This window comes from Adiantum capillus-veneris, chromosome 26 (assembly GCF_014529385.1).
Source record: "Adiantum capillus-veneris isolate H3 chromosome 26, ASM1452938v2, whole genome shotgun sequence".
In the NCBI taxonomy this organism is placed as follows: Eukaryota; Viridiplantae; Streptophyta; class Polypodiopsida; order Polypodiales; family Pteridaceae; genus Adiantum; species Adiantum capillus-veneris.
Genome location: NC_140956.1, coordinates 23,480,334 through 23,624,512, shown reverse-complemented (window position 1 = coordinate 23,624,512; position 144,179 = coordinate 23,480,334). Strand labels below are relative to the sequence as shown.

At 44.7% G+C, this 144,179-nt stretch overlaps 1 protein-coding gene and 1 pseudogene across 1 annotated transcript; both read left to right on the top strand.

Moving 5' to 3' along the window:
- Positions 1 to 45,590: 45,590 nt before the first annotated feature.
- PAG1 (20S proteasome alpha subunit G1) lies at positions 45,591 to 141,155 on the top strand. Its single transcript, XM_086501392.1, has 11 exons — positions 45,591 to 45,748; positions 137,285 to 137,367; positions 137,461 to 137,500; positions 137,610 to 137,693; positions 138,670 to 138,743; positions 138,831 to 138,917; positions 139,008 to 139,092; positions 139,198 to 139,244; positions 139,469 to 139,534; positions 139,636 to 139,726; positions 140,578 to 141,155. Exons 1-11 carry the CDS (start codon positions 45,728 to 45,730, stop codon positions 140,650 to 140,652), a joined length of 753 nt encoding a protein of 250 aa, XP_086357518.1. The 5' UTR covers positions 45,591 to 45,727; the 3' UTR covers positions 140,653 to 141,155.
- Positions 51,571 to 59,756, top strand: LOC147423130 (uncharacterized; annotated as a pseudogene).
- Positions 141,156 to 144,179: the final 3,024 nt, after the last annotated feature.

Genomic DNA, 144,179 nt, shown 5'->3' with positions numbered 1-144,179 from the left:
TGATGAATGTCAAAAAGCAGGACCACGAAGACTCATAGCTGAACCTCATAACCCAATAAAGGTATATGGGCCCTTTGAGAAGTGGGGAATTGATGCCATAGAGCCTCTACCACGCACTCAGTCAGGTAAAGAGTACATCATTATGGGAGTAGACAACATGACTAGATGGGCTGAGGCTATGCCAACCAATAGAATTACTGCTAAGGATGTGAGTCAGTTCATCTTTGACCACATCTGTTGCCGGTTTGGCACCCCTCTTGAAATACTATATGATAGAGGACCAAGGTTTAGAGCAGACTTGGTAGGAGAACTCATACAGAAGCTAAATATTCAGCATCAACACTCTACTCCTTACTACCCTCAGTGCAACGGCTTGGTGGAAAAGGTAAATGGAATCATTTGCAAAATTCTCACCAAACAGGTACATGCCAGGCGCCAAGATTGGGACAAACACCTGAATGGAGCTCTATGGGCCTATAGAACCTCCTTCTAAACCACATTAGGGTACACACCCTTTCATTTGGTTTATGGAAAAGAGGCGCTTTTGCCCATTGAAGTGAAGTTAACAAGTCTTCGAATATTGGGTAGCCAGGTAGGCTCTCAAAAGGAGAAAGTACATCAAAGGATCATGGATCTAGAGAGGCTGCAATTGGATCGTGAAGAAGCCATCAACCACTACTCTCAAGAAGCAGATAAGCGCAGAGAAAAGTTCAACAAAAAGCTAACATGTAAAGACATCAAAAAGGGATCTCTGGTGCTTCGATATGACAATCGCTTCGACACTCGTAAGGATGGAAAGTTTCTTTTTCGATGGGAAGGCCCATTCTTGGTCACTAAAAAGTTCAAAAATGGCTCTTACAGACTTCAAGAAATTGATGGTAAAGTGCACAAGACCAGGACAAATGGATGGCGTCTAAAGCCTTATCACATCAGAATAAGGTCAGCCCAAGATCAAGGAAAGTAGGCTAGAGGCATAAATACCTCTAGCCAGGTTTGGGGGGGCTATGATCCGAGCCTATCACAAATTTTTTGTTTACTATAAAAGAAAGAGTAAGAACAACCTCTTGGAAAAATTCACAAAAAAAAATGACTTGATGGGAATTTTTCCTTGACTAGTTCACAGGAGGTGAAAGGTAGAACCTAATGATAAAGGGAAGGGAAATATGTAAATGTGAAAAGAAATGATATGATGTGTTTGTGGAGCCATGCACCCATGATTCAAGGGTCATGAGGAGCTCATATCATCCTGGCTTTGGAGCCATATGATGATTCAAACAGATGGGACCCAGATGGAAGACTTGGTGGAGGAAGGAAACAGACACATGATTTTGCTGAATTTTTTAAAAATATGTCCACTCCGATCCAAGAAAAGTTGTCTGCATCAAAGTTGTAGCTTATGAGCTGGAGATTCTGACCATATATTTTTTATAATTTTTGCATCTACGGTCTAGGAGATATGGCCAAAATGGTGGACGCCAGTTTTTCCAATTGTGGTGGAGACCACCCCCTCTACCTTTACACACACACCCTTCCTTTTCCACATTGAGTTCTTCTCTAAAAATCAGCCATTAGTCTCCTCACCCTCCCCTCCTTCCTCCTCTCTCTCAAGCTCATAAAACCATCACAAATTCCTCTTCTAATCACCTCTCAAATCATGCTTAATCTTGTTGTAATTCATAAGTTTTCATTCAACCCCTTTCTATTATTACTAGATATGCATTGATTTTATGTGGATTCTTTACATTTTAAAATAAGGAAGCTATTGAACTCAAGCTATGGAGGAAGGAGTGAAGACAACACAAGTGATGATGGAGCCAATTAGTTGCAAATTGGTCAATAAATCACTTGGAAGGAGCTTCTTCATTGGTGGAATGTCCCTAATCAAGCTTCATTTGTACAAATTGCACTTGGATCTTAACCTCACTCCTAATCACTCTCTTGCCTATATAAAGAGCCCCTCCCTTTGTAATTTCAAGTCTCCCTCAGCCCCATTGAGTCTTTGTATCACTCATCATGAGCCCATAAAGTTCATTCATTCACTCTATTCTTGCACATTCTAGAGTGCAAATTGTTTTATGCTAGTAACCCCCCCTCCTCTCACTTATGTTAATTAAGAAAGATCTTTTATGTGTGTGTGTGTGTGTGTGTGTGTGTGTGTGTGTGTGTGTGTGTGAGTGAGTGAGTGCTTGATGTGATTTTGGCTAAATCTTGAGTTGTTGTTTAGTAATCTACATGCTATTTGTGTTGGGAGTGCTTGAAGTTATCCATTCCTTGTACACACAGTGAGGTTAATGCTTCATTCATAGTGATAGCTCTCTCTCTCTCTCTCTCTCTCTCTCTCTCTCTCTCTCTCTCTCTCTCTCTCTCTCTCTCTCTGTAGCGGTCCTAGTCCACGGTTCCAAGGCTAGGTGGTGCCCTCATCTCATTTCCCTTGTGGCACAATGGAGTTTGTTTTGGTGTAGAGGCCACCATTCAAAATTTCCTTCGTCACTTACCATTGACCAGCCCAAGAGGTGCCAACCAATCCCAATATGTAGAGCCAGAGAGCCCCCGACAGTAAACCATAGAGGCGACCTAACCAGTCCAAGGTCAGGAGCAACTCTTATATGATGTTTATACCATACTTTGTTAGCTTAACAAGCGAGGGTGTATCATGCCCAAGGTTACCATATCAAGCTCCTTGATATAACAACAACAAAAAAATCCATTTGCAAACATTTTACAAGAACAACATAGCCGTTGGTTTAATTGCACAGTATGTGTGCTTGAAACAAGCATAAGGTAGGACCACCTTTCCTAAATTAAAGCCTTTTAGTGTTTAATCATGTCAAACATGCATAAATAGTGCAATAAACCAACTAACCCAGCAAGGGTAAGAAAAAAACCTGAGTCACTTGCGTGGTGAGCTCCATTCTCCTTGGCGGTAAAGCAGACAGTAGGTGATCTCAAAATAACTCAACACAACCACAATGGCTAAGTGAGGGGCAGAGATGTGCCCTCACCTGTTTTTATAGTAGGAGGAGGCCAGTCTGTCCGTATGCTGTGCCAAGGTAGCGAGAGAGTCAGGCCGCACTCCCTCATGAGTTTGTGATAGCATAGAGTTGCACACCTATGGCCATCAATGGAGATTGATAGTCGAGGGGGGGGGGGGGGGGAAGAGGCCGCCTTCACTGCGCCATGAGATCATGTGCCATTGAACACGCTCGACTCTCCAGAAGTACAGAGCATCATAATACATTCAAGGTCTAAGCCCCTTGGTAGTAGTAAACTCAGTGGTCCATTTTTAAATGCAATCTCTTAAGTTGACCTAGTCTGGTTCAGGCAAAAGAGAAACAAAGGGGGGTGGGGGGGGGGGGGGGGGGGGGGGGGGGGTTCCTTTTGGGAATTTTTTCTTAAAATATACAACTTATGACCAGTATACCTGTGTGTGTGTGTGTGTGTGTGTGTGTGTGTGTGTGTGTGTGTGTGTGTGTGTGTGTGTGTGTGTGTGTACCCGCCCTAACCCAGGCACCACACACAATGGGTCGGTAGTAGGGCCATTGTGTATGGGCCTACTACCTTATGAGAGAGATAAGACTCTCTTTTTGAAACAATATTCCAGGCCAGTTATGCCGAATGAGGGCTTGTATGATGGTGTTCCAGATCTGATTATGGTTAAATCCGTTCTGGCAGTATTTTTTAACTAGTATAGATATCTCTTCCCAGGCCAAAGAGGGGGTAGATGAAGAGAAGCAAATTAAGTGAAGAAGGCCAATACAAGAGCAAATAGAGGCTTTGTATGGCCTATTGCTATTTCTTTTAATGAATTCTATGTGAGGAAGCTTAAGAAGATCCTTTCTCTAGATAAATCTAAGGTCGTATCCACCTGTAGATGGGGAGTGAAGGGATATTGAAAGGTTAAGAAATTGGGTTGATTTGCAAAATTCCCAACAACAATCGAATTATCTGGGAAGGAAGTAGGCTCAATTTTTAGGCAGTGGGGGTAGATTAGATCAATCTCTTTAGAGAACATTCTGCTGTTAACACTAAGCAGGTCATCCATATATCTAAAAGTATGATTGAATAATGAAAGTATTTTATGGTTAGTTTCCATGTTCTTAAGACACCATTTGTATTCAAAAAAATCCAGGTAAATGTTACACATAAGTGGTGAGCAAGAGAAGCCCATAAGGATGCCAAGGCATTGGTTAAAGCAGCCGTCGCCTGCAATAACAGTGCAGTTATTCAACAGCCAGAAAATATAGGAGCAAAGCTTTGTTTCATTGAAGTGTAGAGGGTGTATGGAGTGAGATGCTTGAATCCATCTGGGTTTCTTGGATAGGGAGATAAAACAATATTTTCTCTTTTTAGCATTAGTAAAGGCTAAATTAATAACCTTGGCTAAAACAGCGTCAAGGCCGAGATCTCACTAAGTGGAATGTTTTCATAGCATTGTGTAATATCAGCTGTAAAGATGTGGAAGATATGTTGAGGAAGGTTAAGTGTGACTTCTGTAGCATTTTTTGTTAACCAGAAGGGATTGTATTGGATATTTAGGAAATCCTTGCAGATTCTCTACTTCTCTGCACAAATGGGTTCAAATTCTGTGAGAATAATATCAAGGCAAAGAGTAATATCTTTGATGATGTCTGTGAAGATACAGTTAGAGGCATCAGATATCCGTCTGAATTTATGTTTGTGGAATTTATATATAGGAAATAGTAATGGTAACCTGCTGTTACTAAGAGAATAACCAAGTTGTCCTAGATGTTTAGAAATCTTGCTAGAGATATCTTGCGGCGTATTGTTAGTATGACAGAATTCTTTATCTGATACTCGATCCCGAGCTGCTTTCCAAGCAAGATATTTGCACATAATAGTAGGACAGTTGGCGCTTTTGTCAAGCCCGACCACAAGCCATTTATCTAAGATTAGTTAAAAATCAAGAGCTAGTTGAGGTGTAAGCCAAGAGCTATCAGAAGAAAGCCACTTCCTAGGAAGTAGAGAAATTTTATGAAGGAATCCTTCCTTCACTAATTCCTTTAAGTCTGGTAGGATTGTCATCTCCAGTCAGAGAGCACTGACAAGGTCAGTGAGGCAGCTAAGTAAAGCTGATAAGGCAAGGTAAGGGTTTTTTGGATAGTTAGGTATGTGATTCAGCCCTTTGGCCAGTAACTTACGTATTGTGACATTATCAATAATGCTAAGGTCCTGAGTACAGACATGGTTACCAAATTCTTCAAAATTCCTACAGAATGAGGTAAATTGAATGCATGTACAGTAAGGGATTGTTTCTTGTCTAAGAAAGTCATTATTTAAAACTAATCCTTTTATAGGATGATGGTATTTCCATCCTATGAGAATATTGTCAAGTAATTTATGATTACCAAAACATAAGTCAAAGCACTCACAAAAAAGATTTTTTGGTAAGATCCAATCGAGAAGGATATTGTGAAATAGACAGTGTATGTAGATAGCACCACAATTCAAATCTTCTTTGCTGAGAACTCTTCTTCCACATGGGTTTGTAGAGACCTGCAATATATTCATGGGTTAGATTTCAGGGAAGTTTCTGATTGCAGGGAATTTGCCTCTCCCTCTTGTAAAGCTACGAGATTTTCCTCGATTAGACGAGGAGCTAGGTGTAAAAAATGAGGTGAAGGAGTTGGGAGTATCCAAAGAGTTATCTCTTTTCAGAGCAAGAGAATCATCATCTCAATACAAGGTTTAAGCAGATTAGTGATGAACCCCTTTAAAGTTAGCATAAGTGGTGAGGTATAGACCGGGCTCATCTGCTTTAAGCTCTTTCAGAATATCATGCATAAGACCACGGAAGATATTAAAGGCAATTTGTGCAATCACAATCTGCTTAGCCTGTCCACCAAGCCATGAGCAGATGAGGGATAGATGAAAGTCGACTAGTTTCTTTGGGAATAACAGATCCAAATGGTTGAGGATAAACCATATTGCATGATCAAACCACATGATGCTTGATTCACAGGTAGCTTTGGGGTCAAGAAACCTGCAGGCACATTTCACATAGGGGCGAAAGATATTCCAGATGGACTCTGTGTAGAAATCTGGGTTACTTTTTGCAAATTCCATGCTACCTTTAGTATGTATCTACAATCCAGCATTTGAGGGGCATTTGGAGTGGTCGATGAGATGAAGGTTAAAGGGTGCTTTAATCAGTTCTCCCTTGTCCAAGAACTGCCCACCTTTAAGAATCTTAATTTTACAGTCTTCCACGGTTGAGGCAGGAAGGTTGGCCAAGTACACCCAGGTTTCACTAAGAATAGGAGCCAGGAAGGCTTTGTTAGGCAGAACCCACAGTTGATGGTCAACTCCAAGAGATTCAATTTATATTTGTCTTATTGGTAAGACAGGAAATACTTTAGAGATTTTTTGTACCATCTCAAGGAGGTTAACATCATTGAGGAAGCAAAGATTACTTTGAAATTCTTTTACTGCTTCTAGTGCTTCACTATCTCGATAGAAAATGCCACCAGTTGGAGGGATGGAGGGGGTATTTGACAAACGAGGGGTTAAGCCCACAGAGTTTCCTAAGGAATTTTGATAGCTCATCTCCAGATGAGGAGAACTGGGCAAGCTCCTGCTGATATTGTGAAGCAAGGATAGGAAGTTGGGCAATATATTGGGTAAACAAATTGACACCTTCTAGGGGGTCTTTGTCCAATATAGCCAGAATTTTTACCTAGACATTAAATGACAACATATGCAAGACAGAAAGTTTGTTATCCGAGACAAGGGCTGAATCATAAATAAGCTGTAAAGCATCCAAACTGCTAATACATCTGAGGACAAGAGAGGAGGCCACAGAGAGGGGCTCCGAGGTAAGATCCAATCCTTGAGATAAAGCAAGAGTCTGCAAAAACAGTGAGGTCAGGTTTACTTTTTCTTGCCATAGTATGTAATACATAATTTGGCTTTCCTAGCAAGGAAAGGTCTAGTTCTAGTAGCCAAGGCATTCTTTGGTGTATGGTCTTCAAGGTAAAGCTTAATCTGATCAAGAATCTTTGCATGATTCTCAGGGTTGTGATTAGTACTCATGCGAGCTGTCATTCTATAATATGAGCAGTCCTGAAACAGAGGTGACATAAAGATTAGCCAAGTGTCTATATTGTAAAGTATACTTGGTCCTGCAAACCTTCAACCGGCAAAGTCAGAGACTATGGTAGCCGTGAGCAGGGAACCACAAAAAGAGTCTAAAGGGGCCACCTAACACCAGTCTACCAATGAAGGATTTACAGACTGTGGGTCCAATTTAGAGCTCCATTCCTAAGATAATTTCCTAGGCGAGCATCCCGGTTTCCCCCCAAAAGAAGAAACCTTATGTATAGGATGTGCGTGTAGCTGTTTAAATCTTAACTATTAAGACATAATTGAATTTTTACATTCAAAAGACAGCTGGCCAAGGAATAATGAACTGATATGTACAAAAATAACTCAGTATTAGAATTATTTAGGTACAATGATTGTAGGAAAGAGATCCTCTTTCAGTAAGACTAGTAGTAAAAGAACTTCCCCGTTCCTCAATGGGTATTTCATTACAGAAAGGTTGCTTGCCAAAGAAAAGAAAGCCATCCAAGATAAGATAGAGTCCTTACCTGCATCCATCCAAACAAGGCAACAATTTAGCTAGCCTTGGATGTGTTTTACAGGTATCAATGGACCATACCAATTGTTATCCATGTCCATCTTACAAAACTTTTTTAACTTTAAACAAGCTAGGTTCGTAGTAAATCCTTTTCTTATATAACTCAAATTATTACTTTTTACCTAAGTGATAGAGTATTCCTTTTAATCAGAGTGGCATATTCCCCAAAGAGAATATGCGTTATCCTACAGTCATTTTAGTGAGGTTCTATCAGTCAGTAAGTATAGATATAACCTCTTAGTTATAGAATCGATGGTGTACTTATCATATAAATGGGATCCAATGTAATCTATAAGTTACAACCTTATAGCTAGCCAAGTAGTAGAAGCATGGCCCGAAAAAAAACCACTAACTGTGAATGTCAATCCAAAAAATGGATTGGTCCTTCATAGAGTGCAACAAATCAAAAATCCATCCCATAAACACAATCATAAATCAGAACATGGGTCCGAAAAACTGTAATATAACCGTTTATCACCTCCTTCACATGGAAGGTTCCTCCAATTCACAATGAGTAGTCAATAAGCCATCCATTACAATCAGCCATTGCATTAGAAGCAGTATTCCATCTTTACCCGAGGTATAACCCATTCCAAGCTTTTGTTGAAGCAAAAACTGCCATATACTTACCTTCATACATAGTCTCCGCAGAGAAACATTTCAATAGACGATAACCCAAACACAAAACGTTGTGTTACATTAAGCTTTAATCTCAAGATGATGATTCTTTCCTCAGAATGTGAGCACCTACATTGAAATAGAGTACCTAAAGCCTTAGTTGCTACAAAGGCTAGGAGTAACCCCATTTATTTGAGAAGCATCGGTTATGCCGAGATTAGAAAAAGCGCGATCGCACAGTTAATGCAAAAAGAAATCAGCATCGCTTTTATTGAAATAACAAGAAAAACCCTTTTTTTCAAAAACCAGTTACGTAGAGATTAGGTAGAGCCTGCATACGGTATTTTCCTGCAACGGATTTATAAGAAACCCATTCATAAGATCATACACAGTAACGAGCTCAACTACTCATAGTTCCTTTCCAAACAAAGCAGCAGAACAACCACTAACCACCAATATATGCCACAGTATTACATCCAGTCCTTACCATTGACCAGCCCAAGAGGTGCCAACCAATCCCAATATGTAGAGCCAGACACCCCTCGACAATAAACCACAGAGGCGACCTAACCAGTCCAAGGTCAGGAGCAACTCTTATATGATGTTTATACCATACTTTGTCAGCTTATAACAGTGTGAGGTCCCCACCCCGTCGTATCAAACAACGGATCTGATGGTAAACCTGGTGGCCACTAGATCTATAGCGGAAGCAAACAAAATGGTTCAGGGTTCAACTAGCGGACGATCTCTCATCACAAAGTGAGTCGAGTTCGAGCCTACTAGCAACGAGATCTAGCTCCACCTCGCAGGGGAAGCGTACTTAACTATCTAGCGATCCTAAGACCCACCTTCCAAGAGGAGAGAAACCCCGAGTGCCTTTTTTCCCATGTTTCAGAGGCACGTACTCTCGAGGATTCGCCGCTCTAGGGACAATGAGTAATACCAATATCGAGTAAGCACTATGGGGAGAGAGAGTTGCCGACCAATCGGGACCACCCATCTCGTAGGCATTGGCAACCCGAGCCAAGCCCCCACTTTCCACCCCCACACTCACACTTCCTCGTGTGACCTAATTACTACCACAAAGGTTGTTCAACATAGATATTCCTTGTTTAATTCCGAATCACATGGTTCGTTAAAACAGCCCTTCAACCAGTATTGCAAACAACACCAAGACAGAATTCTAGTAAAAATTCTACTCAAACTTATTCATAAAAGTTCCAATGTTCTCGAGGTACAACATCCCCCCTCCAGCCAGAGTTCACTCCTTCCGTTGTCGCCTAGCTGCCCATACAACTAGGTATGTCCACCGCATAGAAAGCACGTCATGGACACTCCCACCGCATAGAAAGCAAGACGTGGGTTCCCACCGCATAGAAAGCAAGTCGTGGGTATCCACCGCATAAAAAGCAAGTCGTGGATTCAAGAGCCCTAACGAGGAACTCTGCCCCCTGTGATCAGTAGGGGGGTCAGGATTGATTCAACATTGGAAATAAAATGAACATGTCGAGCTAAATTTTCCCTAGCAAACATTCTTTCCTCTTGCAAACAGCATACCCATCAATCATTTCTTTCCTACTTTATACTTAAATGTACTATGCATTCAATGCCGAGGTTTCTGTCGGATTCCTCCAACATGTTTGGGGATATATTCATTCCTAACTAATCATATGCAATGTTAATTAAACAACTTGAATAGAAATTGGGACCTACCTCTTCCATTTCTTCGTCAATAGCCCGTGAGATGGCCGATATTTGCTCGTCCATGGGAACCTCTTCCATTTCTTCGTCAATAGCCCGTGAGATGGCCAGTATTTGCTCGTCCATGGGAGCCTTTCCTTTTCCGTTGACATTGCTTGTTCCCGCCTCGCGGTCGTGGGCTCCACCGAAGCGAGTTCTCTTAACCGGGGCCATTTTTCTCACTACTTAAATGATAGACTTGAAAAAAAAAGAGCTAAGGTCCGAGAGTAACATGACAAACCAATCGGCAGATTAGATTTATTAAAGACTCCTCCTTATGCACGAGGTTAGATTTTTTCCTTTTTTGCCCTAGCAATTTTAAGGGTAATTCTGTATCCACCCTATGGGAAACGACTCTAAGGTTAATTACTTGGCTTAGATGATTAAGAAATTCATAGTTTTTCTAATTGATTCACGAAAGATATGAAGTAAGCAAGCTCATTCATTTTCCTAGAGCAATATGAAGGTGCAGAGTGACCGCAGGCATGTGTGATGGAAAAACCTTCTTCTTATTGGACTAATGACGGATTAATTTTCAGCCTTAATCGCATCTAAATGTGGGAGAAGATTAAGTATAATTTAATTACAACTCTATTGAGTAGTGAAAGATTGAATTCTGACAAATCTACACTATTACTAGCTGACAATTTATTGACTATACCGCCTAGAGAGAGAATCTTTCCTAATCATGCATTAATCCTTGATTAAGGATGATGAATGGCTGAATAAATTAACTAAATGAATGATAATTATGTAATGAAGTATAGCTATGAAAACTTAGAGAGCAGCTATAGAGAATTATAGCTAAAAGTAGGCATAGTAGACAAGAATTATGAGTGGGTAATGATGAGATTAAGAAGAGCAGTAATTAAACCATAATTACCGTGATTAGGGGCTGAGAATCCTCTTAAATTTCTGATGCAATGAATCCTTGAGATTGGAAATTCGGCAGCACCTCCCTCCTTGCTTCTCCTTCAAAAGCTGTGTGTGTGCCGGCAACACCTTCCCAGTGTGTAGGTGTGTGAGTATGCAATGTGTGTGTGTGTGAGCATATATGTCTGTGTGTGTGTGTGTGTGTAGGCCTTTAAATAGGCTCCTACAGGCTGAAAATCGATTTGTGTTGCTAATTGCATCTGGATGAGCACTCAGTCCTTGCATGGCAAGTCTAGTTGCCTACCCACCAAGTGTCCAGTTGGCTCAGTAAACTGACTCTCACACGGAGTTGCAGGCTTGGCAGCTTCCCCAAGACTCCCACAAAGCAAGAGGGCGCCCCCTAGCTGCTAAAGCAGGTCTGGAGTGGGCTGGGACCTGTTCCGACACAGCCTCGGGCGCCCGGTGCCTCCCGGACAATTTTGTGAAAAATTGGTTTTAGGCTAAAACGGGCCATACGAGTCGGATTTTGATGCCGTAAATTGCTATACTAAGCTCTAACTAAGACGTACGGTCTGAGTACCTGCCATATTTAGCAGTCTCCCGGGGTCCGAAAATGCATTTTCTTCAAATTCGGGGTACGAGTGCAGATTTTCGAGACGGTCGAGACTGGATGGGTCGGGTGACCAAAAACTTACTATTTTTAAAAAAATTTCACAAAAATTATTTTAATTCACATTTTGAAGCTTTATAACATTCTAAACATCATGGCACTGACAGAATCTGGAAAACTGCTAAAAATAGTAACTTATTCCATTGTATTCATTTCGTGGTACAAGGGTGCTCTTGTGATCGGGTCAGAGACCTTACAACCTCCCCAACGTGAAAAATTTGAGATGTCCTCATCTCAAGAATGAGTTTGGGTAATCTTTTAAGAGCGTCGATTCGTCCTCCCAAGTTGCATCTTCTTCAGGGTAATCCTTCCATTTTACTAGATGCTCCGTGATAGTTCTGTTGCGTAACTTTCTTTCCCTTGTTTCAAGTACATAGTCAGGTTGGAGCTCGAGAACTCCTTGTGCTGGCATGACTATCTGATCTGAGTCCAAGAATTGATCAGGATTGGGAATATAGGGTTTGAGTAAGCTGACATGGAATACATCATGAACCTTCAAGTTTGCAGGTAACTTTAGCGTGTAGGCCTGGTCACTTACAACCTTAACGATCTCAAATGGTCCACAATACCTTGGGCTTAGCTTCTTGTATCTACCTAGCGATAAATTGCTTTTCTTAGGTCGGACTCAGAGAAAAACCTTATCTCCTTCCTTGAAAGTTCTATCTGTGCGGTTCTTATCTGTATAGTGCTTCTGCCTATCTTGAGCTGCCTGAATGTCCTGGCGAATGGCTCTAGTCTGTGCTTCCATATCTTCTAACATCTTTCTAGAGGCTTCTACTCTGATGGTTGGATCTGAAAAGTTCAGTGGTGCTAAACAGTCCTGTCCATAAAGAGCTTTGAAAGGTGACATTCCAATGCTTCTGTGTTCGGAAGAGTTATAAGCATATTCTACCAAAGGTAGATATTGTAACCACTTCTTTGGTTCTTGCGAGCAATAGGCTCTGAGAATGTCCTCAATGACTTGATTAACTCTTTCAGTTTGCCCATCTGTTTGTGGATGGTATGCTGTACTAAAAGCTAATTGTGACCCAATAGATTGGAAAAGAGAAGTCCAAAAATTTGATGTAAACTTCGCATCTCTATCACTGACAATACGCTTGGGTAGACCATGTAGCCTGAAAATCTCCTTGATGAATATCCGACTAATATCTGAAGCAGTAAAGGTTGTCTTTACGGGTATTAGATGAGCCACTTTTGTGAGCATGTCAACAACCACGAAAACAGAATCATAACCTCCTGTAGAAGGTAACCCTGTAACAAAATCCATACTGATGCATTCCCACTTCATCTGGGGTATGTCAAGAGGTTGAAGTTGCCCTGGTAATTTGATTCTTTCGGCCTTTATCCGTTGACAAGAAAGACATTGCCTCACATAGCGAAGTATGTCTCCTTTCATTCCAGACCAGAAATAACTCCTTCTGACGGCGTGAAGAGTTTTAGCATAGCCTGGGTGTCCGGATGTAGGGCTATCGTGTGCTTCATATAGAATGGCCTTCTTTAAAGCTGGGTCTCTTGGTACACCGAGTCTATGTCTGTAGTAAAGACATCCTCCCATAAGAGAGTAATCTTTAGTTTCAGGCATCTTATTCTGCTGGACTAATGAAGCCATACGTTGGTACTCTGGATCTTCGAAGGATGCTTCTTTGATTCTATCCCAGATAGGTTATTTGGAATAGAGATAGCTCCGAGAAATGATTTTCGGCTAAGACCATCTGCAACTACGTTTTCCTTCCCTGGTCTATACTTTATGTCAAGGTCATATTCCTGTAATAGCTCTATCCATCGCCGTTGTCGCATATCGAGAACGGGTTGAGTAAAAATTCACTTTAAACTCTTGTGGTCTGTAACCAACTGAAACTTGCATCCAAGAAGATAATGTCTCCATAACTTCAGTGCATGTATAACTGCTAAAAGTTCCAGATCATGAGTGGGATAATTCTTCTCATGATCCCTCGGCTTTCGCGAAGTATACGTCACCGGTTTTCCTTCTTGAGTAAGAACTCCGCCTAGAGCAAACTTACTAGCATCTGTCGCTACTTCAAATTCTTTACTGAAGTCTGGAAGCTTTAAAATAGGAGCTGAGACCAAGAATTCTTTTAGCTTAGCAAAACTAGACTCGTGCTCGGTCTTCCAATCGATCCTCATTCCTTTCTTCAGGAGTTCCGTCAAAGGTGCAGCAATACGTGCATAATCCTTGACAAAAATCCTGTACCATCACGTTATTCCAAGAAATCCCCTTGCTTCGCTGACAGTGGATGGTTGAGGCCAGTCAACGATGTCCTTGACTTTGTCTGGGTCCACTAAAATCCCTTCAGCCGAAATGACAAATCCAAGATAGTTGACCTTTGGTGAGCAAAAAGTGCACTTGCTCTCTTTAGCGTAAAGCTGGTGTTCTCGAAGGAGATCAAGTACTTTGCGAACATGTTCCTTGTGATCTGCTTCATTCTTAGAATAGACTAGAATGTCATCAAAGAAAACCAAGACAAAGTCGTCCAGGTAAGGTTTGAAAATATCCTGCATGAGTTGATTGAAGCTTGCAGGAGCATTTGTTAGACCAAAAGACATTGCTGTGAATTCGTAGTGTCCATACCTAGTGTTGAAAGCCGTCTTTGGAATATCTGATTCCTTGATCCTGATTAGGTAATATCCTAACCTTAGATCAATCTTTGTAAATATTTTGGCGCTGTGGAGCCTGTCCAAGAGTTCGTCAATCCTTGGAATTGGATACTTGTTCTTGACAGTTACGTGATTCAGCCCATGGTAGTCTATGCATAGCCTTAAGGTCCCATCCTTCTTCTTCTGAAAAAGAACTGGAGCACCCCAAGGAGAAGTACTGGGTCGAATGAATCCTTACTCAATGAGTTGCCTAAGTTGTTCTTTGAGTTCGATGGCCTCCGGAAGTGACATTTTATAAGGTCTTTTTGAGATAGGTTCACACCCAGGGATAGTCTCAATCTCATGATCTACCTCTCTGTGTGGTGGAAGATTCGTAAGGTCTTCGGGGAATATGTCATCATACTCCCTCAGCCAGTCTGGTCGAAGTGAGGTATCTGATTGGTCCACCTTCTTGAGTTTAACTGCATATATTTGCTGACCCTTTATTAGTCCCTTCAAGAGTTTACTGGCCTTAACTAGAATAGCCCTAGGTCTCCCATTTTCCCCCTGAATTAAGGCTTCATTACCCAAGTTATCTGTAAATGTAAATTTTCCTTGTGCACAATGGATATGGGCCTTATTTTGCTTTAACCAATCCATCCCTAGTATCCCATCAAAGAATCCTAAGAGTAAGGTTCGAAATTGGGCAGAAGTCGGGTGTCCCCCTAAATCAAAGTCAATTTTGCCTGCAGAGTGTTGAGATACTACCTCCTTGCCGTTTGCTAACTCGACAACTAGCTTGCTTGACGGATACTTATCTAGCTTAAGCTTTCTCATGCATCTAGGTGAAAGAAATGAAAGAGTACTGCCACAATCTATAAGGAAGTTAACTTGTTCACCTCTGAGAGATCCTGGCGTATGAATGACTGCGTATTGCTCGCAACCATTGGGATTGTCAATTGCAGCATGTAGGGTTGCTCTCTCCACTGCTTCATCACCCACAGTTGGTTGTACTACTGCGGCATTCACTCTGGCGGTAGCTCCACGCCCTCGCCCTCTGTTCATTCTTCCGTGTCCTCCTCTTCCATTAGCTTGGCCACGCCCATGGGTATTCAAGGGTATGGCATTGGCGTTGGTTGCATGAATGTTCCTGGGGCAATTGGATCTGTAGTGTCCATGCTCGCTGCAACCATAGCATCGAACATCAGGGAACTCCATGGTTGTGGTGGTAGCCACAATAGGGCGCTGGTTATAGGTTTGGTTGGCTGGTCTGTTGTCCCAAGCAGTGTTCCTTGCCCTCTTTGCCCAATGATTCCTCCTATTCTGATTAGCCTTTTGTACTTCGAGAGCTAGAGGTTTAGCCCTCAACAAGGCATCCTGTAGTGTTGACGGCCTGAGAGCCTCCAGCCGAGTATTCAGGGGATCGATTAGACCTTGGCAGAACCTTGCCACCTGTTGTTCCAAGGTCATCTTAGGAGCATATCTCCGAAGAGTGACAAACTTTGCATAGTATTCTTCGACAGTTGAATTCAGCTGCCGAAGTGAAAAGAATTCATTCATTCTCAAGGTCCTATAGGCAGGTGGTAAATAACGCCCCATTATCGCAGCTTTGATGTCTTCCCAAGATTGGGAAGATCCTTTAATGTCCAGGTCTCTGCAATGTTGCTTCCACCATATCTTGGCATCGCCAGTCAAGCGAAACATTGCAAGCATGGTCTGATTTACGGGTTGGGTTCCCGCAGCTTCAAAGTAATCGTCCATCCATACTTCCGCATCTCTCTCCACATTTGCCCCCTCGCCCTTAAAGATCGGAGGTTGGGCTTGTTTGAGGAGAAGCTTCTTCTCTTGCGCTGCCGAGTACAGAGCAACAGGCGGTACCTGCATGGGTTATACGAAATTCTTGATACCATTACTTGAATTTCAAGATAGACACGAGACTTTAATAAAATTCAAAATTCCACTTTATCAAGAGACAGAGATTCAGAGACAAAAAGCACTTTATTGATGGAAATTTATTACAATCGAAACTCCTCAAGGTTTAGAATGACTGATGACCGCTTATTACATGGCTTTATGGATTGCGTATAACATACGCCTAGGAAATGGTATTGACATGATGCACTACTTCATTCGTGTAATAGTTCTTATACACATTCTTGAGGGGATAATAAACTAAGATATCGGGCCGGAGTTCCGCTTTCAGTAATCCAAAGGTTTTGACTCGATTTGTTGGAATCACATTGGTGACCTTCTCCAAGAGCCAGTCGTTGATGGTTTGGTTGGAGTTGCCCGAAACAGTCTGGTCCAATCGTGTGGGCACCAAGTAGAATATCTCTATTACTCTCAACTCTTCTCCCCAACGTATCTTCTTCAAGTCGGTAGCCAGGCACCCTAGCTTCCGAGCATTGATGTAGTAAACCCCTCCTGGAAATATCCAATCAAGTTCCCATCCTTTGTCAATGCGAGTGGAGTGTGGCGTATAAGCCTTCAACAGTATCTCCATGACATCTCGCCTGAAATGGTAAACAGGGGATCTTTGAGCTTGCTCATAAATAAGCTCAAACACTTGGAACTTTCTATATTCGAGCACGGGGTCTTCCTGCAACACCAATGCAAGGAATTCGGATCAACTACCTATATACTTTCAGTTCCTTTTAAATGTTCAAACAATACGACTTTATTTTCCCAGCCTAACCTAGGCTTAGCTCTGATACCAGGCGTGAGGTCCCCACCCCGTCGTATCAAACAACGGATCTGATGGTAAACCTGGTGGCCACTAGATCTATAGCGGAAGCAAACAAAATGGTTCAGGGTTCAACTAGCGGACGATCTCTCATCACAAAGTGAGTCGAGTTCGAGCCTACTAGCAACGAGATCTAGCTCCACCTCGCAGGGGAAGCGTACTTAACTATCTAGCGATCCTAAGACCCACCTTCCAAGAGGAGAGAAACCCCGAGTGCCTTTTTTCCCATGTTTCAGAGGCACGTACTCTCGAGGATTCGCCGCTCTAGGGGCAATGAGTAATACCAATATCGAGTAAGCACTATGGGGACAGAGAGTTCCCGACCAATCGGGACCACCCATCTCGTAGGCATCGGCAACCCGAGCCAAGCCCCCACTTTCCACCCCCACACTCACACTTCCTTGTGTGACCTAATTACTACCACAAAGGTTGTTCAACATAGATATTCCTTGTTTAATTCCGAATCACATGGTTCGTTAAAACAACCCTTCAACCAGTATTGCAAACAACACCAAGACAGAATTCTAGTAAAAATTCTACTCAAACTTATTCATAAAAGTTCCAATGTTCTCGAGGTACAACATCCCCCCTCCAGCGAGAGTTCACTCCTCCCATTGTCGCCTAGCTGCCCATACAACTAGGTATGTCCACCGCATAGAAAGCACGTCATGGACACTCCCACCGCATAGAAAGCAAGACGTGGGTTCCCACCGCATAGAAAGCAAGTCGTGGGTATCCACCGCATAAAAAGCAAGTCGTGGATTCAAGAGCCCTAACGAGGAACTCTGTCCCCTGTGATCAGTAGGGGGGTCAGGATTGATTCAACATTGGAAATAAAATGAACATGTCGAGCTAAATTTTCCCTAGCAAACATTCTTTCCTCTTGCAAACAGCATACCCATCAATCATTTCTTTCCTACTTTATACTTAAATGTACTATGCATTCAATGCCGAGGTTTCTGTCGGATTTCTCCAACATGTTCGGGGATATGTTCATTCCTAACTAATCGTATGCAAATGTTAATTAAACAACTTGAATAGAAATTGGGACCTACCTCTTCCATTTCTTCGTCAATAGCCCGTGAGATGGCCGGTATTTGCTCGTCCATGGGAACCTCTTCCATTTCTTCGTCAATAGCCCGTGAGATGGCCGGTATTTGCTCGTCCATGGGAGCCTTTCCTTTTCCATTGACATTGCTTGTTCCCGCCTCGCGGTCGTGGGCTCCACCGAAGCGAGTTCTCTTAACCGGGGCCATTTTTCTCACTACTTAAATGATAGACTTGAAAAAAAAAAGAGCTAAGGTCCGAGAGTAACATGACAAACCAATCGACAGATTAGATTTATTAAAGACTCCTCCTTATGCACGAGGTTAGATTTTTCCCTTTTTTGCCCTAGCAATTTTAAGGGTAATTCTGTATCCACCCTATGGGAAACGACTCTAAGGTTAATTACTTGGCTTAGATGATTAAGAAATTCAGAGTTTTTCTAACTGATTCACGAAAGATATGAAGTAAGCAAGCTCATTCATTTTCCTAGAGCAATATGAAGGTGCAGAGTGACCACAGGCATGTGTGATGGAAAAACCTTCTTCTTATTGGACTAATGACGGATTAATTTTCAGCCTTAATCGCATCTAAATGTGGGAGAAGATTAAGTATAATTTAATTACAACTCTATTGATTAGTGAAAGATTGAATTCTGACAAATCTACACTATTACTAGCTGACAATTTATTGACTATACCGCCTAGAGAGAGAATCTTTCCTAATCATGCATTAATCCTTGATTAAGGATGATGAATGGCTGAATAAATTAACTAAATGAATGATAATTATGTAATGAAGTATAGCTATGAAAACTTAGAGAACAGCTATAGAGAATTATAGCTAAAAGTAGGCATAGTAGACAAGAATTATGAGTGGGTAATGATGAGATTAAGAAGAGCAGTAATTAAACCATAATTACCGTGATTAGGGGCTGAGAATCCTCTTAAATTTCTGATGCAATGAATCCTTGAGATTGGAAATTCGGCAGCACCTCCCTCCTTGCTTCTCCTTCAAAAGCTGTGTGTGTGCCGGCAACACCTTCCCAGTGTGTAGGTGTGTGAGTATGCAATGTGTGTGTGTGTGAGCATATATGTCTGTGTGTGTGTGTGTGTGTAGGCCTTTAAATAGGCTCCTACAGGCTGAAAATCGATTTGTGTTGCTAATTGCATCTGGATGAGCACTCAGTCCTTGCATGGCAAGTCTAGTTGCCTACCCACCAAGTGTCCAGTTGGCTCAGTAAACTGACTCTCACACGGAGTTGCAGGCTTGGCAGCTTCCCCAAGACTCCCACAAAGCAAGAGGGCGCCCCCTAGCTGCTAAAGCAGGTCTGGAGTGGGCTGGGACCTGTTCCGACACAGCCTCGGGCGCCCGGTGCCTCCCGGACAATTTTGTGAAAAATTGGTTTTAGGCTAAAACGGGCCATACGAGTCGGATTTTGATGCCGTAAATTGCTATACTAAGCTCTAACTAAGACGTACGGTCTGAGTACCTGCCATATTTAGCAGTCTCCCGGGGTCCGAAAATGCATTTTCTTCAAATTCGGGGTACGAGTGCAGATTTTCGAGACGGTCGAGACTGGATGGGTCGGGTGACCAAAAACTTACTATTTTTAAAAAAATTTCACAAAAATTATTTTAATTCACATTTTGAAGCTTTATAACATTCTAAACATCATGGCACTGACAGAATCTGGAAAACTGCTAAAAATAGTAACTTATTCCATTGTATTCATTTCGTGGTACAAGGGTGCTCTTGTGATCGGGTCAGAGACCTTACAACCTCCCCAACGTGAAAAATTTGAGATGTCCTCATCTCAAGAATGAGTTTGGGTAATCTTTTAAGAGCGTCGATTCGTCCTCCCAAGTTGCATCTTCTTCAGGGTAATCCTTCCATTTTACTAGATGCTCCGTGATAGTTCTGTTGCGTAACTTTCTTTCCCTTGTTTCAAGTACATAGTCAGGTTGGAGCTCGAGAACTCCTTGTGCTGGCATGACTATCTGATCTGAGTCCAAGAATTGATCAGGATTGGGAATATAGGGTTTGAGTAAGCTGACATGGAATACATCATGAACCTTCAAGTTTGCAGGTAACTTTAGCGTGTAGGCCTGGTCACTTACAACCTTAACGATCTCAAATGGTCCACAATACCTTGGGCTTAGCTTCTTGTATCTGCCTAGCGATAAATTGCTTTTCTTAGGTCGGACTCAGAGAAAAACCTTATCTCCTTCCTTGAAAGTTCTATCTGTGCGGTTCTTATCTGTATAGTGCTTCTGCCTATCTTGAGCTGCCTGAATGTCCTGGCGAATGGCTCTAGTCTGTGCTTCCATATCTTCTAACATCTTTCTAGAGGCTTCTACTCTGATGGTTGGATCTGAAAAGTTCAGTGGTGCTAAACAGTCCTGTCCATAAAGAGCTTTGAAAGGTGACATTCCAATGCTTCTGTGTTCGGAAGAGTTATAAGCATATTCTACCATTGTATTCAATTTCGTGGTACAAAGGTGCTCTTGTGATCGGGTCAGAGACCTTACAAACAGGCGGGGGTGTATCATGCCCAAGGTTACCATATCAAGCTCCTTGATATAACAACAACAAAAAAATCCATTTGCGCACATTTTACAAGAACAACATAGCCGTTGGTTTAATTGCACAGTATGCGTGCTTCAAACAAGCATAAGGTAGGACCACCTTTCCTAAATTAAAGCCTTTTGGTGTTTAATCATATCAGACATGCATAAATAGTGCAATAAACCAACTAACCCAGCAAGGGTAAAAAGAAAACCTGAGTCACCTGCGTGGTGAGCTCCATTCTCCTTGGCAGTAAAGCAGACAGTAGGTGATCTCAAAATAACTCAACACAACCACAATGGGTAAGTGAGGGGCAGAGATGTGCCCTCACCTGTTTTTATAGTAGGAGGAGGCCAGTCTGTCCGTATGTTGTGCCAAGGTAGCGAGAGAGTCAGGCCGCACTCCCTCATGAGTTTGTGATAGCATATAGTTGCACACCTATGGCCATCAATGGAGATCGATAGTCGAGGGGGGGGGGGGATGAGGCCGCCTTCACTGCACCATGAGATCATGCGCCATTGAACATGCTCGACTCTCCAGAAGTACAAAGCATCATAATACATTCAAGGTCTAAGCCCCTCGGTAGTAGTAAACTCAGTGGTCCATTTTTAAATGCAATCTCTTTAGTTGACCTAGTCTGGTCCAGGCAAAAGAGCAACAAAGGGGGGTGTGTGTGTGTGTGTGTGTGTGTGGGGGGGGGGGGGGGGGGGGGGGGGGGTGTTCCTTTTGGGAAGTTTTTCTTTAAAAAATACAACTTATGACCAGTATACCAGTTTGTGTGTGTGTGTGTGTGTGTGGGAGAGTATACTCCCCTCTCATGCTTGGTCCACCTCTCTCTCTCTCTCTCGCTCTCTCTCTCTCTCTCTCTCGTATTATTTAATTATATCATTTGGACATGTGTCCTCTTTTTCCTCTTTGAGAGAAAGAGCTTAACTATTTATGTTTATGCATCTAAATTCTCATTGGACACCTTTAAAGCCTATCCAATAGGATTCAAGCATATCATGAGGGCCACATGTGGAGGATCTTGACATGTGTCTTTTATGCTTCTTAAGATATCATGTTTGAATTGAACACTTCAAGCACCTACTCAATTAAGCATGGAAACCGTTTATGCCTCTTGAGAGATCATTTTTGAATTGAACACTTCAAGCACCTTAGTCATTTAAGCATGAGAAGCACCTCAAGCTTGGGCAAGGTTCCCACAGACACCTTAAGCACCTTAGCACCTCATGCTTGGGTAGGATTCCCACCTCAAGGTGAGCCCTAGCTTGCCTAAGGTCAGAGGACTTTTTAACACTAACTTTGGAGGTCTTTAACGAAGCTAACCCTAAGGTTTTTTAAGCTCCATTAGATGCACGTTGCTCTTTGATAGACTACCTCCTTTTGGACCCCTATTGAGATGTAACCTCTTGGTCCCTTGCTGAGGTAAATCTAGAAGCACTTATTGCACATTGCTCTTTGGTAGACTGTCTCCTTTTGGACCACTATTGAGATGCAACCATTTTTCCTTTTAGTCCCATGTTGAGATAGGTCTAGAAGCACATATCTATATCCTAACTCTTGTTCCCCTTTTATCTTTCCATATTAAATGATCAGTTTAATATGAGAAAATCATTTGGTGAAGTTAGATATTATATTTTATGACAATAGCAGTCTTGTGTATGATTTGCTTCATACCATTTTTATGTATTATTTAAATCTACAAGTTGCAATGAGGTGAAAGTTTGTTCTTATAGCTTGGCTGCCCCATTTTAAAAATGCATTTTATTGAGGTATTTTTTGAAAAAGTACCTTAATCTTAAAAGGCCACCATTATAAAAGGTAAGGCTTGATAACTCATTCTCACTTTCACTTTTGCGATACTTGAGCTCTTCCACTTTCTGTCGATACTCAAAACCAAATATGGATGCATCAATAGCCTCAACTTATGTGCCCACATCCACCACTTTGTCATGATTCACCCTCTTCCTTGAGGACACTAATAACAAGGAAAAGTTGGAATTTCACACCTTTTTCACTCATCTCCCCAACCTTGACGCCACAGTTGCCCTCCACATGGATGTATTTGCAAAGATTTCAGTTTTCATAGAGGAGCACATCATCAAATATGTCGTAATTATCCCCCCACATGCAAGGATCTGGGTGCCTTGCAATCTCCTATGCTACATCCACAAAGGAGATCACCCATTCTCTAAGTGGTTGAGACAGTTTTGAGAAATTGCTACCAATGCAGGCCATTTCTTGGATGAGCAGGCCCCAAGGGTGTTAGCACTAAAGATTGTTTTCCCACATCAACATCTTGCATAATGCCGCATGCCTTCAAGATGCAAGCATACGTGAAGGCATCTGGAGAGAAGCCTTGGGTCCGCATCTGATGCAAACAGTCAAGAGCTTTCTGGCCTTGCCCATGTTGGACAAACCCTGCAATAAGCACATTCCAAGAGACCACATTGCACCCAGGAAGCTCATCTAGAACTTGTTGTGCTTTCAATATGATACCACATTAGGAGTACATGTCAACCAAAGCATTGGCTAGCACAACATTGTTTTCCAACACCCCCTGACTAACAATCTCATCATGAATTTTTTAGCCCACGTCAATGTGTTGCACAATGCCACATGCCTTCAACACACAAGCATAGGTGATCGCATCTGGAGAGAACACTTGGCTCCGCATTCTTTGAAAACAGCCTAACGCTTCTTGGCCCTGTCCATGCTGGACGAATCCCACAATAAGTGAATTCCAAGTGACCACATTGCACACAGAAAGTACGTCAAAAACTTTTTGTGCTTTCAAAAGTGCACCACATTTGGCATACATATCGACCAAAGCATTTCCAAGCACAATGTTTTTTTTCAGCATCCCTTGATTAACAATCTCACCTTGAAGTTGTTCACCCATATCAACATCTTGGATAATGCCACATGCCTTCAAAACACAAGCATACATGACCCCATCTGGAGAGACGCCCTGAATACGCATTCGCTAAAAACAGCCCAAAGCTTCCTGGCCCTACCCCCGTTGGACAAACCCTGAAAGAAGTGTAGCCCAAGAGATTGCATTGTGCATGGGAAGTTCATCAAGAATTTTTTGTGCCTTCATAAGCACTCCACATTTGCCATACATGTCGAACAAGGCATTGCCAAGCACAACATTTTTTTCAGTAGCCCTTAACTAACAATTTCATCATGTATTTTTCTGCCCACATGAACGTCTTGCATAATGCCACATGCCTTCAACATGCCAGCATAAGTGAAGGCATCTAGAGAAAGGCCCTCACTTTGCATCCGATAAAAGCAACCTAGAGCTTCTTTGCCCTACCCATGTTGGCATACCCTACAATAAGTGCAGTCCAAGAGACTACATCCCGGACAGGAAGCTCATCAACGACTTGTTGTGCTCTTACGAGTGCCCCGCACTTGGCATACATACTGGCCACCAACGCGTTCCCCAAGTATGCGTCCTTCTCAAGTAGCCCGCTAGCGCAAATATTAGCATGTATCTTGCTGCCTTCGTACAAATCCTTCTTCTGAGCACAGGCCTTTAGTGAGGCCATGAAGGCAAGTCTCATCGCTATTCGTTGGGTTGTGAACAGGACATGTGAAATGTAGCATCTAGCCTACTTTGCACTGAAGACTTGTCAAGTTAAAGGACATAGTGGCACGAATAAGAATGACTCTATAAAACAAGTGATAAAATCACGACTCACGAGGCCTGCCAACATGAGAAACAGGTTGAGTTGAGAAAAGCTCAGGTTGCGAATACAATTTCAAATGTTCACTCCCAAAAAATACGCTAGAAGCGAGTAGTGGTATGCATTTTGCATGTATGAGTTGCATCCCACTGGGGGCTTGCAGCGCATGCAACACCTCGTTGCACTCCATGGGACCTAGTCCCACAGCCATGCTGCAGACATCCAGCGCATCACTCTCGCTCTCTAGGCACTACAAAATTTGAAAAAATTGCTTCATTTTATAGCACATTGAGAGACTCGTGCTATTTTTTACGAAAAGTGGTAGGCCCCGGCATTCTTTTCATCGAGATGCTTTCATGAGAGAGCATGTGAGAGTAGTCCCACACGTCGGGCTTGCAGCGCATATCGCTCTACCTCCTATGCACTGCATGCTCCCAGTGGGATGCAGCTCTATCATCATTGTGAACAATAAACCAATATACTGATTTAAAGCAGAATTGATGTAGCTACAGTAATTCTCTCTCTCTCTCTCTCTCTCTCTCTCTCTCTCTCTCTCTCTCTCTCTCTCTCTCTCTCTCTCTCTCTCTCTCTCTCTCTCTCTCTCTCTCTCTCATAACAAGAAACACTATGTATTGTGTGTAATCAAGAGCCCATTTATGTACTAGAAATTTGAAGTACCTTGGAGGATCCAACCCAACAAAATGGCATGAATGTTCTAAGCATCAAACTAAATGAGCCTTCTATGCATTTGATAACATGTATTAGAGAGGGGATATCAAATATCGGATTCTCAAGAAATATCTGTTAAACACCTTGGTAAGTCCTTTATGAGGTTCAAGTATGGGGTGATAGCATCAATGTCTTCACTTGGAAAGGCTTTGAAAATGTTCAAATGTGAGGTAAGCTGCTTAAGGCAAGCATAGGTCAACATGTTCTTGTTAATGATTGCAACCACGAGGAGATTTACAAGATATGCCATCAACTATGGGGTGGAAACTGTGTGAAGTTAAACTTACAAGATGATGATAGATGTAACATTTAATGGCCTAGTAACTTGTGTGTAGCGGAAAAGAACATGAACATGGTGATTATTTCATTAGGATAGATTCCTAATGAGCATAACAAGAGTGCTTGGATGGAGAGAGCAACAAAAAGCATAACACCTAGTTAGATAGGCATCAACAATACTTCAAAAGAGAGAGAAATTAAGCTATTGACAACAGTTGAGGACCGGATTTACATGGAGCCGGTCCCCCCTCCAAAAGGCTTTGTATTATAGGTTTCCCCCATCAAGGGAGACATTTTACAATACAATTCTTTGTGTTCCTTCAATAACTAGCTAGTGCAATGAAGATGGAAGCTTCAAGCACTAAGCAAACACTTATAAAACACAACATCAATTTCGTCACAGTCTCAGACCCAAGACCTCACACACCTTCGAAGATGGTGAGAGCTAGCAGGGTATGAGAATAGATTGAGAGGAAGAAGGAGTAGTCTTACGAGAAAGAAGTATTACCTCCTCACATAATCACTCATAATAGCTTAGCATAGCTTAGTAATCAGCATGGTAGATGAGATGAGCATGCATTGAAGCTTGGCTCTTGGTTGGATTTGCATCACAAAGCCAAGAGTTGTTGGTGTAGGCCTCCCTTCTCACAAGGCTTGGAGTAGATGATGAGCTTTCCATTAAAGCTTGAGAAGGAGAGAGAGAGAGAGAGAGAGAGAGAGAGAGAGAGAGAGTCTTCTTGCTTCACACATGAGATTGTGTGTGTGTGTGTGTGTGTGTGTGTGTGTGTGTGTGTGTGTGTGTGTGTGATAATGCCTTGCCAAAATCAGCCCCCTCTCTCTCTTGGTCGACCCTTCTTGCAAAATACTCATGCTGCCACCTCATTGGACCCTACAAAGCTTAGCCAATGAAAATTGAGAAGCATAAGTGATAGCCTTGTGACATGTGTCCCCCTTTCCCCTTTTGTGACAGCTTTAGGTAATTAACAATGCAATAAAACTCTCATTGGACCCCTTTGTCTTCTGGCCAATACGAATCAGGCAAGCCATTGAGCTGTTGAATGCTCATTGGACCCCTTGGGAGACTGTCCAATAGTCTTTTAGAGAGCTTAATTCTTATTGGTTCTTTTATTAAGTGTTTTTAAATGAATTAAACTAGATTTAGTCTAGCTCAATTCTCATTGGTCCACCTCTATGGCCATCCAATAGGATTTGAGTGCACCTTGTGGGCAATTGGTGTAGGGAGCTGACATGTGTCCACTATGCCCTTCGTGTAAAGGGGCTTGCATGAGTGAGTGTGTGTGTGTGTGTGTGTGTGTGTGTGTGTGTGTGTGTGTATTTTTCTCTCTCATCTCCTACTAAAAGGGCTCGCCCCCTCCTTTGTAGGAGCTTGCAAAGACTTTTAGGCACACTACAAATTAGCATCCAATTTTCCCTAGGGTTTGACCATTGGACATAACCTTTGAATTTTGGAACCTTAGAATTTTGGAAGTCTTAATGGGCTGAACCTTAGGGTCTTTGAATCCCATTGTTGCACATTGCTCTTTTGCATATGGCCCCCCCTTTGGATCCCTATTTTCCCTCCTTTGGATCCCTATTGTGGCTGGTCTGCCAGCTTAACCAATAATCTAGTTTTTTCTCCCCTGGTACTTCCCCATATTAAATGATCAGTTTAACATGAGAAAATCATTAGGAGAATTAGATATTAGTTATTATGACAATAGACCTACATGACCAAATGCTGAAAGCATTGAAGGCCATTGTGGATTCTTGAAATTACATTAAGTGACGATGAACAACCTACACGTAACACGATTGAGTGCCAAAATGAGTTGAACTTTGTCCAACAGATTCTGGTGACACTCATGATGATACCTCTTTGTTTTACCTGGTAGCTAGTGTGCGTACAAGCATAGAGAACATTGTTTACCTGGTAGCTAGTGTGCGTACAAGCATGATGATACCTCTTTGTTTTACCTAGTAGCTAGTGTGCGTACTAGCATAGAGAACATTGTTTATTCTAAACAAGAAAAGTGTGTTGATTTAGGCCATGGTGTTGAAGAGAAGGTAGGATTGAAGTCAATGAAACATGAATTTCTCTATAGAATGGGATACTTAGTGCATGTATGGGATCTTCAAACATAAGCATCATCAGGAGCTTCTACATACATTAAGGAAGAAATATGAACATATCTTGAAGAAAGGTAAAGCAAATTGATGGCTATGGCTTGAAATGCTTCGAAAGGCAAGGATGTATCTTGGGGGGAAGCCTTTTGTGTGGAGAAAAAGATTGCACATGCTTGGGTGCATCAAACTTGTTCCAAAGCGTCTTCAAGACCCATGGTAATGGTTTCGAGCATATGAACTGAAGCTACTCTCAAAGGTGAAAATTTTCATTTCTCCACATTAGCATAATATAAAATTGTTCTAGCTATATATATACATATAGCAGTCAAAGCTGCAATGTAGTCAAGGTCTTCCAAAACAGAAACATGAGCAAAGGTGTAAGCTCCAAAGGCTGCAATTACTAGCACAAAACAAACCTCATCATTAATCAAAGAATTTAGCTTGAATGAGACACAAAAAAAAGAGAAGAATGCAACTAATCCACCATCTGCAAATACGATCTAGGCAGCCATAAAGCATGAAGCAATGAACATGAAGACCGTGTAATAATTATGCACACACATCTTTACTGTGGATGTCCATGTACATCACATCCTGTTCATATTTAATCTTACCTGGTCTTCATGTTTACATACGTTTTAGCGTAATTATCAACACAACCTGCAACTTCTGACCTAAAAGCGGGGAGAATTTCAAGTTTACCCTTATTTTTCGTGGGCTATGGAAGATTTATAGTCCAAACTCGCATAAAGCGTGCTTCAAAACCCAATTCCCAGTCAAGATTCGAAGACCCAAGTGCCATGGAGGCTTTGGAGGGACCCATGGCCAGACGCGAGAGAAGAAGGCATGATCCAAGAGGGTGGAAAACCATGGTTCTCTATTGCGAAGAGCTTGGGTGAGTGATGCAAGTTGTAGGGAATCTTCTCGAATTCCATCTGCCCATGTAGCGACAATATATTAGGCATGGGTTTTCAACAAGCCTCAATATCTTTGAGGCTCTCTCTCCAGGCTCCCACTGTTCCACTGCGATCCAAGCGTGCTCTAGAGTCTCGAAATCTATTTTCTCTCTTGAACTGGGATCGGGTCTCAAATTGAGGGCAGCCTGATATTGTTAATGTGCAGAGTTGGGCCTTGGCTTCCCACTTCCACATTAAACTAGGTCAAGCATAAAACATGAACCCACGTCTGTATAGGAAGTACTTATCAAATTGCATGCATGCTCTCGCGAACAAAGGGGCACAACGGTGGCCTCCCTTACAAACAAGAAATGTGGCCCCTTTATCGTCTACAACCACCAGTTGAGATCGAAGCGCGACCACAACCGATTCTCACAAAGCAAGAAGTGCCCCTTTGTCATCTGCAATCATGAGTGGAGAGTGAGCTGAAAGCACGACGAGAACAACCACAACCGATCCCCACAAAGCAAGGATCACCCTGTAGTATGAGTGCCAATTGCAGCTACTATATGTGTCTGTGGATCCATAGCTAGGCGCAAGGTGGGCATACATAGCGACGTGCTTACAGCACCAATCTCCACGTACTCAGATGAGCCTTGCCCTACACTTTCACCTGACCTTTAAGAAGGTAACACATGTCCCTATCGGAATAAATTTGACAGGAGGGAAGCCCTACAGACTAGCAAGACTGGAGCCCATGCTTGCCAGGTGAGTGCTTGTGAAGGGGCTTGTGAACAAACACCTGCACATAAGATTATCTCGCTTTGCCGCGTTGCGAGTCATGAAGGGGATTGCCGAGCAGGTAGAGAGGTGACCTCATAGCACTGGCCGCAGGATACTTTCTCCCGTTATGTGACCCCTCAGAGATCGAGGAGCTGCACCTCCTCACCTTCTTGACATTGCATGGGTTCAGTGCTATGGAAGTAGGAGCCGATCCATGCAAGCAAGGCTGATCAGAACCACCACTAGCAGGAAAGAGAGGGGGCGAGCAAGGAAGAGAAAGGAGGAGCTCAGGTGGATCGCGTGCAAGGCAGGCAGGTGGTCGCTCGCAGTCAATATTGGATAGGGGAGGAGGGCGAGTAGCGGCAGGAGTGCGTAGCGACAAGACACAACAGTATCTATCTCTCTCTCTCTCTCTCTCTCTCTCTCTCTCTCTCTCTCTCTCGGTGCAGGCCATGAAGCAGGAAGTGTTCTCTCTTTGTCTCTGTGCTGGCCAAGAGAGAGATGCACGGTCCAAGTTGTGCGGAGCAAGGCAGGTTGGAGATTAGTAGGTGTGGGTGGGTGATTAGCAGGTATGGAGCAGACGCCGGTGTTCTTGAGAGCAAGCGAGAGATGGGGATGAAGTGGTGGGATGTCGGGAGGCAAGACTAGATTCTGCGGAGCAAGTGTGGGATGGGGATGAAGTGGTGACGTCGTGAAGCTTAGAGAAGGCCAAGAGGATGAGTGCTGATGCGGGGAGGCATCGTCTACAAATGCAAGGCAAGGGCGAGGAAAGATACAGAGGGAGAGATGTCATATGTTGACACGAACGTGGGCTGAGAGAGAGTGATTTTTTTGCTCTGTATGATTTCGGCAATGTGCTTGTAGGGGTGGAGATGTGCCATCTTCTTGTCGTCTTGCCCTATCAGAGGTGAAAGGCATTGCAGAGCTAGGGGGAAGAGCTTCCCGTGAAAGTTGTGAGGTCTTGCAAGGGTGGGGGTGGAGCCTGTAACGTATGCTGAAGGAAAGAGGAATCGCCAGATGATCCTAAGGTGGACATGGAAAGAAGTGTTTTCTTTTTGTGTGTAGTCAGGATCTGGCTACTACCTCTCATGCAGGTAGTGCTCAGCAGAGAGGGAGAGATCGCATGTTTGCGTGGTAGGTGGCAACATTGCGGAGTCCAAGAAGGGGAAGGAGACGACGATGCGGGGGATGGGGGCTTGCGCAGGGTGCACGAGAGTGACATGTCGTAACCTATGAGAATCTTTGTGGGAAATTAATGGGTTGTGGTGGAATAGATAGGTCTTAGTAGGTGGTGGCAGTTTACTAGTCTTCTTTTCTTTCCATGATTCAATAGATGCTAACATATTTGATTGTTTGTGCAATGAGTATCTTCCACTTGTATCATCCAATCAAAAAATTGAATATTTTAAAAAAAGTAATCGTCCCTTTTTCTTTAGCAAAAAGGGAACACGTCACTATGGCCTTAGCTCTTTGGGCAGGCCAAAAAGAGAAGTATGTGAAAGCGAGAAAGGAAAATTTTTGCTTTAGCTACAATAAATTCGAGCACACCAAGGTGGAGTGTCCAAAGATAAAAGCTAGCAGTAGTGCCAATGAACCCAAGAGAGATGATAAATCCTTTAGGCAATTACATACAGCGTAGAGGTTCTCTCTCAATTTCGAAGAGTTCAGGGAAGTAACTGTGTATCATTCTGATGAGCGTCACGCTTGTTCGGTGACACCAGCTATGTGGCAGCCTAGCGTAGGCCCCCATGACATGGTGCACATGTATGGCACCATAGGTGGCCGTAGTGTCATTGTCTTCATAGACGATAGAACTAGCCAATAATTATGATAAGATGGTATGGAATACCTTAGTCTTGGGAGTTCCAGTAGTCATGTAGGACTGCGAAGCTTCACTTGACTTTGAGGTCATATATACACTTGGCTAGAGAAAACATGTATTTAGACAGGGAGTGGCTGGTATAGCCTGGGTCCAAGTCTAGCTCGGAGATATTTCTAGGACGACCATAGTGTCCCCTCAATCCGTCTCATTTCTTTCATGGAGCTACAGAGAGCAGTCCGTAGAGGCCAGATAGTAGAGGTATTTCCTTATTATCCTCTTTTAAACTTTTGTTCTTGTTCAATTCTGTGATTCGATTTCAAATTCCATTGGCCAAGTGTAAAACTGTGCATGCAATACAAGATAGCTTTCAAAAATAACATATAGTCAATCATACTATCTCCATTGTGTTTTCTACATATAAATCCTCAATGTCACTCCATCAATATACAGCATTTTCAATGAGAAGTCCGGTCACATATGTAAAGCTAACTTTCCATATTGATCTAGCTCTTTTTTATCACTAGAGATTCGGCAACATGTGTATACCCTCTATTCTCCTTGACACATGGGGTATATCAAATTGTTGTATGTCATGTTGCAAAGTTCTTATGTTGGCATTCAAATTGTTACCATATTATGGTAGTGATGAACACCCTTAGGGCCTTCAGAGCCCTTTTTTTCTCTTTAGGAAAGGTTTATTCCCCCTAGCTTGTATATACATCCATCATCTAGGGGCAAGCCTTATCTTTGTACTGGCACACTCAGTAATACTACTTCTTGTGTTATGTGCTCTCAAGATTCTCCTTCACCTTCTCCATCTTCACGTGCATTTTTGCAGCCATATTTTCAACAAACAGTATCAAACCATGCTGTGTTTAAACTCCCATTCTCCAAAGCCCCACATATCCAAATAGGAGTGTCTTTGTTTAACCATCATGGAAGTTTAGTTTCAACTGAGATTTTAGAATCAAATTCTTGGATAGATGTTACATCCTTGTAAATATGATCTTTCAAGTTCACCCTTGTAACTAAGGCTACTTCTTTCAAATACAAGTAGTCATTTGTCCAATCGTGGATTAACTGAACCTGCCTCGTAAAAGGTCTTCCCAAAGTGATTTCATAGTTGAGTTTCTTTTCAAACTCTACAATGGCAAAAGTATGTTTGTGGTCAATTACACAAGAGCTGACTATCACATTTTCCAATAATCCCATAGGTCGTTCAATGTGGCCATCTACCAGTTGTAGTTTCATTCTTGATTGCCTTATTGTTGGTCTACTACAAGCTTCCCATAATGCTTTGGTGGCTATGGCAATGCCAACCCCACTGTTTAGCATTACCATGGTTTTGAATCAGTTATACTCCATAGGAAGAGCTTTATTCCCTTCATTTCCTTTGCAATAGTCTCCTATCTTGTTCATCAAAACAAATTTGACAAGTTTGTTTTAAGATTCTTCTCGTTGCATCTCTTTGATTTTTCTTTGTTAACCTAGTAATTTCCACTTTTTCCAATGTGTCCTACAGATCTTTCCATAGATGTGGTCTTTTTTTTTCCGAGAAAAAGCCATAGATGTGGTCTTATCTTCAATAATTCTCATAATGTAAAGGTAAACTAGATGCCAAATTCCAAGTGATTTGGAAAAGTTTTGACTGCGGGTGATCAATGTTTGGTATCAGGGTTTGGCAAACTTTTGAAATTGGTGAAAATTTATACAATACTTCTTCAAATTTGTTGAAAAGTGATTCACAACTCTTTGAACACATCTTTAACCAGTGGGTATCACCAAAAGTGCAAAAAGGTGATTCTTTGTGCTAGTAAATCATGCTTAATATCTCCTATCACCCAAAGAGAGATAATAATAAAAAAGGTCGTCAAGGGTAGAATATCTAACCCACAAATAGCTTGAAAAATTTGGAGTTATTTGGACACTTCTTACTACTAGAAATTGAGTTTTTAGAGATTGAAGGTTACATTTTGGTCCTTTGGCTATTTCTTTAAATTGGGACCAAATTTCTTACTTGCATTTATTGTACATATTTGCATTTAGTAGACTAACTAGCATTCATTGTACATACTTGCATCTAGTAGAGTAACTAGCAAATTGTTTGGTTTTTCAAGACTTGGTGAGACCAAGCTAGAACTAAGAGGTAATCCAAAACAAGAGAACTGTGACAATTGAATCGGGTTGGTATTGGATCAAACAACCACACATTCCATTCCAATAAGCATTGTTGGTCTTTATGTATCTTAGATCAGGTCGTGTATTATGAAATTAGGAATGTAATAAAAAAAATTGAGAGTAAAGCATCAATTAGAGATAGTGTTAACCAAATGGAAACAGTAGAGCCTATATTCAAAGAAGTATCAGACACTTCCTCTGACTAGACCTTAGACATGTCCTCTTTTTTCACTCATTTGGGTGTTGGAACCTCACTATGGTTTAGGCATATATTGACCTTTTATGTCATAAAATCTAATATCTAACCAACCCAAATGATTTTCTCATATTAAACTGATCATTTAATGTGGGAGAATAAATGTGAACAAGGGTTAGGATATAGACATGTGTTTAGGGATCTATCTCAACACGGGGCCAAGGTAAAAGGGTCCAAATGAGAGATGGTATGTCAAAGAGCAATGCTACCTAATGGAGCTTAAATATCTTAGGGTTAGCTTCATTAAAGACCTCCAAAGGTTAGCGTTAAAAATTCCTTTGACCTTAGGCAAGCTAGGTCTGTGCTTGAGGTGGGAACCCGGCCCAAGCTTGAGGTGCTTCTCGTGCTTGCTAACTAAGGTGCTTGTCGTGCTTGAGGTGCTAGGGCTGAGCTTGATGTGGGAACCTTCTCCAGGATTGAGTTGAGCTTTTAGTGAGAACCTTCCCCAAGCTTGAAGGGTTCAAGGTGTTCCCAAAAGTCAACATGATCCCTACTCAAGGGGGGGCGAGCCCTCATTGTAGGAGTTAGAGAGAGAACACACACACACCCTCATACAAGTCAAGCTTGGTTTAAAAAAGCAACTAGGACACAAATTCCCAAAAAACACCACCACCCCCGATCGCCACCCTCCAACGTAACTTCTAATAAACGGTCTCTTCAACCACCCTCCAAACCCTCCTTTGAAAATCCCTTCCTTGTATCTAAAAAACCAAAATCTTCCCCTTCCCCCAACACCCCCGCCTATCCTTTGTACCCTCTTAAAACCCGCAATCTCTCACCCCTCTCCCTCGATTCCTCTGCTTCATTACCCCACAACCACCCTTACCCGCACCCACACAATATGGGCCACTCCCGTTATGTTACCACCTACCATAAGGCAAACCACTCGGGAAATGACAAAGGGAGGAGGGATTAGGGTTTTGCCACACACACACTTGGGCACACCTCTACTTCTCCAAACCCCCCCTCCTCCCATATATTTGGATTTCAAAATCCACTCCCGAGCCACCACTCCACAAAGGAAGGAAAAGAAGAAAATGGTGGCTTCCACTCACAAGTCCACAAGGCTACAAACTCTTGCTCTTTGGCAAATGTCAAGTTTCAACTTTGGAGCACGATATCTCTAACTTTAAAATTCATAATTTGGCACCTCGAGCTCTCTCTCTCTCCGAAAGGCGATGCTTGGCCTTAGGCTTAAAATACATCCCTCCCCCGCTAAACCCTTCCCCTACCTTACTCCTCAACTCACACTACATTTATCAAGAAATCTCAACCTTAAGCTTTTCTTTAAAGACCTTAAACCTTCCCCTCCCCTCTCCTTTTAAGGAAAACATCCCTAATAAATCCCCATCTTAGCCAAATTTTGTCTACTAATGGCATAACTTTAACCTAATTCTGAATTCTTGCAATTCCTCCCTCTCAAAGCGACCTCGTTTTGTCATTGAAGCTTTAGCTAGCCTCTCCTTAGACCCTTCAATAATCATAAAACCCACTGACAAAAACCTAGGTGTAGTAATCCTACCATTAGATTGGTATGAGAAAGATTCCCTCTCACATCTCAATGACCGATCCACCTATGAGCCTTGCCTTAACATTCCTTTTACCTTCTTAGCTTCCCTTCTTTCCTCTATCACCCTCCGCTACTCCGCTCTTCCCTCTTTGGAATGCAACTTTATCCTCTCCCCCCTTAACAAACCCCCTAAACCTTGTCCTATTTACTTCATCCCTAAAATACATAAGCCATCCATCGTCTCTCGACCTATATGTTCCTAAAAGGGCTACCTCTTTGAGAAGGTTTCTATTTGGCTCCATTTGGAACTCTATCCAATTCTCCTTTGCCAAAAACAACACCTACAAAGCTCCCTTACCCTCATCCAAGACTTGGACAAATTTCCCCTTCCACCTAACACCCTCCTTTTTACCTTTGACATTGAAGCCTTATACCCTAGCATTCCTATTAATCAAGGCTTCATTTCTCTCAAATCTACCATTAATAACTTTTTTGACTCTCACAAAACCCATTTTGTCCTCTCCCTGGCCTCCCTTATCCTTTCGCATCATTACATCACCTTCAAAGGAAAATGCTGGAAACAAACCAAAGGCACCGCCATGGGCTCAAACTTTGTTATGGTTTATGTTGATCTCTTCCTTTGTCACTTGGAAGCCTCTTGCCCTCTCTTACTCAACCCTAACCTCCTCTACTTTAGGCGCTATGTGGATGATGCTTTTGGACTATGGAAGGGATCCTTCAATACCCTTACCCACCTCTTAAACTCCTATGGTGAACCTCTGCAAGAGCACATTAAAATCTCGAGTACCATCTCCCATACCCATGCCATTATACTTGACATTGAATTCTTTAAAGGTGCTCGCTTCACTTCATCTGGTCTCCTGGACTCCCATTGCTATCAAAAACCCTTAAATGCCTACAACTACATCCCTTGGATCTCATGGCACCCTACACATCAAAAGGGTACCTTCATCATCTCAGAGCTCAAAAGGTATAGTATTAAAGAATCAACCTTGAAGGGACACCTCTACCTCCGCAACCTCTTCTACTTACGCCTTCGGGCTAAGGGCTACCCACCTAGCTTCCTACTAAAAGTTTTCAGTAAAGTCTCTTATCTCAATCGCACCTCTCTCCTCCTTCTCTTGCACAAGATAACAAAAAATCCACCCACCGTGTTCAAAATCCCCTTCACACCTACCACTAGAAAATTACTACCCTCTCAAAGTATTAGCAATCCCATTTCAGAAGCTTGCCAGCTTGATGCTAATCTCTCCCACCTCCCTAGGCCTACTTTTGTTTGGAATTTAGGTCCCAATATCCACAGCCTTCTGGTGCATAGTTCACACCCCCCTTGACTCACTTTTTCACCCCACACACCCTCTCTTTTTTAACCTCCCAAGCCATCCCCAAACCATTTTTGTACATCTATCCTGCACAATCTTTAAAAATTTCAGTTTACTGATATTCTCCCTTTTTTAATGCTAGCACCATACCATCTAGAGCTTAATATTTTGGAGAAACTTTCCTCCCTCCCCTTGAATTATCCATTGGACACTTCTTTGCACCTTTACCAAATCCTTATTGAGCTTGCTTTTAACCTCTCCTTTTACTTTCTTTTCATAGTAGCCTCCCTTTTATTCACACCTCTACCCCAACCTCTCATTCCCAAAATTTGTACTCTGGAACTTGGTTCTTTAGCTTACATCCGCACCTAACTCACCATAACTCTTCTCCATGTACCCTGGTACTTGACCTTTAATTCCACTCCTCCCAAAAAATGATGTCCCCCAAGAAATAAACCTAAAAAAGAATCCTCCAAGCTCCCTTTATAAACCCATACCTCCTCCTCTCTTAAAAACACAATCCACTAACACCACCACTGATGAAATCACAAGAGCAAAACACGTTTGGTGGTATCCTCCCTATTGTAAGACTCGTTTTTTTGCTTACCCGCTATTTTGGCAACCATCTTTTTATTAACCTGCTTGAGTACTTATTTTAAAAGAATATTTTTTTTAAATGTTGATGTAGGCTCTCCACTTCTCAACAAGCTTGGAGAAGGAGATGGAGCTCTTGCACTTCCCACAATGAGAGTGTGTGTGTGTGTGTGTGTGTGTGTGTGTGTGTGGGAGAGTATACCCCCCTCTCATGCTTGGTCCACACCTCTCTCTCTCTCTCTCTCTCTCTCTCTCTCTCATTATTTAATTATATCATTTGGACATGTGTCCTCTTTTTCCTCTTTGAGAGAAAGAGCTTAATTATTTATGTTTATGCATCTCAATTCTCATTGGACTCCTTTAAAGCCTATCCAATAGGATTCAAGCACATCATGAGGGCCACATGTGGAGGATCTTGACATATGTCTTTTATGCTTCTTAAGATATCATGTTTGAATTGAACATTTCAAACACCTACTCAATTAAGCATGGAAACCGTTTATGCCTCTTGAGAGATCATTTTTGAATTGAACACTTCAAGCACCTTAGTCATTTAAGCATGAGAAGCACCTCAAGCTTGGGCAAGGTTCCCACAAACACCTTAAGCACCTTAGCACCTCATGCTTGGGTAAGATTCCCACCTCAAGGTGAGCCCTAGCTTGCCTAAGGTCAAAGGACTTTTTAACACTAACTTTTGGAGGTCTTTAATGAAGCTAACCCTAAGGTCTTTTAAGCTCCATTAGATGCACGTTTCTCTTTTGATAGACTACCACCTTTTGGACCCCTATTGAGATGTAACCTCTTGGTCCCTTGCCGAGGTAAATCTAGAAGCACTTATTGCACATTGCTCTTTGGTAGACTGTCTCTTTTTGGACCCCTATTGAGATGCAACCATTTCTCCTTTTAGTCCCCTATTGAGATAGGTCTAGAAGCACATATCTATATCCTAACTCTTGTTCCACTTTTATCTTTTCATATTAAATGATCATTTTAATATGAGAAAATCATTTGGTAAAGTTAGATATTATATTTTATGACAATAGCAGTCTTGTGTACAATTTGTTTCAATATCATTTTTATGTATTAATTAAATCTACAAGTCGCAATGAGGCGAAAGTTTGTTTTTATGGCTTCGCTGTCCCATTTAAAAAATGCATTTTATTGAGCTATTTTTGAAAAAAGTATTTTAATCTTAAAAGGCTACCATTATAAAAGGGGAGGCTTGATAACTCATTCTCGCTTTCACTTTTGCGATACTTGAGCTCTTCCACTTTCTGTTGATACTCGAAACCAAATATGGATGCATCAATAGCCTCAACTTATGTACCCACATCCACCACTTTGTCATGCTTCACCCTCTTCCTTGAGGACACTGATAACAAGGAAAAGTTGGAACTTCACACCTTTTTCACTCGTCTCCCCAACCTTGACGCCACAATTGCCCTCCACATGGATGTATTTGCAAAGATTTCAGTATTCATAGAGGATCACATCATTAAATATGTCGTAACTATCCCCCCACATGTAAGGATTTGGGTGCCTTGCGATGTCCTATGCTACCTCCACAAAGGAGATCACCCATTCTCTAAGCGGTTGAGACAGTTTTGAGAAATTGCTACCAATGCAGGCCATTTCTTGGATGAGCAGGCCCCAAGGGTGTTAGCACTAAAGAAGCGCAAATTGGGGGTGGAGTAATTTTCTTGCTTGGCTCCTTTCATCTTCCTTGTCATCGAGGAACCTGATTTGGAGGAGGTGCAAGTGCCACATCTTCAGGTTCGGTCCATCATCAAGGATGCCAAGGAGCAACAAGGTGTCCACATGAACCCTTTGGACAAAGGCCAAGCCCTTCAGTTTGAGTTTTTTAGGGGGCTCAAGGAAGTGGTTAAAAAACCCATCATTGTGGCTAGCACTAGTGTCACTTCAAAGGATATTCCACTGATGGATGAGGCAATCCCAGAAGTAGAGACTAGATGCTTATCGTCACTGATATTGGATGGGGAGGAGTTTCATTTTTTGCATGACTTGGAGAAAGCATTTGGCCTATGCATGGATGAGTGCCTGAGTGCGCTATGCACCAGTGCCCAATTTTCCCTAGACTCCATGCTAGATGCCCTTGAAAGCAAGCTCCTATACCACTTGGTAACTCTATCAATGACACTATTGCACTTGTGTGTGTGAAGGTTCTGGTAGCAGAGCACTTGCACATGGCAGAGGAATATTTACAAGCCACTCAAGCCAAGGTTGTGGCTACAAGGACGTCTATTCCAATGCAAAACCCCCCCTCTAATGAGCCAAAGTTCGTGGATGCGGTGAAGTCATGCATTGACTTGGATGCCAAGGGCAATAGAGAAGAACATGACAAGGAGGAAAAGTTAAATTCTATCCTACTTTCAAAGTTTTTTGTTCTCACCTTTAATGATCCTTTCCTTACCCTTGATTGGTTTATGATAGGATGTCTTGGAGCTTGATGAGTTTGCAGCATGGACGGTCCTCCCTTGCATATTACATAGGAAAACTTCCCATTGGCGATGTTGCCATTGTACATACTGAGTTCACTCCCCAAGGTCATTTCATGGTGTGGTCTTTGAAATCCTTGAGAAAAGTTTTGTGCTTAAGCACCATTGCCCAAACTGCTCATCTTATGTTCCTAGTGCGTAGATCCCTTGTATGCACTGCATTTAATTTGGCACTGGCTTCCATGGCAAGGTGCTTGCTCAGATAAGGATACACACCTCTATTTTTGCAACTGACCCGAGGCAATAGTGCATTCCCTATTGGCCGGGGAGTTGCCTTATGCACAAGAGAGATGCCAAGAAATGGCTAAGAAAATTATGGGCACCTCAATGAATGATCTAGCATCCTTCCTTCAAAGTATTGATGAAATATATGCATTTGCCTCTCTATCTTGTACATTCCTTTCAATTACGTTTCAAAGTTTTAAAAATTCATAAAATTGGTGTAGTCATTTATTAAGGGGTGTCTTTTTTGCTTTGCCAAACAACTCATTGTAAATGGTGCCACACTCAGGGGGGGAGGGAAAGAATGGATACATGGACACTTAAAATTTCAGCTAGATTTGAGCTTTTCTGGTGTTTTAGGGGTGCACACAAGGCCAAAAAAATCCAAAAAGGGGGGTGGCCACAAGGACATGCAAAATAGCCAAATAGGGACCCTTGTTTGGCTGTTCTACGTGCCCTTGCCACCTCCCTTTTTGCTTTTTTTGGCCTTGTGTGCACCCCCAGGACATCGAAAAAGCTCAAATCCAGTTAAAATTTATGTGTCAACACATTACTTCACCCCCTCCCCCCTGACACTGCTAGAGCCAAAGTTGAATGGGTGCATGAAAACTTGAATTCAAGCAGAATATGTGCTTTTCTAGTGTCCTAGAGTGCACACAAGGCCCAAAAACGCAAAAAAAGGGGGGGTGGCCATAAGGGCGTATATATGCCCATCATTGTAGGGCTATCGATCTTTCCATTGCACACTAAGTAATACACTCTCTGTGGTGTGCCTTGAGCTTCCTTCATCTTCTCCAAGGTGTGTGTGTTTTCCTGCAACCCTAATTCCAATATACATGATCAAGACTCTTTCAAACGCTATAGAGATCTTCAAGCAGATACCTGATCTTGCTTGTATTATATTCACCAAAATTGCCAAAATGCTACTTACCTGCATTCAAAAGTTTCATCACAAGCAAAGCAGACAGATGCACCATGGATGGCTTTCCTCTAGGGCAACCAGGGGCTCTGCTATGGTGTACATGCAAGAAGGGGAGAGGGAGAGAGTAGACCGTGTGTGGGTGGAGTAGAGCTCAAATGAGCTACTCGTTATTCTTGGTATATGTACAAGAGTAAGGTGAGTAGTGGACGAGCACCCATAACCTGGGCAGTCGGGCAAGGCACAAGCACCTTTATGCCAACAAATACTTTGTTACCAAATACACTTAGAACATGCAAGCATGGATGTTGGAAAAGGCATCAAGTAATAATAATGGTCAAGAAACACATGTTTTGTGCTACCATCCTTGCTTGATTTGATGAGTGGACATGACAAAGATTGCATGATGTTCAAAAGCCGTGTACTACATGTTCCTGTACAAATTAGTAAAGAATAGGAAATACCTCTAGGAGGCATGTAAGTGTGAAGAGGCACCAGCCTTTTTATTAAACAAAATCAAAACAAAATAGAGAACCCTAATTTATCTATATGCACCACATTACAGGATCAAGGGAAGAAAATATTGTATAGATTGGTTGGCAATCCTGAGGGTATGCCTCTATACTCATTGTCAAGATAAATATAACTTTATCATCGGTGAGACCATAGGCTTGCTCGGTGTCATCTATTGATTCTTCTTCATATTCTTGTGCATATGTGTTAATCAAGAATGCTACCATTCGTGGGTAGTCATTTGTGCGAAGGGATAAGCATGTGCTAATGGGGTAGTAGCCTCTATCGCATAGGGATCACTCGTAGTCAATAGGTGCAGATCAGCCATTCTAACTCCTCAAACTTTTTCTCACATGCTAGATTAGCTACCAGATCCCATTTTGAAATAAGTATAGGGTAGATCATGTGAAAGACTTGAGAAAGCTAAAGAGGATACCTTTCACCCAAAGTAGAATTGGATGACTCTATGAACTAGCCATATTTATACACACAGATAGATTTTGGTTAGTTTGCAAATAACATAAGGTTATGTCATTGTGCATGATGTGTCATTTTGAGTTTGGGGTTATGGGCTAGATCTTGTATATTTTACTCTTGTTGTTTGATGGCTCTTGCTCGTTTAAATTTTTGGTTTTTTTTTAGTTATGTATAAGGCTATACATATATACATTCCCTAAGATTTGGAAGTTAAAAGGTCAGGGAGGGAAGTAGTGAATGATGGATGTAAGTACTCCCATATTTTGTAGGTAGATCATACCTTTTGGAAGGATGTCATCACCTTTTGAAACCACTTGTTCCAAGTTGTAATAGGTGAGGTTGGCCAATAGTTTTTCGCCACCCTAGGTGCCTCATCAAGCTGTAAGGGTGGTAAGGTATCTCCCATGAATTAGCTCGAAATGTTTTTTCAAGAAAAAAGATGTCATCACCTTTTGAAACCAATTGTTCCAAGTTGTAATATGTGAGAACTTTGTCCAATAGTTTTTCGCCACCCTAGGTGCTTCATCAAGTTGTAAGGGTGGTAAGGTATCTCCCATGAATTAGCTGGAAATGTTTCTTCAGGTGGAAAGTTTACAATGGAAGGCATAGATTCATTGGTGCTTTTTTGGACATTGACAATTGTAGGTGGGGGTTGTGTAGAAGCTTTTATCTCTATGGATGAACTACATGAGGAGCTAGAAGCTTTATTTGACTCCCCCATTCCTGCGCTAGGTGGAACAGATCATTCTCCCTTTGGTACCAAACTAGCTCCGGAACATGTGTGGAGTACTTCGTGATTTTTTCTTTCCACAATCTTCAATTGGCTTTGGAGTTACAAAAATTGGCTTACATGGTTCTATAGGTGACAGGAAGGAGCGCAACTTCCGATTAGGTACCCAAATCTTAACATTGCCGTCATAGTAGCCTTGGGCTTCCAATAGTCGTTTAGAACCCAATGCATCATAGCCTTGCATGTCTTTGGATGAGTGGAGGATTTTGTGAGTCTTATGTTTTGAGTAAGATTGAAGAGTAGAAGAGGCAATTAATGAAGCTTTAGGGACCCATTGATATGTGCCCCTTGTCAAGTCATGCCTAGTCCTAGGTGCAACATTCTCTATTTTAGCCATGGAAGTTGAAGCATAGGTGGTTGTGCCAAAGGTAAGGATGCTTATGCCTCTCAAATTCGCGAGGTGTCATCACCGTCTGCTCCCTTTGGAGGTTTTAGCTCAGGGGTTGTCCCTTGAGTGGTAGAATTGAGCATTGGTTTCTATGTTGTGATACTCTTGGTTTCCCAATCAATAGAACACTTAGTGTAAAGATAGAAGTGTGTAGGATTCCAAGACAAAAGAAATCTTCTTATTGATACCCTTCTTGGATGGTACTCTTCGATAAAGGTGGCTTCCCTAAATGACTCCGCACTCCATTAGTTAGCAAGTTATGTTGAGCTCCTGTGTCTTATGATGCATTATATAGTACTTTCCCATATGAGCTATTTAACTCAATTGGGTATTGTAGAGGCAGGTCATAGTCTAGGGAATCATGATTTGTTTCAAGTTGGAATGAATGTGTAACTCCAATATTAGCCTCTCATTGGCGCCTCATAAGTCTTTGTCACTCTCAAGCCTCAGCTTAGGCTTGTGTCTTTTTCAATTCTGCTTGTGCCTTGGCTGCTTTCTTTTGATGGATGACACATAGTTCCTCTTGGCTTACAGGATTGTAGCATCTTTTAAATTTAGTCTCATTGAGGAATCCAATGGTTTCAACTCTGTCTAGAGTCTCGACATGAATGGTACCTTGTGGAGTGATTTCACATACTCTATATGGTCCTTTTTCCCAACACACTTTTTCTTCTCGTTACACATTTCATACATAAGGACTTTATCCCCAACCTTGATATCCTTCTTCTTTAAATGGCAATCAAACCACTTCTTTCTCCTATCCTTCTCCACAAGTGCATTTTACACAGCCAATTGTCTCTCTTCATTGAGCTTCTCTAGGATATATTAACGCTCAACTAAAGGGTTACCATCCCAACCTTCTTGCAAAGTTACTTGAAGACTAGGAAGGACGAACTCCCATGGCATAAATGATTCTTGGGTATATACCATCTAGAATGGTGTGCAAATCCATCATCGACTCTAGTGGGGGCTTCTTCGTTGGGTATTCGAGACAAATGATCAGCCATGATATGTTTCCTTCCGGGCTTCACAAAACCACTGTGAAATAAAATTTACCATCTTGTAATTCTCCCCATGGAGCATGGCTTATTAACTAGATATAGTAATGCTTGATGATCAACGCAAAACACAAACTTGGTGGCAAGAAGATAAAATCAAAATTTCTTTACTGTATAAATCATAGCTAAGCCTTCTCACTTTCTAGTGGTGTACTTCCTATCGGCATCATTTAATTGGTGACTTGCAAAGCTAATGGGGTATTCTAATTTATTTTCTCTTGGTTGAGTTAGAACACACCCAATAGAAAAATTTGATGCATAAATATGCACATGCAAAATTACATTCAAGGCATTGATGAGTACCCTAGGAGGCCTCGTCACTAGCTATTTTGGTCGTTTTTTCTTGATCTTTTTTTTTTGAAGTACGTGATGTGGAATAGGTTGTGTGTCAGCTCATAATAGAGCGTATTGTTTGGAGGAACATGGCATGCTTTCCAACATAATGTTAGGCTACCCGAAGCTCTCGTAACCCACAAATTAGTCAAACTCTACTCGGGAGTGTAGGTCAAAGGTGAAAGTTTAAAGGAGGCTTGTGAGGGGGAAGGTGAAGTCTATATCCCACATGCTTTCCTTTACCCTTGGAGAGTGGAGTATATATATAAGTTGGGACTAACTATTCCTTCACCTGAAAGAAAGCTATGGAGGATCCTACTTCCTACATATACAAATCAAAATCAAGGTGGAGACCCCTTTCTTTTTGTCACTCCACTCAGGCAGCTCTAGGGTTCCTTTTCTTTTTTTAATTGAAAGAATATTTGTTGTTTTCTTGGTTGTTTTAGAAATATTTTTTCTTTTTTCAAAAATTTTTGAAACAAAAAATTCACAGCAAAACAAAATAGTTTTGTGCAGCCCATAATTTACCAAAAATAAAAAATAAAACTAGATTTAACAGAGCTTAACTACCCACATAATGGAAATTAGCTAAGTTGAACAACAAACAAAATAGAAATTTCGTAGCAAGCAAAACAAGAAATTAGCAGTGAGCAGGCAAAAGGTTACCGCTAACAGAACTGATAACCACAATTAAAAACAACAAATTTGTGCAAACAATAACCAAATCTAACAGATTTGGTGTGCCGACCACAAATCTGTGCAACAAACCACCAAAACCATACACTGCTTCCAACTTTTTTCACAAAAATGCAAAAAAACCTCAAAAACATCAGCACAACTGCACTTGGAGTTTGACGAACAGTGCTTTCTTGGCAACAATCCCAAAAATGTCGGATCGTAGGGGCCTTGCTATGCGTCGTGTGCGAGCCTCTAAGGCTGCAGACACATAGTCTGGATGTAGGCAAGCTCAACAGATGCAATCGGTGTGTCATGCACCTCTGTGTCGCCGTCGATGAAGGAATCCCATGCGGGTAGAAGCTTGCCGTTGCTTCTTGACCGCCTCCATGTTGCTTTACCGCCTCACTGCTCGATCGTCACGCCCTCTCTCTCACTCTCACGTCCACACCCTCACATGCATCCAGTAAGAAGATAATGAATGAGAATAAGAGCAATGTAGGTACATTTGAGAATGAGCAAAATCTAGGTTACAAAGCCTCTTATGTAGGTCGTCCCGTTTGAGCTCTACAAAACATAGTTAACAGTAAGAGAGCTCCGAGTTCTAGAAGATATATGATTGTAATAGAGCACTGAGATATGCAAAACATACCATCATCTTGAACAATAATAGAGCACGGAGCTCTGCAAGATATATGATCTTTGTTAATAGTAATAGAGCACCAAGCTTTGCAAAACGTACAATCTTCTTTACCAATAACAGAGTACCGAGCTCTGCAAAATATACGTATGTTACCAAATGTACAATTGTCACATTAGCAATAGAGAGCACCGAGCTCTTCAAAAAAATCTATGAATTTTGTTAACAATATAGAGCGGGCGCGTGCTCACGCTCACACACACACACACACACACACACACACACACACACACACACATGTATATATTAATTTTCATTTCTAAATGATCCGTAGTGACCAATTCTCACCTTAAATGACCATTCAACCAATTTTCACTTAACTTTTCGCAGCGTTATACCGCCCTAAATGCACTCCTGGCTTGCGTAGAAAGTTAGCATCGGCTGCGATCTTCGGAGCTTGCTGAGAACTTGCCAATATGAGCAGCATCGGAACTGGGGTACGCTTCTTCTGACTACTGTGCACTGACACACACACAGAGAGAGAGAGAGAGAGAGAGAGAGAGAGATGCTTCGCTTCAAGTTCGTCAGAATCGGGCTTGAATGGGCCGTTTGCCTGATAGTGCTCTTGTTAGTAGGAATGTAGTGCTACAGATTCCATCTTGGGAAAGCTCAGTTTTTGGGCAACTCGTTCTTCTTTCATGAAGCAGGTTTGAAATGAAAAGTGAATGTGTGTGTATGTGGCGGGTGAAGGAGAAGAGATCAAGTCAATTTGAAGGTGCCTCCAAAGGTTTTGCAACACGGCCTTTTTCTGATGATCTCCTTGTGTGTTTACATACATATATAAATGTGTGTTGATGTTCCTTGAATGGCATGAGGAAGGAGCTTATCAATTCTATTTAACTCAAATAGCTCTGAAACGCAATTAACTTCGATATTGAGAGTTAGTTAACTCGGAATTTAAATATCGTAATATTGAGGTCAACTTAACTCCTTAACTTGAATAGCTTAAAAGCAACATACACATCACATGCATACACATATGTATAGAGTGTATGTATGTATGAATAAACATTTGTGTGATAGTGCCACTTGGGTGTAGTGCCATGCAAGCATGAGCCATGTCATCGGCTCGTGGTCTATTCCTTTTGTTTGTGGATGGACTAAGCATATTGATGTTCACTACCGCTTTGCTACACTTGCTTGGGATCTATTAAGGATGGTCACATTATATTAAACACTGTTTAGAATTGTTCTACCAAAGACCACCTTATGGAGCTTCTCACCAAGCCTCTTCTTTGACCTACTTCGGATTATCTTAACTCCTAACTCAAATAGCTTAAGAGAAAAATATACATGCATACACATATGTAAAGAGTGTATGTATGAATAAACATATGTGTGATAGTGCCACGTGGGTGTACTCCCACGCAAGTATAGGCCATGTCATTTGCTCGTGGGATATTTCTTTTTTTTGTGGATGGACTAAGCATATTGACATTCACTTCCGATGCATAATTTTAACACTTCTCTGTAGCTCATAGTCGGCATATATAGGAAGACCAAGTTGATTAAGAAACTACCATGGATACCTCAACAAAGGTCTTTTACTTGATTGACCTCGGATTTGCAGGCAACAACTTGTTATTGAAAAGAATGCCCTCTTAACACCGGTTACCTTATGGAAAGTTGAATTGTAGACAACATTACGTCCAAGAATCCCCATTCGTGAACTGTGAACACATCTAGTCCAAGATAGTTCAAGGCAATGAATTTTGGAACACACCTTGTCCAGGATCTTAACAACACAATGGATTGTGCACACATCCATAGTGTTTTGTATACGTTACGTTGGCTCCTTGCTAGATGCAATGTGCTTTGAACTAACACTTCACTGGTGGGTGAAGCATGTTGTGGCATCCACCAAAATTGCTAGTACTTTGCACCAGTGTAACAGGGAACGGGCGGAACACAACCCAAATGTTCTGAAACGGCGTTTCGGACGAGTCCTGTCTCCGAAACGGAGTTGGGAACGGAACACCGTTCCGGAACAGGGTGTAACCGGAAGGGGGGGGAATAGGGCGGAACGCGAAGCGGAATGGTGGAACGCGGGGCGAAACGGTCAAAAGTAGGCTTTTGGGGGCAGATTTGGGGCTGTTTGGGGGACATATTTGGGGCAGGTTTCGGGGCAGATTCGGGAGCAGTTTTGGGGTTGTTTATGATCTTTATCTGAACCTATAGATTCAGGTATGCCATGTAATCGAAAAATCCGTGAGACAAACTGTTCAACTTAAATTGTCTTCTTTATCGGAAAAAGTGGGCCTGTTTATTGAATTGGTCGATGACTGTTCAAATGCCATCATGCCCACTCTGAGTCTTGGGAAGATCGAAAATGAATATATATATACCGAGATGAATCCAGGATAAGCCCAGATTCACCCTTGAAGGAAAGTGCAAGGTATAGACCCATGGTAGTCACCCACAAGACAATATAATCATCAGCTCCATCATGCATAGTATTGACTAAATACCACGACATCCCCACTAACGTCGTCAGTGCCCAATAGTGGGTGTAGAACTAGGTAGTAACATATGCTCCCCAACACAACACACACCACACGCACACACACATGAGCATACATCAACACAAAGTTCAGCGTACTGAGTTTCTGTCATGACTCCGGAGATCAAGGGCAGACTCAGCCATAATGAAGCCTAGCACTAAAAGAAGCATTAAAATCGAAAAAAGTAGCACAAAAATGAGGTAGTTGATAGGGCATGCGCACCACAAAAGATATAAAGAATAAGCACAATATCAACTGGTCGTAACTCGGACGAAAACTTCACAATGTGAAGTCTGCATGTTCGCTATACGACTAAAAAAAATATACCGAGATGAATCCAGGATAAGCCCAGATTCACCCTTGAAGGAAAGTGCAAGGTATAGACCCATGGTAGTCACCCACAAGACAATATAACCATCAGCTCCATCATGCATAGTATTGACTAAATACCACGACATCCCCACTAACGTCGTTAGTGCCCAATAGTGGGTGTAGAACTAGGTAGTAACATATGCTCCCCAACACAAGACACACCACACGCACACGCACATGAGCATACATCAACACAAAGTTCAGCGTACTGAGTTTCTGTCATGACTCCGGAGATCAAGGGCAGACTCAGCCATAATGAAGCCTAGCACTAAATGAAGTCCATTGCTATACTCTCCCAAGGTTAGCTAGGAATGGTAGGTTGTCGGAGATCAGGTGCCTTATGCCGATCAAACTTGACCTTTTGGCACACCAAACAACTGCAACAAACTTGTCCTCATCGTTTTTTAGCCTTCGGCCAATAGAAATATTGCTCCACACCTATCAAGGTGGCGTCAATACTTTGATGCCCCGCAAAAGATGGACAATGGTACTTTGTCAAAACCTTGTTCTTCAACCCTTGAGTAACACATAACATTGTCTTCCGCATTCAATATCCTTCCTTTAGAGCATAGTCTGCAACTGTCTCCTTGTAATCACTTCCGACGAGAGATCGGATGGAAACACAGAGATAATCGCAATCTACACACTTGGCACACTTTTAGTACTTCAAAACACCTTGAGAGAGAGAGAGAGAGAGAGAGAGAGAGAGAGAGAGAGAGAGAGAGAGAGAGAGAGAGAGAGAGAAGAGAGAGAGAGAGAGAGAGAGAGAGAGAGAGAGAGAGAGAGAGACGTGTCATGTCAAGGGTTTATGAGTGGGCAACTAGACGAGGATGCGTTCATGACACAGTTGGTTGCTACCGTGAATGTGTTTTCTCGGTTGGTGCAGAATCTGTCACAAGACGGGCACCACGTGCCAATAGAAAAGAACAGACTGAACAGACTTTTAGCACTTCAATAACAACTGAACTGAAAGAGAGAGATGACACGCGACACAAAGTTGCGGAATTCCACCCCAAAGTGTCACGTGCACATCTAACCCTATGTGCATGTGGACAAGCTACTTCATGACAAGGGTTCAGTTAGCCTAGCTTAGGAAGTGTTTTGGCACTTTTGTGAGTCTGCTCGCAGACCGTGCATGCCCAGGCACTTAGAGTAGATGCATATCCTCTGGTTGCACACAACATGATCATCAGCATTACCATCAGAATCGATCAGGAGCATTTTCCAGTGCACAGAACCTATTTTCCCTATTTTAGCCATTTTTCACTTATTATTTTTAAGTGACTTTTGTTGGGAACTGGGTAGGGCAATTGAGCCAAGCAAATATAAAAGAAAACCTAGCATTAGTGGAATCTGGCAGAAGAGGAAGGAGAGCACAGGCATCAATTGTAGTAGGCCCTCCAGAGACCTTCTCAAGCAAGAACCTCCACAGCCACATACATCAGCGTTTTCAGCCTTAGCAAGCTAGCGTTTTCAGCCTTGAACTACGAGCAAGTTCAACGTTTTTCCAAGCAGCAAATCAGCGTTTTGTCTAGCAGCAGATCAGCGTTTTTTGCACCAGCAGATTTAGCGTTTTTGCAGCAGCAGACTTCAGCGTTTTCAGCAGCAAAATCAGCAGTAGATCCAACGATTTTCAGCAGATAAAGAACAGCCCGAAGATAGCAAATTCAGGCAGCCGTCGTCTTCGCCGCTCTCGTCGTCGCCGTCGTCTCCAACCTAGATCCACAGTGCATCATAGCTTCACGAACTTGCATCAGCATCTTGTACCAGATTTGTGCAATCAATAGCATAGACCTCTCTCGCCATCGAGAGAGGGGCCCTGGGAGGAGGGTTTGACAACTTGTCTGGTGTCGTATTCTTCTCTCTCTATCTCTCAGTCTCAGCACCTTCATTCACAGTGTTTATCCGCTTTGTTTGTGATCACTTGCACTCTCTTAGTAAAGGAACGGAAGGCTCTCTCTTCTGTAAGTAAAAGGAACCTTGAGCACAGTTCGGAGCACTCATCTTGAGCAAAGTTAAACATTCACTTCCGTTGCACATTACATTGGTATCAGAGCTTTGGAAATGTTCTGTATCACTCAAGGAAAGAACCACAAGAATTTTTTTTGCTGTTGCGGTTGCATGTAACCCAAGACCTCTTGGGCGTGCCGATTCCTAATAGTGTTTTGGAAGAGTGACAGGAAATCCAAGAAAGAAGGGCTTGTTCAACCTTCGCTTGTTTCTCTTTTCACTCATTGAGAGCGGACCGTGCACTTAGCGGCCGGCCAATCGACGTGAGGTGGGAAAAAGCAACCTTGGTGAGCGCAAGGCAGCCAAGGGGTGCGCCCGCGTGAAAGAGCAGAGGAGAAGATCCTTCTCTAACACAGATTGCAAGCTACAGAAGAACCTCAAGAACTCGAGAACCTCAAGAACTCAAGAAGCCAATATCCCAAGACCCACAAGAATCCAAGTTCCTCGTCAGGGTTGTTCTCGTCCGTCGTACGTCCCGTCCCGTCCCGTCCTGTCCCGTCCAGTGTCGTCGCGTCCGGACGTCCCGTCCGTTCCGTCCGGCCAAATTATTTTTAAAAAAAATATTTTTTAAGTCCGTTTGACCGGCTATAAAAACGTTGACTGCAAGGAATTTATGTGACTTTTTGGCATAGGATTCCTCCTAGGATCCCCCCTCTCACCTCCCACATGCCTTGAGCATTGCTTTGGATTCCATTAGCTCCTCTCTCTCCCTCTCCCTCTCCCTCTCACATTGCTTTGGATTCCATTAGCTCCTCTCTCTCCCTCTCCCTCTCTCTCATTGCTTTGGTCCTTTACCTTGGATTCCATTAGGGCCTAGGCTCCTCTCTCTCTCTCTCTCTTATCTAACTCTCTTGTGTTCAACCTCAAGGGCAAGTGTGTACACTCTAAATCTATATAAGGATGCCCTCTTTCTCTTCTTCTCCATTATGTTCCAACTCAAGGCTCAAGCTCATGAGTCATTCTCAAGCTCTCAAGCTCTCCATTCCTCCATAGCTCTCAAGCTCTCCATTCCTCCCTCATAGCTCTCCATGAAGCATTCCTCCATTACCATAGCTCTCAAGCTCTCCATTTCTCCCAAGCTCTAGCCTCTCCATTCCTCCCTCAAGCTCTCCATTCCTCCATGAAGCATTCCTCCATAGATCTCGAGCTCTCCATTCCTCCCTCATAGCTCTCCATTGGCATTCAACTTTCAAGCTCTAAATCTCTCAACTTTCAAGTGTTCTATCATGCCTCCCCCTCTTCATGAAGCTTTTGAAAAGCATTGTCGTTCCTATGAGAGAGTGAGGGACAAACGACACGTTTGTAAGTGGACATGCAAGTATTGTCCCAAGATCTTAACCTCCTCCTCCACTCGACTCATCATCCACTTGACGAAGATGAGAGGTGAAGCCGGTCCATGTCCCAATATACCCGACGACATTTTGGAAGAGTGCAAGAAGAAGTATCTCCCTTTGAAAAGGCGCAAGGCGGGGATGAAGAGAGCCCAAGAGGAGATAGTGGCGCCTGACATTGATGTTACCGACTCGGAGGAGGATACAAGCGGCCCTTCTCCCTCTACCTCCATTGCAAGCGGTGACGCGACGGCAAGCTCAATGGCTACCAATAAGAAGAAGGCATCGGCAAGTGCTAGTGGCCGTCCTCCAAAGCAAGCAAGGCAAGCCTCTCTCTCGCAATCGGTGGGTTTGAGCTCCGGTCCATTGTCTTTCCTCAAAGAGAGACAAAGGCTTGCGGACATTGAGATTGCACGCACCATCATTGAGTGTAAGTGTCACCAGGAGGTGTATTTTTCCTGTTGCCTCTCGTAAATAAGTACTAGATATTTTTATTTATTTTATTTTTACTTGTTTTCCCCGGAACCCTTGAAAAGGTGCAAGTGGACATTGCATGGCCAGTGTGAAACGGCTGCAGCCAAATGGGTTTCTCACATCGGGGATCTAGGTCGGTCAGACAGGGACTGCCTGGGCCAGTTAGCATTGAATTCTGATGAGTATGGAAGCTCGTGTGCGCCAAACCGGAATTTGGGCCACTCGTCAAGTCACTGCAACTTTATAAGTTGAAAGGGGCCAGTAAATTAACCCACATTGTAGATGTTGGTCAAATGGTAGTCTTCAATGATGGTCAGGAGACCGATAGGGATGCCATGGAAGCATCTCCTAAAATTTAGGGAACTGCTATTTTTGACTGGAAAATGTGTTCGCGTCATTAGCTATGGAATGACAAGGGGAACATTTTATTGCTCTGCTGCCAAGTCAACTGACGCACCAGTGGAGATATTTTTAGCAGGGAAAGCCCAAACTCGGAAACTGGGCGACGTCTCAGCTTGCGAGCGATTCTGCCACTCTGGGAGGCAAAAACGAGCTGCATATCAACAAAGGGGGCACCATTTTCAGCCTGAGGTGGATTGTAGCAGGTACAGAAGCTATGGAATGCTTACCTTGCCCTCTATACACAGTATGGTGACGGGAGTGATGCCCCGCACGCTACATACTGCTCTCTTTCTCCCCTACGTACAGTATGTTATGCCCCACTAGTGGGCTTCTCATTTGACCTATGTACAGTTCTGGGGGTTTATGCGCGTTTGCCAAGGCAAGAGCCTTCTGAACAGGAACCGGATTAGCTAATTGCTAATCCCCCACAGGTACGCACAGTTCCATCACGAAAGATTGCGAGTTTGGAGAGTTTTATCGCGTGAAAACTCGTCCAATTCACAGGGGAACTGTCCCATTGCGTGCGGGAGCCCTTGGGACACGCGTAGGCGTGTTCGCTCCGCTAAAAACGATCCGAAACAGGGAATTACAGCCTGCTGTGTTTTTCTGCAGGTTTAGGGTTTCGCACCTAAACTGCAAGGGAACATCGGGGGAGCCTCGTGAGAGCCTTGGGATGCGTCTACAGGCTTTTGGGCTCCCGGCAGTGAAAAACAGAGTTACAGCCTGCTGAATTTCTGTGACAGCTCACCAGAAAGCTTCCAGATATCGAGGGAATCCGTCCTAGACAGGTGTTTTTGACCTACAGGGGTTTTTGCGCCGTTATTGTGTCGAAATCTGGTCAAAAACCTGCGTTTTCAGCCCTCGCCAGGTTTGGACAGCTTTGTGAAAGCTTGTGCTAAGTGGTCGGATCGTCTACCTTAATTTGAATAAAGAAATACCGAAAGGGGCGCCAGTCTTTGGGGCCTACAGGGTGTTGGTCTCGTGTGCGCAGTGACATTCTAGTCGCTGGACGCAACTGTGTTCTCTTCCCTTCTCAGTGCTCTGTGTAAAGTTAACAGGTAATTGAAATAGTACCGCCCTCTACGTTGTACGGGCCGGTTATATGGTTCCATTGACGGGATAGTCACTTTTTCTTCAAAAAGTGCAGCGTGGATTGTTGTGGGTGAAAGCAACACAGAGCTTGTCGATATGGCAGAGAAGAGAGACCAAGTACCTGAAGAGGGATCTTCCTCACATGGCACAGAGAAAATTCGTTCAACTCTTCAAGAAGAGGGCAGGTTGTTTAGAATTCAACTGCGTTGTTGCATGGACATGTTTCAGCAGTTGGCTAACAACCCAAGGATGCAGGAGTTCTTACAGGCTCCGACACAGGGTTTTCAGCCTCCTACACAGGGCATGACTGAGCGGTTGCAGGAAAAGGAGATTTCCAATGCGCAGAGGACTCATGATGCTCGAGGGAAAGCCCATGTGGTTGAGCAACTAGCGGTGTCCAATGATCCAAAGCAACTTGCTTTAGCTGGACAGGAACCGTTTGTGAATGGTCAAGGGAGCAATGAACAAGCTATGCGTCAGACCCTTTCATTACCTAATACTTATCCTGGTTATTTTGGAGGTGGTTCAGTGTTTCAAGCTATGGCTGGACCTTCCACAGGTTATATGCCAGGGAATGTGTTCGGGACAATGCAAACAGGCATGGGTAACCCTATGTACGCGAACATGGGTGTCCAACCAGGTTTTCAGGGTGCCTATGGCCAGTTTCGAGTGCCTGGAACACAATTTGGTATGGCTGGTTTTTCGCAGCCATACGTACAAAATGCAGATATGACAGGGAAAACAATTGATGCGAGTGCTTGAATGAACACTCATGGAGCACCACTGCTACAGGCACCTGTTTATGATAATGTGGCTTCTTTGAGTCAGCCTAAGGATTACAAGGAAGGTGGGCAGGGAGTGAAGTTTGAAACTTTCAGAGGAACGCTTTCTAGGCTTATGTTCCTATTACAGGAGGTTCATCCGAAATTTTGGTGAGATTGCTTCTCCACTCCATGCACTGCAAGGAAAAGGAGTTACTTTCAAGTGGACAGCCAAGGAAATTTTAGCGTTCAAACACTTGAAAGAGAAGCTGACTTCAGATCCGGTAATTATTTTGCCAAATCTTTCTAAACCTTTTGTGGTTCAATGTGATGCGTGTGGCCATAGTCTTGGTGCAGTTCTAATGCAGAATGGCCGAGTAGTCGCATATGAGAGCAGAATTCTTTTGAAGACTGAAAGGAACTTGCAAGTTTATGAGAAAGAATTGTTGGCAGTAATTCATGCTCTCACTAGTTGGAAACACTATTTGCTAGGGGTTGATTTTGTTGTCCAAACGGATCATCAAACCTTGCGATATTTTCTTACACAAACGAAGTTGTCTGAGAAGCACATGCGATGGGCAAACATCTTGTCAATGTTCCATTTTCAGATTGTGCATGTGCAAGGGAAAAAGAACGTGGTGGCTGATGCGTTGTCACGAAAGCCCCAAATTTCAGCAGTGTCAATTCCGTACCATTGTGAACTAGACGAAATGAAGACACAATATGCTGAAGATTCAGATTTTGCAAGGATCTATGACCAGCTTGTTGATGGGCAACATCATGAGCACTATATGCTTAAGAATGACTTTCTCATGATGCATGGAAAGTTATGCATTACTAAACAGTTACGGCCAAAGATTTTGATGGAAAGTCATGCTCCACCTTATGTTGGGCATCGTGGAATTGATGCGACAGTGAAAGGGGTTGAGGCATTCTTCTATTGGCCAGCTTTGCGTCAAGATGTTGACACATTTGTAAGATCATGCTTAGTATGCCAAAAAGTCAAATTTGACAGACAAAAGCAACCGGGATTGTTGCAGCCATTGCCGATCCCTGATAGGCCATGGGAAAGTATAGCAATGGACTTTATCTTTGATCTTCCAAGGACGCAAACAGGAAATGATGGGATTTGGACTATCATTTGTAGGTTCAGTAAGCAGGCCCATTTCATTCTTGTTAGGAAGAAGATAAAGCCAGAACACATGGTCAAGATATTCATGAGCAATATCTTTAAATATCATGGGATGCCTCAGTCAATTGTCAGTGACAGGGATCCACGTATGACGAGTCTTTTCTGGAAGGCATTGTTTGAGAACATGGGCACTACGCTCAAGTTCTCTTCTTCGTTTCATCCGCAAACTGATGGACAGTCAGAAGAGGCAAATTCTACTGTCTTGGACCTACTCAAATGTTATGTCTCAGAGCACAAGGCAACTTGGGAACACCATCTCCCATTGGTTGAATATGCTTACAATAACACTGTGCATACATCAACAGGTAAGGCACCATTTGAGATAGTGGAAGGAGGAAAGAAAGTCCCACCCATTTTGCAGACTAAGGACAAGATATTTGAGGCAGACAAGTATGTGCAAGATATGGATGAAACATACAGGAAGATAAAGATTGCTCTTGAGAAGACTCAGGCTAAGCAAAAGAAAGCTGCTGATCGTCACCGTCGTGAACTTGTATTTTCACTTGGTGATTGGGTACTTTTGCGCTTTGAAAAGGCCAGGTTTAGGAAAAGGAAAGGGAAGGAACGCTTGTTTCCTAAGCTCAGTATGCGATATTATGGTCCTTTTCAGATTTCAGAAAAGATCAGCGATGTAGCTTACAGGTTAAAGCTACCAGAAGGCTAGAAAATACATAATGCTTTTCATGTCAGCCTTCTAAGGCCCTTTGTTGGTGATGTGCCAGAGAATATGCTTGATGAGGAACAACCCGAAGTGGAAGAATTGGATGAAATCCTTGTTCCTGAACAGATATTGGCACATAAAGAAAGAAAGGTTAGAGGAAAAGTTGCAAGACGCTATTTGGTGACGTTCAAGAACTATCCATCATTAGATGCCAAATGGATGGAAGAGTCTGAATTGCTTGATTCACCTCAGCTATTGCAATTGTATCTTGAAGCCTTTCAAATGGAACCCACAGTGACTTGATGCAACCTTTTTGGAGCAAGGCAAGAGCATGGTTCATGATGCTCAAGAGAGTAGTTAAGCAATTGTATCTACTCTTTTCATACAGAATTTAGCTAGAGAAGTTTGTGCTCAAGAGTACTCTAGAAGACTTCTATGCTTGATATATGTGTCGTAGCTAGGTTGGTGGGATTGTTTAATCGTCCAACGCTACATTTCCGGAAGCATGTATATCTTGGATTTCCCATCATAGAATATATGTCATATCAGGAGATATCTGCATGTATTATTGGCATGCAAGCGAGGTCGCTTGCAGTATTTCAAGGGTGGGGTGTGTCACGAGGAGGTGTATTTTTCCTGTTGCCTCTCGTAAATAAGTACTAGATATTTTTATTTATTTTATTTTTACTTGTTTTCCCCGGAACCCTTGAAAAGGTGCAAGTGGACATTGCATGGCCAGTGTGAAATGGCTGCAGCCAAATGGGTTTCTCACATCGGGGATCTAGGTCGGTCAGACAGGGACTGCCCGGGCCAGTTAGCACTGGATTCTGATGAGTATGGAAGCTCGTGTGCGCCAAACTGGAATTTGGGCCACTCGTCAAGTCACTGCAACTTTATAAGTTGAAAGGGGCCAGTAAATTAACCCACATTGTAGATGTTGGTCAAATGGTAGTCTTCAATGATGGTCAGGAGACCGATAGGGATGCCATGGAAGCATCTCCTAAAATTTAGGGAACTGCTATTTTTGACCGGAAAATGTGTTCGCGTCATTAGCTATGGAATGACAAGGGGAACATTTTATTGCTCTGCTGCCAAGTCAACTGACGCACCAGTGGAGATATTTTTAGCAGGGAAAGCCCAAACTCGGAAACTAAGCGACGTGTCAGCTTGCGAGCGATTCTGCCACTCTGGGAGGCAAAAACGAGCTGCATATCAACAAAGGGGGCGCCATTTTCAGCATGAGGTGGATTGTAGCAGGTACAGAAGCTATGGAATGCTTACCTTGCCCTCTATGCACAGTATGGTGACGGGAGTGATGCCCCGCACGCTACATACTGCTCTCTTTCTCCCCTACGTACAGTATGTTATGCCCCACTAGTGGGCTTCTCATTTGACCTATGTACAGTTCTGGGGGTTTATGCGCGTTTGCCAAGGCAAGAGCCTTCTGAACAGGAACCGGATTAGCTAATTGCTAATCCCCCACAGGTACGCACAATTCCATCACGAAAGATTGCGAGTTTGGAAAGTTTTCTCGCGTGAAAACTCGTCCAATTCACAGGGGAACTGTCCCATTGCGTGCGGGAGCCCTTGGGACACGCGTAGGCGTGTTCGCTCCGCTAAAAACGATCCGAAACAGGGAATTACAGCCTGCTGTGTTTTTCTGCAGGTTTAGGGTTTTGCACCTAAACTGCAAGGGAACATCGGGGGAGCCTCGTGAGAGCCTTGGGATGCGTGTACAGGCTTTTGGGCTCCTGGCGGTGAAAAACTGAGAGTTACAGCCTGCTGAATTTCTGTGACAGCTCACCAGAAAGCTTCCATATATCGAGGGAATCCGTCCTAGACAGGTGTTTTTGACCTACAGGGGTTTTTGCGCCGTTATTGTGTCGAAATCTGGTCGAAAACCTGCGTTTTCAGCCCTCGCCAGGTTTGGACAGCTTTGTGAAAGCTTGTGCTAAGTGGTCGGATCGTCTACCTTAATTTGAATAAAGAAGTACCGAAAGGGGCACCAGTCTTTGGGGCCTACAGGGTGTTGGTCTCGTGTGCGCAGTGACATTCTAGTAGCTGGACGCAACTGTGTTCTCTTCCCTTCTCAGTGCTCTGTGTAAAGTTAACAGGTAATTGAAATAGTACTGCCCTCTACGTTGTACGGGCCGGTTATAGTAATCTTGCTTTCAACATCCTTCGACTAGAGCGGTGGAAGAGGATGGTGAAAGCTATTGCAGCCGTCGGTCCATGTGAGGGGTGGACGGGTCCATCCTATGCGGACATGCGCACCAAGAAGCTCGACGAAGAGCGGGCAAGAATTGACAAATCCCTTGAGCCCGTGCGAGCCGGATGGGCAAAATATGGGTGCTCCATTCTCTCCGATGGGTGGAGCGATCGTAAGAAGAGGGGCATCATTAACATACTTGTGTCATGCCCGCTTGGCACCTACTTCTTGAGAGCGGTTGATGCGGGAGCAAGAGGCAAGAAGGTCACGGGAAAATTCACCTACAAGCACATCAAGTCGGCAATAGAAGAGGTGAGAGTTTAAGTTGTCCCCTCTTCTTGTGCAATGTGCATTGTGCAATGTGTAGTATGTACTTACTACTTTTTGCCCTCTTGATAAGTGTTCTAAATTTTCTCTCTTTAATGTAGGTCGGGCCCGAAAATGTGGTGCAAGTGATCACCGATAATGCATCCAATTGCACTAGCATGAGCCCACTACTTGAGGCCGAATACAAGAACATTGTATGGACCCCTTGTGCCTCCCATTGCCTCGATCTTCTCATGGAAGACATAGGAGAACTAGATGGGTGAAGGCCATTCTCACCCAAGCCCTCACTATCGTCAACTTCATCAATGCTAAGGTGAGAGTACTTGCAATTTTTCGCACGTACTCCGACAAGGAGTTGAAGAAACCCTCGGCAACACGATTTGCCTCTATGTGGCTTCTTCTTGAGCGCCTCTACGATGTCCAAAACAAACTGCAAAAAACCATGGTGTCGGATGAGTTCAAGCAATGGTGTGATAGAGAGAACTCGGCAACCTCACAAGAGGCAAAGGCCATCCAACGGCTTTCCCTCAAAGAAGAATTTTGGGAAGAGGTGAAGGGTCTTGTGGTAGCCATCTTGCCCATCTACAGAGTGCTCCGAATGACCGACATGGAGGGATCTACCATAGGCCTTCTTCACCACTTCATGGATGAGGCATACAAGGAAATAGAGGCATCAACCATTCTTGATGGTCCACTCGATGGGACACGGTATGATGTATCTCCTTTGCTCTCCATTCTCAAGTCGACAATATGTTTTTTGCTAATTTGCACTATAGTCTATGCCTCACCACTCTCTCTCTCTTTTTGTAGTGATGTCTTTGAAGATTCCCCCAAGAAAGATGATATCCTCTTTCTTTTCCAAAACAGATGGGAGTTTATAAAGAGGCCCATTCAACCTATGTGCGGCGAGGCTCGGGAAGCGGCTCCATTGCGGCGGCCTCTGTTTTGGAGGATGTGCCTATTCGTAGATCCAACACTATGGACCCTAGAGAGCCGGAGTATGACGAGGAGGGAAATCTCCTTAGTGAGGGAGATTATGACCCACCACAATCTGATTCATGTGAGGATGAAGATGACATCGATCATGATGATGAGAGCGGAGAAAGCTCTTAGACTTTAGTGTCTCTCATATCTTTTTTGACCCTACTTCCACTTTTTGCACGATTGAGGCTTAAAAGGCTTACTTTTTTGTATCATCTCGATTATCAAATCTCAACTTAGCTTTTTGATTTATGACATATGTAATGCGAATCGCAGTTTATACCCATTGTGTCTCATTGTCTTGATTCTGAACTCTTGAGTGTTGGCACTTGGCACTTGCAAGTTGCATTCTTGTCCAATGTGATAATCAATTGTCTATTTGTCCTAAGTGTAAAATCTAGGGTTAAGAATTACGTGTTTTTATTTTTGAACGGTACGACATATTTCTAGTTCGATGAGTACCGTACGTCTTCGTACGTGGACAAAACGTACGTGACCGTACGAGACCACCCTGTTCCTCGTGAACTTAAGAACCCAAGACTTCAGTGTATGGTCATTACCCGAAGCAGAGTGGATACTTCGCATGGAGGTGATGAGTATGGCAGTCCCCACGAGGAGGTTTTTTTGACCCTCCCCCTTCTCCATCTACGCCAAGGACTGCACCAAATCCTATGTAGGCTTTGGTCAAATCGATGATGGACATGATGACACGCCAAGAAGCGCAACGCGTTAGCTTGGAGCGTGAGCGCCAAGAAAGGCAGGCATCCTCAAAGGAACGAATGGTTCGCGAGCGTGAACAAGCGTGCTTGGCGGCCGAGGAACGAAAAGAAAGAAAAGCAGAAAGAAAGGAATCTTTGGAGCGTGAGCACGATCAAGCGCGTTGGGCGGCTGAAGCACGACAGACAGCTATTGAGCGTGAGCGTGAGCAAGCGCGCTTGGCGGCCGAAGAAAGACGAGCGGCTTTGGAGGCAGAGCGTGAGGTGTAGAGAGACCTACGCATGTAAGAGTTGGTCCGACAGGTTTTCACCTCGAAACCCGAGCCGGCCAAAGGTGTTGGTGGTTCATCAAGTGGCGTAAGTCGAGGTTCGGACTCCAACAACCCCGTCACCGAGAAGTTGACTTTCAGTAAGTACGATGGTAAGATGGATGCTAGTGTTATTCATTCTTGGTTGCATCAATTTAATGCTTATTTTGTGACAACTAAGAAGACAGGCAATAGCAAGGTTTTGACGGCAGCTATGTACCTTGCCGGTGATGCCATTAATTGGTACCACCCATGGCAAGAGGCACAGTTGGCCACGCACCTAGAGGAAGCCGACGAAGACGCGTCCCTTTCCTTCAATTGGGCCAAATTCCAAGACAAGCTCAAGGCGCGGTTTATGCCACCACAGTACCTAGCGCGGTTGAAAGAGGATTGGCGCAATCTCAAGCAGAATGGTGTACCAGTCATGTCTTTTTCTTACCGTGTTTTGTAGCTCGGCACCCAATTACGCAAATCAAATGATGAGCGCAAAGAGGCTTTCCTTTTTGGGTTGGACGAATATATCAAGTTTGATGTAGAAGTCTTCGACCCCGCGGATCTCAACAAGGCGGTAGCAATTGCTCTCCCAAGAGACGAAGCACAACAAGGGCAAGCCTAAGGAAAACAAGACTTCTCAAAGTACCTCTCAGAACCCTAAGAACGGTAAGAATGGTAACCCTTCTAGCCCATCTTTCTCTAATCCTTCGGAAAAGAACTCTCAAAATGAATCTAAGGGTAAAGCTAAAGCACCTGCAAAACCTAAGCTAACCTTGGATGAAAAAGCCGCACAAGAAATTATAGGAGGATACATAACGGCTGAAGAACAAGTGATTTATGCTAAGGAAGGTAGATGTTATCAATGTCACGTCAAGGGTCACATTAAGAAGGCTTGTCCTAAGACAGCCCCACCTAAAGAACCTAAGGCACACAACAACCACAAGCACTTTAATGAACCAAACTGAATCTTCTCATGTCTTTGACACACACATTGATGAGTCTCTCATGAAGTGTTGTGGTCATGTAAAGGGTCAGCGTTTTGTCATATTGTTTGATCTAGGCAGTATGCATGATGTGATTAGTGTCTCTCTTGTAGAGAGAGCCCGCCTAGAGGTTAGTCAGAAATCTCCTCTCGAGGTGTCTGGCTTCGCTCCCGGTATGGACTCTCTCATCACGAAAGAGTGCCTTGATGTGTTGTTTACAGTTCAACAAGCTTCTTTCTGTAGGAAATTTCTCGTGTCTCCTCTCTCAGGATGTGATATGCTTTTGGGCATTAAATGGTTTCGTGAGCATAACCCTCTCATTGATTGGGAGGATGTAACAGACTTGGACACTCCAAGTCAAAAATCAATCGCGACAGCATCAAATAACCACTTCAAAACAATTCACAGATCACAATAGATTTGCACCGGCCCGACGGAGTTCCGTGCCTAGAGATATTGGCCCCAAAGACTGGCGCCCCTTTCGGTATTTCTTTTTATATTAATCAGTTCAAAGAACAAGAGAGTGGCTAGGGTTTCACTCTCAGACTCTGCGTCCAGATACTCTAAGAAGTGAGGCCCTCACCACTAATTTAAAGGTTACAAGGGATGCCCAAAAGCAGAGCCCCAAAAGCTTTTAAAAATAAAAAGCATCAGTTCTCTCTCTCTCTCTCTTAGAGAGTTTTTTTTATAAAAAAAAGCAAGTTCTCTCTCTTTCTCATGGCGTGGAGAAAAAGCAAGATTCGCATCGCTCATCATTTAAAAAAAAAAAAAAGTTTTTTTTTCTTTTAGCCTCCGCGATTTTCAGAAATTAGGGTTTTTGGTAGAAATTAGGGTTTGCAGGAATTTTAGGGTTTCTGGCAGAAATTAGGGTTTCTGCTATCCGCCACGTCATCACTTTGTGACATACCCCCCTCTTGAAAGCATTGTAATCGACCGCGATTACGTCTGCAAAACCGACAGAAGCCATAAACTGTCTTAGCAGACACTGACTGTTAGTACCTACGTACTAGGAACACACATCTAGCACATGTACAAAATCGACAGTCACATCACACGACATCACATGACATTCAACATTCATTCGGATCTTGAACCATGATTTATCGGCAATGTAGCTAGCAATCACATCTAGGTCCAATCGGGACCTCATCGATGTCCGATTGACTAACCCCTATTGCAACCATGTCTATTCGAGATCAATCAGACCAAAATGCTGCAGTCATTTCGTCTATCAATTCTTGCACTCACAAGAAGTCAAGAACAAATCAGTATCATTATCAAGAATTCCATTTCATAAAGTCATCCAGCAGAATACTGTCAGCTATCAGTATCCCTGAAGCTCAAAGAGACATCAGTGACTTTAGTATCAAAATCGAGGCATCTGTTGACAAGGGAGCGGAGTAACTCCCCTCTTGTGCATCCCACTGCACCAGATCTTCGGCCAAGCTGAATTTCTGGGTTCCATTTGGAGTAGACTATGCTAAACCAAAACATCGAGGTAAAGTTTCATAATCCGAGGAGTATCTGCTAGGTCCTCCTCCTCCATCCACTTCGCATCAAATGCAGGAAAGTTCTTGAACTTAACCAAGAACCGCCTTCGGACTTTACCTTTCTTCGTATCGTTATGTGCCAAAATCTGTTCAGGAACAAGGATCTCCTCGTTTTCTTCCACTTCGGGTTGCTCATCAGGCTCCCCATCCTCAGGCACATCACCCTTAACAAGTTTCAAGAGATTCACATGCAATGCATTGTGAATCCTCCAAGTATCTCGCAGTTTCAATCGGAAGGAGACATCATTTATCTTGTCAGTGATCTGGAAAGGTCTGTAGTATCGCATACTAAGCTCTGGAAAAAGCCTCTCCTTTCCCTTTTTCTTTCGTGGGCGTGCCTTCTCAAAAGTAAGAGCACCCAATCATCCTCCTTCAATTTCAAGTCGCGACGATGGCGATCCGCTGCCTTTTTCTGTCGTTCTTGAGACTCCTGCAAAGTCTCGCGAACCTTGGCAAAAGCCGTATCCAAACCTCGCGAATATTCATCCGCTTCAAATATCTAATCTTTCGTGCTCAGGAAGGATGAAACCTTCGCAGCACTTTCAACAATCTCACATGGCGTCTTCCCTGTCGAAGAGTGTATCGTGTTATTGTAGGCAAATTCCACCAAAGGTAAGTTCTTTCCCCATTGAGTCTTCTGATCCGAGATACAAGACTTCAATAAATCTAAAATCACTGAATTGGCAATCTCAAATTGCCCGTCAGTCTGCAAGTGGAACGATGACGAGAACTGCAACTGCGTGCCAATGTTCTCCCAAATTGCCTTCCAAAACAAACTCATAAAACTGGGGTCTCTGTCGGAGACAATCGTCTCAGACGTGCCATGTAATCGAAAAATCATCGTGATCATTCTGTGTTCTTGGGAGATAAAAAATGAAATCCATTGCAATACTTTTCCAGGGGCGGGTGGGTATGGGTAAAGGCTTTAACAATCCCTGTGCCTTATGCCTGTCAAAATTGACCTTCTGGCATACTGCGCACAACTCTTCCACGTCCTTTTTGAGTCACGGCCAAAAGAAGTATCTCTCTACCCCTTTCATGGTGGTAGCAATGCCACGGTGACCCGTAAAAGGTGGACAGTGGCATTCAGTCATAACCTTTTCCCTCAACGGCTGTGTAACGCACAACATAGTCTTTTTCATCAAGTAGCCTTCCCGAAGGGAGTATCCAGCTAATGTCTCTCCATCCCGTATTCGTGTGAAAATATCTGCAAAATCTGTATCTGTGGCATACTGATCGACCATATCCTCGAAGCTCCTATGATGTATCGCGGAAATAGCCAGAACCAACGGTTTTTGAGACAAAGCATCTACCACCCATTCTTCTGTCCCTGCACATGGACAATCTGGAAGTGGAACTGTGACAAGATGTTCGCCCACCGCATCTGCTTTTCCGAAAGTTGCTTCTGTGACAAGAAGTAGCGCAAACTTTGATGGTCTGTAAAGACAGTAAAATCCGCTCTGAGTAGGTAATGTTGCCACTGAGTAAGAGCATGGATAACCGCCAAAAGCTCTTTCTGATAAATCTGTGCTGTCATCTCCGGCCTAGAGAACAAATGGCTCTCGTAAGCTATGACATGGCCTTCTTGCATCAAGACCGTACCCAGACTACGACCACAAGCATCACAATATACTTCAAATGACTTCTGCAAGTCCGGCAAAGTCAAAATAGGTCCCGTAGTCAATTTCTCTTTCAATGTCCGAAAGGCAGTCACCTTTGTGGGTCCCCACGAAAAAGGTACTTCTTTCTGTGTCAAGGTATGCAAAGGGGAAGCAACCTCTGCAAACTTTCATATTAACCGCCTGTAGTACGAACACAGTCCCAAGAAGCTTCTAACTTCATGGACATTCCTCAAATCGGGCCAATCACGAATAGTCTCTATCTTGGCCGGGTCCATTTGCACTCTTGCTGCTGACACAATGTGTCCCAAAAAGTGTATCTCTGGTAGGAAAAATTCACTTTTCTTTGCATTAATCATCAACGTGTGATCTCGTAATGCCTGAAAGACGTGAAGCAGATGATCTCTGTGTTCTGCCTCATTCTTGGAGAAAACAATGATGTCGTCAAAGAAAGTGCCAACAAATAGCTTGTACTCTCAAAAAATCCTGTCCATCATCCGGTTAAATGTCGCAGGAGCATTGGTTAAGCCAAAAGGCATCACCAAAAACTCAAATAACCCAAAAGTCGTCCGAAAAGCTGTCTTGTAGACATCTCATGGCGCTATCCTGATCTGATGATATGCACTCTTCAAGTCAATCCTACTAAAGCACGAGGATCCCTGTAACCTGTCGAGTATATCATCGATCCTAGGAATCGGGAATCTGTTCTTGATGGTGATTTTGTTGAGAGTGCTATAATCGATGCACATTCTCCAAGATCCGTCTTTCTTCAAAACCAACAACACTGGAGAGCAATACGGTGAAGTACTAGGCTGGACAAGACCCTTTTCCAAGAGGTCTTTCACTGGGTTCATAATCTTTTCATTCTGTACTCGGCTTCACACGGTAAGGTGGCCGATTCGGTGGCGTGCTTCCAGGTATTAGATCAATGGTTTGATCTTCAAGCCCTCTGAAAAGCAATCGGCATGAGTGTGGAGAAAAATCTTGGTGTTCTTTTGATCAGGTCAAAACATATTCAACCTTTATCCATCGTTCAGTTCTCTCCCAAAAGAATGAGTAAGAAACTGAAGTTCATCAAGTACAATCTCTAAGCCCTTCATTTATCAAAGTCGCTTTCTTGGCCCGGTAGTCAACCACGGTGTAGTTCTTGTGGTACCAAGGGATCTGAGTAGAACGTCACTCGCGTGCCCTGAACCACCCTGTCATTGCAAACGAAGTTTGCCAATGCTCGGTGTAATGGCAACATCCCATCCGGGTGCCAATTGAATTACCTCCGCCTGTGGCGTCAGTCTGTCGGGCGTAATTCCAAATCGAGCCGCCAATTCCAAGTGAAAAGAAGTTGGCCTTGGCTCCTTCAAAAGAGCTTCCTGATCCTTCACTTTGCCCCAAAAGCGGCAAAGTTTGTACTTTCATTCATTAGATTCGGTGCAGGTCCCACGCCATGTGGTACCAGTTCTGCTTTCTATCTGCCTTTTTTGCCACGTTCCTCAGCTGCTCTCGAACTCTCAGGCTTGTCGTCGTCTTTATCATTCTGTTCTTTCTTTGCCTTTTTAGGGCACTTCGCAGAGATATGTCCATGTTCCCCGCATTCAAAGCACTTTTCCTCTTTGATGAAGCGAGCTCTCTCCTCAGGAGTAAGCTTGGGTCGTGCATCCTTTTTCTCTTGGTTGCTCTTTTTCTTTCTACTTTCATTCCCAGAAGTCTGTTCGGCTCGTTGTGTCATGGCCTTATCTGTGGGGTAGGTCAGACCGCCAGAGTGAATGGCAAAGCCCCGCTTCGCATGACTCATCAACTCCTGAATAGAAGCTGACTTCTGTTCCAAGCAGTGATCTCGGATCTCTGTAGGTAGACCCAAGGTAAACCTCTCGATCTGTTCTCTGAACGAGATCTTCTTGAATGAAGAGGCGGGTAGAAAAGAGCTCCAGAATCTTTCACAATAAGCATTGATTGTATCTTTCTTGGTCATCCGAAGATGGTTCCAAGCAGCTCGTACATCTCGTTCATATTCTTGCGTCAACCAAGAAGAAATAAAAAGCTTCTTAAATTTCAACCATTCAATTGGCGCAGTCTTGTTTAAAAGAAGAGTGGACCACCAAGTACGAGCATTCCCCTTAAAGTAAGAGGCAGCTCTCCGAATCTTGGAGTGCTCTGAGTAGTGTCCTCCCGCGAAAGCGATGTCAAACTGCTGTATAAAAGACAAAGCCTTCGAAGCATCTGAATATCTTGAAAAAGTATCAAACTTGATCGAGTGGCCATCTTCTTTAAACTCTCGGACTTTCTTGCTTTTATCTTCCAGAAAGTCATACTGGTTGGCTTTATGAAAATTCTTCTTGTTCGCATTTAAGTTTCCGTTGTCAGAGTCTGAATTGTCCGTAGACGAGTCCTCTGTAGAAGTGTCACTCATTGGGCGAGGCTTAGACTTCCTTGCCTTTTTCTTGCCCTTTCCGAAGCGTTGTTTCTTACTTCGCTTTTTGCTTTTCCTGATTCTTCGCTCGACTCTGAAGAGCTAGAAGAACTGTCAGAAGAAGAAGAAGAAGAACTGGGTAGGTCTTCAAACTTGACGCGCTTCTTCAATTTCTTTGCCTTGTCAAATGTCGACCGACGACCCAAATATCCCGGGAAGTCAGTGCCTTTCTTCTGCTTTTTGCCGTGCTTTTTGCCTTTCTTTTGCACGTCGAAAAGCTGAGCAATCCGTGCATCAACCACATTCTCCAGTTCCTTCTCCGTATATTTCTTGGAGGCAGAAGGTTTTTTGAGAGCGGGTTTCGGGAGTGGTGTTGTGGTTCTTTGCCACTCCATCTGTACCTCTTCCAAAGAGGTCTGGTTCATATATTTTGCCATCTTCGGGTCCTTGGCAAAATTGAGCATCATCTTTGTTGCATCGCCAATCAATTGACGACGCTCCATCTCTCTTTGCTCCGCGTGAGTAGGCCGAGGCGGGCCACACTCTTTGTCTGAATCTTCGTTGTGATCCCAACCCGCATCTCCAGATGCAGAGGGAGTCGACTGATCATTGCCTGAAGCCATAGGTGCCGCGGAAAAAAATTTCGAGGATTGGATTTCCCGTAGAAGAGAAATCGGCTGTGCTCTGATACCACTGTAACAGACTTGGATACTCCAAGTCAAAAATCAATCGCGACAGCACCAAATAACCACTTCAAAACAATTCACAGATCACAATAGATTTGCACCGGCCCAGCGGAGTTCCGTGCCTAGAGATATTGGCCCCAGAGAGTGGCGCCCCTTTCGGTATTTCTGTTTATATTAATCAGTTCAAAGTACAAGAGAGTGGCTAGGGTTTCACTCTCAGACTCTGCGTCCAGATGCTCTGAGAAGTGAGACCCTCACCACTAATTTAAAGGTTACAAGGGATGCCCAAAAGTAGAGCCCCAAAAGCTTTTAAAAATAAAAAAGCATCAGTTCTCTCTCTCTCTTAGAGAGTCTTAAAAAAAAAAAAAAAGCAAGTTCTCTCTCTTTCTCATGGCGTGGAGAAAAAGCAAGATTCGCGTTGCTCATCATTTAAAAAAAAAAAAAGTTTTTTTTTCTTTTAGCCTCCGCGATTTTCAAAAATTAGGGCTTTTTGCAAAAATTAGGATTTGTAAGAATTTTAGGGTTTCTGCTGTCCGCCACGTCATGACAGAGGACAACACTCACATTAAATGCCAAGAGTGACTCTCCTATGGTCATATGTGTTGAGTAGCGTAATCGCGAAACGTTTCAAGGCCGAAACGTTTCACCCTGAAACGCGGCGTTTCACCACGAAACGCTTCAGTCCAAAATGAGAGCAGAGTGAAACGTGAGACCGAAACGTGCGTTTAGCGACTTTGAAACAAAAAGTATGGTAACTTGTTGTTAGTGAAACGGCTTGTGTTTCACTTGGTGAGTGAAACGTTTCAAGGCTCGAAACGTTTCACCTATCCTGACCTGTCAAAACATGTTTCATGGTGACGTTGGTGTTGAGGAGGGTCTGCATTCTTTGCCTCTCATTTCTCATATGCAAGTAAAGCGTGAATTACAACGAGGAGCACAAGCGGCATTCATCTATGCTGCTCCAGTTACCCAGAGCATTCAGGCTCCAGATATGTATTCAGCTTTGTTCAAGTTTAAGCATCTCTTTTTGCAGGATGATCTTCCATCCCGTCTCCCACCCGAGCGGCCGGAGGACCATCGCATCGAGCTTACGGAGGGGGCACAGCCCGTCAGTAAGGCTTCCTACCGTTTGAACAAGACACAGGAGGAAGAGTTAGAGCGGCAACTCACGGAGTTGGTGGCTAGAGGATTCATACGTCCGAGTTTAAGTCCTTTTGTTGCTCCTATTTTGTTTGTCCGCAAGAAAGATGGTGCATTGAGTATATCCTTGATAGGCTCAATGGGACAAAGGTTTTCAGTAAGGTCGATCTCAAGAGTAGATACCATCAGGTATGGGTATTCAAAGGCGACATCTTCAAAACCGCTTTTCACATGGAGCGAGGGCAATGGGAGTATGTTGTTATGCCTTTTGGATTGACAGGTGTCGTGGGTACATTTAATCGTCTTAAATAGGCCGTTTCGGCGATATGGTTGGTGAATGTGTGTTCATCTTTCTGGATGATATTCTCATTTTTTCTACATCGTGGGAACAACATGAAAAGGATGTCGAAAGGGTACTAACCCGTTTGGATGAGTGTCAGTTGTACATTGCAGCTAAGAAATTTGAGTTTTTCCTCATTGAAGTTACTTATCTGGGTTATATCATTTCTGTAGAAGCCGTCAAGCTAGACCCCGCAAAGGTGGAACATGTACGTAATTGGGATTTTGCCCAAGACTGCATATGATGTGCGTTCTTTTCTTGGTTTATGTCAAGCATATAGTTCGCACATAGAGAATTTTGCACGCATTGCCGCACCTATGACTGATGTTTTGAAAGGGGTAAAGACTCGTCGTCAGCGTGTAGATTTACTCGAGGCAGCCATTAAGGCTTTTGCAGCTCTCAAGGTTGCGGTGAACAGAAGCGCCGTGTCTCATCCTTGCCTCTTGGGATGACCCCTTTGAGGTATGGATGGATGCGAGCAATGTTGCTATAGGCGTTGTGCTTCAACAACATGGCGGTCCAGTAGCTTTCCTTAGCCGGAAGCTCAATAGTGCAGAAAAGAACTACTTAGTTTATGATAAAGAACTTTTGTCTGTCATTCACTTTCTTAAGCATTGGAAGCTTTTCTTTATGGTAGAGAGTTCACAGTTCGCACAGATCACCAAGTCCTTAAGTGATTCCAGTCTATGCCTAGTGCACATTGGAGTGATCGCCAAGCACGGTGGTCACAATTTTTTGAGCAATTTGGAGGTTTGATTGAGTATGTGCCTGGAAAAGCTAACCCTGTTGCAGATGCGTTGAGTCGTAAAGCACAGATTTTGGCTCTTGAGTCAAGATCCACAGTTTCTATTCAAGTTGCGTTTTTCGACAGTATTATGAAGAACCAGTATGCGGATTCCGAGTTTGGTAAGCAATGGTTGCAGGCTCTTGCTTCCCAAGGGCGAAGCAACTATCTCATTCGTGATGGTTTGTTCTATTTTCGTCAACGTCTATATGTGTTGCTCTCTCTCAGGCCAACCATATTGCATGATGCACATGACTCACGGGTGGGCACAGGGGAATGAACATCACTTTGGAAAAAAATAGAAAGATTCTTTTATTGGCTTAAAATGCGAAAAGATGTGTTTCGTTATGTCACACCGTGTACTATATGTCAAAAGTTAAAAGCTCCTCGGGGTAAGGAGCAAGGCCTCTTGCTTCCGCTGCCTATTCCCGATGGACCTTTGCAAGATATTTGCATTCAAGGAACACTCAATGTTTGACAATTGTTGATCGTTTCAACAAGTTTTGCATGTTGATTCCTTGTAAGGCCACAGTCATTGCACAAGATGTGGCACCGTTGTTCATAAAGCGTTGGTACCCCCTCTGTGGTTTGCCAAAATTGATTGTTTCAGATAGGGATGTGAAGTTCACGTCCAAATTTTTGGCGCGCGCTCTATGAAAATTTTGGCACTAAGTTAAATTTTTCATTGGCTTTTCATCCTCAGTCAGATGGTCAGACAGATTTACAATCAATTTGCTTTTGATGTTTTAAAGTCATATATGCATGATCAATAGTCTCGTTGGGAGCTCTATCTCCCATTGGTTCAGGCTATTTTGAATGACTTTTTCCTCCGCCATTGGTCGAACAGCTTTTGGCCGTTTGTTCAAGTTGCTTTTGACTCGCTTTGTCAGTCAAATGCCTGATGTCAATGCTGAAAGTCAGTCATTGGATGAGATTTTTGAGAGTGTGAAGCTTCGGCTAAGCAAGGCTCAGGAATCTTATTCACGACAGGCTAATATAAGCATCATCAAGATGTTTCGATCAAGGGGATTGGGTGTATTTAAGAATCATGAAGCAACGTCTTAAGCAAGTTGGAGAAAGAAGTGTTTAAAGTTGTCTTTTAGAATGTATGGTCCATTTCCAGTCATTAAAAAGATAAACGAGGTTTCGATGAAATTGCAGTTGCCTAACTCATGGTCAATGCACAACGTTTTTCATTTTTCTTGGTTGAAAGTGTTTCAGGGCACACTTCGTGTCACGTGACACATCCAACCCTATGTGTCCGTGGACAATCTACAACATGATCAGGGTTCAGTCAGTCCAGTCAGTCCAGATTAGAAGTAATTGGCACTTTTGTGAGTCTATTCGTAGACCGTGCATGCCCAGTCACTTAGTGTAGATGCATATCCTCTAGTTGCACACAGCATGATCATAAGCATTCCCATCAGAATCCATCAGAATCCTTCATGGGAATTTTCCAGTGCATTTAGCCTATTTTTCCTATTTTTTGACATTTTTCACTTATTAATTTAAGTAACTTTCCAACAAAAGCAGCTAGGGGAATTTTGCTAAGTTTGTATATAAGCAAACCCAAGTTAGCACTAAATGGCAGATGGCAGAAGAGGCAACATGAGCCAAGCTCAACAGGTAACTTCTCAAGCAAGACCTTGGTGGATTTTCCCTCCAAGCAAGACCACCTCTCGTCCCTAGCGTTTTCCAGAGCCACAGATCGCCTCCCTTTCTGGCTGGCGTTTTTCAGCATGCAGCGATTTTCAGCCATAAGAAAACCTGCAAATTCAACCCTAAAAGAGTAGCAGATTCAGCCCAAAGATCGTCGGTTATCAGCCCTACAGTAGATGCAGTTTTTCAGCCTTAGAGACGGCAGGAACCAGCGTTTTCCCAAGCGTTTTCAAGCAAGCCAAATTTCAGCCCATAACGTTTTTAGACAACAGATAAAAGATTGCAAATTTCAGCCCTAGTGTCGTCGTCGTCATCATTGTCGTCATCGCAGACATAGCCTAGACTTGCATCAATCTCATGCATACCGTTTGTACCAGATTGTGCAATCATAAGTACGAGAGTGGGGCCTTCGGAGGAGGGTTTTACAACGTCTCTGGTGTTGTATCTCTCTTCTCTCTCTTCTCTCTCTATCTCTCAGTCTCATACACTTGCATGCACAATGTCCATTCACTTTGTTTGTGATCATAGCATTCTCTCAGTAAGAACGGAAGGCTCTACCTTCCATAAGAACAAAAGGAACCTTGAGCACAGTTCCGAGCACTCATCTTGAGCAAAGCGCAAACAATCATTCCGCTGCACCTAACATTGGTATCAGAGCTTTGGCAGTGTTCTGTATCATTCAAGGAAAGAACTTGTCACGTGACACATCCCAACCCTATGTGTCCGTGGACAAGCTATACCACAACAGGGTTCGGTCAGTTCAATCAAGTCTAGATTAGCAGTGATCTGGCACTTTTGTGAGTCTATTCGTAGACCGTGCATGCCCAGTCACTTAGCATAGATGCATATCCTCCGGTTGCACACACCATGATCATCGGAATTCCTATCAGAATCCATTAGAATCAGTTAGAGGAATTTTCCAGTGCATTTAGCCCATTTTCCTATTAATTGGGATTTTCACTTATTATTTTTAAGTGACTTTCCTACAAAACTAGGTAGGGCAATTTTGCTAAGTTAAGATATAAGCAAACCAAAGTTCACACTTTCTGGCAGAAGAGGCAGCAGGAGCTTCCCGCTCAACAGGCAACTTCTCAGCAGTACCCCCTCCAGCAGTAGATCCTCGCCATTCTCCCATCCCCTTGGCGTTTTCTCTTCTAGCAGATCCTGGCGTGCCATTCCCAGTAACCATCGCCAGCACCCACGAGATCTTGGCGTTTTTCCATTAGCACCAAGGCAGCCAGTTCAGCCCATTCAAAAAATGCCAGCAAGTCAGATCCTTCCATCGTTTTTGTTCAGCTTTAGAACCTGTTTCACACCAGCGTTTTTCAGCATGGATATGCCTGCATAACCAGCGTTTTTCCAGCTTGATACATCAGCCCTTGCAGCGTTTTCAGCAGGTGCAAATCTGCCTTAAAACGCAGCCAAGAAAATACAGCAGATCAGTGTTTTGTGTCTTCAGCAAGATCCCCGACAAAGCCTTCAAAATCAGCCCCTTAAACATGCAAGAAAACAGTCATTTTCAGCCTTGAACAGTCCAAGAAATCAGCATCAAGAAGAGCCCAGATTTCAGCCCAAGTCGCCGTCGTCATCACCGTCGTCGTCATCGGCATGGTCTCATTGCATCAGTCCATTGCATTTGCATTGTACGCATTTGTACAATCAAGTAGACCACTCTCGCCGACGAGAGTGGGGCCTTCGGAGGAGGGTTTTACAACCTCTCGGGTGTCGTATCTCTTCTCTCTCCTTCTCTCAGTCTCATTCACTTGCACGGACAATCCACTCACTTTGTTCGTGACCACAACACTCTACAGACGGAAAGCTCTCTCTTTCCCTAAAGAACTAAAAGGAACCTTGAGCAATAAAGATCACTAATTTTGAGAAAATACAACATTCATTCCGCTACACCTAACATTGGTATCAGAGCTTTGGAAGTGTTCTGCATTACTCAAGGAGAACCACAAGAACCACAAGAATTTTTTTTGCTTGTTGCGGTCGCACGAACCCAAGTTTACTTGGGCGTGGCGATTCCTAATTGTGTTTTGTTGAAGAGTGACAGGAATCCCAAAAAAGAAGGGCTTGTCCAGCCTCCCGTTGTATCTCTTTTCACTCATTGAGAGCGGACCGTGCACTTAGCGGCCGGCCAATCGACTTGAGGTGGGAAAAGCCAACCTTGGTGTGAGCGCAAGGCCGCCAAGGGGTGCGCTCGCAGAAAAGGGTAGAACTCGGGTGAAGAGAAGATCCTTCTCCAACGCGATTTGCAAGTGAAAGAAACCCTCAAGAACCTCAAGACCTCAAGACCCAAGTTCCTCGTGAACTTAAGAACCAAAGATCCTAGTGCATGGTCGTCACCCGAAGCGGCATGGATACTTCGCATTTAGGTGATGAGCATGAGAGAGGTGACGAAGGATTTTTCCCACCAGGAGATCTTTCCGAACCTCCCCCTTCGCCATCTACGCCACGAGTTGTCCTCACTCCTATGGAGATGATGGTCAAGTCAATGTTGGACATGATGACACGACAACAAGAAACGAATCGAGTTGCCTTGGAACAACTTGCAAGCAAAGCAGATGAACAAGCGGCAAGTGCACAAGAAGCCAAGGACCGCGAGCGCGAAAAACAAAACGACAAACTTGCTGCACAACTTGCTGCACAACAAGGCGCTGCACAACGTGAGCGCCTTGCTCAGGAACGTGAGCGCATTGCAATTGCCGCAAGACAAGAAGACCAGCGACTTGCCCTCGAACGCGAGCGCATTGAACGCAAAGAACGCAAAGCAGAAAGGGACGTCGAGCGAGAAGCTCAAAGGGAGATTCTTCAACAAGAGTTTATTTCCCAAGTCCTAGCCTCGAAGACCGAATCACCCATTCGTGGGAGTTCGTCAAGTGGCGCAAGCCACGAGGCGGATTCACACAATCCAGTCACAGAGAAGTTGACTTTCAGTAAGTATGACGATAAGATGGATGCTATTGTTATTCATTCTTGGTTGCATCAATTTAATGCTTATTTTGCGACAACTAAGAAAACAGGCAATAGCAAAGTTTTGACGGTAGTTATGTACCTTGCCGGTGATGTCATAAATTGGTATCAAGCTTGGCAAGAGGCACAGCTAGCCGCACACCTAGAGGCAGCTGACGATCTCACGCCCCTCTCTTTTAGTTGGGCTGATTTCCAAGACAAGCTCAAGGCGCGGTTTATGCCACCTCAGTACCTTGCACGACTAAAGGACGATTGGCGAGCTCTCAAGTAAAACGGTACGTCGGTTATGTCTTTCTCTAATCGGGTTTTGCAGCTCGGCACTCAATTACGCAAATCGGATGCGAAGCGCAAGGAGGCATTTCTTTACGGATTGGACGAGTATATCAAGTATGATGTCGAGGTACTCGATCCAATCGATCTCAATAAAGCGGTAGCAATTGCTCTCGCCCACGAGATGAAGCACAACAAAGGAAAGCCTAAGGAGAACAAGACTTCCACAAGTACCTCGCAGACTTTTCAGAACCCGCAGAATGATAAGAACGGTAAGAACGGTAAGAATGATAACTGTTCGAATCAATCTTCCAACAGTATCTCATCTAAAAATTCTTCCAATGAATCTTAGGGTAAGGCTAACACAATTGCTAAACCTAAGCTTACTCTAGATGAAAAGGTAGCACAAGGAATTGTAGGAGGTTACATCACTTCGGAAGAACAAAGCATGTATTCTAAAGAAGGTCGTTGTTTTCATTGTCACATTAAGGGTCACATAAAACGAACATGTCCTAAGCTTGAATCGAATGAATCTAAAGAACCCACAACACCCACTACATCTGTCAATGCAATAAATGATAACACGATTGTGCCCACAGTTTCTCAAGACCCTCCCATTGATGATTCTCTCATTAAATCTTATGGTCGTACGTCGGGGCACCATTTTGTCATATTGTTTGACCCAGGTAGTATGCATGATGTGATCAGCTCCTCTCTTGTTGAGAGAGCCCGCCTCAAAGTTAGTCCGAGATCTCCTATAGAGGTCTATGGCTTTCGTCCTGGTATGGACGCTCTCATCACGAAGGAGTGTCGTGATGTGTTGTTTGCAATTCAACAGACTGCCTTCACTAGAAGATTTGTTGTTTCTCCTCTCTCAGGATGTGATACGATTTTAGCCATGAAATGGTTTCGTGAAATAAACCCTCTCGATGATTGGGAGGCTAGGACTTTAACTCTCAATGCCAAAAGTGATTCTCCTACTGTCTTTCATGGAGAGGACATTGTTCCTTCTCCATCTCTCATTGCTAATATGTAGGGCAAGGTTGAAAGGATTCGGGATAAGGAGATTCTCTCAATCTCTTTTTCTCCACAACATGATACACAGGATTTGCATGATTATGAGAAGCATGATGATTTGATGGATAATGATTTGCATGATGATTTGGATGAAAAAGACAAGCATGATGAATTGCATGAAGATGATGTGATTGTTCACAAGGATGGTGTGTTAGTTGATGCTTTTTCTAGCACAGCTAACCTCGTTGTAGATTCGATCAATCACCAAGAATCGATGTTGGCTTCCGAGTCGAAGTCCACAGATCCCCCACCAGAAGATTCGTTAGATCCCAAAGAACCGATCTTGGCTCTTGAGCCTTGGTCCAAAGAATCCTCACAGGAAGTATTATGTGTTCGCATGATTGGTACGCACGCATTGTTCGAGTGTTTCATTCGTGAAGGTTTCCTGTATTTTAGTCAACATCTTTATGTGATCCCTTTTCCTAGGCATGACATATTGTATGTTGAGCACGTTTCTCTCATGGATGAGCACGAATGTATGCGGATTTTTCGTGAAAAGCTGAAAAGTTTGTATGACAAGAAGTCACATTCCATGTCTCTTCCTTGGCATGCCACAGTTTCCGAAAGAGCACATGATTGTATGAGCACCAAGCATGGGCATTTCCATTGTGATTTGCCACAGTTGATTGATTTCGATCAAAAAGAAAAGATTCGACCTCATTGTTTGCATGTGTTTGATGAACGGGTTGTCACTCCGTCTCTATGTTCATCTACATTGCATACAGAGTCTTTAGAGCCGACACGATTTTTTTCCTTCACTTTCCATGGAATGGATATGTTCATGGTTTTGTGTTGGAGATGGTTTCAGGAATTTTCAGCCATGGAGATTCTTGAAGACGAAAGAAGCAGGACTCTAGACGAAGTTGAAGCAAGAAAGGAGATTCAGAAGAGTTTGTGTCGCTTTCGGCGCGGCCCAAAGAAGCAAGCGTTGCAGACTTTTATGAAGTTCAAGTACCGCACGACCCACACATTAGAGTGGGCCGGCGAAGTGTCCCTTCCAGGATTCCGGATGCCGTTGGCGATCTCCCTCGACGCCATACAGTTCGATACCAGTACCTCACTTTGAAAAGGAGGGGATGTCACGTGACACATCCCAACCCTATGTGTCCGTGGACAAGCTATACCACAGCAGGGTTCAGTCAGTTCAGTCAAGTCTAGATTAGCAGTGATCTGGCTCTTTTGTGAGTCTATTCGTAGACCGTGCATGCCCAGTCACTTAGCATAGATGCATATCCTCCGGTTGCACACAGCATGATCATCGGAATTCCCATCAGAATCCATTAGAATCAGTTAGGGGAATTTTCGAGTGCATTTAGCCCATTTTCCTATTTATTGGGATTTTCACTTATTATTTTTAAGTGACTTTCCTACAAAAGTAGGTAGGGCAATTTTGCTAAGTTAACATATAAGCAAACCAAAGTTCACACTTTCTGGCAGAAGAGGCAGTAGGAGCTTCCCGCTCAACAGGCAACTTCTCAGCAGTACCCCCCCCCCCCCCCCCCCCCCGCACCCAGCAGTAGATCCTTGCCATTCTCCCATCCCCTTGGCGTTTTCTCTTCTAGCAGATCCTGGCGTGCCATTCCCAGTAACCATCGCCAGCACCCACCAGATCTTGGCGTTTTTCCATTAGCACCAAGGCAGCCAGTTCAGCCCATTCAAAAAACGCCAGCAAGTCAGATCCTTCCAACGTTTTTGTTCAGCTTCAGGACCCGTTTCACACCAACGTTTTTCAGCATGGATATGCCTGCATAACCAGCATTTTTCCAGCTTGATACATCAGCCCTTGCAGCGTTTTCAGCAAGTGCAAATCTGCCTTAAAAAGCAGCGAAGAAAAAGTGCCGGTCGCATCCGTAGCAAGTCCTCGAGCTCCCGCACCTGTAGGGCTACTTGCCCTTTGAATCGGACGAGATTTTTGGCGTGAAACCTCTCTGAATTCACCTGTACCTGCGGGGGATTAGCCGCTAGCTAATCCAGTACCTGTGCAAGAGGCTCTTGCCTCGGCAATCGCGCATGAACCCACACAACTGTGCATTGGTCAAATGAAAAGCCCACTAGTGGGGCATAACATACTGCCATAGAGGAGAGAGAGGGTAGTGCGTAGCGTGTAGGGCATCACTCCTGGCACCGCACTGTACATGGGAGGGAAAGCAAGCACTCCATAGCTTTTAACCTGTGACAAAACTGAAAATGAGCCTCTTCCAGCTTAAAATTCAGCGCCACTTGTTGTTGCATGAGGAAAGTGCACCAGGAGGTGCCACTTGGCACATTTACAAGCATTTTCCCGTTTCGGGGTTGCCGCCTAAAAATCTCCCAACCGGTTGCCCAGTTGATTTCACGGCAAAGTAAGAAAATGTTCCCCTTGTCATTCCGGAGGTAATGACGCCAACACATTTTCAGGTCCCAAAATAGCAGTTCCCTAAATTTTAGGAGATGCTGCCATTGTATCTTTCTAGGTCATCCGACCCTCTTTGTACACTGCGGCCACATCCAGAACTGAAATGTAGCCTCTGTAGCAAAGGATTCCACTTTGGCTAGTCAATGACCCCACTTTGGCTAACCATAGTCCTTGTCCAACCTTAGTGCTCTTTTGCCCTCAGGCCTGGACTCCCTCTGGACAGTTCCACACTAGCTATGCAATGCAGGGAAGTTAGATTTCCCGAGGGGTATTTCCAAAAAGTGAAAGTAAATAGATAATAAGAAAGAAATCAACAAAAAGGATAGATAGTAGTCACACACTGATGACATACCCCCCTCTTGAAATCTCAAACGTCCTCGTTTGCATCTATGTCGTTCATGCTCCTAGTCAACACTGATGTATTCAACACCTGTCGACACATGTACGACACATACATGCTCATTGTCAACCCTGGTGTATTCAACACCTCGTCGACTCATGTATTGCTTGCGTGTGAACCCTGTCCCAATGACATAGTGGTAGCTTCGCACTGTGCCATTGCTTTGAGTCACTAACTTTCCAATGACAAAATGGTAGCTGCACATTTTGCCACTGTCTTATAGTACACGTTGGATCCCGTAACACTTTCAAGCATACCCAAACTGACAGTTTAAGAATGCAGTTACACATGTACTCTTTCATAGAAGCAATTACTGTATTCTTGACAAACTGACAAGAAATACTCACTTCTATAGCACTAACCAAACTTTTGGACATTCCATAAGAGCAATTGCCAAACTGACAATCTGTACAGCTCTAACATTCATGTAACAGGTATTTCATTTGAGCTCACTTTAAATACCATGTACATCATTTGTTTCAGAAGCCATTGTCACACTGACAATCCATGTAGCTTTGAAACTCAAGGGGTCAAGGTAGGTTGCAAATCGAAGGCTTCAAGGTAAAGTGATAACACAGTTGGTGACTCTGCAAGTTCACCTTCTTCCATCCACTTAGCATCCATTGGTGGATAGTTTCTGAACTTTACCAAGTAACGCCTTGCAACCTTGCCTTTCACTTTCCTTTCTTTGTGTGCCAAAATCTGTTCAGGGACCAAGATCTCGTCAAGTTCCTCGACTTCCGGCTGATCTTCAGCTGGCATATCTTTTGGCACATCACCTACATAGGGTTTGAGAAGACTCATATGAAACGCATTGTGAATCTTCCAACTGTCAGGCAATTTCAGCCTATATGCAACATCACTGATTATGTCGCACACTTGAAAAGGCCCATAGTAACGCATGCTGAGCTTTGGAAACAGTCTTTCCTTGCCCTTCATCTTCTTTAACCTTGCCTTTTCAAAGCGTAAAAGCACCCAATCACCAAGTGAATATACCACTTCACGACGGTGACGATCAGCTGCTTTCTTTTGCTTTGCCTGAGTCTTTTCTAAGGCCACTTTGACCTTCTTGTACATTTCATCCATGTCCTGAACATACTTATCTGCTTCAAATATCTTGTCCTTGGTATGCAGTATGGGAGGAACTTTCTTGCCACCTTCAACTATCTCAAAGGGTGCCTTGCCATTTGATGAATGCATTGTATTATTGTATGCATACTCCACCAATGGCAAATACTGCTCCCACTTTCCTTTATGCTTTGACACATAGCACTTCAGCAGATCTAGGACAGTAGAATTTGCCTCTTCTGACTGCCCATCTGTTTGAGGATGAAATGACGAAGAGAATTTGAGCGTGGTGTCCATATTCTCAAACAAGCCTCTCCAGAACAAATTTGTCATGCGTGGATCACGATCGCTAACAATCGACTGTGGCATGCCATGATACTTGAAAATATTGCTCATAAACAAGCGTGCCATCTGATCTGGTTTTATCTTCTTCCTGACAGGAATAAAATGAGCCTGTTTGCTAAATCTGCAAATAATGGTCCAAATACCATCGTTTCCTGTCTGCGTTCTCGGAAGATCAAAGATAAAATCCATAGCAATACTTTCCCATGCTTTATCTGGAATAGGTAGTGGTTGCAATAACCCTGGTGCCTTTTGCCTGTCAAACTTGACCTTTTGGCATATTAGGCATTCTCGCACAAAGGCATCCACATCTCTTCTCAATGTAGGCCAATAGAAGAATGTCTCAACCGCTTTAACTGTAGCATCAATACCACGATGCCCTGCATACGGTGGGACATGACTCTCTTCCATAACTTTGCGTCGCAATGGCTTTGTGACACACGATCTGCCATGCATCATCATGAATTCGTCTTTGAGAAGATAGTGTTCATGACGTTGTCCATCCATTAGCTGCTCGGAGACCCTTGCAAAATCTTCATCATTTGCATACTGTTCTCTCATATCATCAAGTTCATGATGATAATGAATTGACACAGCTGAAATTTGTGGCTTCCTTGACAAGGCATCAGCCACAACGTTCTTCTTGCCTTCCACATGCACAATCTGAAAATGGAACATGGACAAAATATTTGCCCATCGCATATGCTTCTCAGATAACTTTGTTTGTGTCAAGAAGTATCGCAAGGTCTGATGGTCCGTTTGGACAACGAAATCTGCACCTAGCAGGTAGTGTTTCCAACTTAAGAGCGCATGAATCACAACCAGTAACTCTTTCTCATAGACCTGCATGGTCATCTCTGGCCCTTGCAAAATTCTGCTCTCATAGGCTACTACCCTGCCATCTTGCATTAGCACTGCACCAATGCTACTACCACAGGCATCACATTGGACCACAAATGACTTCCTAAGATCCGGCAACACGATGACTGGATCTGAAGTCATCTTTTCCTTTAAGAGATTAAAAGGTGAAATCTCTTTCTGTGTCCATCTAAAGGTGACTGCCTTCTTTTGAAGAGCATGTAAAGGTGAAGCAATCTCGACGAAATTTTGGATAAACCTTCTGTAATAGGAGCATAGTCCCAAGAAACTTCGGACATCGTGCACCGTCTTCAAATTTGGCCATGACTTGATCGCTTCAACTTTTGCAGGATCCATTCTGACACCATCCTTTGAGACAATGTGTCCGAGAAAATGAATCTCCTCCAGAAAAAATTCACTTTTCTTTGCATTGATGAGCAACCTATGACTGCGTAACTCTTTGAACACAATGGCCCAGTGATGCCTATGCTCCTCTTCATTCTTTGAGTAGACTATCATGTCATCAAAGAATGTACCAACAAACTGCTGGTGTGGACGGAAAATTCTGTCCATCATCCTATTCAACGTAGCAGGAGCATTTGTGAGACCAAAGGGCATCACTAAAAATTCGTCAAGGCCAAACGTCGTTCCAAAAGCAGTCTTGTGCACATCCTCTGATCTAATGCGGATCTGATGGTACCCACTCTTTAGATCTATCTTGCTAAACATAGCTGCTCCTTATAATTTGTCCATAATATAATCATTTCTAGGTATAGGGAACCTATTCTTGATGGTATTCTTGTTCAGTGCACGGTAGTCGATGCACATACGCCATGAGCCATCCTTTTTCTACACCAACAACACTGGAGAACAGAATGGAGATGAACTGGGCTGAATCAACCCCTTTTTTAACAGCTCTTGTACTTGGCCCGTTATCTCTTTCTGCTGAGCCGCACTAACCCTGTACGGAGGCTTATTTGGTGGGCTACTGCCTGGCACCAAATCTATCGCATGGTCCTCGGGTCTCTCTGGCGGTAATTGAGACGGTAATGAATCGGAAAAACAGTCACTATACTGTTGTAAAAACATTGACCTTTCTTTATCTAGCACATATAAATTTGATTCATCACAATCTGACACTTCACGTGCAAAAACCAAGTACGCAGAAAGATGCTTTTTCACTACAGAAGTAATGGCAGAAGCTGATACAATGGGAATAGACTCCCCTTTAAGCTTTACATCCAGAATGTGAGTCTTTCCCTTGCTCTGTACAGAGATCTTTTTGTTGTAGGCATCCATGATTCCTTGTACACGAAACAACCAAGGAATACCTAACAACACATCACATCCGTCCAGTGGCATGATGTAAAATTCTTCAGCATCTACATGGGACTGGATATGTAGGCTCAACTTTCCAATGATGGGTGTCACAGCCTGTGTATGGCCAGGACATGCCAAACCTGCCTCTGCTGTATACCCTATCTCTTCAGGTCTGATTCCCAACTTTGAAGCCAATTCTGGGGAAATGAAGTTGGCTTTGGCACCTGGATCAAAGAAGATAAGCACTGTTTGATCCCTGACCTTTCCCCATGCTCTGCAAACTTCAAAGCTCACTTGCATCTGAATTTGGCTTATCGCCCACCATATCTGGCACTAGACCAGCCATGGGCTTCTTTCCTTTCGTGTCCTCCTTGTCTTCAGAATCAGCTGGCCTTTTCTTTGTAGGACAATTGTAAGCAATGTGGCCAGGCTGCTCACATATAAAGCATTTGTTCTTTGTCCTCAGGACCTTCTTTTGCTCTTCTGACTTGCGAGGAAAATGTCTTTTCCATTTCTTTGCTGGTCCCTTTTCTGATTCAGCCGTAGCTTTATCTTTCCCTGCGTTGGCGGACTCCTGAGTCCCTTTAGGAGCCTCATTGGGAACGTGCCTCTTGGCTGAATTTTTCTTGCCTGATCCTGCCTTGACGCCAGTGTTAAATTCACAATCTTCTCCCTTGAGCAAACCATTACCAGTGTTTGCTACCTCAATGAGCTGCGTCAAAGTAGTGACTTTTGTCTTCGTACAGTACTTTCTCAATCCTTTAGGTAGGCCACAACAATATTTTTCAATCTGTTCTGTCAATGGCACAAACCTATAGGAAGTTACTGGAAGTAGAGCTTTCCAAAACTTCCGATTGTAGTCATCCAGATTTCTGCAAGTGGCAGCATTAAGCTGGTGCCATTCTGTCATGACATCTGCTTCAAAATCATCAGATAACCATGCTGCTGTAAAAATTTGCTTGAAGTAAATCCATGTGGACGGAGCTTGCCCTTGAAGCAATAAAGTTGTCCACCATTGTCCCGCATTAATCAAGTCAGGCCTTGAAGGGATAACCCCGAGGGGGGGTGAGACCACTAAGAACCATACCAAGTGGGAGGAGGTAGTGTCCGGCCGTAATTCCGCATCAAATTGTATGAAAGGCTCACCGGAACCAAAAGGGTGGTGACGGTCGCTTGAGAAGGTGGGTGGGGAGGAAAATGGAACCCGCTTCTAGAACTTGCTCTCCCTCGAGTTGTCGTCAATATCACCCTCCTCCGAACGGACAACTTTTGTGGCAAAGGGGGTGAGTCGCGAAACGGGTGACAAGTGTCTGTGAACCTCTCGGATCCCTGCACCTGTCCCTTTTTCGCAATGCACCCCCTCTTAAGGGGTGAGTTGCGAAACGGGTGACGGCTGTTGATGAGCCTTTGGAAACTCTGCACCTGTCCCTTTTTCGTGACGCACCCATTCCTTGCGAGTCACTTGTACCCGGGACTCGGCCTCGTCTTGCAACTGGACCAACTAGGGGATGAGAGTAGAGGGGGTGCTGGCCTGCGTCAAGACCTGATCGGGAGTCGCAGCATGTCTCTTCGAATGTGGTGAAGATGAACCTTTCATGCACGGAGGTTGGTGGGCTGGCGCTCCTCTACGTAACGTGCGGGGTGGAACTAATGGAACTCATGTCGTAACTTGAGGGAAAACCTTGGGGAGTTAACTTTGTGAGGACCCACAGGGGGAAGGTAATGTCTGGCCGTAATTCCGCGTCAGGTTGTATGAAGAGCTCACCCAAACCAAGGGTTGGTGGCGGTCGCTTGAGAAGGTGGGTGGGGAGTGAAATGGAACCCGCTTCTACAACTTGCCCTCCCTCGAGTTGTCGTCAATATCACCCTCCTCCGAACGGACAACTTTTGTGGCAAAGGGGGTGAGTCACGAAACGGGTGACGAGTGTCTGTGAACCTCTCGGATCCCTGCACCTGTCCCTTCTTCGCAATGCACCCCCTATGGGGTGAGTTGCGAAACGGGTGACGGGGTGTAGGTGAGCCTTTGGGAACCCTGCACCTGTCCCTTTTTCGCAACGCACCCATTCCTTGCGAGTCACCTGTACCTGGGACTCGGCCTCGGCCTGCAACTGGACCAACTAGGGGATGAGAGTAGAGGGGGTGCTGGCCTGCAGTAAAGACCTGATCGGGAATCGCGGCATGTCTCTTCGAATATGGTGAGGATGAACCTTCATGCACGGGCGTTGGTGGGGTGGCGTCCTTTCTCCGGAACTTTGAACTTCTAGGACCCTTGGAGCATGCCGAAACCAGGGGGGCTCTTCTTCCAGCCGTGAAAGAATGAGTCCCAAGCGGCCCCCTTACGGCGAGTGCGCTCGTAAGGGGATGTTGTAAAAACAAAAACATTAGAAGGAATCACTCCATGGTGAGCTCCAGACCTCACTTTCCGATGTGCGGGAGTGGGGTATGTTGTGTAAACCTCCCCCTGGCCGGCCAAGCTTGGGAGGAGGGCGTAACTTAGTGGTGCCAACCCTTTTGACCTCGGGGGGATTGGAGCCAAGGGGTCTCTCTCCCATCCCCCGCGGGAGAGAGTATTCAGGGGACCCCCCATGAAAATTACAACCATATATATTAACGCTTTTGCTCTCAAGCTTTCAAGCGTCTTATTACTCGTATCCTCTCTCTCTCTCTCTCTCTCTCTCTCTCTCTCTCTCTCTCTATCTTTCCTGCTTTCCTGCTTTCATGAGCGTTCAAGTTTTCAGCACGATTCGACGGTCGAGGCCTTGTGATCCGAACCAAGGCCCAACCCCCCTGAGAGACTCCCTCTCACCCCTCGGAGCTCCCCTCTTCTCCCGGAGAGCTACCCTCAACCCTTCGAGAGGTCCCCTCTCACCCTTATCATCTCAGTCCCCAAGGCAGTGTCCCCTGCCGCAAGGCCTCGCCCCTCCCCCCGGAGGGACGAGTGACGCTCCATCTGTCCGGAGGATGGATCGCGCTAAGGAGGTGATCCGCGTTAGGTCCCTTGGACGTCTGGTATCAGCAGGCCGCTTGGGTAAGGTATGCGTTTGGAACGCGTTGGCCTACTCTAACGTTACCTTCAAACGTCAGATTGAGTCGATCGTGGGCAAGTCATTGATTTTACGGGTTTCAAAGGTATTTGATCGATTCGACGTTATCTTGAAGTCCCCGCTTGCCGCAAGCGACCTCGTCCAATGCTTGCACTGTGAATCCCGCCTCTCCAGATGGCATGCCAAGGTGTCAGTCCCGTATAATCAACGCTCATGGATGGTTAGGCCTAATAAGACAACCCCCCCGGAGGGGATTGTCGTGGTTTCGTTGAACGTTAATGGCCTTCGGAATAAACGGATTGAGCTTGAGTGTCTGATTCAAAAGGGACACTGGGAGGTCGTGGGATTGCAGGAAACGCGCATGTTCCTAGGTAGTTGGCCGTTGAAGGTACCGGGTTGTAATACCTTTCAGTCCCTTGGTTCCGGCAAACCCGGTGAGAGAGGATTGATCACCCTTACCTCCCGGCGATGTCGGGCCTTTGAGCTCATTCTGTCTTCCCCCAACGGTATCTTCGTCCAGCTGCACCCGGAGGGGCAGACGGGACCGTGGGTCCACGGGAACGTATACGTGCCCCAGAGGGCACTGAAGGAAGCACGGACCGAAATGTTGGAAACTCTAGTAAAGAATCTCGGGAAGCTGGCCGAGAAGAAAGTCCCAATCGTGGTGGGGGGCGATTGGAACATGTCCCAAAATAGGATGGCTAAGTGGCTAGAGTCCAAGTGCCCCAATTTTAAAATCCTTCAGTGTTGTGGCTCCCCCCTCACGTATCATTCCCCCCGTGGTAAGGGAAGGTCGGACATAGATTTTTTCGTAGTCAATAGTCTGGCCTTGTCCTCTCTTCGTAAATCTTATGTCCCGCGGAGCACGGGCATCTCTGATCATTGGCCGGTGTCATGTAAGATTGTAGGCACCGCTCCGGGCATAGGGGTGAAACCCGTAGTTGAAAGGCGACCAAGGATCGATGCGACTAAAGTCGAGGGGGCTGGAGGACTCTTTTTACATAGTAACAGGTGGGAGCCCCTCCTTCAGTTGACTGACTCGGAGGGCCCGGATACAATAACCCATCAATTGATCCAAGGTTTCGAGGCTAACGTCAAAGCCATAGCTAAGGAGGCCGGAGTCTTCGGGAGACGGCATCCCGGATCGCTAGATAAGCGAACCAGGCTAGATTCCAAAGTAAGGCGTGCAATTAATAGAAAAGTAAGGCATTCCTTAAAGTGCGAGATTTGGACCCTAAGTCGACCCAAGGAAAAGAGGCTTGGAATGCATACGTGCAGGCACGAGGGCAGGCTCGGGCCGTAGAGAAGGACTCACAGCGCCTAGTCCAGGAACTACTAGCAAAGAAAGGCTCCGAGCTACTTAGGCGAAGAGAGCACAAGAAGTGGTGGAGCCTGAACCAACGAATGTTGGGAAAAGGCCCGGAGAGCCAGACTGTGCAGCCCCTACTGGATAGTGCCGGGGTCTTGCAGGCGGGTGAGGAACAAACCTTGGAAATCTGGCGAGGGCATTACACTAAAATCTTCTCGGACGAGTCCGGCACGAGCCTAGACCCTAAGGCCTGGCAAGGCAAGCCTGTCAGGATGTGGCCGAGAATGACGGAAGTGAATGACCCTTTCACGTGGTCGGAAGTCCGTAAGGCTTGCCAAGGACTGAAGGGTCACAAGGCGGCGGGAGTAGATGGTATCCCGCCGGAAGTGTTCAAGCTCCTAGTCAGGGACAAGGGCGCCCAGAGGGATCGGGGTGTGCCCAGAACACTCATGGGAAGAGTTTACCTCAGAGTTATCCAATCAATATTTGACACAGGAGAGGTCCCTATTGAGCATGCTGCCGCAGTGCTCATCTCCATCCCAAAGAAGGGTGACCCCACGGTCACGGATAACTACCGAGGTATCTCTCTCATCAATGTAGCACTTAAGCTAGTGACTACTATTTTAGTGACGCGCATCGCTAGGACTCTAGAAGAGCGCGGCTTCTTCTTGAAGGGCCAAGCGGGCTTCCGATTCCGTGAGGAGTGCATTGGACAAGTCGCGTGCCTAAAGGAAATGGTCCTGCGACGAAAAAATGATGGCAAACTGACTTTCGCGGTATTCGTCGATTTCCGGAAGGCATATGACTCGGTCCCGCACGAAGCCTTGTTCTATAAACTTGAGGCTGCCGGGGTGGGAGGGAAAGCCTTGCGCTTTATTAAGGCCCTCTACAGCCACTCTCAAGTCTACATCAGAGTTGGTGACCGTCTCTCTGAGCCCATAAAAATCGAAAGAGGGGTCCGACAAGGGTGTCCCGGGTCACCCACCCTCTTTAACATCTTCATCAATGATGTTTTAAATGAGGCAGCAGACTTCGGAGTGGACATACCCGGATTAAATCTCAAAATACAAGGTTTACTCTTCGTCGACGACCTGGTCCTATTGGCGGACTCCCCGGCTGAGCTCCAGACTGCACTTGATCGACTATCGGTTTGGGCTCAAACTTGGGGCATGAAGTTCGGTATAAGCAAGTGCCAGGCCACAGTCTTTTTCGGGGAGCTGCAGGACCTCAAGAAGAATGGTTCGTTCACTTTGGACGGAGAACGCGTTGAGGTGACTGAAAACTATAGATAGCTGGGGATCATCGTGGATTCCGAATTCAGCTTGGAGACCATTATCCAAGATAGGATGACAAAGGGGCGGGGATGCCTATTTGCAGCCAAGCACGTCCTCACCTCTCGCGCTCTCCCTCTATGGACGAGGTTGAGCATTTTCAAAGCTTGCGTTTACCCAGTGATTACCTACGGAGCAGAGATCATGGGGGCACACGACCAAAAGCAATTATTGCCGCTCCAACGCCTCGTGGCCACAGGAATGAGGTGGTTGGTGGGGAAAGCGGCAAAGTCGACGACAGTCGCAACGTCGACCCTGCATCACGAACTGAATGTCCCCCCGGTCGGCGCCTTCTTCGGTGCCCAACGGAAGCGTGCGTATGACAAGTTCGGATCGGTTAGCACGCTTATTAGGGACCTAGTTGCAACCACCCCTAAGTCCCGGAAGGGGTGGGCGTGGACAACGAGGACGGACAGGTGGTTCTGGCAACACTGTCCAGCAGTGACCGCGGAGACGGCGAGGGAACTGATATGGGAGAAGTGGGACTTAAGGGCCGATTGTGCCTCTTTGACCAATGACAAGCTCCGTGGGATGAATTTCACGCGTAAGTACCTTTTCCGGTGTAACTTATCTTTGAGTATGAAGCGTGACGGCGAGCGCCTCCTATTGCTAGCTAGAATAGGAGGATTAAGGCTAGCGGATAAGGTGTTACCGAGGGGGAGTGCATGCCCCCTGTGCAATGACTTGGAGGGCGGGCAATCAATTGACCATATCGTGTTGAATTGCCCGACCCTGACCCGAGCTCGAGATGAACGTCTCGGCGGAATGCTTGATACCATTCGGGACCTGCAGGTCTCGGCGGGTGTCGCTCTTAGTGACGGGGAATTTACCACTATCCTCCTTGGTGGGGAGGCTCGCGGAGTTAGGTTGACCCATTGGGTTAACCCGCATCCGCATTCGAGGGGAGCAGTTGCAGGGCACCACCTTGTAGCAGCTTTCCTTGGTGAGGCAATACCACAGTATCAAAGAGCATTAAACGCTAGGTTACTAACCTGACGGACCGATTGGATGATCCCCCATACGCCTAAGGAAGGGGGAAAGGACGAAATTCTCCTTTGTAGCAAAAAGTTTCTAAACTATGTGCTAAAATTGAATGACTTGATGATATTGGTACATGGGTTGCCTCATCGATGGGCAAGAGGAGTGAGGGAGACTCTAATTGCTGCCGGATCGGGACTCCACCTATGAGCCGACGCCCAAGATGGGTATGGCAATTTCTCTCGAAAACCCGCCGGGGTGATCAAGGTTTTGGCGAGTGAGGGCAACCAAGTCTCGCAGTATCTGGACCCCCACGGGGCTCTTGAGCGCTGTCACGCCCCTAACGGGGTCCGCCAAGGATCCCTCGGATGAACTAACGAGGGTGCAAGTCCTAAAATATTGGACGGGCTTTCCATCCCCAAGGCGGTGTCTAAGGTCTCTAATTGGGATTGAAATCAGTGACAAAAGCTTCACCTTGCGAGAGTAGGCCGGGCACCGTGCCTGGCCCCCCGGCTCGCTAAAGTAAAAAAAAAATTGTCCCGCAGTCTCTGTCAAGAAAGTGGTTGCCTTGCGGACCTTTGAAGCCTTTGTAAAGTTTCCCCCTGCATAGGCCTTGTCAAACAACTGGAGGAATGAGAGAGCCTTCTTCCTGTCATCAAACCCTGTAAAGGTCGTGAAAGTCACACCTTTGCCACCTTCTTTGTATGGAGTTGGCCTCTCCAGCGGCGTTAAGTTGTCATATGGAAGTGACTGAAACATGGGAACACTATTAGGGTTCATCTATGTTCCTTGGCCGCTATTAACTTGACCTGGAAATGCCATATTTGGCTGTTGATTTGTTATTCCAGCCATACCAAAATTTGCCTGTGGCATCCCAAATTGGCCCTGAGTGCTTTGAAACCCTGGTAGCATGCCCGTGACACCATACATGGGGTTAGGCATCATCGTTTGAGCACTCCCGAACACTGTTCCTGGCGTGTAAAACTGATTTCCAGGTGCATGACCAGCCATGCTCTGGAATACCGATCCACCTCCAAAATAGCCAGGGTGTACTGAAGGTGGTGGGAAGACTTGTTGCATAGCCTGCAGGTTGCTTCCCTGCCCATTAGAACCAGCTATAGGTTGCTGAAAGGTGGCGGGCTGAACTGGTACAGCTTGAAAGACTGGCATCTCAGCCACCTGCTCTTGCACCTTAGGCACAGGTTGTGGAGATTGCATGTTCTCCGTCAAGTGTACAGGTGTTTCCATTGACTGTGCAGTATGAATCACCTGTGCTTGAGCCTTAACAGGCTTTTGAATATGATCCAGTGACCCAACTTGCTGAGACGGAACAGGAGGTTGCAGAAAGGATAAAAACCTTGGATTCTGCATTACTTGTGTGAACATAGCCACAGCAGTAGCCAACTGGGTCGTGAATATATCATCATCTGTCTGTGGTGGTCTTGAGGACTCACCCACTTCATGTGTGTGTTGACCCTGTGAAGAGGAAACCTCTTCAGTCACATCATCTGGTCTGTCAGCCATAATTGCAATTCCCTGTGTCTGGTCTATGATCCCCTGTGTCTTCAAGCCCAAACTGACCAAGGCTCACTTCTATGGGAAAAAGTGATTTAATCCCGTCGATGGAACCATGAAACCGGCCTGTTCAATCCAAAAAGGGCGGTAGACTTTACTTTAAACCTTGATTTAGCTTTCACCCATTATTAGTCGTCTATTTTACCTGTACTTTCAAGACACAACAAAGGGGAGAGGGATACAGGCTGCTAGATTGCACCTGTATGAGTAGACCGACACCAGATTGGCCCCTAACTTAGGCGCCCCTTTCGGTATTTCTTTATTCTTCAAAAGAGGGAATAAACGCTGTGGTTCCCTACAAGCTGCCCCGCACAAACTCGGCTGAATTTCCACTGTTCCGGCCTGATTTCGGCAGCATAACTGTACTAGGACCCTTCACAGTCAGTATTCCCATGCATTAAATGACTTTCCCGACACATACGGGCACTTTGCAAAACCTGGCGAGAATCTGCAGCACGCTGAATTCTCTGTTTTCAGCCCTGAAAATGCGCCAGATCACCTGTACAGCGGTCCCCTTGCGTCCCCGAACCTCCTGGGGGTATTAGGGTCCATTTAGGGACAAAACCCTAAACCTGCAAAAATACACAGCAGGCTGTAATTTACTGTTTCGGGCTCCGTTTCGCGTGCCGGTCGCATCCGTAGCAAGTCCTCGAGCTCCCGCACCTGTAGGGCTACTTGCCCTTTGAATCGGACGAGATTTCTGGCGTGAAACCTCTCCGAATTCACCTGTACCTGCGGAGGATTAGCCGCTAGCTAATCCAGTACCTGTGCAAGAGGCTCTTGCCTCGGCAATCGTGCATGAACCCACACAACTGTACATTGGTCAAATGAAAAGCCCACTAGTGGGGCATAACATACTGCCATAGAGGAGAGAGAGGGCAGTGCGTAGTGTGCAGGGCATCACTCCTGGCACTGCACTGTACATAGGAGGGAAAGCAAGCACTCCATAGCTCTTAACCTGTGACAAAACTGAAAATGAGCCTCTCCTAGCTTAAAATTCAGGGCCACTTCTTGTTGCATGAGGAAAGTGCATCAGAACGTGCCACTTGGCACGTTTACAAGCATTTTCCTGTTTCGGGGTTGCCGCCTAAAAATCTCCCAACCGGTTGCCCAATTGACTTCACGGCAAAGTAAGAAAATGTTCCCCTTGTCATTCCAGAGGTAATGACGCCAACACATTTTCAAGTCCCAAAATAGCAGTTCCCTAAATTTTAGGAGATGCTGCCATTGTATCTTTCTAGGTCATCCGACCCTCTTTGTACACTGCGGCCACATCCAGAACTGAAATGTAGCCTTTGTAGCAAAGGATTCCACTTTGGCTAGTCAATGACCCCACTTTGGTTAATCATAGTCCTTGTCCAACCTTAGTGCTCTTTTGCCCTCAGGCCTGGACTCCCTCTGGACAGTTCCACACTAGCTATGCAATGCAGGGCAGTTAGATTTCCCGAGGGGTGTTTCCAAAAAGTGAAAGTAAATAGATAATAAGAAAGAAATCAACAAAAAGGATAGATAGTAGTCACACGCTGGTGACAACCACTCTCACCGACGCGAGAGGGGCCTTCGGAGGAGGGTTTTACGTCTCTAGTGTCGTATCTCTCTTCTCTCTCTATCTCTCAGTCTCATACACTTGCACGCATAGTGTCCATTCACTTTGTTTGTGATCATAGCATTCTCTCACTAAGAACGGAAGGCTCTACCTTCCATAAGAACAAAAGGAACCTTGAGCACAGTTCGGAGCACTCATCTTGAGCAAAGTGCAAACAATCATTTCGCTGCACATAACACTTCCGAAGGACATTTCTGAAGAAGAAGAATCGGAGATCATCGATGAAGCTGAAGTCATGGAGCCGGAGCAAGTGTTGTGGCATCGGTTTCGACATGGTTTAAAGAAGCAAGTGAGACAGTTCTTTTTGAAGTTCAAAGATCAAGGAACCCACAAAGCAGTGTGGGTCGACGAAGAGTTTTTCAAAGATTACCCAGAGTTGTTGGCAAACTAGAAGGAAGCCATGCAGCTCGGTACTAGTACCTCACTTTAAAAAGGAGGGGATGTCACGTGCACATCTAACCCTATGTGCATGTGGACAAGCTACTTCATGACAAGGGTTCAATTAGCCTAGCTTAGGAAGTGGTTTGGCACTTTTGTGAGTTTTGTCCGTAGACCGTGCATGCCCAAGCACTTAGAGTAGATGCATATCCTCTGGTTGCACACAGCATGATCATCATCATTACCATCAGAATCCATCAGAAGCATTTTCCAGTGCACAGAACCTATTTTCTCTATTTTAGTCATTTTTTACTTATTATTTTTAAGTGACTTTTGTTGGGAACTGGGTAGGGCAATTGAGCCAAGCAAATATAAAAGAAAACCTAGCGCTAGTGGAATCTGGCAGAAGAGGAAGGAGAGCATAGACATCAATTGCAGCAGGCCCTCCAGAGACCTTCTTAAGCAAGAACCTCCACAGCCACATACATCAACGTTTTCAGCCTTAGCAAGCTAGCGTTTTCAGCCTTGAACTACCAGCATGTTCAATGTTTTTCAACTGGCTGTTCAACGTTTTTCCAAGTAGCAAATCAGAGTTTTGTCTAGCAACAGATCAACGTTTTTTCACCAACAGATTTAGCGTTTTTGCAGCAGCAGACTTCAGCGTTTTCAGCAGCCAAATCAGCAATAGATCCAACGATTTTCAGCAGGTCAAGAACAATCTGAAGATTTTCAACAGATCAACGTTTTTTGCACCAACAGATTTAGCGTTTTTGCAGCAGCAGACTCCAATGTTTTCAGCAGCCAAATCAGCAGTAGATCCAATGATTTTCAGCATATAAAGAACAATCTGAAGATAGCAAATTCAGCCAGCCGTCGTCTTCGCCGCTATCGTCGTCGCCGTCGTCTCCAACCTAGATCCACAGTGCATCATAGCTTCACGAACTTGCATCAGCATCTTGTACCAGATTTGTGCAATCAATAGCATAGATCTCTCTCGCCATCGAGAGAGGGGCCTTGGGAGGAGGGTTTGACCTTCTTCTCTCTCTATCTCTCAGTCTCAGCACCTTCATTCACAGTGTTTATCCACTTTGTTTGTGATTACTTGCACTCTCTCAGTAAAGGACCGGAAGGCTCTCCCTTCCGTAAGTAAAAGGAACCTTGAGCACAGTTCGGAGCACTCATCTTGAGCAAAGTTCAACATTCACTTCCGCTGCACCTTACACAAAGAGTATTGGCCCCAAACCTTGGCGCCCCTTTCGGTATTTCTTAAGAGAGAGACGACACATGGCACGGAGTGGCGGAATTCCACCCCAGAGAGTATAGGCCCCAAACCTTGTCGCCTCTTTCGATATTTCCAAGGGGAGATGTCACAAAGTGTTGACGTGGCAAGTTATCTGAAGAGCAGAGCCAACCTTCAGATCACGGCCGAGGGGCCTAAACTCTAAGAAGAACAAGCAACAAAAGAAGAAAAAGTCCTACCAACTTATGGGACCCAAGTGACATAAAGGCATATAAATAAAGCAGGATCCACACACACAATCCTAGATTTTTCGCTGACAGTTGACGTGGCATAATTGTATGGATTTCTGCAAAACGCGCTAACAGTGATGACGTGGCAGATTTTCGCAAAACGCGTTGGCAGAATTTGGGCATTGCTTTTGGACTAGATGCTTTTGAGTTTGAAGGCTTTTCTTGTAAACTGCTTTTGGGACGTAGGGCCTTTAAATATGAAGTCATGGGCTTATTCTCTGGCATGCTTCTTGGTGAAGGTGTAGAGTCTGGAGTATCGGCTTGTATTGAGTTGATGCAATATATAGAAATACCGAAAGGGGTGTCAAGGTGTGGGGGCAATACTCGCTGGGGTGAAATTCCGCCACTCCGCCACTCCGTGTCGCGTGTCGTCTCTCTCTTAAGAAATATTGAAAGGGGCGCCAAGGTTTGGGGCCAATACTCTTTGGGGTGGAATTTCGCCATTGCGTGTCGCGTGTCGTCTGTCTCTTTCAGTTTAGTTGTTATTGAAGTGCTAAAAGTCTGTTCAGTTTGTTCTTTTCTATCGTTACATGGTGCCCGTCTTCTTGTGACAGAATCCTATGTTTATGGAATATTTGCAAGCGTCGCCAGTGCCACAGCAGACAAGGCAACTGTCTCATGCAGTAGAGCCTGTCAAGGCTCAAGCCCAGGTCCCTTGTGCATCCCAGCGGGGCGGGGAGCACTCACATGTTGCGGAGTCACGTGGGGCTCCATGACAAGTTCCTTCTGTCGATGAACGGGTGGTTAGGACGCCTATTCCACGGGCTTTACCAGTTCAGCCAGCCACCTTTCAGAGTCCGCATGTTGCATTAAATGGACAGGGAACCAATTTTCAGGCTATGCAACAGGTTTTCCCACCACCCACGGTACATCCTGGGTATTTTGGGTTTGAATTAGTGTTTCAGAGCATGGTTGGTTATGCGCCTGGAAACCAACAATATATACCAGGAACAGGGTTTGGGGGTATGTAAGCATGATGCCGAACCCTATGTATGGTAATATCGGCATGCAGCAAGGCTTTCAACGCAATCAAGGCCAGTTTGGGGTGCCACAAGGCAATTTTGGTATGGTTGGTTTTTTTCCGACCAACAGCCACATATGGCACCAATGACGCAGAATGTAAATGGCCAAGTTACGTCGATGATCCTTATTACATTACCCATGTTGTAGACATTTCCCTATGACAATTTGGGAGCATTGGAAAAGCCAGAAGCATACAATGAAGGTGGTGCAGTTGTGAAGTTTGAAACTTTCAGGATAAGTCAAAGGCTCATATTTTCCTCCAATAGTTTGATACAACTTATGCAAGAGGGAATTTCACAGATGCCTCTAAGGTCAGGAAAGCCGTCACTTTCTTAAAAGCCAATGCGCTTACATGGTGGACGACACTGTTGATGCAAGGACAAGCACCCGCCACATGGGTATACTTCAAGCAAATGTTTGCATCTGCGTAGCTGTCTAATGAATTTGAAGCCGATGTCATGACGGATTGGTACGAACTCACTGCGGCTACTTGCAAGAGCCTACATGAGTACAATTGGAGGTTTTGTAAAGCGTTGCTCAGTAACCTCCTATAGGTTTGTGCCACTGACAAAGTAGATTGAGAAGTATTGTTGCGGACTGCCTAAAGGGCTTCGAGATTATTGTACAAAGAACAGAGTGGATACCCTCACTCAGCTTATGGAAGTTGCCACATTGGTCATACCTTGATGAAGGGAGAAGACAGGACAACATGAAAGGGGGTACGTCAAGGAAAACACCAGCAAAGAGGTCCTTTGCAAGAGCTCCTCCTGAAGCTTCCAAGGAGTCTGAAAGAGAAGAGAAAGCTGAAGATTCAACCGAGTCTTCTAGAGCACATGCCAAAAGAAAGAAAAGTTAAGGGAAAAGTTGCACGACGGTATTTGGTGAAGTTCAGGAACTATCCACCTGTGGATGCAAAGTGGATGAAAGAGTGTGAACTGCTAGAGTCACCAAATGTATTGCAACTTTACCTTGAGGCCTTTGGGTTACAACCTACGTATGCCCCAACTCAATGTGTTCGAAGGAGGGGTGATAATAGAGCTAGCACATCAACTGTACATACAAATTTAGTGCAATAGAAGTGTACATGGTTTGACAATTGTTAAAGGTACAATGCTCACTTCTATAATGGGTAAAAATGACAAAAGTATGAAGGTCTCATTAAGTCATTTGTATCTATGTGTCATGACCTTTCTTGCGGATACATGCGATGACAAAAGGGTGCTAACCACACTAAATTATCTGTGGCATGTATATCTGGCATGCAATCGAGGACGTTTGCTATTTCAAGAGGGGGGTATGTCACGAGGCTATGGCAACCACTAACCTTAGTTGTTGGTTTCTTTCCCTTGATTTTTATTTGATTTTTGGGACCCTCTTTTTGAAGTCACAAATGGTCGGACATTGTGTGGCCAGTGTGAAACGGTCGACGGTCGAGAGTTTCACCGGTGTTCGGGAAGGGTAGGTCGCCACGAGATGGTCGGGCCAGTCAGCATTGAAATCCGAGCAGTAAAAGGTTGGCTAGGCTCAGTTCAAAGTCATTTAGGCCCCTTGCTACACGCCCAAAGTTGAGGGTGCAGGCTGATTTTTGTTGAATGGTGCTACACAGTGCGTGTGAGTAGTGGGTGCAGGTGATCACAACTTTAATGGAAAGCTTTCCTTCTCTCTTGCTCTATTTAGCGCGATGATTTGCTCTCGTGCATCTCTCTCCCCCCTTTGCACATATGGTAATGCCCCTCTAGTTGGGCTTCTCAGATGACCATGTACAGTTCTGGGGGTTTTATGCGTGTTTGCCAAGGCAAGAGCCTTTTGAATAGGTACCGGATCAGCTAATTGCTAATCTTCCGCAGGTTCACAGAGTTCCATCGCGAAGAATCGCGATAACGGAGAGTTTTCTCATGAAAACTTGTCCGATTTACAGGGGAACTGTCCCATTGCGTGTAGCTGACACACACGTAGACTTGTTCGCTCTGCCCAAAACGATCCAAAACAGAAAATTACAGCCTGCTGTGTTGTTCTGTAGGTTTAGGGTTTGGCACCTAAACTGTAGGACATCGTCAGGGAAGCCTCGGGAAAGCCGTGTGATGCTTAAACATGGCTTTGGGCACTTGACAATGACCAAACAGGGAATTACAGCATGCTGAAATTGACCTGCAACTCACTGGAAAGCTTTCAAACCGCAAGGGAAAGTGTCCTTGACGTGTACTTTTGAGCTCCAAGGTTTTTTGCGCCGTTATGTTGGTGAAATTGGGTCAAAAACCTGCAATTACAGCCATTGACAGGTTTGGACAGCTTGGTGAGGGTTAGGTGAAAGCGTTTGGATCGTTTATTTTCCGGGGGAGCCTCGAGAGAGCATTGGGTGCTTGTACAAGACAATTTAGAGGGATTTTCCGTGAGGAATCTCGTCTAATTCAAGGGGCAAGTGACCCTATAGGTGCGAGAGCTCGAGGGCTATCCACAGAAGTGATCGGCACGGGAAGTGGAGTGCAAAACAGAGAATTCAGTGTGGTGTAATTTCTCACCAGGTTTTGTAAAGTGCTCTAAAGTGCGTGGAAAGTCACCGTGTACTTTGGATTTTGTCCATGGAGACTTCTACTGTGGTTATGACATATGTTGCTGAAATCGGGTTAGAGTAAGGGAATTTCAGCCCGATAAAAATGTGAGCTTGTAAAAGTTTACAGTTTTTTCTGAAGTTAAATAAGGATAAAGAAATACCGAAAGGGGCGCCAATCTTTCGGGCCTATAGGGTGTCACTGTTTGCTTGGGAGCGCTCTAGCTGCCAAGCCATGGTTTGTTTTGAAGTGTAATTCCCAGTCAGAGGTTTATTCGTGAAGTTCTTCTGTGTGGTAAAGTTTAAAGTGTAAAGATCGGGTGAAAGCGGCCCTACGGGCCGGTTTTATGGCATGCCTGAGTCTATAGTTTCAGATAGAGATCCCCGTTTTATCAGTTTGTTTTGGAGGGCGATTTGGGAGAATATTGGTACACGGTTATAATTTTCTTCCTCTTTCCACCCACAGACAGATGGATAATCAAAGATAGCCAATTTAGTGGTTTTGGACTTGTTGAAGTCTTATATCTCTGATCACAAGGCTCAATGGGAGGGGTACTTGCCCTTGGTGGAGTTCGCCTACAACAACACAGTGCACACATCTACGGGGAAGGCGCCATTTGAGATTATCGAGGGTGCTAAGAAGGTCCACTTATTCTAAGCACCAAGAATAAGACTTTTGAAGCAGATCAATATGTGCACGATCTTGACACTGCTTTTTCTAAGATGCGCGAGGCTCTTGAGAAGTCTCAAGCGAGGCACAAGAAGGAAGCAGACAAGTATCGACGTCACTTGAAATTGAAGGAAAATGATTGGATGCTCTTACGGTGTGAAAAGACACGCCCACGGAAATGAAAGGGTAAGGAGCGGCTTTTTCTAAAGCTGAGTATGCTATATCATGGCCCTTTCCAGATTCAAAAGAAGATAAATGATGTATCCTTTAGATTGAAGTTGCCATATACTTGAAAGATTCAGAATGCATTTCATAAGAGTCTATTGAGACCTTTCAAAGGTGAGGTGCTAGAGGACAGGGAGCTAGAGGAGCAGGCCGAAGTGGAAGAGACAAAGAAAATTCTCATTCTAGAACAACTCTGGCTCACAAGGAAAAGAAAGTGAAAGGTAAGCTGATTCCTTGGATGCGAAATGGATGGAGGAGGATCGAGCAGATACCCCTCAGATTTTAGAGCGTTACCTTGAGGCTCTTGGTTTAGCACCGACTATTCCAAAAGTTACCGATGATCAGTGGGTTGAATATGGTGCGGTGTGGATTGCACAAGAGGGGAGTTGTTCCACCCCTTTGTCACAGATTAGTCGGATGGAAAAAAGTCACTGATTTTTGTTGAACAGGATGACAGTGTTCTGTTGTATGACTTTATGAAAAGAAGTACTTTGAAATGGGAATTCCTAAAATGAATATGTTATATGTGCTTTCTCATGTGTGTGTTGTTTGAGTGCATGTCTGAAAGACGAATTGACTGCAACATTTCGATCTTTTTCACCTCAGGGGTGATGTGGATATGATAGTAACAAGGTTTAGTTAATCAAGACATCCACTAGAGATCAGTGAGTTCTAGATGTGATTGCTAAATACGCTACAATGAATCATGCTTTCACGACGGGGATGGTGATGTGAATGTTCAATGATTGTCCTCTTTGTGCAAGTATTGGAGATATGGGTCGTCTAGTTCGTCGGTACTTGGAGTCAGTGTCTACTAAACTAGTTTCTGGCTTTTGTTGGTTTTGCAGGCGTAATCGAGGGCGATTACGATTCTTTCAAGAGGGGGGTATGTCACAAAGTGATGACGTGGCATGACCAGGACAGACTCCGGACAAGGAGAAGTCAGAGTCCTATTGAAAGATGTAGAAGAAGTTGACCAACTTGTCGAAACTTTCTGAGAGGCCTATAAGGTCTTGTCCGATGGGGCCCAGGGGACACAAGATCAATAAAAGAAAGCAAGGACCAATTTGCGTTGGACATGTTGACGTAGCAGGCTGTGTAGACTTTTCGCGATCACACTGGCTGTTGATGTGGTACTTGTATGGATTCCTGCGATTTGCGTCGGCAGCTTTTGGCGCTAGGAATTGGGACCAGATGCTTTTAGACTTGAAGCTTTTCATGTATACCGCCTTTGGAAGGCCTAGGGCGTGTAAATAAAGTGCCAGGGCCTTAGTCTCAGGCAGATTAGCTTGGGAGCACTGCTGAGAAGAGGACCCTCGAACATGATACTTTGTGAAGCATTAATAATAAAGAAATACCGAAAGGGGCGCCAGTTTTTGGAGCCAATCTCTCTTGGCGCAAAACTTCGCCATGCCGTGTCGTCTCTCTCATAGTTTTGGTTCAGTTTGTTGAGTTGTTTTAGTTTCTCTCATGTGTGCTGCATCAGATTTTTGGCTTGGAGTGCCTAAGTTCATTACAAAAAACCCTCTCACTTATAAGTTCAATAATTTATTTAGAATTATTTTTCCTGGTGTCTTTAGTGAGAAAACCCTCACTTATAAATCCAATAATTCATTTAGAATTATATTTCCTTCAGTAGAGTTGATTTAGCAACACGATGGTCCTTTTACATCCGCTGCAGTCAGTTCTCCATGCACCCGCAACAACAATCCTAGATCCAATGATCCTCGAGAGGCACGTCTTCCTATGTCAGGAGCCTAGGAGGAGATCTAGACTTGCTGTGCTTGTGCTTGCTCAGTGCTTTCTAAGTTGTTGCCAGATGGTTGATGTGCATGAGTGATTGGCAGTGTCAGTAGCAGGCGCAGTTGTGTGTACCTCGGGCCTATCTATTGGGGCATGTTAGACCACTCTTGGTCACTTGTATGAATAGCTTGTTATTAGCATGGTGTAAAGGGAGAGCATCACGTGCCAACAGAACATAACAGAACAGACTGAACAGACTTTAGACGCTTCAAAACAACCAAACTGAATGAGAAACACGTACACGAGACATGAAGTGGAGGAGCTCCACCCCAAAAGAGTACTGGCCCCAAATTGTGATGCCCCTTTCGATATTTCTCTATATTGCTTCAACACGGTACAACACCTGTGTCTCTGCTCTGCATCTGCATCTGCACACGGTAGAATGCCAGAGAGAGAGAGAGAGCCCACAATTCATATATCTTTAAAGGCCTTTGGCCTACCGAAAGCAGTTTACATGGAAAGCATCAAATCCAAAAAGCATTTGGTCCCCAAAAGCTGCCAACGCAATTTGCGAAAATCCGTACAGCTTGCCACGTCATCAGCTAGCACAAAACGCGGACGTCCTTACAGCTGCCAGGCCATCAATAGGTCAATGTAATTTTTGGCCATCCCTACAACCTGCCACGTCAGCATCATCTACGCAATTTTATTTGTGTGTGCGCACGTGCGCGTGTGTGTTTGCGTTACTTTAGGTCCCGTCGGTCGGGGTTCTGTAAGTTGTTGGGGGTTAGATTTTTAATTCTAACTGGCGAGGATCTGTTAATTGATGATAATCTCATCTTCTTCTGCTTCTGCTAGGGTTTAGGCCCCTCGGCCAGGTGCGGGTGCCCAACCCTCAAGGTCTTCAGTGGCTTGACGCGTCGGCAGTTTGTGACATCCCCCCTAGTGATCTTCCGCAATTACGTACCTGCAAAACAATTCAAGTGTCAAGTGCAGTGGAAGTGTTTAAGGATTTAGCTCGGATATAGTACTTGGCACAAACACAAGGTTACTTTACTTCACTTGAAAAGAGAAACTGAACTGAACACAATGAAGGAGAGAGAGAGAGAGAGAGAGAGAGAGAGAGAGAGAGAGAGAGAGAGAGAGAGAGAGAGAGAGAGAGAGAGAGAGAGAGTGCATGTCAGGTCTTGACCACCCTCAAGGGCCCCCTTGCTCTGTTGCCAGAGCAAGTACTTGCTTTATTTCTTGCACGAATGCTGATACAATGGTCCTAAATGCTTCGATGCTGATGCTTATGTTGAGTCCTATGGATGCTGATGGTGATGGGTCCTTGGTACTGATGGTGCTTGGTATTGGTGTAAATGCTTGGAATTGCGAGGCTACGGCTGATGGTGCTTGGTATTGGTGTAAATGCTTGGAATTGCAAGGCTACGGCTGAATTCTGAAAACGCTACTGGTTTTGAATCTGAAGATCTGCAAATTGCTGGCGATGCAAGTTGAATCTGCCATGCTGAAAATGCTGACCTGCTGGCTGAAAAACACTACTGCTGGGCTGAATTGCTGCTGCTGATGAAGTGCTGGAGCGTTGGCGATTAAGGGCTGCTGGAAAATGCTGGTGCGGGTCCGTGAAACACTGAGGGTAGTGGCTGAAAACGCTGAGGTAGAGGGCTGAAAACGCTGGCTGAGGTGCTGTGGGTGCTGCAGGTACTTGAGGGTCCTTGCTTCTTCTTCTTCCTTGCCTTAGGAGGTGACCCCCCAAGCCTATTATATAGCCAAGTCCATGCTGGGTTGAGCAACCAATCCTGAGCCTCCCCGATCTAGTAAAATAAAGCTAAAATATCACTTATTATTAAGTAGCTTAAGGGACTGCTAACGTGCTTCGTATGATGAACTGACTGTACTGTGGAAGAGAGGGTATGCAACTATGACCTGCTTGAACCTTTACTTCCTACTAGAGGCTCACAAAGTGCCAGGATAGATCCTAAGCTAGACTATAGCAGTAGCTTGTCTACGTGGCTCTAGTGCAATGCGCACATGACATCCCCCCCGTTAAAGGTGAGACACAACTGCCGAACTTCTTCTTGTGGATACTTTTTGTACCTCTGATGCTGAATGCTTTTGATGCTTGAGGATGCATAAGCCGATGAAAACTCTTTCAAACTTGTGGATACTGCGGATGTAGGTATTGCTGCAATGTAAACACCGACCATACGAGTTACTAGGTAGCCTTACTACTGTCGCAGAATAGCAGCCTTGATGTCGACTCTGCCTTGTGAGCAAGTACTACTGCTGGATTTTGTGATATATGGACCTTAACCAATGTAATAAGGCCATCCTCGATGCACGCTCGCTGTTGCTGTATACTCCCCTCCCCCCCCTGTTGCGCCATCGCTCCCCCTCTCCCCCCCTGTTCCCCCCCCCCCCCCTCTCCAGCCCCCGCGCTGCCTCCAGTCCCCACGCTGCTCCCTCGCCCAGCCCAGCCCGCCACACTTGCCCTCTGCTGCCCGCCTCCCTCGCCCCTAGCTGCCCCCAAGCCCGTCCGCTGTCCTCCATTCTCTGGCCGTTTCTCCCCCCCCCGCCCAGCCTCTTGAACTCTAGCTCGCCGCTTTATCCGCCCCCCCATCCCCCCCCCCGTCCTCATCGTTCCCGAAGGTCTTCTGCACATGGCTCTGCAACACTTTTTCTTTGGACAAGTGCACTGCGTACTCGGTTGCAGATTTTCTTCACCGTCTGCTTCTTCGACTCAGCAGTAGACACAGATGGATGCTCCAGCTCCGCCACAGAGGGACTCGCCTGAAGCCCCCTCGCTCGACCCCGCTGAGCCCACCATTCGACTTGCTCTTTCGCCGACAGAGCAAGCGAGCCTTGCCGCAGAGGTAGAGCGCTTGCAGGCGACTTCTGTCATCTGCAAGGTTCTCTGCACCCGTCCTAGTAGAGGAGAGCTGCGAGACCACCTCCAGGCGCGCCTTCTCGCAGAGGTGGGCAAGATCTTGGATGTCCAGATTCTCGGACGAGGGTACTACCAGATCGAGTTCGAGACTTCCAAGATGGCCTCCAAGGTCATAGCTATGAGTCCACTGGCCATCCGAGCATCACGCGCCCACTTTCGACAATGGCGACATGGTTTTGACCCGACTTCGGATGTGCTAGTAGAGGCGGCAGACATCCCCATCTCAGTCTGCTTTTCGGGTCTACGGAGGGAGTACCTTCCACTTCTCTCCAGGATTGGCTCCGACATCGGGACTGTCCTAGAGACACCTCGTACGGCAGTATCAGTAGCTGCCAAGGCGGCTGGCATCCCTTCAGTTCGAGTTTTGGTCAGAGATACCCACACGCTCTCGAAGGTCATCCTTCTGCCTCGGGTTAGTGGGGGTTGGTTTAGACAGAGTGTGGAGTACTCGGGTCTCCCGAACCAGTGCTTCATTTGCAGACAGATGGGCCACCTAGCGAAGGCCTGTCCATGGAGGAGGCCACGACCCGCACCTCAGCCTCAGCCCCAGCCTGCCAAGGCTGGGCCGCAGCCGCAGCCGCAGCCAGCGGCACAGCGCACAGATTCAGAGCCACCCTCCGAGCCTGGGGCTCCAGCGGAGGAGGGGTGGCAGCAAGCCCGCGGCCGTCGACGCCAGGGGCCACAACGACAGCCTGGCACTCAGAGTGGCTTTCAAGTGCCTACTCAGCAGCAGTGGGTTCCCACGGGAAACCGCTTTGGTCCTCTTGAGCAGGAGGAGCCCCCTACGCCAGCCTCCACCTCCGCTTCACCCTCGCCAGCCGCCCCACTTTCAGATTTCCCCTCCTCCTCATCATCCCCTCCCCCGCCCTCTGCTCCCGCCCACTCCCCATCTCGCCCCCTTGTCTCTGTCGCCCCACCCCGTTTCTCTTCTCCTCTGCCCCCCCAAGCTCCTCCTCCCCCTCCTCTTGCTTTAGTACCACAATCGACTCAGGAGACTGGTCCCTCGCCGGCGGCTAGGACATCTCTTGGCAGCGCCTTTGCCACGAGTCGCCTAGCGAGAGAGGGTCAGCCCTTCTTGCGGCCCCCTCTGTAGATTGAGACATCTTCCCTTGCAGCTATCTCTCGTGGTCTGACAAGCATTGACCTCTGACGCCGCTGGGATTTCTTCGATAAGGGGTTCACTCGCTTTCTCGGCGATTCCGCAGCAGACCATGAGGCAGCCTGCTTCAGGGTCCACGTTTTGTTTCTCGCCGCTAGGGGGACAGAGGCCTTGGACTCAGCAGTTGGTTTCTCCTTCCCCCTCTGTGGTAGGACCGAGACAGAGTGGTCCCTCAACTCAGTGGTGGGATGGTTGCATACACAGGTTCTCGAGTTCTCTCACCACATGGGAGAACTTGGAGTTACAGATTTGCTACAGACTTTGTGGCCACTGGCCAAGTTTGCGGTGACACCCCCAGACTCAGCAGGATGTAGGCACATTGTGGTGTACTTTTTTGCTGATACGCAGTGTTTGCCTTGCTATGTATACATTCATGAGGACTCCTGGACAGAGGAGGTTGCTTTATGGACGGCTCGCTTTGCTTGGGCTTCGGCCAGGCACTCACTACAGTCTCGCCTATCTAGAGGACGCTCGGATGCGGATTACTCCCCATCCAAGCCAGCCTCGAAGATAGCCTGTCTTGCTGCTGCGGCAGCATCTGTTCTCTCTCGCTCCCCATGAGGATCGTCTCGTGGAACGTGCAGGGACTAGGTGGGCCCCAGTTTCAGCGACTGCGGGGCCGATTGCGTCAGGAGCTTCAGCGTTGCCTTGTGGAAGGAGAGATTGATCTCCTTATGCTTCAGGAGCACCATTTGTCTGAGAGCTGCATTCGGCGATGTGGTCAGATTTTGCGTGGACGTTATGATACCTTTTGGTCAGTTGCTTTTGGACTTGGAGGCATCCAAGGTGGGGTATGTATTGACTATTGCGGACTCATTGCAGCAGGCCATTGTGGGCAGAGGGATTATTGTGCCAGCCAGGGCTCAGTGGATTACTATGCAGGTTCAGGGTGGCCTTGTGGGCTTCCTGAACATCTATGCGCCCAATGTGGCGAGTGCTCGTGCAGAGTTTTGGTCACAGATTGTTGAGTCTTTGCCATAGGTTGACCATTGGTGTGTAGGAGGGGACTTCAACATGTTGGAGGACCCTTCTGACAGGATCGGAGGCAGCCATGCTACTGTGCATGGAGTCAAGTTAGCAGCTTGGGAGAGGTTGTGTATGACTTTGAGGGTCTCGGATACATGGCAGCATTCTGGCTTTGTGAGGCCTCCAGAGAGTCTTGCCTTCTCTAGATCGAACCGCAGAGTGGGAGGAGTGAATCTATCGCGGATAGATCGCTTCTACACTAGTGACCACTTCAGTGACTTGGGGGGATCAATGGGCATCTTGGCAGGGACATCCTTCTCGGACCATAAGTTAGCAGCTTGGGAGAGGTTGTGTATGACTTTGAGGGTCTCGGATACATGGCAGCATTCTGGCTTTGTGAGGCCTCCAGAGAGTCTTGCCTTCTCTAGATCGAACCGCAGAGTGGGAGGAGTGAATCTATCGCGGATAGATCGCTTCTACACTAGTGACCACTTCAGTGACTTGGAGGGACCAATGGGCATCCTGGCAGGGACATCCTTCTCGGACCATGCACCAGTGATCCTCACAGTGGCAGACAGGCAGAGGAGTGGGAGCACGATGCTTCGCATCCCAAAGCGGGTCTTGTTGGACTCAGCACTCAGAGAGAGGGTAGAGGCTCTCTAGACAGAGGGCATGGACAGCCAGGCTCTACCTGCAGACAGAGTGGCCTTAGGCCTAGCTCAGCTTAGCCACTTTTTTCTCCAGGAGTCTCTGGCTCGACCGGCTGCAGCGAGAGAGGAGCAACGTCTCAGACGAGGCATTGCTTCACTACAGAGGATGCAGAAGCAGCATCCAGACAGTCCATGGTTGGAGGAGCAATTACAACAGGCTCGACAGGAGCTTGCTTGCGTAGAGGAGAGGCGCCATGAGTTTGCCTCTCATCGACAGGCATCTTAGTGGACTCAGGTGGGTGACAGAGTGACAGGTGCTTTCTTTGAGACAGTGAGACCTCAACACTCGCATGCCAAGGTCAATCAGTTGAGGAGACCCGATGGGTCAATTGTTTGTGAGCCCGAGGATATGCGTGCAGTTGCTACTGACTTTTACCGTGAGTTACTGTCGGCTGAGCCTCAGTCAGAGAGACGGGATGCATGCAGGGAGCAGGTTTGGGCACAGATCTCTTGTCTTGTGATTGAGGAGATGCGCCAGAGGCTAGAGATACCTCTTCAGCCCATCCTCACCTGGACAGCTACCACGGGGGAGGGCCCTAAGAGCCGTGTGCAGCTCCTCAAGCTGAAGAGCTGCACACGGCTCTTAGGGCCTTCCCCCGTGGTAGCTGTCCAGGTGAGGATGGGCTGACTCCCAGCTTCTTCTTGGAGTACTGGGGCCTGCTTGGCCCAGATCTTTGTAGTGCCTTTTAGTACATTCTGCACACAGGAGTGATGCCGGATAGCATGAGTGAGGGCCTGATTTACCTCATTCCAAAGGAGGGTGGCTCCTTGGATGAGATTCGATAGTGGCGCCCCATCACCATCCTCAACTCAGCCTACAAAATTCTTGCCAAGGCTCTGAGTTTGAGGATTCAACCACTTTTGGAGAGCCTTATACATGGGACTCAGACAGGTTTTGTCAAGGAACGCAGTATCCGTGACAACATCTTCACTTTCTGGGAGGCTTCTGCCCTGGCACGACTCCGTAGGGAGGACCTTGTGATTCTTCTTCTCGATTTTGAGAAGGCATACGACAGAGCTGACTGGGACTTTCTAGAGGGCACGCTACGCAGGATGGGCTTCTCAGATGCTTGGATGAGAGGGGTGTCAGCTTTGTACAGGCAGGCTCACAGTCAGGTGCTTTTGGCAGGAGGGAGAGGTGAGCGCTTCATGCTCACACGATCGGTCAGACAGGGTTGTCCTCTTGCCCCCTTTCTCTTTCTGTTCTATGCGGAGGCGATGAGCAGATTTTTGGTGTCACAGCAGGTTGGTCTGAGGGGCTTAGCACTCCCTATACGTGGAGATGAGCTTCTGGATGCTGAGTTTGCCGACGACTTAGCCTTGTACTTAGAGGGCCAGGAGGCCAATTTACACAGATGTGAGTAGGCTTTGGAGACCTTCTGCTGTGCATCGGGCGCACTGCTCAACTGGAGAAAGAGAGTGGCTTTCTCGATTGGCAGTGCTCCTGTGCCAGATTGGATGCCAGGAGAGGGTTTCAGGTGGATTCCTCCAGGGACTGCAGTTCGGTACTTGGGTTGTCAGGTTGGTTTGGACTTGTCCCCCGAGCAGCAGATTGCTCCTCTTCTCCTGTCCATCAGGAGAAAGCTGTTACATTGGAGCTCAGCACGACTTTCGCTGGCTTGTAGAGTAGTAGTTGCCAACCAGGTGTTGTTGGCGACTATGTGGTACATCACTTCTTGCTGGATCTTCTCGAGCTCTTGTATCAGCCAGGTACAGAGGTTGATCAGGAACTTCCTTTGGTCAGGTCGCGACACTCAGATTGCCCGAGCCAAGGTGGCTTGGTCGGTCATCACACTTCCTTGTTCTCAGGGAGGGCTTGGGATCATTGATCCAGCACAGCAGAGCAGAGCCCTTCTTGGGAAGTTCGTCGTCAGAGGACTTCTTCCAGGCGAGGAGCCCTGGAAGGAGTTCTTGCTGTAGAGGCTTCGTGCCACGGTGCCTCAGTCAGGAGGCCCTTGGCAACCTTCGACCAGATGGATCTTTACAGAGTTGCGCCGAGTTGGTTTGAGCAGGAGACTGGAGGACCGATTCACTGCGAGTTTGCTTCGATCTTGGGAGCTCTTACGGATTGGCCTAGAGCAAAGACAGCCGACGTGCACGGAGGAGCGCCTACGGCAACCCCTCGTCTGGAACCCCATGGTTAGCACTCAGAGAGGCCACTTGGTTGGGAGTCGGCCTCATGTTTCTTGGGGTCCCATGGCAGCAGGTCCAGCACGCTCTCTAGGTGATTGGCTAGAGTTCACAGGTTTGTCAGAGGAGGTGCAGGCTGTCCAGCTACAGGGCATGAGAGGGGTGCAAAGCATGTGTCATGACATCTCAGAGTGAGTTCCAGCTGAGTGGCTCACGCCTCTCGAGCCAGTAGCACCCCGGTGGATGGGAGCCTTCACACGACTGGAGGTTCTCATTTCAGTCAGGGCTTGCTCAAAGACTGTCCCAGCCCTGTTCTTTGAGCTTCAAGGTGGGGGACGATTACAGCGAGTTGCAGTAGAGGCCTCTCAGGTAGCAGAGTGCTGTTTCCAGAGGATCTGAGTTGTGGGCATCTGTGGGAGGACTTGCGTCATAGACCCTGACCCAACAGCTCTTGAGACAGGACACTGGAGGCTATGGGCTTGGGAGTGCTGTCCACTGGCACGAGTACAGTGGGATCCTGGTGAGTGGCTATGGAGGGACCCCTTCTCTTCTGCAGACCGCCCAGGAGTCCCCTTCTTTCAGTACACTGTTTGGCTTGGACGTCATATACTTGCAACACAGAGAGAGGCCTGCCCCTCTGCAGCACGTCATTGGCAGGAGGAGGGCCTCACAGTTGAGTTCTTGGCAGCTTTTTGGCAGTGGCTGTGGGACTCCAGACAGCCGAGGCGCGTCACTTTGTTTCAGTGGCTGGTTGCACACAGAGCCACAGCAGTAGTGAGCTGGCTTGTGCATAGTGGTCTCTCGGTCGCATGTGCAGACTGTGACCAGTTGGTGGAAAGTCAGCGTCATTGTCTTTGGGACTGTCCCTCGGCCCAGCAGGTGTGGCTACGAGTTCTTCGGCTGATGCCTGCTCTCTCCACGGCTCGACAGTACACTTGGGGGGCAGCGGTTTGGTCCACCCTCACGGGCCCGGCACTTCAGTTTGAGCTATCTTCCACCAGCAGGATGATAGTGATGCAGGGGGGGCGACCTACACTCCAGCCTGCTACAGAGCTTACTCCACAGGAGTGGTGCAGTGAGAGAGAGGAGTGTTGGGAGCTCATCAGTGGCCTGACACTTTGGTTCATCTGGCGGGCCCGTTGTTTTCGCATCTTTGAGGCTCACCCTTTGCCACCAGCAGAGACTGTTCGTGACTTTTGGCTAGAGCTGATCCATACTCTCAGAGGACAGCTTGAGGGACTACAGGGCAGCTCCGACCGTATGCGGGAGCGCCGCGAGGCTTTCCTTCGACTCTGGCGCCCTGGGCCTTTCGACACCATTGTCCAGGGGGTGCTCAGATGGCACTACTGTCCACTTGTGTGGCTCTTCCCTCCTCCCATCTCTTGATTTAGCCTCATTGTATATATGCTGTTTTTTCATTGGGAGAGTCTCCCCATCATGCTTGTTGTAGCCCTCTCCTGCAGAGGTGGATGTAGCCCTATGGGCAGTTTTCATTAAATAATAGAAGGATCTTTTTCTCGGAAAAAAAGAAGGCCATCCTCAAGCACTTCACGTATGAAGTGATACCGCACATCAATATGCTTTGTGCGTGCATGAAACATGGCGTTCTTTGCCAGACATGTGGCACTCTGGCTATCACAACCAAGCATAGGTGCCTTGGCAGGCAAACCAAACTCACTGCATAGGCGTGCTAAGCAAATAGATTCTTTGGAAGCTTTAGTGGCTGAAATATATTCAGCCTCTGTCGTAGACAATGCAACAATCTTTTGCAATCTAGAACACCATGAAACAGCACCTCCTGCAAGAGTAAATACATAGCCACTTGTGGATTTCCGTGTATCCACATCACCAGCCATGTCAATGTCAAGAGTCCATTGGTCCTTCACCATAGCAGAGGCATTTGTTTTTAGTCCCTTTCAAGTACCTCATAATGGACTTTACTGCATCCCAATGCAACCTGCCTGGATTAGCCATAAACCGGCTCACAACTCCCATTGCATGGGCTATTTCAGGCCTAGTAGCAACCATAGCATACATAAGTGAACCACAAGCTGAAGCATAAGGCACACTTTGCATGTCATTGGCTTCTTCCTTTGACTTGGGACAATCATCCTTGGAGATTTTAACATATGGCTGTAATGGCACACCATGAGGCTTTGCTTCAGCCATGTTAAATCTGTCCAGCACCTTTTCAATGTGCTTTTCTTGCGACAAATACAATAGGCGCTTGTCTCTTTGCCGTGTAACACGCACTCCAAGTATATGTTTAGCTGCCCCAAGATCTTTCATTGAAAACGTAGATTTCAACTGCCCTTTAAGAGCATCAACAGTGCTTCTTTTCTTTGCAGCTATCAACATATCGTCTACATAGAGCACAAGAATAATAGGGCTGCGATCCTCATCACGTTTGGTATACAAACAATGGTCTGCATGGCTTCTTTTGTAACCATGTTTAAGCATGAAGCGATCAAACTTCTTGTACCACTGTCTATATGATTGTTTCAGCCCACACAAAAGCTTCTATTGAGCATACATACCAAATGTTCCTTGCCGGGGATAACAAAACCCTCAGGTTGCTTCATGTAAAGTTCTTCTTCCACATCACCATGCAAGAAAGCGGTATGTACATCCATTTGTCCATTTCCAAATCAAGAGCAGCCACAATGGCAAACAATACACGCAACGTGGTCATCTTCACAACAGGAGAGAACACTTCCTGAAAGTCTATACCCTTGGTTTGAACATATCGCTTTGCCACAAGCCTTGCCTTATACTTGGGTTTTGTATCAACAATCTTGATTTTATACACCCATTTGTTAAGAATAGCCTTCCTTCCTTTGGGCAATTCAACCAAATCCCAAGTATGATTAGCATGCAAAGCTTTAATCTCTTCGTGCATAGCAAGCTCTCACTTGTCGCTGTGCTCACATGTCTTTGCCTCTTTATACGTAAGAGGCTCTTCCTCATTTGTCAACATAATGTAATGCAAAGAGGCTCTTCCTCATTGATGAGCGTGCGGCGGTGTGTGCAAGTGATAGAGCATGCGAAGATGTGCAGTGTGTGCAGAAAGGGGTGGCGAAAGTCAGCAGGAGAGGAAGCGCTAGCAGAACGAAGAGGGAGAGAGAGAGCTCACGTTTTTGGGGAAAACTCAATAAGTGAGTTTTGGGTTTTCTCACTTTTATTATAAGTGACCTTTAAAAAATGTGTCCAGGTTCAATATGAACCTGGACAAAGTATAAAAATGTACAAAAAGGGGTTATTTAGGCCTTTAACCCAAGAACCTCCCACTTAAAGGCATAAATGACGCCTTTAAGTTAACCAACTCCCACCAGCTGTATGCAATGCTCATGTTGAGCCTTAGCAAGACTCTTGGTGAGAACATCTGCAGGGTTATCCTGTGTGTGAATCTTAGTCAAGGTGACTAGACCATCCTCCAATACCTGTCGTATGAAGTGGTATCGCACATCAATGTGCTTTGTCCGTGCATGAAACATGGCATTCTTGGCCAAATAGACAGCACTTTGGCTATCACATCCCAAGACAGGAGTACTAGTAGGCATACCAAGCTCTTTGACAAGTCTGCCCAACCATATGGCCTCTTTAGAAGCCTCAGTGGCTGAAATATATTCAGCCTCAGTAGTACTCAATGCCACAATTTTCTGCAGTCGTGAACACCAAGAGACAACACCACCAGCAATAGCAAACACATAGCCACTAGTGGACTTCCTGGTATCCAAGTCACCTGCCATATCTGCATCACAATAGCCCTGCAACTTCAGGTCACTTTTGCCATAGCATATACACCTAGATTGTGTACCTGACAAGTATCTCAGAATGCATTTCACAGCTTCCCAATGTGCTTTGCCGGGATTGGACATGTATCTACTAACAACTCCCACCGCATGGGCAATGTTAGGACGAGTGGCAACCATAGCATACATAAGAGAACCACAAGCTGATGCATAAGGGATTCCCTTCATAGCAGTCACTGCCACGTCATCCTTTGGGCAATCGGCTTTGCTAAGTTTTGTGTGTGGAGGTAAAGGTACTCCAAGTGACTTAGCTTCAGCCATGTTAAACCTGTCAAGTACTTTAGCAATGTACTTTTCTTGAGATAAGAAGAGCAATTTCAGCTTTCTATCTCTCTTGATTCTCATGCCCAAGATGTGCTCAGCATCACCTAAATCCGTCATTGCAAAAGCTGAATTCAGCTGACGTTTAAGAGCATCAATGGTAAACTTATGCTTCCCAGCAATCAACATATCATCTACATATAGCACAAGGATTATAGGACTTCCATCATTATCCTTCTTTGTATACAAACAATGGTCTGAATTGCTGCGTTTAAAGCCTTGAGACAACATAAAAGTATCAAACTTTTTGTACCACAGACGTGATGACTGCCTCAAACCATACAGTGCCCTTCTTAGTTTGCATACAAGTTCCTTTCTATCAGGAACTACAAAACCCTCAGGTTGCTTCATGTAGATATCTTCATCAATGTCACCAAGCTGTTTTTACATCCATTTGATTCAATTCTAAGTCAAGCACTGCAACGAGAGCAAAAAGGACACGCAATGTTGTAAGCTTTACAACAGGAGAAAAGATCTCTTGAAAGTCAATCCCCTCTTCTGTGCATACCCTTTGGCAACTAACCTTGCTTTATACTTGGGCTTTCTATCAACACATTTGACCTTGTAAACCCATTTGTTAGGAAGAGCCTTTCTTCCTTTAGGCAATGGCACAAGATCCTAAGTATTGTTTGCATGCAAAGATTTGATTTCCTCTTGCATCGCAAGCTCCCACTTACTGCTTAACTCACATGATTTTGCCTCTTTATATGTAAGAGGCTCACCCTCATCTGTCAACATAACATGATGCAAAGAGGGGTCAAAGCGCTGTATCAACCTTCTAACACGAGTAGACCTGCGTACCCAATGATCTACATTCTCAGGCACAGGTTCTACATCAGGAGGCAACTCATTTTCAGCATGCTCATACTGGTGAAAATCATTTTCAGCCATGACAGGTGGCTGTCTATCCTCATTTGGAGCATCTAAATCATGTCCTACCTCTTCTGGCTCAAGGTTAACCGGCTGATTATCAATTTCAGCTTGCGATAATGCATCCTGAGGCTCTTTTTCAACATCAATAGGTGGCAAGAGAGACTGAAATTTGACCGATTTCTTGTCAATTTCAGAAGATGTATCATTTTTCAGCAATTTAGCTTCATTGAACACTACATCTCGGCTGCGTACTACCCTCTTAAACTGAGGCAATCATATCCTGTAGCCCATTTCACCCTCTTCCCCATAACCTAGGAAGAGTCCTTGGATGGACTTGGCATCTAGCTTTGTCCTCAAGTCATTACGAACATGGACAAAAGCCTCGCAGCCAAACACTCTCCAATGATCATAAGAGGCAGGTTTGCCAGACCAAACCTCCTCTGGAATGTCATTTTTTAGCGTACTGTTAGGAGAGCGATTGCATACATGAACCGCAGTTTTCAAAGCCTCTCCCCAAAACCCATGAGGGAGATTAGCCGTGGACAACATGCAACTCACTCTCTCACATAAAGTACGGTTATACCTCTCAGCCACACCATTAGAAGATGGATTATAAGGGGCTGTCAACTCCCTTTTAATCCCATATTCTTCGCAATAACGTTGAAATTCAGCAGACGTGTACTCCCTCCCATTGTCAGATCTCAGACATTTAAGCTTACTACTGTTTTGCGTTCTCACAAAAGCATGAAACCTCTTAAATGCATTAAATGTCTCACTCTTATTCTTTAACAAATATGCCCAGCCTTTCCTAGTGCAATCATCAATGAATGTAACAAAGTATGATGCACCACCAAAAGACTTAACAGGCATTGAACATACATCGGAGTGAATTAAATCAAGAGCATTAGCTTTGCGCGAGACACCAGAATAATAAGAAGACACTAGAATAATAAGAAGAATTTTTTTTGTTTACCATACAGACAGTCATTACAAAAATCTAACTTGGTGCCCTTTACATCAACCCTCTTCAAAGAGGAGAGCACATCAAGTCCCTTCTGCCTCATATGGCCAAGTCTTTTGTGCCACAACTCCAAATGAGAAGCAACTTCGGCCACTGCAAGAAACTTGCCAGGCAAAGCTTTGCCATGTAAATAGTACAATGTACCACTCTTGCATCCCTTGACAATGAGCATTGATCTCTTAAGCAACTTCCATGAACCCCCTGCAAAAATGGTTGTATAACCCTGTGCATCCATCTGGCCAATAGACAATAGACTCTTCTTGATGCCTGATACATACCTTACATCTTTAAGCATAAACTCTTGGCCATTGTTTAGTGCCAAGCGCACAATGCCCATTCCTTCAATGTCACAAGCATGGTTATCCCCAAGGTAAACCTTGCCATACTTGTCGGCATGATAAGAAGCAAAACACTCCACAGATGGAGTCACACCCGAGTCTACTATCCAAGACTGTGTAAGGCCATCATTTGCATTTAGCAATGCATCAATGACATCTCTACGTGAGATAAGCATGTCTTTTGCATTTGCTACAACAAAATCTGAGGGGCATGAAGCTGCAACCAAGATCTTCTCACTGTCGGATAACTCTGTGATAACCACACTAGAGGATACATTGACAGTTTCCGAATCCTTGGAGGAGGTACCTGCTGATTTTTCCCCTTTCTTATCCTCTGTCTTCTTCTTCTTCTCCTGTGATTCCTTCTTTCTTTCCTGATCTTTCTTGAAATACCTGCAATCTGGCTTCTTATGGCCTTTTCTGCCACACTGGTAACAAGTCACATCCTTATCCCTAGACTTGCTTTTGCTCCTGTTTTGAGTCTTGGTACCTGTATTTTGCTTCTGACTTCTGCCTCTCGCATTGTAAGCAGAATTGCCACCTTCCCCACCACTAGACTTGCGTCTAATTTCCTCATTTAAGATGGAGCCTCGCACTCCATCATATGTGAGGTTGGGGCTATTACTCAAAGAAACCACAAGCGTTTCCCAAGAGTCTAGCAAAGTCATCAACAAAAATATGGCTTTCAACTTGTCATCAAAAGGATGAAGCCCAGTATCCTGTAGCTGACTCATAATACTGGTGAAAGCACTTAAGTGCTCAGAAGCCGACTTGGCTTCGTCAAGCATCATGTTCTTCAGTTTGCGCATCAAATGCACCTGATTCACAGGGGTGGCATTCTCATAAGTGGCCTTCAACTTATGCCAAATTGCATGTGCATTGTCCAAGCCCTTTATGTCCACTAGAATGTCATCGGTCACAGCCATTTTGATGTAGGCCTTTGCCCTCTTGTTGAGCTTGGCCCAATCCTCATCCGGCATATCCTCAGGCTTTACAGCCAAAAGGACGTCCTCACAATCCTTCGAGGAACAAAATCCCCTGCATCTTGTCCTGCCATAGGTCGAAACCTGTACCGTCAAATCGCTTGATTTCCATCAAGCTCTTAGCATCGGACGACGAGGAAGTAGAGGCCATTTGCACGGATAAAAATGCAGCAGAAAGTGTCTACACAAAATCTGAAAATTTCCAGTGATCACAATGTACCGTACGTTGCATACAATGTGCTGAAAATTTCAGCAATTAACAAGTATCTCCGATGCGTACTTGCATAAACTCACAAAAGGCGTACGTAAACCTCAATTTGTGTACATAAAAACAGTCCAATTCTGAATTTTCTGCAAATTTACTGTTTTGGCGCATCAATTTGCATCAAATGGACCTGTTTTGAGTGGAAAAAGCAAGGGGCATTCACGGGAATCGGTTTAGAACACCTGCGTTTTGTTGTTTTGACCTGTAATTTTCTGGTTTTTACTTGTTTTGACCGAATTTCAGTCTGTTTTAGGTTGTTTTGGAAACCCTAATCACCTAGGTGACACTGGAAGCAAGGAGCTTCGCGATGAAAGCGAAAATTTGACGCGAGAGAAGTCTTTCGCCTTATGTCCAGCCTCCTGCGCAAAGCTTCTGAAACCCTAATCTGGCTCTGATACCAGTTGATGAGCGCGCGGCGGTGTGTGCAAGTGATAGAGCACGCGAAGATGTGCAGTGCGTGTGCAGAAAGGGGTGGCGAAAGCCAGCAGGAGAGGAAGCGCTAGCAGAACGAAGAGGAAGAGAGAGAGAGCTCACGTTTTTGGGAAAAACTCAATAAGTGAGTTTTGGGTTTTCCCACTTTTATTATAAGTGACCTTTAAAAAATGTGTCCAGGTTCAATATGTATAAAAATGTACAAAAAGGGGTTAGTTAGGCCTTTAACCCAACACTCATCTGTCAACATATTGTAATGCAAAGAGGGGTCATATCGACTCACAGGCCGTCTTTGACGAGTAGACCGTCTCACCCAATGATCCACATTATCCGACAATGGGTTTACATCGGGTGGCACGACAAAATCATCAACAATGGGCTGCTGTACATCATTTTCAGCACCATTTTCAGCCTTGTTTCTTGGTTGCAAATGCCCTTCAGAGCCTCAATTTGCTGTCCAACATCATCTGGCTTAAACACCACTAGATCATCTACATTTTCAGCCATTTGTGGTGCATCCTGGTGGTTGGTCATGCTGAAATTTCACCCTTTTATGGTCATGCTTTGAGGCACAATTGTTTTGAAGCAGCCTTGCCTCATTAAAAACAACAGCCCGGCTGCGTACAACCCTTTTGAGTTGAGGTAACCAAATCCTGTAACCCATTTCGCCTTCACCATATCCCATGAAGAGGCCTTTAATGGACTTCGCATCTAGTTTACTCCTCACTCAGGTCTAACATGCACAAAAGCTTCGCAACCAAAAATGCGTAAGTGATCATATGAAGCAGGCTTGCCAGACCAAACCTCTTCAGAGATGTCACCTATGAAAGACATGTGAGGGGATCGATTGCATATATGCACTGCAGTTTTCAAAGCTTCTCCCTAAAATCCACGAGAGAGATTAGCTGTGGACAGCATGCATCTCACCCTCTCACAAAGTGTCCTATTGAATCTTTCAGCCACACCATTAGAAGAGGGGCTGTATGGGACTGTAAGCTCCCTCTTAATGTCCAAATTTTCACAAAACTTGTTAAATTCAGCACTTGTGTACTCCCCCCCATTGTCTGTACGCAAGCATTTTAGCTTTCTACCTGTTTGGGTGGTCACAAATGCATGAAATCTCTTAAACGTAGCAAAGGCTTCATCCTTAGACTTAAGCAAATAAACCCAAATTTTCCTAGAATAATCATCAACAAAGGAGACAAAATAACATGCACTACCCATAGACTTAGTAGGCATGCTACATACATCAGAATGTACAAGATCAAGCACACAAGATTTACGAGAGACACCAGAGTAATAAGAACGCTTTACTTGTTTTCCATATTGACATTCATTACAAAAGTCAAGCTTTGTGCCTTTAGCATCAAGCTTGTTCAAAGTACAAAGCTTAGAAAGGCCCTTTTGGCTCATATGGCCAAGTCTCTTGTGCCACAACTCCAGGTGAGAGTTAATTCCAGCCAATGCAATAAACTTGCCCACCATGGCCTTTCCATGCATGCAGTAAAGTGTCCCTTTCTTTGTGCCCTTTACAATCAGCCTTGAGCCTTTGGTCATTTTCCATGATCCTCTCTCAAACAAGATGCTGTAACCATGCATGTCCAATCGACCAACAGAAAGCAGACTCTTCTTGATTCCCGGCTCATATCGAACATCATGCAAGACAAGCTCATTTGTGCCATCTATGGAGAGATGCACAGTGCCAATACCCTCAATGGAACATGCATGATTGTTTCCAAGGTATACATGGCCACTCTTGCCTACATCAAAAGTAGAGAAACACTCCTTGATAGGAGTCACATGAAATGAAGCACCGGAATCAACAATGCAAGTCTGAGACAATGCATCATTGACAGTCAACAAAGCATCAATAAGATCACTCTTGGAGATCTGCATGTCCTGTGAATGAACATTTAGAGAGGCATCAAAGTCATAAGCATCATCATCTCTGACAAAGTGGCACACAAGATGTCCTCTACATCTGACAGCTCCTCAATCACGACACTAGAAGCCACATTGGCCTTCTCTTTGTCCTTTGAGCTATCCTGTGCATTTGCTTTGACTGCCTTCTTCTCTTTCTTTTTGTCTCCGCCATTCTTTTTCCTTTCTAACTCAGCTTTATAGTACCTGCAATCGGGTTTCTTGTGACCTTTCCTGCCACATTGATAGCAAGTCACATCACCCTTGCCTTTGCTTGCATTTCCCCTTTCTTTACTCTTACTCTTACTCCTGTGTGCATAAGCGTTCTTCTTTTCTGTCCTGCCTCTAACCATGTTGGCAGAGCTGCCTCCCTCTCCACTTGCTTTCCTCCTGATTTCTTCATTCAAGATAGAACCCCTAACACCATCAAAGGTCAAATTGGGGTTATTGGAGAATGAAACCACCAAAGTTTCCGATGACTTAGGTAAGGTCATAAGCAAGAAGATAACTTTCAGCTTATCATCGAAAGGGGGCAAGCCAGAATCCTGTAACTGCGACAAAGTACCTGCGAACAATGACAAGTGCTCTGCCGTGCTCTTGGACTCATCTAGTTGCATGCCAACAAGTTTTCGCATCAAGTGCACCTGGTTCACAGGCTTTGTATTTTCATACATTCCCTTTAACTTCTCCCACACATCAAAAGGAGTCGTGAGACCTTTTACATCAATAACGGTCTCATCGGTCATGGCCATTTTAATGTATGTAACGGCCTTCCTGTTCATGCTAACCCATGCTTCATCCGTCATATTCTGTGGCTTCACTTGTTCAAGTGCCCCTTCGCAATCCTTAAGAAATAGGATTCCCTGAATCCTGTCTTTCCAAAGATCAAAACCTGTTCCATCGAACCTCCTAATCTCGAAGAGGTTCTTCACATCCGAAGAAGATGAGGCCATAGTTGCACGAAATAAGAGGGATAATACGCTGAATTTTTGGGCAAAATGCGCAAAAATCGGAGTATAGCCTCACAGAGATGTGCACTACAGCTCCAAATGGTCACAGGAGCAATTTGGGGCAAAATAGGTCGATTTGGGCATAAAATTCAATTTCTGAAATTTATGCACAGGAAATTTCAGCGAGCGAATTTGTGCTCGAAAACAACAAATTTAGTTGTTTTTAGCCTCAGAAGACATACATAAGGCTTATACACAGCCTTTAGAAGCATGTAAGCACAAAAGCCCCAATTTGTAGCATCAAAATTGCATGAAATTGAGCCACAAATGATCATACATCGACAAAATTTGTCAAATGTGCGTAGATTGCATCAATTTGCAGTTCCCCCAATGTAATCGCACCATAAAAACACTTGCAAAAACCTGCATAAATCTGAAATTTGCTTAAAACACCTGTTTTAGAGCTTGTTTTTCAGCAATTTCATCGGGTTTTTGACCTAATTTCAGCCTGTTTTAGATCAATTTCGTTTTAGCAAGTGAAAGAGCACGCGAGGAAGTGCAGAGTGTGTTCAGAGAGAAGTGGCGAAAGCCTGTAGGAGTGGAAGCGCTAGCAGATCGTTGGAGAGAGAGAGAGGGCATGCTTTCTTCAAAGGAGATAAGTGAGTGAGTTTGTAAAAACTCACTATCCCTTTTATTATTGTATAAGGACCAATTTGTAAGTTAGTGGCCAAGTTCAATATGAACTTGGCCAAAGGTTAGTAACCTTTAAAATGTACATTAAAGGGGGCCATTTGGGCCTTTAACCCAACAATATGTCGCTGACGACCTCGACTACGAGGAGGATATGGAGATTCAGCAGGCGAGCACTTCTTGAGTTTGATGATCATTGATCACTCTGGAGTCTAGAGTCTACTCCTCTAGAGTCTACCTACTACCTAGCCCTTTGTACTTTTTGTTATCCTTGAGGCTTGTCCTAAGTTCTTTTTGAGCCCTTGTGGCATGCACTTTTCATTTTGTATCCATCGATGTTTTATTAGCACATTTGTGCCTATATGACTCGTGCTCTTTGGTCTATTTAGTGTAAATTTATGGTCAAAGTGATGCTTTATGTGTGTCGCATGTGTGTAGGTCAATGCCAAAAAGACTTCGGTTTTTTTTGCCGTTCCGACCCCGTCCCCGTTTCCTGACTTTTGCCGTCCCGTCCCCGTTCCCGACCCCGACCCGCCGTCCCATGTAACTATGGTACAGACAACCATGTGGCAACAACGTACGGACATCCCACGTTTCACGGGCATCTGTACGGATTTTCCTACGCAAAAAGAGGGCTGCTTTTTCTACGCTTTGGCTGAAAAATTCCTACGCCAAAACTGCTTTATTTTGAGTTGCTTTATCAAGCAAACCTTGTGAGATGAATGGCATTATTTTTGAATGCTGTTGGGACAGCTTTTGGGGCTTTGCTTTTGGCATCCCTTGTAAAATCTTTAAAAGAGTGGTTTGGGCTCCCACTTCTCAAAGCATCTGGACGTAGTGTCTGAGAGTGAGACCCAATCAGTCCCTTGTACTTTGAGCACATATTTTAATACAAAAAGACATACCGAAAGGGGCTCCAGTCTTTGGGGCCAATACCTCTTGGCACGGAACTCCGCCGGGCCGGTGTTGAATCAATTTTTGAACTGTTTTGAAGTGAATTCCTGTCGTGTCGCAGTAGATTCTTGACATGGACTGTCCAAGTCTGTTACAGTGGTATCAGAGCACGGTCGATTTCTCTTCCACTGGGAAATCCGATCCTTTTTACGCGGCACTTATGGATTCAAGCAAAGGACAATCGACTTCCTCTGCATCCGGAGATGCGGGAAGAAATCACGAAGAAGATTCACACGAGGAATACGGCCCGTCTCGGCTTACTTAGGTGGAGCTTGAAGAAATGGAACATCGGAGATTGGTCGATGATGCGACAAAGCTGATGATGAATTTTGCCAAGGACCCTAAACTTGCAAAAATTTCCTTCGACGAGGTGCACTCACAGTGGCGGCAAACCACGGAGCCACCCCTTAAACCGGCACTGAAGAAACCTCCTACTCCAAGGATGTTTACAGAGCAAGAATTAGATGAGGTGGTTGATGCACGGATTAGCCAGTTTTTTGAGGCGCGGAACAAAGCCAAAAAGTACGACAAAAAGCAGAAGAAAGGCATTGACTTCCTGGGTTATTTGGGTCGTTAGTCTACATTTGCCTCGGCAAGAAAGCAGAAGAAGCATGTGCGATTTGAAGGAGTACCTAGTTCTTCTTCTTCTTTTGATAGTTTTTCTAGCTACTCTCACTCGAGCGAAGAAGACAAAAAAGGGAAAAAGCGAAGCAAAAAGCAACGCTTTGGAAAGGGCAAGAAAAAGGCAAAGAAGTCTAAAGCTCACCCAGTTTTAGGCAGTTCTACAGAGGACTCGTCTTCGGATAGTTCGGACTCTGAAGACAACAGATTTTATGCAAGGAAGAAGAATGTTTATAAAGCCAGCCAGTATGACTTTTTGGAAGATAAAAGCAAGAAAGTCCATGAGTTTGAAGAAGGTGGACAATCTTTTAAATTTGACACGTTTTCTGGATTTTGAGATGCTTTGGCCTTCGTACAACAATTTGACATAGCTTTCTTTGGAGGACATTACTCAGAGCACTCTAAGATTCGGAGGGCTACCTTTTACTTCAAGGGAAATGCTCGAACTTGGTGGTCCACTCGTCTATTGAACAAGAAAGCGCCAGTTAAATGGCTTAAATTTAAGAGGCTTTTTATTTCTTCTTGGTTGACTCGGGAGTACGAATGCTTCTTTTAGTGCTAGGCTTCATTTTGGCTGAGTCTGCCCTTGATCTCCGGAGTCATGACAGAAACTCAGTACGTTGAACTTTGTGTTGATGTATGCTCATGTGTGTGTGTGTGTGTGTGGTGTGTTGTGTTTGGGAGCATATGTTAGTACCTAGTTCTACACCCTCTATTGGGCACTGACGACGTTAGTGGGGATGTCGTGGTATTCAATACTATGCATGATGGAGTTGATGGTTATATTGTACCATGGGTCTATACCTTGCACTTTCCTTTAAGGGTGAATCTTGGCTTATCTTGGATTCATCTAGGTATACAGAGAAGGGCCCAACTATTGTACTTGATGTGAAACTTAAGGGCGAGTCTGTCCCTATTGTATCGGCTTTGGCCGTTTCAAAATTAATGAAATCCAGTCTGTTTTTTACTCGATCTTTTTGAAAGAGTTGAATGATGAGAATAGGACAAATATGTTTGAACTTGAGAAAGAACGCCAAGATTTTCTCAACACTCATGCCGATTGCTTTTCAGAGGGCCTGCCAGGCGAGTTACCACCCGTTCGTCTTGAGGATCATACCATTGATCTGATACCTGGAAGCACACCACCAAACCGGCCACCTTATCGTGTGAGCCGAGCCCAGAATGAAGAGATTATGAACCAAGTGAAAGACCTCTTGGAAAAGGGTCTTGTCCAGCCTAGTACTTCACCGTAGTGCTCTCCAATGTTGTTGGTTTTGAAGAAAGACGGATCTTGGAGAATGTGCATTGATTATAGAGCTTTAAACAAAATCACCATCAAGAACAGATTTCCGATTCCTAGGATCTTGGAAAAGGGTCTTGTCCAACCTAGTACTTCACCGTATTGCTCTCCAGTGTTGTTGGTTTTGAAGAAAGACGGATCTTGGAGAATGTGCATCGATTATAGAGCTCTAAACAAAATCACCATCAAGAACAGATTTCCGATTCCTAGGATCGATGATATTCTTGACCGATTACAGAGATCCTCCTGTTTTAGCAGGATCGACTTGAAGAGCGGATATCATCAGATCCGAATCGCGTCGGGAGATGTCTACAAGACAGCTTTTTGGACGACTTTTGGGTTATTTGAGTTTTTGGTGATGCCTTTTGGCCTAAGCAATGCTCCAACAACATTTAACCGGATGATGGACAAGATTTTTTGACAGTACAGACTATTTGTTGGCACTTTCTTTGACAACATCATTGTTTTCTCCAAGGATGAGGCAGAACATAGAGAACATCTGCTATTGGTCTTTCAGGCATTACGAGATCACAAGTTGGTGATTAATGCGAAGAAAAGTGAATTTTTCCTACCCGAGATACACTTTTTGGGACACATTGTCTCAGCAACAGGAGTGCAGATGGACCCGGCCAAGATAGAGACTATCCCTGATTGGCCCGATTTGAAGATTGTCCATGAAGTTAGAAGCTTCTTGGGCTTATGTTCGCACTACCGTCGGTTCATTAGAAAGTTTGCAGAGGTTGCTTCCCCTTTGCATATCTTGACACAGAAAGGAGTCCCTTTCTCGTCGGGACCCACAGAGGTGATTGCCTTTCGGACATTGAAAGAGAAATTGACTACAGAACCAGTTTTGACATTGAAAGAGAAATTGACTACAGAACCAGTTTTGACTTTGCCGGATTTGCAGAAGTCATTTGAAGTATATTATGATGCTTGTGGTCGTAGTCTTGCAGCGGTATGAATGCAAGAAGGCCATGTCATTGCCTACGAGAGCCGATTTTTCTCAAGGCCGGAATTGACAACACAGATTTATGAGAAAGAGCTTTTGGCGGATATCCATGCTCTTACTTAGTGGCGACATTACCTACTCGATGCGGATTTTACTGTCTTCACAGACCATCAGAGTTTGTCACAAGACGGGCACCATGTGCCAATAGAAAAGAATAGATTGAACAGACTTTTAGCACTTCAATAACAACTGAACTGAGAGAGAGAGACGACACGCGACACCGAGTGGCGGAATTCCATCCCAAAGAGGATTGGCCCCAAATCTTGGCGCCTCTTTCGGTATTTCTTTATATTGCATCAACACAGTACAAGCCGGTACTCCAGACTCTGCACCTTCTCCAGGAAGCATGCGAGAGAATGAGCCCTAACCTCATTTAAAGGCCCTTGGCCTAAAAAGCAGTTATAGTGAAAAGACTTCAAAGTCAAAAGCATCTAATCTAAAAGCAATGCCCAAAAAGCTGCCAGCATAAATCACGGAAATCCGTACAGTTGCCACGTCATCAGCCAACGCAAGACGCGGAAATTTGTATAGCCTGCCACGATTTCTTACTTCTCCACTCGGGAGTAAAATCACCAATCATTGAAACCAGTATTTAAAACCAGAGTCAAACAATTCAAATGGGCACCAAGACAGGTTTAAAACAGTTAACATCCATTTCAAACAAATTTCAAACAATACTTTATCAAACAATGTTCAAAAGTATCTAACTAGGAAACAAGTAGAGAGGTCATTCAGGGTTTTGTTCGTACAACCGAACTTTGAGGACAACAGGCTTGCCCTCTGCATCACGGTGATGGTTCGGTTCCGGACGTGGAGAGTTGCATCATTCTTGTCATGCCAGGGCATGCCCAAGAGAACGTCGCAATTGCCCAACTTCATAATGTGGAAATCGGCTTTTCCTTGATAATCTTGTATAGTCACTGGAAGTGCACCAATGAGCGGTACCAATTTCTGAGTTTGCCCGGTGGCTAGCTCAGCTTTAATTTCTCCACCCTCTGGATGGATGAAGTTCTCCATAGCTCCGGGGTCAAAGAAAATAAGGGCTTTCAAGCCGTTGACTATTTCATAAGCTCTGTATAATTCATTAAAACTCTCGAGGTGTATACCATAAATATCGGGTACTAGTCCAATAGCAGGTCTAGTCTTCTTGGGCGGAGGTGGCCCCGAGGATTTGTCTGACGTGTAAGTAGAAGGTTGCACTGAGAACGTCGAGGCTCGCTCAGGACATGTATTGAACGTATGCCTTGTTTGGAAACATTCGAAGCATCGGCCTTCGTGTAACAAGGCGTCTTGTTGACGTTGTGTCAGACGAGGCCATTGAGGTTGGTTTTCGCGCGATTCCCGAGAATTTGTTCGTTGTTGCCTGGAGTTTTGATTAGTGGCCGGAGGTTCTTTTGTGGTAAACTCCAACTTTCCTTTCATGAGCTTGTAGTCGACCGTGGCATGGTCTATAAGCTCTTGCATGGTGAAGACTTTCTTGGAGAGACAATATTTCTGCAATGGTGATGGTAGTCCAATGGTGTAGCTCTCGCACTGGTCCTCCAAGGGAATGAACTTAAAGGACACCGGAAGGTACACGTCGAGAAACCTTTGGTTATAGTCGTCCATGGTTTTGGTGGCAAGCATTTTCAAGTTGCCCCACTCTGCCAAAATGCGGACTTCAAACATCGAAGTCATGTAACTACGTGCAAAAACTGTCTTGAAAGCTTGCCAGGTCCTTGGAGCATGCGCTTGTGTCGCGATTGAACTCCACCATTGCATAGCATTATCTTTAAGAAATCTTGTTGCTCGAGAAATCTTGGATTCTTTTGTATAGTTCCCTAAAGCATAGTTGTTGTTGAATTGTTGTAGGAATTGCAATGCTTTCTTGCGATCTTTCACCCCGGAAAAAGTGAAAAATTTGATTGTCGTGCCGCCATCTTTAAAATCTTTGGGTTGGTTAGGTGCATATCCCGGGTATGGATAATAAGGGTATCCAAGTTGGCTCCAACCATTGTAGCTTGGTGGCGGTGGGGGCAATGGTGGTGGCAAAGGCGGTTGCACTGGATCAGGGTCAAATGGCTGCACCATATTCTTGAAAACTCCCCCGATCGGAACAGACGGCTGAGAAGGTTGCTGGTTGGAAGCTCTTGTACTTTCTGGTGCCGGAGGAGGAGGTACCACCTGGGGCATTAGAGGGGGTAACATGTAGCTCAAAAATTGTTGAAAACTTTGCAGCATCGGAAGATTCTGCTGAGGATACCGCGAAAGAATGTCGTGAAGCTCGTTGAGCAGAAACTGCAAATATTCTATTGAATCCATGAATTCCAAATCTTGGGTTCTTTATGACTTATGCCGTGTAAGACACAGCGATGAAGACGGGAGCGCGCCTGATGCGCAATGAAGTAAGGGTGGGAGTGGCTAATAAGTCCGTGTTGCAGGGTGAAGATACCTCGAAGAAAATCCAAAAGTCTCTGGTTTGCTCTGTCTGCTCTTTTGTGGGACCGGTATGCTTTCAGAAAAGCACACGCTTGATGCTCTGATACCACTGTTTCAAGATGGCACCACGTGCCAATAGAAAAGAACAGATTGAACAGACTTTTAGCACTTCAATAACAATTGAACTGAGAGAGAGAGACGACACGCGACACGGAGTGGCGGAATTCCACCCCAGAGAGTATTGGCCCCAAACCTTGGCTCCCCTTTCGGTATTTCTTTACGAGCCGGTACTCCAGACTCTGCACCTTCTGCAGGAAGCATGCCAGAGAATGAGCCCTAACCTCATATTTAAAGGCCCTTGGCCTAAAAAGAAGTTATAGTGAAAAGCCTTCAAACTCAAAAGAATCTGGTCTAAAAGCAATGCCCAAAAAGCTGCCAACGTAAATCACAGAAATCCGTACAGCTGCCACTGCTTGAGCCAATGCAAAACGCAGAAATCCATATAGCCTGCCACGTCAGCAGCCATCGTATTTTTCGGAAATCTGCCACATCATCAACAGCTACACAATTTTAGGAAATCTGTTGTTCCTTCTTCTGTTGCTTCTGCTTCTTCTAGGGTTTAGGCTCCTCGACCGATAGCTCCGTTCTTCAGTAGGTCGACACGTCAGCAGTTTGTTACAGAGTTTACGCTACTTCTTGTCACAGAAGCAGCTATCGGAAAAGCAGATGCGGTGGGCGAACATCTTGTCACAATTTCACTTCCCATCTTGTCACAATTTCACTTCCAGATTGTCTATGTGCAGGGACAGAAGAACTTGGTGGCAGATGCTTTTTCTCGGAAGCCGTTGGTTCTGGCTATTTCCGCGATACATCATAGGAGCTTCAAGGATATGGTCGATCAATATGCCACAGATACAGATTTTGCAGATATGTTCACTCGGATACGTAATGGGGAGGTAGTAGCGGGATATTCCATTCGGGATGGCTACTTGATGAGAAAAACGATGTTGTGCGTTACACAACCATTAAGGGAAAAGGTTCTAACCGAATGCCACTGTCCACCTTTTACAGGTCACCACGGCATTGCTACCACCTTGAAAGGTGTGGAGAGATACTTCTTTTGGCCGGGACTTAAGAAGGATGTGGACTATTTTGTACGCAGTTGCTTAATATGCCAAAAGGTCAAGTTTGACAGGCATAAAGCACAAGGATTGTTACAGTCTTTACCCATACCCACCCGCCCCTGGGAAAGTATTGCAATGGACTTCATTTTTGATCTCCCGAGAACACAAAGTGGGCACGATGGTATGTGGACTGCTATTGACAGATTTAGTAAGCAAGCTCATTTCATTCCAGTGAAGAAAACAGTCAAGCCGGATCACTTAGCGAGACTGTTTGTGGCCGAGATCTTCAGATTATATGGCATGCCTGAGACGATTGTCTCCGACAGAGACCCCAGATTCACGAGTTTGTTTTCAAAGGCAATTTGGGAGAACATTGGCATGTGGTTGCAGTTTTCGTCATCGTTCCACCCGTAGATTGACGGGCAATCAGAGATTTCTAATTCAGTGGTACTAGATTTATTGAAGTCTTACATTTCGGATTAGAAGACTCGATGGGAAAAGTATTTACCTTTGGTGGAATTTTCCTACAATAACACGATACACTCTTCGATGGGGAAGGTGCCATTTGAGATTATTGAAGGTGCTTCGAAGGTTCCACCCTTGCTAAGCCCGAAAGATGACATTTTTGAAGCCGACGAGTACTTGCGTGACTTGGACACGGCTTTTGCCAAGGTCCGCGAGGCTTTGCAGAAGACTCAATGGGAAAAGTATTTACCTTTGGTGGAATTTGCTTACAATAACACGATACACTCTTCCACGGGGAAGGCGCCATTTGAGATTATTGAAGGTGCTACGAAGGTTCCACCCTTCCTAAGCACGAAAGATAAGATTTTTGAAGCGGACGAGCACACGCGTGACTTGGACACGGCTTTTGCCAAGGTCTGCGAGGCTTTGCAGAAATCTCAAGAAAGACAGAAAAAGGCAGCAGATCGCCATTGTGGCGATTTGAAATTGAACGAGAACGATTGGGTTCTCTTACGTTTTCAGAAGGCACGCTTGAGAAAGAAAAAGGGAAAGGAGAGGCTTTTTCCAAAGCTTAGTATGCGATACTATGGATCTTTCCAAATTTTCGAAAAGATAAATGATGTCTCCTTTAGACTGAAGCTGCCCGATACTTGGAGAATTCACAATGCTTTTTATGTGAGTCTCTTGAAGCCTTTTAAAGGCGATGTGCCAGAAGATGGGGAGCCTGATGAGCAACCCCAAGTGGAAGAAAACGAGGACATCCTTGTTCCAGAACAGATATTGGCACATAAAGACATAAAGATTAAGGGTAAAGCGATTAGGCGGTTCTTGGTTAAATTCAAGAACTATCCTGCATTGGATGCGAAGTGGATGGAGGAGGAGGACGTAGCAGATACTCCTCATATTGTGAATCATTACCTTCAAGCATTTGGTTTAGCATAGTCTATTCTAAATGGAACCCCAAACTCAGCTTGGGCGGAATCTGGTGCAACGGTATGCACAAAGGGGAGTCTCTCCGCTCCTTTGTCAACAGATTGCCTCGATTTTTGATACTAAAGTCACTGATGTCTCTTTTGAGTTTCAGGGATACTGTGAGCTGACAGTATTCTGTTGTATGACTTTATGAACTGGAATTCCCGATAATATGATATTAATTTGTTCTTGACTTGTTTGAGTGCAGGAACTAATAGACGAAATGATTGGAGCATTTCGGTCTGAAAGATCTCGATAGACGTGATTGCAATTAATCGGGCATCTATGAGGTCCCGAGTGGATCTAGATGCGATTGCTAAATACGTTGCCGATTAATCATGGTCTGAGATCCGAATGAATTTTGAATGTGATTTGTCATGTGATGTCAAGTGATGTCCTGTGATGTGACCGTCGATTGGTACATGTGCTAGATGTGTGTTCCTAGTGCGCCGGTACTAACTGTCAGTGTCCGCTAAGACAGTTTATGGCCTTTGTCTGTTTTGCAGGCGTAATCGAGGGTGATTACAATGCGTTCAAGAGGGGGGTATGTCACAAACCTGTGATGTGGTAGCTAGTACACACACACACACACACACACCCTCCCCTTGGCATGGAACAATCTCGGAAAATGCTGACGTGGCACTGCCGTACGGACTCCCGCACATCGCGGCACATTTTGCGGAAAAACAATACGGACAGCCGCGTGGCAAGAGCGTACAGACATCCCGCGTTTCATGGACAGCTGTACGGATTTTCCTACGCAGAAAGGGGGCTGCTTTTTCTATGCTATGGCTGAAAAATTCCTACGCCAAAATTGCTTTATTTTGAGTTGCTTTATCAAGCAAACCTTGTGAGATGAATGGCATTATTTTTTAATGCTTTTGGGACAACTTTTGAGGCACTGCTTTTGGCATCCTTGTAAAACCTTTAAAAGAGTGGTTTGGGCTCCCACTTCTTAGAGCATCTGGACGCACAGTCTGAGAGTGAGACCCAATCACTCCCTTGTACTTTAAGCACAGATTTTAATAAAAAAAGAAATACTGAAAGGGGCACCATTCTTTGGGGCCAATACCTCTTGGCCCGGAACTCCGCCGGGCCGGTGTTGAATCAATTTGTGAACTGTTTTGAAGTTAATTCTTGTCGTGTCGCGGTAGATTCTTGACTTGGAGTGTACAAGTCTGTTACACTGAAAGATAAGGGTGCTCGGAGGTTTTTCCAAGGCTTGCTTGTCAACGAAAGGGGATGCACGCTACATGCGAATGCGAATGCAGAAGAGGGTTATGGGTCCTTTCTCCAACTTCTCTATATCCGCAGACAAGGCAAGCAAATCTTGGTATTCAAGATCTGGATTTTCGTGTATATGATGTCAAAGACCTATATAGCGATGAAGATGAGAGCGTACTCGATGTGCGATGGACGAAGGGTGGGAGTGCCTACTAAGTCTGGGGCACGGACACGAAGCTTTCTTCATAAAAAAAAACTGAGTGAGGTTCTTTGGGTTCTCGGTTTTGCTTGGGTTCTCGATTCTACTTGGTTCTCGGTGCTTCCCTTGAGTTCGCAAAGCCAAAGCACACACACAACTCTGATACCAATGTCAGGTGCAGCGGAAGCGTTTTAAGGATTTAGCTCGGATCTAATTTCCGCACAAACACAAGGTTACTTTACCTCACTTGAAAAGAGAAACTGAACTGAACACAATGAAGGAGTGTCACGTGCACATCTAACCCTTGTGCATGTGGACAAGCTACTTCAGGTCTAGGGTTCAGGTCAGCTTAGGAAGTGTGTTCTGGCACCTTTGTGATGCTGTGCGGAGGCCGTGCATGTCCAGGCACTTAAAAGTAGTTGCATATCCTCTGGTTGCACACAACATGATCATTAACATTACAATCAGTACCCATCATGAGCATTTTATAGTGCACATAATCCATTTTTCCTATTTTATCCATTTTTCACTTATTAATAATAAGTGACTTTGTTGGGAAACTGGGAAGGGCAACTTTGCTAAGCAAATATAAATAAAAACCTAGCGCTAGCACTTTCTGGCAGAAGAGGCAGCAGAAGTTCCTACAACTTGCAGTGCACCTTCTCAGCAAGAGTGGCTGATTGGCCTAGCGTTTTCAGCCAATAGATCCTTTGGCGCTTCCATCACCAGATAAGCCCTGGCGTTTTGCAGATCGGAGATCCAGCCTGGTGTTTTTGCAGATAGCATCAGCGTTTGCAGTTTCCCGGTGATAGATCAGCCCCTAGCATCATCGTCTTCAGTTTTCAGCATTTAGACCCGCAAGATCAGCCCCTAGCCTCGCAGATCTCACCTACCCGCAACAGATCCTCGCTGCACCGTCGGATCAGCGAACGTTTTCAGATTCAGCCCGCTGTTTCAGCATCTGCGTTTTCAGCGCATCGTTGTCGCGTCATCGCCATCGACGTTCTCGCCGAAACAGTGCCAGAATTCAGCAGTTAGCAGATTTGCTGAATCCAGCCCCTAGCGTTTTCAGATTTCAGCCCGTCATCATTGTTGTCGATATCGTCGGCAAGTCCATTGCATCTAGTCCATTGTACCAGATTTGTGCAATCAATAGCATAGACCTTTCTCGCCATAGAGAGGGGGGCCTTGGAGGAGGGTTTGACAACCGTCTGGTGTCGTATTCTTTTCTCTCTCTCTCAGTACCTTCATTGACAGTGTCATTCACTTTGTTTGTGATCATTTGCACTCTCTCACTAAAGGAACGGAAGGCTCTCCCTTCCGTAATTAAAAAGAACCCTTAAGCACAGTTCGAAGCACTCATCTTGAGCAAAGTTCAACATTCACTTCCGTTGCACCTTACATTGGTATCAGAGCTTTGGCAGTGCTCTGTATCACTCAAGGAAAGAACCACAAGAATTTTTTTACTTGTTGCAGTCGCACGTAATCCAAGTCCACTCGGACGTGTCGATTCCTAATCATGTTTTTGAAGAGTGACAGGTAACCCAAGAAAGAAGGGCTTGTCTGGCCTCCCCTTTTTTCCTCTTGTCACTCATTGGGAGCGGACCGTGCACTTAGCGGCCGACCAATCAGCACAAGGTCGCCAAGGGGTGCGCCCGCAGGGAAGAGTTGAGCTCGGGTAAGAGAAAAGCCTTCTCTAACACAGATTGCAGGCTAAAGACCTCAAGAACCTCAAGAACTCAAGAACCTCAAGAACCCAAGAACCACAACAACCCAAGTTCCTCGTGAACTTAAGTACCCAAGATCTTAGTGTATGGTCATCACCCGAAGTGGAATGGATACTTTGCGTGGAGGTGATGAGCATGGAGGTGGCAAAGAAGAATTTTCCCCACCGGGAGGTTTTTCCGACCCTCCCCCTTCCCTATCGACACCGAGGGTTGCACCAAATCCTATGGAGGCTTTGGTCAAGACGATGATGGACATGATGCTACAACAAGAGGTGCAACGCGCCACCTTTGATCGCGAGCGCGAGCAAGCGAGCTTGGCAGGCGAAGAAAGAAGGATAGCCTTGGAGCATGAGCGTGAGCACGTGCACATGGCGGCCAAAGAAAGACGAGCAGCCTTGGAATTAGAAAGATGAGAAGGATAGCCTTGGAGCATAAGCGTGAGTACGTGCGTATAGCGGCTGAAGAAAGACAAGCGGCCTTGGAATTAGAACGTGAGGCACAGAGAGACCAACGCATACAAGAGTTGGTCCTACTGGTTCTCACCTCGAAGCTCGAGCCACTCAAGGACGTGGGCTAATCATCAGGTAGCACAAGTTGAGAAGCAGATTTCAACAACCTCGTCACAGAGAAGTAGACATTCAGTATGACGGTAAGATGGATGCTAATGTTATTCATTCTTGGTTGCATCTATTTAATGCTTATTTTGCGACAACTAAGAAAACAGGGAATAACAAAGTTTTAACGGCAGCCATGTATCTTGCCGGTGTCACAAACTAGGTGACGTGGCATGGCCCTGGGCAGAGGAAACACCAAACACACACACACACCTTCTCTGGCAGGCAGTTCCGTGAATTGCGTTGCAGGGTTGACGTGGCAGCAGTGTACGGACCCCCGCAATTTGCGGCGCAAAATTCGGCGGAAAACACGGAGGGTTGACGTGGCAAAGAAAAACGTACGGAAAGGCAACTTTTTGGCTACGCTGAATCCTTCGCAAGTCTTGGCCTAAGCTTCTGTCTTGGGCTGAGAAGCTTTTGAAAACTTGCTTTATTTGTAAGTGGATTTTTAAAGAGAGAAGCTTTTGATTATTAAGCTTTTGGGGCTCTGCTTTTGGCATCCTTTGTAAACCTTTATAAATGTGGCTTGGGCTCCCACATTTGAGAGCATCTGGACGCAGAGTCTGAGAGTGAGACCCTCCCACTCCCTTGTACTTTGAGCACAGATTTAATACAAAAAGAAATACCGAAGGGGGCGCAGTCTTTGGGGCCAATATCTCTAGGCACGGAACTCCGCCAGGCCGTGTCGAATCAATTGTGAACTGTGAACTGTTTTGAAGTGAATCTTTGCTGTGTCGTGGTAGAATCTTGACTTGGAGTGTCCAAGTTTGTTACAGTGGTATCAGAGCACGGTCGATTTCTCTTCTACCGGGAAATTCGATCCTTTTCTCGCGACACTTATGGATTCAAACAGAGATCAGTCGACTTCCTTTGCATCTGGGGATGCGGGAAGAGATCACGAAGAAGATTCTCACGAGGAGTATGGCCCGCCTCGGCCTACTCAGGCGGAGATTGAAGAGATGAAGCATCGACAATTGGTTGGCTATGCGACAAAGATGATGATCAATATTGCTAAGGATCCCAAATCTGCAAAATTTTTGACGCCTTTCAGTGGCGGAAGGCCACAAAACCACCCCTCAAACCGGCACTCAAGAAACCTCTGACTCCAAGGATGTTTACAGAGCAAGAATTAGAAGAGGTGGTTGATACACGGATTACCGAGCTTTTTGACGCAACCAACAAAGCCAAAAGGCACGAGAAAAAGCAAAAGAAAAGAACTGACTTCCCGGGTTATTTGGGTCGTCAATCTGCTTTTGCCTCGGCAAGAAAGCAGAAAAAGCGTGTCAGATTTGAAGGAGTATCCAATACTTCTTCTTCTTCTTCTAACAGTTCTTCTAGCTTTTCCGACTTGAGCGAAGAAGACAGAAAAGGGAAAAAGCGAAGCAAAAAGCAAAGCTTCGGCAAGGGCAAGAAAAAGGCAAAGAAGCCTAAGTTTTGCCCTGTTTCTGACAGTTCTACAGAGGACTCGTCTTTAGATAGTTCGGACTCCGATGATCACAGCTTTTATGCAGAGAAGAAGAATTTCTATAAAGCCAACGAGGACGACTTTCGGGAGGATAAAAGCAAGAAAGTTCGAGAATTTAAAGAAGGTGGACAATCAATTAAATTTGATACTTTTTCTTGATTTCGAGATGCTTTGAGGGCTTTGGCCTTCATACAGCAATTTGATATAGCTTTCTTTGGAGGGCATTACTTAGTGCACTTCAAGATTCAGAGGACTACCTCTTACTTCAAGGGAAATGCTCGAACATGGTGGTCTACCTTTCTCTTGGACAAGAAAGCGCCAGTTAAATGGCTGAAATCTAAAAGGCTTTTTATTTCTTCTTGGTTGACTCGGGAGTACGAACGTGACATACGAACTGCTTGGAACCATCTTCGGATGACCAAGAAAGATACCTTGGACGCATATTGCGAGAGATTTTGGAGCTCTTTTCTACCCCCTTCTTCATTTAAGAAGATCTTGTTTAAAGAGTTGAATGATGAGAATAGGACAAATATGTTTGAACTTGATAAAGAAGCCAAGATTTTCTCCACACTCATGCCGATTGCTTTTCAGAGGGCCTGCCAGGCGAGTTACCACCCGCTTGTCCTGAGAATCATACCATTGATCTGATACCTGGAAGCACACCACCGAACCGGCCACCTTATCGTGTGAGCCGATGTCACAAATGTGATGACGTGGCTGCACACACACACACCCTTTCAGCATGGACAGCCCTCGCGAAAATCCCTGGCAAATGCTGACTTGGCGCTGCAGTACGGCAGACCCGTGAAAAGCGATGGAAAATGTGGAACCGTATAGGCTGATGACGTGGCAGGCAACGTACGGAAATCCTGTTGTTTTCTCTACGCAGGGCTGGTTACACTGATTTTTGGCTTTTGCTTTATTCTGCGCAAGTTGAATAGAGAGAGAGAGAGAGAGAGAGAGAGAGAGAGAGAGAGAGAGAGAGAGAGAGAGAGAGAGAGAGAGAGAGCTTTATTTTGAAGGCCTTGCTTTAATTTACAAGCAAGAGAGAGAGAAAGAGCCTTGCTTTTAATTTTTTTAAAAGGCTATTAGTTTCCAGCTTTTGGGGCTTTGCTTTTGGCATCCTTTGCACTCTTTAAATACGTGAGCAGGCCTCTCACAACTCAGAGCATCTGGACGCAGAGTCTGAGTGTGAGCGCCTGTCCGCACTCTTGTACTTTGAACTCAGATTAATACAAAAAGAAATACCGAAAGGGGCGCCAGTCTTTGGGGCCAATATCTCTATGCACGGAACTCTGCCGGGCCAGTGTCGAATAAATTGTGAACTGTGAACTGTTTTAAAGTGGTTATTTGGTGCTGTTGCGGTAGATTCTTGACTTGGAATGTCCAAGTCTGCTACAGTGGTATGAGAGCACGGCCAATTTCTCTTCTACGGGAAATCCGATCCCTTATTTTTTTTTCCGCGGCACCTATGGCTTCAGGCAAAGATCAATCGACTCCCTCTGCATCCGAGATGCGGGAAGGGATCACAACGAAGATTTCGGCAAGGAGTATAGCCCGCCTCGGCCTACTCAGGCGGAGGGTCGAGAGATGAAGCGTTAACGATTGATCGGCGACGCAACAAAGATGATGCTTAATTTTGCCAAGGACCCAAAAATGGCAAAATATATGAGCAAGACCTCTTTGGAGGAGGTGCACACGCAGTGGCAGAAAACCACAACACCACCCCCAAAACCCGCTCTTAAGAAACCTCCTACTCCCAAGAAGTATACAGAGAAGGAATTAGAAGAGGTGGTTGATGCATGAATTGCTCAGCTTTTTGATGCGCAGAACAAAGGTGAAAATCACGGCAAAAAGCAGAAGAAAGGCACTGGCTTCGCGGGTTATTTGGGCTGTCAGTTGACATTTGAAAAGGCAAAGAAACAGAAGAAGCGTGTTCGATTTGAAGGAGTGCCCAATTCCTCTTCTTCTTCTTTTGACAGTTCTTCTAGCTCATCTGACTCGAGCGAAGAAGACCGAAAAGCCAAAAAGCGAAGCAAAAAGCAACGCTTCGGAAAGGGCAAGAAAAAGGCAAATAAATCTAAATCTCGCCCCGTGAGTGACAGTTCTACAGAGGACTTGTCTACAGACAGTTCAGACTCTGACGACAACAACTTTTATGCAAAGAAGAAGAATTTTTATAAAGCCAACCAGTATGACTTTCTGGAAGACAAAAGCAAGAAAGTCCGAGAGTTTAAGGAAGGTGGACAGTCACTTAAATTTGACACTTACAGGGCCTTCAGCTACAGGGCATGAGAGGGGTGCAGAGCATGTGCCAGGACATCTCAGAGTGAGTTCCAGTTGAGTGGCTCACGCCCCTCGAGCCAGTAGCACCCCGGTGGATGGGAGCCTTCACACGACTGGAGGTTCTCATCTCAGTCAGGGCCTGCTCAGAGACTGTCCCAGCCCTTTTCTTCGAGCTTCAGGGTGGGAGACGCCTTCAGCGAGTTGTAGTAGAGGTATCACAGGTAGCAGAGTGCTGTTTTCAGAGGATCTGAGTAGTGGGCATCTGTGGGAGGACCTGTGTCATAGAACTTGACCCAGCAGCTCTTGAGTCTGGACATTGGAGACTGTGGGCTTGAAAGTGTTGTCCACTGGCACGAGTACAGTGGGATCCTGGTGAGTGGCTATGGAGGGATCCCTTCTCTTCTGCAGACCACCCAGGAGTCCCGTTCTTTCAGTACATTGTTCGATTGGGACGTCATATACTAGCCATACCTTTCTTTCTGAACACGTATAGGACACTTCGTACCTTTCCGCCTTGATTTGAAGCATTGGTGTGTTCGCTTATCTATCACGTGACAAATAAAGCACAAAATACATGTCATCATGTTGTGCCGTGTACCCTATCGTATGTGTATCGTATGGTAATCATTCAGCAAAGTACTTCCACGAAGGCTTCCGATATTCCGGGGCCAAACACTTTGTCTCTTACAGTGTGGATTTGAATAGTGGTGGTCCATATAATACTGTACATCTATGTCAGCATGGGGTTGATGTCACTCGCCATGCTGGATATTGTTTTGCCAATTTGTGATGTATGTACCAAATCTCGTTTTTAACAGTTCTACTGAACTTTCATGCCTCTGTTTTTTTTTTTGAGTTTTTTTTTTTTTTTTGTTTGTTTTTCCTTAACCTGATTGATTATGCACTTCTGCAGTACGATCTTTCAGTAACAACCTTCTCACCAGATGGACGCGTGTTTCAAATTGAGTATGCAAACAAGGCTGTTGATAATAGCGGGTAAACATCCTGTCTGTCTCGTCAAGTGCAGTGGAGAGTTTCAGCACAAGTTTTTTGTAAGTATAGTCGATAACATTCTTCTATTCTTTGCAGGACATCAGTGGGCATAAAGTGCAAGGATGGAGTAGTCCTGGTACTAAAAACTTTTCATTTGTTTGTTCATGTAAATTCCTGTTTTTTTTCATGCAGTCAGTGTACAGTGTTTCTGGTGTTTCATTATGTTTTTGGAGGGGACTGGTTAGGGTGTAGAGAAATTGATTGCTTCCAAAATGCTTCTGGAGGGATCAAATCGACGGATACATGCTGTCCATCGGCACGCTGGAATGGTAAATTGGTCTTGCCTTGATTGCAAGTTCTCTTATGGCATCTGTTAACTTAATTACATAGGTACTTTTGACATTAGATTGAACTCAAGCTCTGCTGCATATTTTAATATTCCACATTCTTCTTCTCCATTTCTAAGGTAGAATCTTGTATTGCATTTGTCGTGTCAGTGGTGAAGATGTAGCTTAAGGTTAATCAGGTTCCCAGCTATTTTGTTCAAGTTATCTCCAAGGAACGGTTATTTTGTTTTTCTACCATTTTTTGTTTTAAACAGATAATGCGATGCAATATTTAGGTCTTGCATCGTTGTCCTTTTAACTCTGTGCTTCTTGATTTGGTGTTTTATGCAAATGTTGTAACCAGTTTGTAAGTTCAGACTTTTTGATGTTTCTAAGATATACATGCATATGTTTTAAATCAGAATCCTCTGATTTTAGCAGGTTGCAAGCATATATGTAGACTCCTGAACTTATGGGTTAATGATTAAACGCTATTTGGACTGTATACCGGTCATTCACTATTGTCTGGTAGTGCAAAATAGGATGACCTTTGGCCTGAGCAGATTTGTGGTGAGGAGCAGGAAAAGGTGTTCAAATTCCAAACCAGCCACTTCGAAGTGCAGTTATTTTGATTTTGGCTCAGAAAAGAAGATGATTAGAATGGGGGATGTGGCTATTTCATATAAAACAATAATCGTAACAAGCAGGTCTTAGGGGTGTGGAAAACGTGTTTATTATCAAGGGAGAGGAAAATAAAGTACTAGTATGGAAAGAGCAATGGGTAACCATCATTATGGCCTAGTTGATGGTTGATGATTGTGGTTATGTGATATGAATGTAAGAGGTCATTATGGCATCATTCATGCAACTTGTTTGTTTGAGCCAGGCAATGGCAGGGGTGGTTGATGATCGTGGTTATGTGATATGAATGTAAGAGGTCATTATGGCATGATTCATGCAACTTGTTTGTTTGATCCAGGCAATGGCAGGGTTAGCCGCTGATGGCAGGCAAATTGTGTCACGTGCTCGTTCAGAAGCTAACAGCTATTTAAGGTCTTCCTTGATAATTTGCAAGCGATGGCTAATCATTCTTGAGATTTGGGTAGCTTTAAGGTACTTACACTGGTTCGCTGACACCAGTAACTACGGAGACGAAATTCCTATCAAAGAGCTTTGTGATCGCGTAGCCAGCTATGTGCATCTCTGCACTCTTTATTGGTGGTTAAGGTTTTCTCCTTGCATGTGCCTCTTACCGCTTTAAATACATTTCAAGTTTTCTGTATGACTTCTCAAGCTCACTGGCACAAGTTTGTGTAGACCGTTTGGAACAGCAGCTCTGCTTGGTGGTTATGATCGGGATGGGCCACAGCTTTACATGATTGAACCATCCGGTGTTGCTTATGTAATGCATATCATTTGCTCAACCAGGACTTACGTTAGTTATTACAGCATGCCAACTTACGTATTTTGGGGCAGTTGCTGAATGTTTTCCTGTTGTGATGCACAGAGGTATTTTGGGGCAGCTGTCGGAAAAGGAAGACAGGCTGCAAAGACGTATGTTGAGTGGGTTTTGCACTTGGGGATGTTGTAGTATGTAGTCAGTATTATGGGAGATGTTATTTGATTTTGTGAATGACGGCAATTATTATGTAAATTGCACTTTCTTTATAGTAAATTTGGGCTTTTCCTGGATTCATAGGCATAAATTACCAGAAATTGCTATAGCTAATAGCTACATGGACCAGGACTCATGTTTGCCAATTGTGTGTTTTGGACAGAGAGATCGAGAAACTCAAATTGTCAGAAATGACATGCAGAGAAGGTGTTATTGAAGTGGCAAAAATGTGAGCTGTACTTGGAAGGTTCCAGTTTAGGATGATCTCCCGATATAAAATTTCAGTTATTCTGTACGTCCTTATCTTACATACTACTGCTATGTTTACAGAATATACAGCGTCCATGATGAAGCAAAAGACAAGGCCTTTGAGTTGGAGATGAGCTGGATATGTGATGAGTCAAAACGTGAGCATCAACGGGTTAGTAAACAACAGAAAACTATTGGTAAACTAGAGGAATGCAGTGCTGTGGTTATGCTGATACATGTGTGCATGTTATTTTTGTCAATCATCTTATCCCTGTTTCTTTGTTTCAGCTCACTGCTTGTATGTTTAAGTTTTTACACCTTTGAATGGTTTATTAACAGTAACAAGAAACGTTTCATTCGTTTCACCGTTTCATCTTTTCGAGGCGTTTTGTATTGTTTCGGTTCGAAAAATGCCAAGACGAAACACATTTCTAGAGGCTGTATGCAACGTAATATTTAGGAGTCTAGTAGGTGGATACATCCTATGGACATGGTCACACAAGTGAAATATATTATTGCACATCACACACTACATGGATAATTTTGAATTTTGAAAATTAGACTTTTTTTGAACCTGAGAAACGTGTTTCAATCCCCTGTTTCGAGTTTGTCTCGAAATGTTTCAAGCGTTTTGTGTTTTGTTTCGTTTTGAGGGAGCAACCGCATTTTAGTGTGACACTGTTTATTAGAAGTACTGTTATGTTAGAGGAGATGTATCTAGAGCCTTTCCATGGTTATAAAGCCTCATGTGATTGTTGCTGAAATTAGAGAACAAGATGACAGATTTTGGGGGCGATCCGTAAAGTCCATTGGAGAACTGTTTTGCTTAATGTTTAAGGAGCTCAGCATGTTCGTTTCAATATTTTTCTGGTTTTTTGAAGGTGCCATAGCTTAGATGGCACTTGGGGCATGCCTAGTGACAGTAAAAAGTCTTGTGATATTGTTTGGTGCTATTGAAAATCTCGGTTGCTTTTGTATTGGCTCTTCAAGGATTTAATATTTTGTTGTTTGCTTGTATCACAGGTTCCGGCTGAACTCCTTGAACAAGCCAAGGCTGTAGCTAAAGCTGCCTTGGAGGAAGACATGGATGCAGATTAGCATGGAATGAAAATGATGAAAATTCATTAACTTCATCATTCTGAACGATTAGCATTTTGTTTGCACAACGGTTTCCACGCAGGGCGTCCCCACCTTGGGAAGCTGCTGGGAGTGGTGCACTATGTTGAAAGAACGAAAGACTTTTATGGGAGCGAAGCCCAGAAGAATATACCATTTTCACAGTATTTCTCGAGGATAGGGAATATCATTTTTAACTTCTGAATGGGGTATATCTACCAAAGCAAATTTTGCCCATGGCAGGCGTAGTAGTGAAAGTCATTAAAGTTATAATACCAGATTTGAGTTGATTTGGATAAATAGTGACATAGGGTGGGTGAAGAGATGGATTATTGATGCTTTTGGTTTCTGCCCATCATTGGGGTACTGACTTATCTGCTCATTATCTCGACCACGACTAATGATCCTGTGTTTGGCAGTAGCAGGCTGAGTCTGAATTCAAGGTCTCTATGTTGTGAGTGCCTTTATAGGTGCCTTTCAGCCCATTCTTTGGTTTATAATTTGACTAGGTTGATATATTACAGTGGTCAATTATTTCCTGTGCTACTTTAGTAGCTCCTTGCCCATGCTTTCCATTTTAGGCTTCAGCTTCTTAGCCCAAGGGCAAGAGTATTGAAGCCTCTCTTTCCCCACAAGTGTCATGGAAATTCCTTGATTATAGTGGCTCCAATCTGCCCAAGTGTGTAGATGCTTTGACATTTGGTGGTAGTGAATCAAGATTTAAAAAATAACTTTGGATAAGATAAATCCAGGGAGGGTAGAGGCAAATGATAAGCAAAGCCAAAGTACCCTCAATCTAAGCATACAAAGCGTGTCTTGAAATTGTAGTGGTGTCTCCTTGTTATGAAAATATGAAGGCTAAGAGCCGAGTTGGCTTTCTTTTAATATTCGGAAGGTAATTGGTCTATCCATCTATGATGCTCTTTAGATGCTTCATATGCGTGCATCTTCTATTTGTTTTGTGTAGCGATGCAAGATATGGTAAAAGCATGCATCATCATCCAATCACAACAAGGCAGATGTTGGTTAGGACTAAATGGCATAAATTCTTTATAGGTGTATCGAAGCGCTAGATGGCAATGAAAGTAAAAATAAATAAATTGCTTAGTGATTTACATTTGGACTCGGACCATCATACCCTACTCGAACTTGCTTTACATGGTTGAATGCATTTTTTTATCCACTCCACCATTGTAGCCATCCAACATAGCTACAATGCAGAAAAATCTTTTCATGTATACACATAACGTACACTACAAGTTTGAGAGTTAATATCATACCCTACGTGAGTGCTCATTTTCTCATCATATCAAGCTTGCTTTTTTTACATTATAGCTTGAACCATTGTCAACATACCCCTCGCCTAGCCATCGTAAATTGTTAATTGTCATCCTTTTATTTGTAGTCTTCATGTATCAAGAGGCCTTGCCCAAATCAACATAGAGCATAGAGTATGTTTCATTTGGTCTTATAGGTATAAGGATGTCAATTTGATGTATAAGGATGATAACTCTCTCTCTCTCTCTCTCTCTCTCTCTCTCTCTCTCTCTCTCTCTACCCCAAAGTCACTTATAGGATAAAATTTTGAGGTCTCTAGCTATTGGTCCTACAGTGTAAAACTCTCCCCCCCCCCCCCCCCCGCCGGCACACACACACACACACACCAACCGTTCCTACTATTGATCTTTGACCTACGATAGTAATAGTCTCCGTTTCCTCCCCTCCCCTTGCGTGCAAGCTCTCTAGATTTCAAACTTAATGACTTGTCGGGTATATTTTGAGGTCTTATGTATGTGCAAGCTCTCTAGATTTCAAACTTAATGACTTGTTGGGTATATTTTAAGGTATTTTGTCTCTCTCTCACATAATAGGTCTTGAGTTTACTCGTCGGATAGATCTTTGAGGTCTCTTGGGATAGTTTCTTACAACGTTAAAATCCTCTTCTTCTCTCTTTCTCCTTTTCATAATCCATCTCTTGGCAAAACCAACGCTTACAAAATAAAAACGATCACTTATAATTGATGGTGACGTCCTTCAATAAAAAACAATAGTCAACTAGGTCCTCTTCTTCTCATCCATGCCAAGATCTTGTCAAGCTACCGATGGAGTGTGACGTCCTTGTACGCTTTGATCTCTCTCTCTCTCTCTCTCTCTCTCTCTCTCTCACTCAAAGCAAGAGCTCTTTGAGTCTCTCTCTTCGATGGCTTTTCGTAATAGCAAGCGTGCACGACCCCTAGAGTGTCACGATAGGAGGATGCATGCATGGGCTGAGCGTCGTGCATTTTTTATAGTGTCTTTAAAAGTTACAAGTATGTGATCCGCGCGTTGCCGCTGCCACATGTACATCAATTAAACCAACCATTGTTCCCCTTCCCTTCACAGGGAGGGCAAACATACACGCACACACATGTGCATGCACGTTCGAGGTGGACCAACTTATTGACATGTGGCACAACTCGCTCGTTATTTTTTCAAGCTACGAAGTAAAGCCATCTTTTACAAAAACAAAAGTAATCACCCTTCAAAATTGAAGGCTGGAGTGAAACTCCATGGCCTTGCTAAATAGTTTAAATAATATAAATATATACATAGTACTAAGTATTGTGACTTTTTGACAGAAGGGAGAAGTCAAAACTAAGTCTTTTCATTTTCTACCATGAGGTACTCTTGCTACTTACCCTTCACTTTTAGATTTCAAACTAAATGATTTCTTACTCACCCTTCACTTTTACGCTTCAAACCAAATGTTTTCTTAAGGTTCTTGAAACGAAGGAGAGAGTGACACATGGATGCCCTCTCTTTCCTTTAAAATTTTAAGCTCAATTGTATATAGTATAGAAGAGCGCCTTTGGGCGGGCTAGGGTTAAAATCCCTGGCGTCCACAACACTCCTCCTTTATCTTCTCTTTCACAACTTTTTATTGCCAATTTATAACTCCGTCAAAATTGGTAGAGTTACCTCTACTCTACCTTTTCAAGGTGTTTTTGTAAGGGACACTTGTGAAACACCAATCAATGACAAAACACTCTCATATCATGGCACACACTACAACCCAAAGTGCGAATGGATGACCACTTATAAATTGGCAATAAAAGTTTTCTCTGTGCTTCACTCATCTACGCGCCACTTTTGATTAACAAAGCATTAGCTTATCCTGATTCATTTTCCTACTTTTGAATACAGGAAAAGTGACATCTTTGAATATTTTCCAGAAAAGGTTTTTAATCACATGAATATACAAATTGTCACCATCTCATGCTTCCTGTTGAGCCCCTTTGGACATCTACCAATGGCTGCACCTAACATGTGATTTGATCTACAATAAGTGGATGCAGTCCAATATCACATTGAGTGGAAGATGAAAAGCAAGAGTTGTGCACAAAGAGAGAGAGAGAGAGAGAGAGAGAGAGAGAAGAAGAAGAAGAAGAAGAGAGTTTTAACGTCGTAGGAAGCTATCCCAAGAGACCTTAAAGATCTAGCCGATGAGGAGAGTTGAACTCAAGATCTAT

Excerpts from the sequence above, each read along its gene's own strand:
- PAG1 (XM_086501392.1), top strand. The coding sequence starts at position 45,728 with ATGAGCAGCATCGGAACTGGG. Across the intron at positions 138,918-139,007 it reads ACTCTTTATTGGTGGTTAAG|ACCGTTTGGAACAGCAGCTC; the intron begins GTTTTCTCCTTG and ends AAGTTTGTGTAG. Across the intron at positions 139,093-139,197 it reads AACCATCCGGTGTTGCTTAT|AGGTATTTTGGGGCAGCTGT; the intron begins GTAATGCATATC and ends TGTGATGCACAG.